General features: G+C 44.5%; 3 protein-coding genes across 8 annotated transcripts; 2 read left to right on the forward strand and 1 right to left on the reverse strand.

Moving 5' to 3' along the window:
- Positions 1-10,800: 10,800 nt before the first annotated feature.
- On the forward strand, positions 10,801-12,944 carry SIVA1 (SIVA1 apoptosis inducing factor). Of its 2 annotated transcripts, none has more exons than XM_035551225.2 (4): positions 10,801-10,978; positions 11,113-11,313; positions 12,082-12,241; positions 12,701-12,944. In XM_035551225.2, exons 1-4 carry the CDS (start codon positions 10,861-10,863, stop codon positions 12,756-12,758), a joined length of 537 nt encoding a protein of 178 aa, XP_035407118.1. In that variant the 5' UTR covers positions 10,801-10,860; the 3' UTR covers positions 12,759-12,944. The 2 variants fall into 2 exon arrangements, with proteins under 2 accessions (XP_035407118.1, XP_035407119.1); XM_035551226.2 differs by having other exon boundaries at positions 10,806-10,978; positions 12,085-12,241.
- A 16,460-nt stretch (positions 12,945-29,404) lies between these two features.
- Positions 29,405-101,988, reverse strand: AKT1 (AKT serine/threonine kinase 1). Of its 3 annotated transcripts, none has more exons than XM_035551090.2 (15): positions 101,704-101,939; positions 98,014-98,171; positions 95,208-95,382; positions 64,366-64,494; positions 57,690-57,801; positions 54,811-54,958; positions 52,958-53,089; positions 52,748-52,813; positions 51,040-51,108; positions 50,178-50,303; positions 48,807-48,935; positions 44,358-44,572; positions 36,400-36,487; positions 31,525-31,627; positions 29,405-30,818 (listed from the first exon to the last, which is right to left on the reverse strand). In XM_035551090.2, the coding sequence occupies exons 3-15, from the start codon at positions 95,251-95,253 to the stop codon at positions 30,739-30,741; spliced, it is 1,443 nt and encodes a 480-aa protein (XP_035406983.1). In that variant the 5' UTR covers positions 95,254-95,382; positions 98,014-98,171; positions 101,704-101,939; the 3' UTR covers positions 29,405-30,738. The 3 variants fall into 3 exon arrangements, with proteins under 3 accessions (XP_035406983.1, XP_035406984.1, XP_035406981.1); XM_035551091.2 differs by lacking the exon at positions 101,704-101,939 and adding an exon at positions 99,443-99,761; XM_035551088.2 differs by lacking the exon at positions 98,014-98,171 and having other exon boundaries at positions 101,704-101,988.
- Positions 101,989-136,459: 34,471 nt separating this feature from the next.
- Positions 136,460-143,316, forward strand: ZBTB42 (zinc finger and BTB domain containing 42). 3 transcript variants are annotated; one of them, XM_035551317.2, is made up of 3 exons: positions 136,682-136,762; positions 138,122-139,475; positions 143,044-143,316. In XM_035551317.2, the coding sequence occupies exons 2-3, from the start codon at positions 138,136-138,138 to the stop codon at positions 143,078-143,080; spliced, it is 1,377 nt and encodes a 458-aa protein (XP_035407210.1). In that variant the 5' UTR covers positions 136,682-136,762; positions 138,122-138,135; the 3' UTR covers positions 143,081-143,316. The 3 variants fall into 3 exon arrangements, with proteins under 3 accessions (XP_050566998.1, XP_035407210.1, XP_050566999.1); XM_050711041.1 differs by lacking the exon at positions 143,044-143,316 and having other exon boundaries at positions 136,460-136,762; positions 138,122-142,893; XM_050711042.1 differs by lacking the exons at positions 136,682-136,762; positions 143,044-143,316 and adding an exon at positions 137,190-137,378 and having other exon boundaries at positions 138,122-142,893.
- The last annotated feature ends 863 nt before the right edge of the window (positions 143,317-144,179 follow it).

The raw sequence follows: 144,179 nt of genomic DNA on the forward strand, positions 1-144,179 counted from the left end.
TCCCATTATTTTTTGAATTATTTTGTATTGTTTGGAATTTCATTTTAATAACAATCACTGTGATGAATTTGACTTCTTCTTTCTCCCCAACTAAATGCAGTAATAATGACTGAAATCAGTTGACGCATCATCCTGTTAGATATCTTGATGAAGAATAAGGGTAAATGTCTACCAAAACAACACAATTTGTTGTAAAAATTAAAGTTTTTAAAAAGCAGCAATTACTGATTCACTCATGCACTTTAATATATTTGACATATTTGCTCACACTTACCCTTATAACATGGCCTTCTTAGTCAGGTGTGTGCTTCTTAACACGTGCAGTATAGGATTTTGAAGCTTTTGTAATTTTTAATTTGGCTTTCTATGGTCTGATAGTTCTGGCATGATGCACTTCATAAAAGGAAAGAAAAGCATTTCCATAGTAATGTGCAAACTATGCTTACATCTTTCCCTCTATGCAGATTTTTCAGATGAATTTTGGATCCACACCTGTTATTTTGTCCTGGAAGACACATTAAAATCAATTTAAAGTAACAGTGCTTGCTTTCTCTCTCTCTCTCTCTCTCTCTCTCTCTCTCCTTTTACTTTTACAAAATGCACTTCATACAAAAACCTGGTTCAGTATTTCATGGATTCTAGAAACTAACTAGCAGCATTACTGAAAGAATGGATATTTTCTTTCAGTCTATGAAGAAAAAAATCTCAGTATTTTGATTTTTTTTTTATTTTATTGCATATTCTATAAACTTGATCAGACTCCTTTTCAGAAGCTGGGCGGTGATCCACCTTTACTGATGCGGGGTCAAGGTTAGTCCTCTTCAGTTATCTCACAGGGATGAAGAATGGTTTTACAATGAAGCAAAACATTTCCTTTCTGCATCAATTAGGAAACGCACAAACGTTATTTCTGTAACAGATGGCTCAGAGTAACTCAAGTGAATTCCATCAACATTCACTGTACTAGAAAGGAATGGTAGATATCAAATGTACAATGTGTAAGGGCTTCAAACAAGTCCTGTTAGGGCTTTTCAGAAGCTTTGTTAGAAATGACTCTTCTCATCCATTTCAGAAGCATTTTAGGAGTCTTGAACTGCAGGTGAGTGACCTGTCCAGCCAACGAGAGCAGGCACACAATTCACAGCAATGCCTAAGAGATGTAAGAGAGCTGCGCTGCTAATTAACTGTTTCTTCATTTCCTTTGCATCAGTTATATATAAATTCATGTAGAATGATGCTTGACTGGTAGCCAACGCATCTGAAGCAGTTTGATCGAACTCTTTGTGACACTGGCATCACTCAAGGCAAAAAAAAAGACAAAAAAAACACTGAGTAAGTATCTGCTGAAATTACCCGCTGGGCAAGCACTCTGTTTTGTTGCTGGTCCATCTGTTGTCTATCAGCTGGAGAGCAGAGTCTTAAGGCTGGGAGGGAGGAAAGAAGGTACACAGCATGGTAAAAATGGGAACAGTGGGACCGTCTGGCCGTTGTAGCACTGCAATTAATATCACCTCTCTGCTTGTACACACTTCCCATAACAATTTATATGGGGTCAAGCCTTAGCCAGCTCCTTATACCTCATGGAAGTAGCCTGGCTTCTTAATTTTCAATATGTTTCATTTCCATCAGAGGGCCAATTTCAAGTCCTGGATGTTTGCAAGATGGATGAACTGACATCGCCCTTTTAACTAGGCATCAGGCAAAAAAGATAAATACTGCTCCAACCATATTATCTTTAGAAGAGGTCCCTATTTGTGGTGCAGGCGCTGTATCAAGGGAGCAGCTTGTGGATTTGTTGGCTACTAAATATAGGGGAGTTTATTAGTGTTGGTTTCATGTCTTCATTAGATTCATGTTGCTGATTAAAAAGAGGGTGCTTGAGACGTGGAGCTGCTTGGCCGTCACTGTACTACACAGGATTGGTGGTGTGTGAGGAATGCATCGTGCAGCCTGCTTCATGGAGGTGAGAAACTTTGTTCTTTCCTTCCCAAATAACAGTCTGTCAAAAAGAAGCTCTGGGAGGGAATACCAGGCAGAAACCTTACTGTTGCTTTTACTCTTTGTGAGGCTGAACCTTTACATATTGCTCAAGTTTAAAGTAAAACATCATCCGTGCACATATCAGTCATAGGGACATTTAAAGAAGTAAAGTCTGAATAAGAATTTCAAGATTTTGCCTTTTAATTTCCTGTATCTTCACAGGAATCTAGTTGTTCTAAAATACCTCAGTGTGTTACTACTATCTGTTCATTTCTGCTGTAGAGACTGCGTTAGATATTTGCCTGTCAGCCCTATGAGACTGTCCAGAAGCAAAAAAAAAAAAAAAAAAAATACAATCAGGAAAGGAGATGTTCTGTAAACACAAAGTGTTTATAGCTTCCTTTCATATATCAAAGTTTGGCCAGCAGCTGCATTTTGCAGTGGTTGGAAGTAGTACACACTTTAAAACTGTCTACACAAATGTCTTTGGCAAGGACATGTCCTTTTCAGGAAAAAAATAACACTTGTGTATTTGAATGTTCTTGCAGTTGAGATAATGTACCCTTACACTGACAGGCATTGCCTTTTAGAAGTTGAGCCCATGTACTGGAGTTTGCATTACAGGCCTCTAAATAGTGCCTCAGAAAACAGCGTTAGGTTTCAGGAGACACCTTCCCAGTGCTTGGTAAGTGACGGAGTGCTCGGATAGTTTTTGGTGGCTGCTGAAATCCTTAAAATGCCCTGGGCAGAAGTACTGGTGATTTGTTTCTTAAGAACCACAGAACAGCCAAGTGCCCTTACAGCAGAGACGGCAGTATGCGTCTTCATCTTCCCCTTAATCAGACAAAGCTTTGAGGTGAACTGTGCCTAATTTTTCAAATGTATGGAAAAGGCATTTGCTGCTGAGGTTTGGGGAAGCCCAGCTGGCCTGTGAATAGGGATGCTCCTGTGCAGGGGTGCTGCAGTGAACTTCTGGTGCACGTGGCAAAACAACAAACTGGATAAATACGGTGCATTACCAGTCACTGTCACAGAAAGGTATTTAATGGTGTTTTTTGCTTCTGAAAAGGAAATTCTGAGTCACAAACCTATTGTATTTGGAGTCATGTTTCTGTTGAGATTCATGAAACAGTGCCATGCTCTGCCATGCATGGAAACCTGGTCTGTGATGAATGAAAACATTTTGAACTGGGAGGAGTGGCTGGCAGCAAAAGGCAATGACCTCGGTAAGCTTGAGGGCTGGGCAATAAAAAGCTCCTGAGGCTGGGATAGAAGAACAGGGTTCCCCGCCTCTCGGTACAGATGGAAGCACCTGGCTGAGCGGCAGCTTCGCTAAACAGGACCTGAGCTTCACAGCAGGTGCCAGGCTGGACACGAACCAACAATGCACTCGCATCTTGAATAAACTAACCTGCATGCTGGGCTACAATACCAGGAGGATAATGGCCAGGAGATCGAGGGAAGTTATTTCCAGTTACTCATGCTGGTGGGTAATACCACTCAGCCGTGCTGAAAGTCCACTGGCCTCTGTTGCAATGTTTTGTGTCCTTGGCAAATGGGTGAAGAAAAAAAGGAGAATCAGAATTTCCAGAATCAGCCTCACTACACATAAGACTAGCAATATTCCCAGTGCACGGTCACATGTATATCAGTGCTTTATTGCTTACTTAGCACACTACAGCATCAAAAATAGACAATGCTGGTCAAATTCAGAACTTGCGTTTTGTACTCCAACTTTCTTTTGCTTCAGTTATTCCAGCCAGGAAGACCAGGTGCAGACTACAGAGTCTAGACCATCAACCCTCAAATTGTCAGCATAATTTTTTCACTGTCTTCTTTAATAGTATTACACTTGGTGTTCTCAAAAAAATATGATACCATTCCCAATTTGAAAGATTTATCAAAAACGTTTCTTCCTGCCTTGCAATCGTATTCACGCATTCTTTGAGAATTCTGGATTGCATTTTGTATCTGTACCAACAGAGCTGTAATCATGTCTGCGTCAGATAAAATGTAGTTAGAAGACAGTTATTGGATAAGTTTGCAAAAGGTTTGCCTTGCCATTCTGAAACAACATTATGTTTCTCTCTGTAAGTTCTAAAGATTACTGGAAAAGGCAACTAAGAAATCAAAACCATGTTTTGGGTTAGGATTTGGTCCACTGATTTTGAGCATATACATTCTGCAGACAAGATCTCTACTTCTACATCAACGATCTCTACTTGCCTACACTGAGTAGTGAAATAAATTTGGGGGCTGGACAAAAAAGCATCTCCAACTTTGCCAGAGGAACTGAAGCTGGAGTAAAGCAGCAACAAACTCCTGTAGAACAGTGCAGGGTGCTGAACTCAGCCAAAAGAACTACCAGGGACCGGGACAAGAACTGGAGGGCAGTGAGTTTTGAAGAGGGATATCAGGCTACCCTTCCACTGTTCTGTCAGTTATTCAATGCCAACCTTACTGTTTTACGTTTGCACCAGATTTAGTGATGATACATTTATACGGTAGCTTTTTGTAGATTCTAGATCGCAATAAAGAATCAGGATTAGAGAAAGAGGCAATACTGAATGTCCTTGCCATCAATCTGGAGATCTTCCAAATCTTGAAGACAAGAAAGTTACAATAAAAGATAAGAATATGCTGTTGTCTGTCACATCGATATCTTCTCTGAAATTCTGATGCAGCAAAACAAAAGACAAAAGATTAAAAAAAAATCAACACAAATAAGAAACCAGAGCATATAAATGGCAGGAATGTACTGAACATATGCATATAGAATATGATGCATTTCAATATACACGACAAAAGGTCACGTGGAAGAAATAAAAGATGCTCGTTAAGGCATTACAAACGAGATAAGACAATTTGCCTATTAGAGATAGCTTTGCATGAGATTACATGATTAAAAAACCAAAGCTGGTACTGCTGGAAGTCTGAGCCCTACGTAAAATGTACTGATGATTTCCATCCTGGGGAAACACGCCAGCAGCACAAAAAAAAAAAAAAAGCCTCTATTAATTGGCACCCTGGATAGCAGGCCTAGGACTGAATGTTACTTTTATAGCTCGTAGCACACCACTCGTGCAGACTGCTCAGCAGAGAGCAAAGAGAGAGAATGAGTGCCTTGAAGACTTCCCAGCGTAAACAGCTTCCAACCTAAAAGGCTGTACAAAGAAAGTGTCCACGTTAGCCCTAGTGACGGTTGCTGTGGCTGTGGCATGTTATCCTGGCACTGTTTGGACACTTGCTTTGACTCCGTGCAGTTTCTGTTTTCCAGACGGAGACCCTCTCTGTCCAGGGTTGACAAGATAGTCACACAAACTTAAAACAAACATGCTTTGTGGGCTGCTGCTGTGGAAGCGCCTGTAATAGCTAGTGAGCGCAGAGTGCCTGCTCCTTTGCCAACACGTGCCGGTTCTGTCCTTTGGGGCTGAATGGGTGCGCCTTGAGCTGTTCCAGCTAACGGCTGCTTTAGGGAGTGAATAAAGCAGAGCAGGCGAGGCACAACGAACAGCGCTGTCCTGAAGCAAGGCTTCGTTCCACACCAGAATAACAACGCCGGGTGCGGACTGGGCACAGCTGCAGTGCGGAGGCAGAGAGGTTTTCCCGGCCCTCCCCATGCCGTGTGAGGAGGAGGAGGAGGGTGTCGTGTACTGCGTGGGGCTAGTGAAAGGGCAGAGGTACCTGCACACACCGAGTCATGCAATAGCTCTTCTTGGACTCCAGTTTAACGAATTTTTGCACAGTCTCTTAGAATTAGATGAAAAACATTGCCAGCTCTAGAGGAAGAAACCACCCCTCTGGGTCAATAACAGCAGTTATCTCTGCCTGATCTCAGGTGGCGGACGTGGGCACGGGGCTGCTCTCACGTCCAGACACTCATTCAGCCTCACAGAGGAGCTGGTTACATGCCGTGGTTTTATATCCACACAAACCACGTGGATGTGCATTGCTAGTGGGTCCTTAATTCAGTACCCGTTAAGTGTGTGTGCGTGGTGAGCGTGCGCGGGCTCTGTTTGATACCCAGCTGTGTGGGTTTTGGGGTTGTCTTTCTTCTTGATAGATTAAACTGGAAAGAGGCAAACTGAAAGGAAACTGTGTACAGCAGAAAGGCAGACACACAACTTGAAAGGCCAGGAGCAACAATAAAAAACTGGAAAGCAGCCCCTTTGTACGTCGCTGTCAGCAGAACAATCACACCTTTGTAACAGCAGTCACAGTTTACAGAGTGCCCTCTAGTGTAAGTGGGACCTTCAAGTGTTTTGATCTACTGAGCAAAACTGGTCTGTCTCACAGGAGCACGCTACGAAACTCAGCCGTGCCGTGCTAATTTAGGTGCAGACACTGGCTGCGGTGCCAGGGTGGCAGAGGCTTGGCTTAGCAGCAGCATGCCTCAAGAGCCAGCCTTAATCCTGCTCCTCCCTGGTTTACCAAATGGTTTTTGATGTGCGGAGCGACTCATCAAGATTAGGACATGAGCTGGGCTGCTCACTAGTCATAGTAAAATGACATGCGGCTGTGTGCTGGCACTCGCTCCCAGATGATGTCTGAAGGGTGCAGCCCTTTGATAGGGGTTGTAAACATGTCTGGTAAGGCTGACAGTGTGATACAGAAATAAAAGGGCACAGAAGAAAGGAAGCAGCCCTGGGCCATTCTAATAAAAACAGGTGTGTTCGAGACAGTTTTAGTATCTTCGAATCCCTACTGCAGATCACGGGAAGAAGGGCGCGGTGGGGCTGAGGGCATGGGGTGTGGTGTTGTTCTTCGGTCCTGTGCAGGGGATGCGTGTGCGTCATACATCACCTGCCCCAAAACAGGCTGCGTATGGCACGTGGCCACCTACAACCACCGCTGTAATAAATGTTCTACCTAAAAGAATTTCCAGAATATTCATTTCACCGTTTTGTCGTGAAAACATTAGAAAAGAACTAGAGAATTGGCCACAATGCTTTCCTCCTTTTGTATCTACAAATTGAGAGGAATCATTGAGGAAGCTCCTGATGTACAGTTGTGTGTAGGCTGAGCCCCACCTCTAGGTATAGAGTTTTGGAGTTTTTTAGGTATTTGGAGTTTTTTAGGTTTTTAGGTAACTCTAGGTATAGAGTTTTTAGAGTTTTTTTATAAATGGCCTAATAATGAAATAACAGAATAAATGGGGAACTTTAATTACAAATGCATGTAGGGGAGGGCTTTGAGAAGGATGAAATATATTTAAGGCTCTCCAGTGCTTATAGGAGCCTACTATTAGACCCTTAGAACAACTTAAAAGCTAGTATAATCTTCTGGATTGCTATTTTTCTGCCATCTGTTCCTAAAATTGAATACTTTAACTTGTTACAGTAAATGGATAAAGGTTGTTTGCAAAGCAAGGCATAGACAGGAAGATTGGAGTGATGAATATTTAGTTTCACAAAGCCAAATCAGACATCGGGAATATTTAGTCTGACACTCTGTCTAAAACACAAGGCAGAATTTTCCTCAATTTGTTCTCTTCCGAATGCATAAGTTCTTTTCCCCTTAAGAAAGCATCCAATCCTGATTTGCAATGTCTGCGATTTACACTGTCTGTGATTTCTGTTCCAGACTACCCGTTTATTTCTAATTACCAAAAATTACATTTTGGAGCAGTTGAAAGCATTGGCAGACAGGCAAACATTTACCTTGATTGTGTTACTGAAGGATCAGAAACAAAAATAATCTCTCAGTGCTTACTGGAGTACTGAAAATCGAAATCTTTATAGGCAAAGTCTATTGTAATTTGGGTCTAAATGTGATGTTTACTTAAATTTGTCTTGGTGTGAAAGGAACGTGGTGCCAGTCTTTACAAAGGGATCACTGTGATCCTGAGGACTAACCTCAGGCAGGTTCAGGCAAGATGTCTGTGTATGTCAACATATAAGTAATCTGAGAAAGGAGATGAGCAGAGAGGTATCAGTGTTTGCTGCATTATTGTTTAAAGTCAAATCTAAAAGCTGGCTGGGAAGAGGTACAGCTGCATATTTTCAAGACTTTCACTACACCTAACAGGCAATAAATTGGCGGTGTCAGTAAGTGTGCAGTAACACGCATGCGGGAAAAATAACCTCAATTATATACATAGAATGATGGGTCGTGAATTAAGCGATTAGAAAGCGATTAGCACTCAGGGGAGTGATGCTGCGAGTCATTTATGAATAGTTCCCTGAAAACACCGGTTTAGTTCTTAAGCAGTAATTGCCATGATCAATTGGATGTTAGGAATTATTAGGGAAGGGACCAAGAAAAAATCTTTAGGCTTATGCTGCCCGGATGCATAGCATGTCCACAGCTGGAGCACTGGCCACCCTCCTTCAGAAAGGACGCTAGGGACTATGAGAGGGACAGAAAATGATTGGTTTGGTTTTTAATAACATTTTGCAAAGTTGTACATCTTGCCGGACAAAAGAAGAAATTAAACGCTACCAGTTTTGAGAGGGGGACTGGACAGATTCATGATGACATACTGACAACTATGAAGCAGTAAGATCCAAATGGAAACTTGGACTCAGAAAGTTTCTAGTCTCTAAACTGCTAGAAGCCTCCAAGGAGGTGAACTATGGCCAGAATCCTCCTGTGTGTGCCCCGACTTCACTGAAGCACTGGTAGAAATGGAGTATTAGAAGAGACAGACAGTGAGCGCAGCCCAGTCCATTTTGCTCTTCAAACTTGCTGGAAATGGAAGCTACTGAAAATTTGAAATGCAATTTTTCTTTGTTCTATAAGAGAGAAAGCTATCAACCAGGCAATTTGTCTGTAATACTCACACGGGCATGGGAGAAGCAAAGAGGCAAGAAAAATACTGTCATTTTTATTCTCTGCTTCATTTTACAAACATGTTTTCGAGGATAAACCAAAATTATCATATTTCGCAATTACCATTAGTGGTTTGGGATTTGTTTGGGCTGCTTTTTCCTATTCAGAAGCTGTGTAACAACACACAATCTCTTCAAATAACCTGGGAAATTGTCAGCATTAATTTTCATGAATGCTCAGTGCCAGCAGTCTTTGCCAGATCAGATCTCAGCCTTTTTTCTACTTCCAAATCACCAGCGGATCTTCCTCGAGGCTTACTGCTATGACATTAATAAAGTACTGGGAATCATCCTGTTGGGTAGCAAGTCAACAGACCGGCAGGTGAACCAATTCCCTCCCTTTAGGATGCTAAGATATACATTGATACAGACAAAACAAAATTATTTTGCCTTAATACCTCTCACAAATAGGAAATATCTGATCAGTAACAGATGTTATTAAGGTTGAGGCTTGCAGAGAAATTAAAGAGGAGTTGTCAACACCCGCAGATGACTCAGCGGCAATCAGATTTCTGCATTTGCCCTGCAGTGAGGTGGCGGTGGCAGCCTGCAAATGTAACAGCCCTCAGAGGAACTGTCCTTAAATTTCCTCTTCCATGACAGCTCCAGCAGCACCACTACAGCACGTGCTGGTCACTTTCAAATCTATTTCATATCCCCAGATCAGAGCTTCAGAGCACTGCCAGCAGAACAGCGCTTTTAACTTTGTTCTTTGTGTCTCGTCCAGTCCGCAGGCAGCTGAGCTCCGCCTTTTGCCATCTTAATGAAACGTGTGTGCCTTAGTGCTCTGTCATGACGGGGCACTGTCTGAGCCAGTTTACATTTCCGCTCACTGATGTGCCTCAGAGAGCTTCAGGGACGCCAGGGCGTATATTTAAGGATTATTTACAAAGAAAATTCCTGAGAGATAAAGAAAAGACCGGGAGTTTTCCACAAGCAGAGGAAAATTTTCTGTAGAATATGTTTAAGCGTACATTTATGAGTACATGCAGAAAAAGCCAAAGTATAAATCTTTGCAGCTGTGTGCGGCAGGAGCCAGACCTTGCAGTGTGGAAGGTGTTTTCGTGAATTACAATTTTGTGCATTACAGCTGTAGCTTCTACTACAGACCAGCAGCTACTGGAACGAAGCGTGCTTTTGTTCGTCAATGCAGAACCCCCTCCTATACTGACTGCTACTTGGCGTTGGATGCGGCGCTTAAGTTACAAAGTGATAGGTACGTTGCTGCAGCCAGCTTACCAGTCAATAGGAAATTAATTACAATATTTCTTCATCACACTGTGAAAGCAGCAAGTCCCAGAAAACTCAGCGATTTTAGTGAAACTGAGCAACAGCCTCTGGGGCACGACTGAGTCCGGCCTGGTGGCCCTACATGTTTAACCTGCGGAGCTGAGAGTCTCTGACCAGCCCGAGCCTCTCAGACCTCATTTCAGAACTGCGAATTCTTGTGTTTGTGCACGTTTTTGGTAGTTCTACAGCATTTGGACTGATATAACTGTAGTAAGCACCTTGAGGAGGAACTACTTGAAGCTGTAAACAACTGTGACACACACGACATTTACATAAGAATCTGAGTCCAAAACAGCCAGCGAGGAAGGAGAGTTTATCGAGAAATCCACACCCCAAAGCCTTGCTGCCGTTGCGGTGCTTTCCACAACAACAAAAATTTGGGAGTGTGTGGGAGGCGTCTCCAGGCGCGCTGACGGAGCCTGCGGGTGGCGCAGCACCCCGGCACCTCCCGCTCCCCCTGACCGGGTACGGAAAGGTCCCGAAACCCGAGGGTTTGGCTGCCAGGAGGGCTCGGCAGAACCGACCGGCTCCCACCGCGGCGCACCCCCCGCCCCCAGAGCCCGGCGGCGGCGGCAGCCCCGCTCCCGGCGAGCGCGTCCCGCCCGCTCCCCTCAGGCGCAGGTCCCGCCCCCTCCCGTCAATCTTCCTCTGCTCGCGCCGCCATTGGCCGGGAGCGGCGGCGGCGGGGCGGTTGGCGGGCGGGAGCCGCCGTTACGGGCCGGGCCGGCGGGGAAGAGGGGGGGGGGGCGGCCCGGCCGCCATGCCGAAGCGCTCCTGCCCCTTCGGGGAGGGGGCGCCGCTGCAGCTGAAGACCCGCGTGGGGCTGCGGGAGCTGAGCCGCGGGGTGCGGGCCGAGGAGCTCCGCAGGGAGATCTTCGGTGAGACGGGCGGGCGGGGGGGGGGGCGGTAGGGGCATGGCTGGGGGGACGCACCACACCGTCCCGTTCCCTCAGAGCCCCCCCGGGGGGCTGAGGGGGGCCGCCGGTAACGCTCCTCTCGTGTCCCGCGGCAGAGCGCACCCGGCGGCTGCTCTTCAGGGGCGCCCAGGCGTGCGCTGAGGGCGCCTGGACCCCGCTCCCCCGGCCCGCTGCCGGCCGCTCAACGCAGCCCGACGGACTGGGCCCGGCCGCCGGCCCCGGGCGGCGCTGGAGCGGGCAGCTGCGCATCGGGCACGACGGGAGGCTGCTGAGGAGCGCGGCCGGCACGGAGATGGGTGAGTGGGGATGGCTGGGGGTAGGGGGGTGGGTTTGGGGCCACGGAGCGTGTCCAGAGAAGGGCTACGAGGCAGGTGAGGGGCCTGGAGCACAAGTCCTGTGAGGAGCAGCTGAGGGAGTTGGGGGTGTTTAGTCTGGAGAAGAGGAGGCTCAGGGCAGACCTCATTGCTCTCTGCAACTGCCTGAAAGGAAGGTGTGGGGAGCTGGGGGTCGGCCTCTTCTCACAGGTAACTGGTGACAGGACTAGAGGGAATGGCCTCAAGTTGTACCAGGGGAGGTTCAGGTTGGAAATTTGGAGACATTTCTCCTCAAAAAGAGCAGTCAGGCACTGGAATGGGATGACAGGGAGGTGGTGGAGTCACCGTCCCTGAGGGTGTTCAAGGAGAGGTTGGATGTGGTGCTTAGGGACATGGTTTATTGGGTGACATTGGTGGTAGGGGGGTGGTTGGAGCAGAGGATCTTGGAGGGCTTTTCCAACCTTAATGATTCTACGAGGTGTCCCTGCCCATGACAGGGGCATTGGAATTAGGTGATCTTTGGAAATGGTTTCAGGTGTGGTCTGCTTGATACTGTCTTAATGATCTCTCCGTTAAGAAGAGGGGAGGGAAAAGCCAATAAAGCCATGGGGCAAGCAGTTGTGCTTTTTTCAAAGCACTACCTGTAGCTGTAATATCCAGCAGAGACACCACGCTCTTGCAGTTCTTAGAGTTTTCAGATTCTTGCTCCATTTTCCTATAAAGTACTTACTTAATTACATCTTTTCCAAGCAGTTCCACTGGTGGGAGTTTCCAAAGCCTGCTCGTCGTGTGTAAGAACTGCCGATGTCAAGGAAGCGTGTTCGCAGTGTGACCGGTTCATATGCCAGAGCTGCAGCAGGCTCTGCAGCTGCTGTAACACAGTTACCTGCTCTTTGTGCTCCGTAATTGAGTAAGTGCCTTTTCAACTTCTCAAACTTGTAACTCTGAACATCGGTTGTAGCTTATGAAGTCCCAACAGTTACCTAGCTCATACATCCAATTGACTTAAACTCTTTGGATATTGAATTAGGAGCAGTAAAACTGTCTGAAGCATGGGAAATAAAATGCCTGCGTGAAGTCGTCTAATCAGTCATAGTGCAAGTCTAGTATTTAAATGTTCTAGGAGGCAAATATTCCTCTTGCTTTCTCACTAGCAATGCTAGTCGGTGATGAATAAATATGCTCCTAAGGAGTAACTTAAGTTTTGGACACTGTTATTAACAGTTCTGTGATGTAAAGAAAGTGTGTCAGAGTCCCATGGTTACAGTTGCTAATGGAATAGGATGGCATTCTTTATGTTCCAAAAGCAGTAGACACTGACCTTGTTTTTCTGTTTGTTTTTTTTTTTTTTTTTTTTTCCTCCTCCTAGTTATGGCGATGTTGGTGAGCAAGTTCTCTGCAATGGTTGTTCAATATTTCAAGTCTAAAACCTGATGAAATAGCCCTCAGGGCTAAGACGTCCATAAAATTCATGAAGTCTCTTCCTTATGGCTGATCAATTAATCCTTTTAGCATGTGAATTAATTATGGAATTTCTATGTTTTATATCTTTATATTGTACTTTTTAATATTGTAGCTAAATAAACTTTTATATTTTGAGGATTTCTAGATTATTTTGAGTCAACTCTCTGCTTTGTCCCCATTTGTGATATGTCTGTCTGGAAGGGATTACTTTGTGGTCTTAACAGGTATTCCTTGTGTTAGAGAGAATTCCAAATACCTATTCAGTGTCTCTCTGCTTGTTGCTCATGTGAGGACACCCCTTTTATGGATCAGAATAGAAATAATTTTCTCCTCTTATGCTTCCAGGTGAGTGTAAACTGCTTCTGGATGCACGACCTTTTGTTTATGAGCTAATTTGGACAATCAGTCGTGCCTGAAGGCTTCTCCTGATAGAGAGTATGCCAGTTTCTGGTTAAATTTTCATAAACTGTCATAAGCATCTTATTATTGGCAACTTGAATAGGTTTAATTATTTCTATGCCCTCCCCCCCCCACTCCTCTGTCCCCCCAATAATTTTCTTTTACTGTTTTGCTACATAAAAAAAACACAACTGACCTTTCATCTTGTGAACCAACCTTAACATATGTAAGGCAACACTACAAACCCAAATGGTCTTTATCTTAGTAAAATGATGACTTCAGTGGATACGGAAAAAAATTCCCAGATCTGGGAGAGAAAAAGATCCTAATGACACTCTGAGCTAAAGCTCCATTTTCCCTTACTACTTGCCCTGAATTTCCAAAACAAGGCCTACCACTTATGCTTCCCAGTCTTCTCAACTGTGATTAGTCTGTTTTGCAAGAAGTAACTTTCTTACCTCTTTCTATCCACTATAGCTACTTCTGTTTGAAGAAACTGAACAGCCCTTGCAATGCTAGCTCAGTTGAGAGATGTATTTGTCTCATGAGGAGCTGTTGAAAAAGAGTCATAAAATCGTGGAATGGCTTGGGTCGGAAGGGACCTTGAAACCCCCCCAGTTCCAACCCCCCGCCATGGGCAGGGACCCCTCCCACCAGCCCAGGCTGCCTGAAGCCCCATCCAGCCTGGCCTTGAATGCTTCCAGGGATGGGGCCCCCACAGCTCCTCTGGGCAGCCTGCGCCAGTGGCTCAGCATGAAGAATTTCTTCCTTACGCCTGATGTAAATCTACCCTCTTTTAGCGTAAAGCCGTTACCCCTTGCCCTGTTACTACCTGCTCTTATAAAAAGCCTCTCTCCAGCTTTCTCATAAGCCTCCTTAAAGCGCTGAACGGCTGCAGTAACGTCCCCCTGGAGACTCCCTGCTGCAGGCCTTCAGTCTCTGAGCGCGCCCCGCAGCTCCCCAGGCGGACGGGCGAGCACACCCAGGCGGGACGTTAGCTGTCGCTGGGCAGCAGCACCTCGAGGTGCACCTTGCGGGGCTTTGGGTCTGTCAGCCGCCACGCGGCGTGGGCTGGCCTTCTTTCCAGACACGGAGCAGCACCTTCTGTAACCGCAGTGACACTTTAACGTTGCTTGCGCCCTCTAGGGTGCCCGGTGGGGGATTGGTGTGCTGCCGCAGCCCGGCTGGTGCCCCCAGCGTTTCCGTGTTCCGCATGCTTCGTAGCCAGCTGGAATGGGAGAGTTTACTCGTTCTTACTGCAGCCTGGAGTTCGAACAACTGTGAAATGCGCCTTGTTTCCACCTCCAAAGCAAACAGACAAGCTGCAGCACGGGCAGTTTAAGTCGGTTGGGTGAGCTAGTAGCGAAAGGATTTGTCAGCGTGCAGGAATCCCACGGCGTTATCTATTCTTTCAAAGCTGTCACAGATTAGGAATGGCGGCGGCACTCTGGTGCAGTCCCTGGTTGTCAGGATCACAGGGCAGATAACAACGTTGTTCCTATGGTAATCACGGGACACAAAGCTGAGTTTTGTGAATGGGAGGAATCTGTAGCTACTATGTTTAAATGCTACTTTGGGGAAAGAATTTTAAAACTCGGCTTTGCTTCATTTGAAGCTCTAAGCAGCGAACAAAAATGTTTTTCACTCCAGCATATTTTTCAAACTGAAACCTTTAAGTGTGTTTCTGTGTTGTTTTTTTTTTTTTTCGTTCTCTGGAGAGTGAGAGACTGAAAGTACTGTTTTGCTTCCAGGCTCCTGGAGAGAAGAGACTTGTTGTTTACAAATGACTTGTGTTTCAGAGAAGTTGATACGTTTTTTGGCTCATTTAGTTACTACTGTATTTCATATAAAGCTGTCTTCTCTAAACCGATGACATGGCTTAAACTTGTGTTGTCCTCTACCCTGGCCCCTTGGAAGGTGCTTGCTCATCAGACTGAGGAGCTGGGAGAAGAAAAAAGCAGGAGGAGTAGAGGCAGGAAGAGACTGGTGAGAGACTGGGAGGAGCAGGGATGCTCTTGCATTGGGGTTGTGCATCGTGCCTGTAAGAAAAGTTTTTTAGTGGTTACCAATTAATGCGCTTGTCTGGATTCAGAAGGTGTGAAAAACTGCTTCTCATGGGCTTGTATTTCCCAAAGCTTCATTACTGAGGAAAGCTCCAGCTCTTGTTTTGCAGTTCTTAGATGCACAGTCGGAGGTAGGACTGGGGACTGGTTTTAAATCTTTGTATTGCCTTGAAGGAAAAAAAAAAAAAGAAAAACTACGAGAGGGAGGGAGGCCCAAGCTTTTTTTCTTTGTCTTGTTAACATCTATTTGCAAGGCCTTGTCTGCTGCCACTGGTCATAGAGCTGTGTTGTGTACTCAGTGGACTACATGGTAGAGCCAAAGAAATCTGCTTTATTAATTGGGCAGGAAGATGTTCTTTTATCCTGTGCTGTGCTGTTTTGTTCTCCCCCTCCTATTCAGTGCAAAGTTCTAAAAGTTTGCGTGACATTCAGAGGAAAGGGGATTAGCTGAGGAGCTAGCATATGGATGGGTGAAAATACCCTGCAGAAAGTTTCTTGTGGTAATGGATACAGAACTTCTGTTAAGGCCTGTTTATCATTACTGGTGAAGTAAGTCTCAGAGAGCCCAATTTGATGTCTAAAAGGGAGCGAACTCATCTGATCAGGATTGGCCTACGCTTTGTTTCTGTGCTATGTTTGCTATGCTTCCCATCAAGCTGAGATCCCAAGCTGTCATAGAAATGTGTGAGGTTGTCCTGGAGGGGGGGAGAAACCTCAAACCATCCAGCAGAAGCAGTCTACCAGTGGGAAGAACAAAACCCATACAGGTCGCATAGGCAAACTTTGGGTATCACTGCTTCGTAGATGTGAAATGTGTGGGTAGGTGGGAGACTTCCAAGAGAGCATCTTTCTTTCCTCCTTCAGGCTTTTGCATGAGGACCTATAAGGCGAAGACTGACTGTGTGTACCCTGATATTTCATTTCCTGACGCTGTTTCTTCTACTCTTTATAGTTTTTCTATGCTGGTTCTTCCAGGAGAAGGCAGCAAAGCTTTGAATATTGTTTTGTTCATATTGAAATAAATTGGTTAACCTATTAAAGGTAGCCAAGAGGCTTCAAAGAGCGTTAATGCTACTTTAAAAAATAAATAGAAGCAGAGTATAACTCAAAGATCAACTCTGCTTATAGATAGAAAATTAGAATAAAATTACTCTAAATGTTACATTCCATTTTATGTTAATAAAATTGTTAAACAGTGAGGGATCAGATAGTTGCTATATATTTATAACATTTTAAAGACTATCACAGTTATACCAACAACTTTATCTTTTATATAGTTATTTGTAAAAATACTCCCTATAGTTGATTGAATTTTGAGCTGCTACCATTGTAATACAAGTTTTAATGATATTTGTTACTGGCATGTATTCTGGGCTTTTGTTATTTTGTAGGGTTTGGTTTGGTTTGGTTTTTCCCTTAAGGAAAAGCCTCAGCTCCTGGAATCAAACGATTCCATTTTTATTACAAGTTTAGCTCTCATGGTTGTAATTTCCCCTAAAACCTAGTGACAAGACATTTTATTGCATACCTCTCACAGAGGCGGTTATTGCTTAAAGATCTTACGGTTGCAGGATTTATTTTAAACGTCAGGGCTTCTTCGATTCTATGTTCTTGCATTGCTTTATTCGAGTGCAATAGCTGAAACCGTAACCCCCATCCCATTTGTTCTGTTATTTTCTGTGAGAAATGGGTGTTTCTCTTTCTTTCACTGACAAACCCACTTGCAGGTAGCGGGGCCGGATACCTACTTGAGAAACCCGCGCAGCGATGTGAAAATCGCCGTAGGGCCACCAGGCGGTGTCTCGGTCTGCTCTACGAGCACACGCGCTTAAGTCTGCGGTGAAGTTCTGAAAATCGCCTGAGGCTCCCTGGGCAGGGGTCGGCTTTGATCTGACCAGCCTCAGGCCGAGCGAACGGCCGGCTTTTCTCACCTTTTCAGAAGTTTCGCGCTATATCCACAAGGTGGCATCACTTTGCTGGTTTTGAGTAGATTTTTGCCGAAGTTCTCTTTGTAGCCCTTACGGTTTGATCCATACACAGTTGTAACTGTGCTGACAGTTTTAGGTTTCTTTTGTTTTGCCTTTGAATGCCCGCCTTAGAAATCTGTAGGTCCAAAGCAGATGTTTCCAAAATAATAGTTTATCCAAAATATTAGTAGTTAAATATAGCCTGAAATTCACAGTGAAACTCACCTTCTTGCTGTCTACAAAGACAAAAGCAAACTGTAATGTATGTGCATAAACATGAATTAACGAAACTGTTTTTTCTTTAAATTTTAAGGTGCCAGTATCATAAAACAAATTTATTATTTATGCATATGCCAGGCAATATGCAAGGTGGTTTTTTTTTTGTGTTTTTGTTTTTTTTAAGGAAAAAAAACAACACCCTTGCATCACATTCCACATCTTCATTAAATTAACATCACACACAAGTTGCTTCTCAAGGACGTGAAGGTGATTGTTGTGCCAGCAGCAGGAGTGTAAAGCTGTATTTAGAAACGTACCAGAGGGTGCTGAGTGAGGAGTACAGTGTCATTACGAAGCTGCAGGCCATCGTCTTTGAAAGGCAGTGGCAACGGGGGAATGGTCCTGATGATTGCAGAAAGATGAAGGCTGCTGCGCCGTTCTTCAAAGGGAACAATTTGAGGAATTACAAGCTGGTCAGTGTGACCGAAGTCCATGGAAAGGTTACTGAGTGAATCCTCACAAAGCTGCGTCCGGCGCTATGTCCAGACACAGGAAGGTTAAGAACACAACTGGGAACAATCAACATGGATTTATCAAGGGCAAATTAGTCTGACCAAGCTTAACTGCCTTTTGTGATGAGATGAGCAGCACTGGACGAGAGGAGAGGAAGCCGTGTCATTTACCTTGATGTTAGAAAGGCTTTCAGCAGTCCCCCAAAGTGCTCTTGCGGAAAGCAGAATTGGAGAGGTGCGGTTTGGACACATGAATTAAAAGGTGGGTGGAAAGTTCACTGAACTCTCAGATGCAGAGGGGCAGGCAAGGCAAAACCCAACCAGCAGCATTCCCTGGGACCTGCTGCTGGAGCTGTTGCACATCTCCACTGCTGACCTGGGTGATGGGGCAGAGCGGACCCGCAGCGAGCCCCTGGCTGGCACCAGCCCGGGCACAGTGCGGGAGAGCTCTGCAGGGCAGGAGCCGCGTGTCCCGGTTACAGGGTGCACGGGAGCCACAGACCAGGTGGGCAGCGTGGGCGAGAGCAGAGCCAGCGTGGTTCTGGGCACGAGATCCAGAGGTGCTGCTTCGCACAGAGGCTGTCCTCGTCCTGAAGACCCCGCAGTGAGGAGGCGCTGCTGGCAGGCAGGAAGCCTGGCTACTTCCATTGCACGATAGGGCACGTCTGCGGCCTTCGGAGTCTGCCACAAGCACAAATGTTTTAGGATTGTAAGGCTGACTCTTCACATGTGGTGCTTTTGAAGACTGAAGAATTTATAGTACTGTTGAAACCCTCTGGCACTCTTTGACCTGCTCCGTTCTTCTATGCATTGATTACTGATAACCCTCAGAAATGAGGAACTGGTAAAAGGATATGTGGTCTGAGTATGTCCACTCTTGCATCCTGTTTACTCTGTTAGAACTACTCATACGATGAAACTTACCCATATCCTAAAGTGTTTTGATGTGCTGTGCTGTAGAGTGCAGGACTTTGCAGAATGCAGATTCCTGAGCCTATAGAAATTGATAAATTTTCAACCAAACAGCTTACATACATAAATATGTGTTAGTTTTTGTATCTCAGTCCCAGCAAGTTTCATTTTAGGAGCTTGATTCTCCCACGCTTTCTTGCACTGAGTAATAGCTTGCTAAATGAGTAATCTAATTGTTCTGATTTCTCTTTCAATGATACCAAGATTATTTACTGCCGCAAACTAGATTGGAAAATGTTTTTAAACCCAGTAAAAAATAAGGTTAGAAACCTGGGACGGTACTTGTTTTGGAGGAACGCTGTAAGGAATTATTGCAGTATAGTAAAATATACATCTGCAAGTGTATTCAATGTGCAAATGTTCACGGTCTTCTCACTAAAATGTTAAAAGAAGAAAGCTCAAACACTTTCTTCATAATGTTGCAAATTCAGCTGAGTGGTTTAATTCGAGGTTGTTCTAGAAATCCTCACTTCTCTGAGAGAACTTGCTCGCAGTTGGCTGCAGTCACAGTGATGGTTACTACTTAAAGAGATGGCTCAAGATACCTGTATGTTTAGATGGGTCAGATTTTCATGTGAATTCTAATTCAGCAATTGTATGGAGAAGAAATTGTATGGAGAATTGTATGGAATTGTAAAGAAGCTCTACAGAATAGTACTTAATTCATGTGAGGTCATATCGGTGCTGTTCAACAGCGTCTGTAAGCCCTGAAAATATCTTTGAGTCCTTTCTAAGTTGTTTTGGGTCTTTGCCTATCCAGTGAGTGCACCATCTTAGTGAGACTGAGAACTAGAATTTATTGTAAACCAAATTAGGGGGGATTTCCTTCTTCACTAGCACAAGTCTCCTACTCTCTGTGTTTTCATAGACTGACATATTCATGTTTATAATCATTGCTATAACCCTGCATTTCTTCATACATCATCTACCCACTTTGTCCATTTTGTGCTGATACAGCAATGACTCCTGCACTTCTGTCCACTTCAACACTAATAATTTTTCTTTCTGTTGCCGTAGTTCTGTCCCTTTTTCTGCTGAAGAGGCCAGCTGAGCTCGTGATGCTGTCTGTTCATTGCTGATGGTGTTTGTAATCTGCTGCCAAACGATGTCATTTCTGGTTCTTTCATCTTTTCCCTAGGGCCAGGTATTGTCTTCAGCTGTTTTACAGTGCAATCACAGCTGAAAATCTGAAATTTCCGTAGTATGAATTCCACGGGCAGGCTCTTCTATGAGAGTTCAATGAAAACTTTGATAACGAGTGCTTCAGAACTGAGACTACCTTTTAATGTTTTTAGCGGCGTACATCACTTGCACATGAAAACTAGTTCAAACCTCAACATTTGCTCTCTGTATTTTCTGAGAATTTCAGTTCTTGCAAGGATTTTAACTTTATACCTCCGCTCAGAATATTTTCTTAGTTTGCTTAACTCCTGCTACCATCTGTTGTTCACTAACTACTCAGAGCCAAGAGGGCTGATGGAGATCTGAGTTCTCTTAGATCAGCACTTGGCACTGGGAGTTCTTCACAACCCAACAAGCAGTTCCAACAGCTGCATGTATGAATCACTTAAATTATAGTACCCTGCAGCACTCGGTAAGAATGGTTTTTGACAAGCTGGTCAGATGCCACGCAAGTGAAAGTGCTGTGAACTGAGCTTCTTGGAAGGTGTGACATAAATGTAAGATCATTATTTTGATGCTTATTTTAGTGTAATGCGCTCTAAAGTTTCATTCTTGTTCAGAATGCTTTTGAAATACCTAGGTTGCACACAGAGATTTACCATTAACTGCCAAAAAAGTCAGTAGGTTGGGAGGGTGGTTGTTGTTTGTTATAGCAAACTATTGTGACACATTCCCCGTGGTATTTTGTATTACTGAGATAGTTTGCCCCAGCAGCAGAACTGCTCTTCACATGCTCTCGTGTCAGTCTATATTTAAACCTGTCTCCAGCAGTATTTTATTTCAGTTGTTTTAGTCTGGTTTGCTTAGCTGTGGGTACATTCTTGATTATGGTGTATATTTATTGAGAGATTTGCTATCAGTTACTGTTACAGAATCATAGAATCGAAGGGGTTGGAAGGGACCTCGAAAGATCATCGGGTCCAACCCTCAATGTTCTTTTGCAAATGATACAAAGCCTCATTTCATTCAGAGTTTAGCAAGCTACAAGAGCACTTCTTGGAAGTTTTATCAAGAGGATGGCGTGGATTCCGTGTTGGTTTTGTAGCAGCTAGCTGCGCGTACTAACGGAGAGCCCAAAGGATTGGCTTTTCTGCAGGTGTAAACCAGCCCCGTGTCACTGAGCAAATAGAGCTACGCAGCTGAGGATCTGGTCCTGCATGTAATTTGTTATGCTCTACTGTTGTCATTGTTTGTTTAAGACCCTTCACAGAAGAATTTACAGAGTCCATATGTTTGTATTTCACTGAGCTGCCTAAAAGGGGGGGGGGGGGGGGGGGGGGGGGGGCACCTCACGACACAACAGATAGACAATCAAGATGACATATTATCTTGATTTTATTTTGAAGCTCATCTCTAGACTGGCTGGAGCCAAGCAGGGTAACTGGGCCAGTATCATTCAGGAACAGGGTGTTGAATCTTCCCTTCCCTCCGGGCAATTTCCCCAGAGCTGCCTGGCAGGACTCCCCCATAGTTCCTCTTAGAAAATGACACCGGTGGGTACCCAGGGGACAATGAGGGATGGGTGCCAAAGACAGGAAGCATCAGTCATTCTCATAAGTAGGGTGGGAAAGGACATGATTAAGTCTTGTGTTTTGAGAGTTTAACCTCTTTTTTTTTTTTTTTTTTTTGGAGTCAGACTGCAGGCCTTTCACACCACTAGAAGAGCAGATTAAATTGGTCTTCGGATGCACAGGCTGCAGACTGAGACAGTGAATTTGAACATGGTGAAGAGGGTTGGTGATAGTTTCCCAGATTTTAGAGAGTTCTTGAGCGTTTATGAGAATTTTAAGGAGTTAAAGAGAATATGGAACAGGTTGGAGGGCCTGATCTAGTGGGTGGCACCCCTGTCCGTGGCAGGGGTTGGAACTGGGTGATCTTGAATGTCCCTTCCAGCCCAAACCATTCTGATTCTATGATGCTAAGTAAATCTCTTCCGTCTGAGACTTTAAGTCAGTGTCTTATCAGGGATTTAACTGCAGTTTTATAGAGCACCCTGGATATGTTAAACTCTGTACTTCTTACTACAATGAAAAGATAAGCTAGATAAAGGGCCAAGAAATGGTCTCGTTCGCTCTTCCCAGATTTGTTATGTTTACCAGCTGGAAGATCACACAATTTAGGGGGATATCCTGGAACAGAAATGGATGCCAGGCACTGAGGGATGACAGAGTTCTTTTAAAGCAACTCTATCCTAATTGTACTAAAGAAAAAGGAGCGAATGACAAAAGGTGCTAGGCAGTTATCACCTCTTCCTGCCCTAGTCATTACTAGTTGTGCTTATACAACAGAATTAACAGAGTTAATACTGAAAATATCAGGAGGAATAGGAAATCACTTTAAAACTCAAGGGGAGATGTGCTCTTTGCTTTGGTTGGGCCAGTACTGCATGCCAAAATTAATCAGTCATGTTTCTACAGGAAACCCTGAGGATGTAGGTGTATAGAGTGTAATGTAAGTTCAGCTTACCTAATGTAAAATAAGATTTCTTGCTTGAGTACAGGTAGGGCTGAATACCTACAGCCAAGTACTCTGCTGACTTCAGTATTGTGTGTCTTCTAGGAAAGTCACTAGGCCCAGAGAGGCAGCAGACGTAGTCCTGACCCCACTGGAAACTACAGCTAGGGCGTTCTTCCAGTCCATATGCCGTACCAGGTAGTGTTAATGGGAGAAGGAAGTCGTGCACTACAGGCAATAACTACCCTAACTCCTTTGGTCATTAAATCCACACTTGTCTGAGAGATGAAGGAAAGAGGCTGTTGCAGCTCCTTGACACCATTTAAAATGGAGCATAGCTGTGTATTGGGTTTCCGAAGTCTCTGCAGTGACCTGAGGAGCAGCATCAGGATACCATCCAAGAAACAAACAATTATTTAAAGTAAGAGGTATTATGTCAGTTCTTAACACACCCGCTAGAAGGGACTGCAGAAGGAGGTCTGAAACAGACTAAGGCAGCACAGCAAAGAATGAATGAAGGCAGGGGAAAAGTGGGGAAAAAAAATCTTGTCTGCTGCAGAGAGACGGGAAGGAGGACAGTGTCATAAGGAAAACATCAAAAGGCAAAATGAAGAGAACTGGGATTCAAACAAAACTGACTTAAAAAGTAGGTAAATGGGGAGAGGGTACAGAACAGCGGGGCCTGGTCTTTGTAGGTAAGGCACAGCAATCTGCATCCAGGCTCAGTGCGGCAGGGAAGTGAAAGCCCACCTCCATGTGCCAGCTTTTTTCTGCTCCCAAGAGAGGAGATCTGCTCTCCCGAAGACAGACAGATGGCATTGCCATTGCCTGTGCTCCTGTGGGGGATTTTTCCAGATGGGGAGTTGGAAGCTCCTTTGTGCTGTTACAGCCTTCCTCTCTAGCAGCTCTCGACTGCTCGGGGCCTCCACCAGTCTGTGTACCCATATCATATGCTACTTGCACATGCACACACATGCGTCTTGGTACTGTGCGAATTTCAGCTGAACCTGTTGGAGATTGCTAACAAAAACTGAGTTACCAGCGCTGATCTTAAAGGAGAGATGAGGAGAGTGTTTTGCGCAGAGGAACTGCAGGCAGCGCCGCCTCGCACAGGAGCTTCATCAGGCAGTCTCTGTCCTTTCTCATCTCTGACAGATACGGAAGATGGCACAGAAATGACAAGTTATCTGGAAAACCACTGGGTGATGCAGGAAGCATCACCTTCATCACAACCCAATGAGCTGTTCACTGGAATAAAGCAGGACAAATCGAAGGAAGGCCATTTTAAATAATAAACAGCCACCTTTGATCTCTGCTTCCTTAACAGCTGAGCAAATGAGCACAGAAAGTAAAACTTTGGAAAGGTAACGTAATTTCGGGTTTTACAATCAAGTAAAGGGAGATACTAAGTCTGTTCCCTTTATCTTGGTTACACATTAAATTTATGACAACCTCACCAGTGTAAATAAGTACATTCTGTTTTGCTTTCTTATATTTTCCTTCCTCTGCAACTTTGCAGCCTACAGTTGCACGAAGTGACCTTGCTCCTTCCCCTCTGCTTTCATTCAGTTTCGTTTTATGCTCGTTACTGGATTGTCACCAGGTGTTCCTGTCTTCCTGGTTAGTTTCATTTCCCCAGTAATACCAGAATAAGGAAAAACTGTAGCAGCTGAAAAATATATGCAAAGCCTGCTATATGCCACAACTGTCTTAAAAATAGTATTACTCCATTTTCATTAATAAAATTCACAAAAGGGCATGTGTTCTGATCTCTCGCTACGTCCATACATTCTTTAAAATCATCTCATCGATTTATCAAACACAGTAGAAAAGTTCATCTATCATTTGGAAAAGCAGCCAGGCCAGGCCTGAGTGTGGGAAAAGGTGTTGCAGTTGTCCTTCAACATCAGATTTGCACTTCACTGAATTTAAATAAATAAATAAATAAATGATGAAAAATAAAAACAGGCTAAGGAGCAGCACAGACCTTGCCCTCAGACAGTCTTGGGCTCCTGAGGCACTGCTGAAATGCGGAGAGCTGCTGGAGTCAGTTATGTCAGGCACTGTAAATCAAGCTGCCGTTTTCAACAGCAGTCAGAAAACTGGAAGCTTTTGCAAATCTGTGGGGTGCAGCTGCAAAGCCCCGGGTGCAAGGCACCTTCAGGGAGCTGGCAGCCGCAGCCTGCACTAGAACTCGTGAGTGACCTGCATCAGATAGGTGAAAAGAGCATTAAAGGGATGGAGCTATTTGGGGCACGGCACTGCGGAAAGAAACAGCTGCAAGCACCACATCCAAGCAGAGATGAAAGTAACCGGTGGTGATGCTGCTCATGCAGCCTTTCAGCAATAGCCAGAGGGTCCCTGCTAGATTGCAGCTCCTCGTGCAAAGCAGACATCCTCCTTCACGTCAAAGTGCAAACGTCACTTGGGGTTTTCTCTCCTAGGCATTCACGGCATTATGCCAGGAAGAACTGTCGAGCATCCCACCTGCCTGCAGCCAGCTTAAGCAACGCAAGGGCAAGTGTTGGTGCTCCTGCTTTAAAGGGATACTCTGACAAGCTCCAGCTCGGTGAGTAACAACGTGCTAGATACAGCGTGCTTCTCATACCCGTGGGACAAGTACCCGCAAGAAAAATCTCCAACCATAACGCAATAAAACGTGCATGAGTTTAACAAAGATACATACTTTGCTTAAATCAGTAAATACAGTGAACTTGGGATGACCAGGACCAGTAACAAAATAAAACGATAAAAATGGGCGATTTGTACTACTGGAAGCATCTAAAGCAAGGAGGGTGCTCAGTCACAGAGACTTTTATGAAAGTAGCATACAGGTCTTGTCAGTCTCAAAGTACAAATACATACCAGAGAAAAATGCACGAAGAACCTTCTTCACTAAAGTGTGTGCTCTCAAATTCAGAGAAAATTAAATTTCTTAAGTTGTGTTTCTCATCTGTTTCTGTGATGAATTTTTGCTCTTGTTCTCAAAATAGTTTTAGTACCTGCTGCAGGGTGAACACGTTATTTAAAAAAACATGCAGAATTGTAAAGACCCTCAGACTTGTGAAAATACCTCATCGGCAGTCTGTGTGGTCAAAGACCCAAGGAAGATGCAAAATACAAGCAGGTACAGCAATATGATAGAAGACAGGAAGAAACAGCGTGAAAAAAATCTTAAAAATTGAATCACTGGGCTTACATTTAACCCAGGAGGACGTTCACAAAGTCCATCTCTAGGGAAAGAGGTAGTGAGCAGCAGCACAAACAACCACGTGAAGCAATGCTTCAGTGAAGGAAAAACAACACGGCTACAAGCACTCTGAAAAACCACAGGGTAGTTTTTTCCCACACAAAGTCCTTCATCTGGTCCTCAACAGAGGACCCACCACGCTCTCAACACCAGGAGGGCGACCAGCAGTAAACGACTAAACAAACAAATAAAAAGGAGGAGGGTAAAAAAAAAAAAGCACGCAGGGACTACTGTAATAAAATGGCTTTGTTTAAAATGATTTCAGACACAGAGCAACCAGTCATCACCTGATTAGAATGCAACATATGTTCCATTAGACAGAACTACGAAACGTCTGTACACTCAGCTGCATTTGGGATAATAAGCTCTCATTTGCTATAGGCACTGTATGTTCTTTTCGTTTTACTTCTAGTGGCAATTAACCTCCCTGTTATTAAGAAAATTGAGCTCGAAGTGGAAGACAAACACACTCATTTGCAGCACTGAAGAAACAAGATCCTTTTACATAGGCTCGTTTCTTCAAATGTGTTTTATACCTCCCAAACTCTTTCAGACAAAGTGAAGCAAATCCAACCTTCCTCCTAAGTTTCCGACTCCCAGACTCCTCAGGCAGAAGCCCCGTGCAACACTCACAGGTGCTTTATGTTTGTGAGCTTCTCTTCTGCAACCCCATCTCCTTGGGGTTTGTGTTCCCACCATAGATTGGGAACTCTAATATCGGACCACCATCCCAAGTCCCGCTCCTGGAGATAAAGCCTGACTTAGCATATGCTCACCGAAAACATAAGGTTATTTTATCTGACAAGGATTTTTTTCAAGGAGTACTAGGAAAATTAAGAATACAGCACTCTGGCACTGATCATTTAAGTGCACATAAGCAATCCAAACTACATACCAGAAACTTCAACCCCTATTTCAAATAATCAAGGAAAAATTTCACCTCAAATCGCAAAAAAAATCAAAGTTTGGAAAACTGGGAGCAAATTCAAACAGCAGAGTATTTCAGGCCTGCATGAGAGCAGTGCAGCAGCTGGGGAGCATGCAGAGCTTACCTTCTGGAATGATGATGATGCAGAAAGAAACATGAAGAAAGAGCAGTTTGTTTTGCTTTGGAGGTGAGAGGTCACAGTTTGTGCAGAACTGTGGATGCCATAAACCACAGCGGTCATCTCCCAGTTTAAAGAGAAAACAGTCTGCCAAGCCTAACGGGATTGTAGTGGATGTTTCAGTTTCTCAGGAGAACACAAAGCAGAATGTGCAGAATCACACAGGTCTGGCCAAAGCCTCTTAGCCCCACGCAGCACAAGCAGCAGTGTCTGTGCTGACCAGTGCTCAGCTGGCCTTGTCTCCTGACTGCCCTCGGTGGCACACAGAGAACCACGGTACTTACCTGCAGTTGCAAAGGTTTTGTCGTTTTCTTTTTCCCATTTTTCTCCCAGCCTGAGTTTGCAACCAAGTTCCTGGGCTGCACTGCACACGGATGACCAACGTGCTGCAGGCAGACGTTTTAGCATTTGTCTTGTAGCACTCAGGAGGCACCATCTTCACCTCAAAATGGGATTCAACTACCCTAAGCTCTCTCTGCAGATACTTCGGGCTCAAGGACTAGATGCAGGACAAAAAATAAATAGGGAAAAGGCAGGAGATGGCACAGGTCAGTTTGCCCAGCCAGGATACCTGACTTGTCATCACAACAAGGAGAGTTTTAAGCGTGAGTTCAAGGAAGGGAACAGTTCAGCAGATGTTTGGGGGTCATTCCTCCCAAGTACAAGTAAAAAACTGAAGGCAAAACCGGCTGCACACGAATAGGGGTTAGAAGACACTGATATCAGCATTTCAGCAGTAGTGGAGAAAAACTGACAGGGAACACGGGAGCAGGTTGTGAAAAGGAGGACCAGTAGCCTGGTCCAGTGGAGGAGTCACTCTCAGTATAGGAACACACACTGGAGAAGAAACGGAAGCATCAGATCAATGGGCTCACAAAATGATCCTTGCTGCAATGTGTACCACCAGAACATGGTAACATTTGTCAGCACCAAAGGGAAGAACAAGGAGGTTTGAGCAGCATAGATGAAGAGTTTTGTTTTAAATAAAACAGCTAAACGAACGTACGACATTTAAGCAGTTTCTGCATATACAGTACGAAAGCAACCTGAGGTGAATGAGATGGTTCATAGACTTCTGTGACAGGGAAAGACAACAGCATGCTAACAGCTACTTCTCGTCTTCTCTCCTAAATCAAAACTTTAAGAACATACTTTATGTTTGCAGTAGGCAGCTGTAACAGATAAATATTCCATCGCAGATGACAGGCTTTGAATATTCACAGGTGAAATGAGATATAATATCCAGAAGACCCTGCTGCATTCAGGTGTGGCCCTCAGTTCACTGTTGCTAACACTATTAAGATTACTGGATTTTTTTAGCCTTTCAACCACCCCCATCCCCCCCCAACTTCCATCTTATATGGAGCAAAAAATCCAATAGCAACAACTGACAGAAAAACACTAAGACATAATCGGCCTCACCAGAACAGCCTGATCCACATCTGTTCCTGCACTTGGGAAACCAGATTTTCCTTGGGGCAGATTATGGTAACCTTTGCTCATTTGTGTTGCCTATATTTGGATGCACAAAGTGTGTTAGTGCAGAACTTGTCGGGGCTTGTAGACTTGCAGCAGGGTTCTTTGGACTTCGTCCCTGGGCTGGCTGCAAACTCAGATGAAGATTTAGAAGCAAAGGCAGAAGAGTTAGATCAGACTTGCGGAATGGGATAGGCAGTCCACCACCAATTTAAGGTATCCTCTACAGAGAAACAGATTGCTCCTTTCACCTTCCATCTTTGCCTAAAATTTACAGTAAATTCTACTGGGAATTATGGGCTATTCCCTGAACCCAAAAACATTTTGGATGTTTAATGGCTTACTACAGTTGCAACTTCTGTGCTTAGTTTGAAATACACTAGAGTTGTTCTTGGATCTTGCCTTTTCCTCTGCATTGTTGTTTGAAAAAGGAGATTCCAGCCTTGTATAACTAGCTCCTAGAAGCGATTAATACTAGTCCCTAGAAAGGAAACGTAGTATTATATATTATACACTGGCCAGAGTGACTGGAATAGAAATACCTTTGAAGATCAGGGCTCCAGTAACACAATCTCACTGGCATCAGGAGGACAGCAAAATGAGGCTTGTCCTCATTCACCTCAAGACTACGTACTTCTGGAACAGGGTATATTTCTCTTAAACGTTTTCCAAAATTATCTTTGCATAATGATCAGCACAGAGATGAAACAAATCTCTCAAAGTTGTGCACACTTCACGGGCTAGTAACTGGAGTGAATGTTGCATCTACAACTTCGGAAGGTTCCTACCAAAATAAATAAGAACCTAACTTGTTAAAGCAATTTTTATTTAAGTATTTGGAGGGAAACTTTCATATCATAAGTAAAAATACTAAAGTTGAATGTTGTTAAAAAAAAAAAGTCAAGATGATGGGTTCTCTGTGCAAACACAGCAGTTTCTGGTGGAAAGGGGAAGCAAGGGTTTTCATAACATACTCCCTTTCAAATAAAAAAAATTAAATGCTAGTTAACTGCAGTACATGTCATCATTTTTATACAGTCAAGAGAATGAAAAACAAAAAAAGCAATTTAAGAGAACGCAACCTACAATGGAATAAATTCATTCGCAGGAGAGACAGAATAAGACTGCTTTTATGAAAATTACAAAGAAACATGATACAACAAAAACAGGGTGTGGGGAATTTTTCCACTAATATTAAAAATGAAAAAAAATTCACTTTTTGAACACCATTATTATTCAAACACATATGAAGTTTCAACCTAGGTTTTTTTTATACATGGGAAACACTGTTAAAGTGAATCTTCAAGAGTGAGAAGGCACCATGAACTGTCAGCTGATACCTTTAATGCACACTCAAGAAAGAGGAAATGATCTGGCATGATGCAAAAAATCATTAAGCGTTTATATATATTCATATATCTTTCCATAAAAAAAAAGCGGCAACAAGTCATTACTTCAGTGCCAAAATGTACTTTTGTCTGGTTGACTCACTCATTAAGATGATTTCTCACTTAGACCTCTATGGTATTTTTATACAGTGGTGCAGGTGGGTGATTCTGTGTTGTTGCATTTCATATTAGATTGGTAAATTAAGCATTTTCTATGTTCTGAGAAGCCAATCCTATGAAGTATTCCTAAACTCTATGCAAATGGAATAATTAAATGCACTGTCTTGCATGGAATACTCATCTGTACGATGCAGCATTGGACTAGATTCCACTGGATTCAGTTTGATATGTAATGTCTTGTAGCAGATGTTATAACAAAAATAACTTTTGCTTTTTGATTTTACCTCACTGAGGCCATTAATGCTGTTCCTATAGTTGGTTTTCTGGAGTTGGATGACATTTCACTGCTGTCCAAAATGAGTTTGAACCTTAACCCTCCAGAGTTTGTTCACTTTGTTGCTTATATTATTGCACTAGCTACTAAAGTCTTATATCTTCCTATATAAATCTAATTGTTCAGAGTGCAGATTCTATATTTAGATAATGAACTGTATGAAATAAATAAAATAAGGGGGTTTTCTGGTCAGAGTTGATGATATGTTGAATACCTTAATTAATTCTAAAGTAAACAGTTTTGGTGTATATTCTTAAAAACACCATTCAGCATAAAAGCCTTGACGTAATACTTTAAGAATGGATTCATTTTCCTTCTCAAAAATGCATCAAAGAATTGTTTTAAATACAGAATCTGTGAGGCTTCCTACAAATTCATCTAAATAGTAATACAAACACAGTTTGTAATTCAGATAATATAGAAAGTTCTCTAGTGTCCATTGAAGTAAGGTCCCCAAAATGCAGTCTGTTTTGTTTCTGAACAGGAAAACATTGCAAAATATTAAGCGGTTCCACTGGCTGAATAGGAGAACTGAGGAAAATGAGGTCTTCTCTCATTATCTATACAATCCATGCTGTCATCTGAAAAATGGGAAAAAAAAAAGCATTAGACAACATTTGGAACCTTTTTATTGTACATAAACAAACAGCAATGCACAATAAAGCTCTCTCTGAAAATTCAGCGTTGCTTTTCTCTTCCACAACTTGAAAGGATAAAGAAACAGCAAGTCTGAAATCTCATCCCATTCAATGGGCATCACAGAAAATTCTGATTGTTGTATATGCATTCTGTTGTTTGGATGTCCATTTAAAATTGCTAGGGGTTGCATTGCTCAAATTCATATTCAGTGTTTGAATCTTTGGCAATTGCTATTTCAAAGTATTGAACATGCTCAGTCAACATGAAAAAATATTTTGATTGAATATGGACATTATCCCCTACTCAACTGACTGCTTGCATACACACCAGTGTGTGAACAGATGCACACATGCAAAACTCATGAACAGAATTTTTTTTTTTCCCCCAACAGGAGACTATCCAGATTTTGAAGACAACAGTACAAATGATTTCAATATATTCTAAAACAGGTTTTTCATTTCCCAAGCAGGAAAGACATGTGGAAAGTTTCATATTAGTTTACCAGCTTCTAAATCAGATACATATATGGAAGACGCACGAGTTGAAATCGATGTTTTTCTGTATGTTCTAAAGGGACTGGATAACCTTACAGCAGATTATTTTTGGTGGTCTGGAGAAGACAGCGAGAAACATTTGGGAAAACTTTACCTTGGTCAGGAGGAGTGATTGTAATCATCTGTGCTGTAAATTCTTCATCAAAGTATCTTGTGTCTGTTTCAGATGTAACTTGTGGCTTAAATGGAGGTACAAGCTATGAAAAATAGAAAAATATTGTCCGTTTAGAGGTTCTTAAAGTACTGCTTCAAACAGGTAGGATCTGAAGTAGAGTTATACGCTACAGTGGCTTTTTGTACATTTTTAAACTTAAAAAAAACCCACAATGCAGTCCAGAAAAAAACAGTATACAGTAAGGCTAGGTGGGCACATCCTGCTTACTGGTCGTTTAAGGCATTTTGCTGCTAGAATTTAATTGCAGAAAGAAAATCTGACACTCCTAATGTTGCTTCAAGTAATGAATAACATGCATATAAATGTTTAAAATTAATAGTATATGCTGTTTCCCTACCTAATTAGATGTAAATTGTAGGCTGCATCTAGTCTGATTTACAACTGAGGATGAAAATGCATAAGAATCGTGTTCAACGATACCAAGCCGATCAGCTAGCCTCACACATCATCGTAAGGGTTGTAACGTTCACAAGAAAGCTCCAGCTACAGAGCTGCCGTGTCCATGCACTCGGACCACAACCGTGCAGAAGACTGGACCTGCCTGGAAGAATTCAGGACACGCCAGCAGCAACATCAAGCACTGTGCTCCGGGTCCCCAAAAAGTAGTTTCAGATCAACTCTAAACTTAGAAAATCTGGAGTGTTTACAAAAAAAAAAAGCATGCAGTAACATCCTCCTCTTGTTAGAGCCCTGTTTGGGTCCTAAGCTTGAAACCTGCATGGGCAGAAGGGCGAGAAATCATCCCCGCGCACGCAGGCGAGCGCCGGCGACAGGCGCTCCAGATGGAGCTGAGCTGCTTGGCTGGGGCCGGAGGAGGCGGCAGCCTGGGAAGCGGGGTGGCAGGGCTGGCTGCGCGCAGATGCACGGAGCTGGAACACGGACAGCTTTGGAGGGCAAAGGAGCTGGGATTCAGAGCTCGCTCACCTTCCCGCTGCACGACAGGCTGGAAGCAGAAGGCAAACACGGCTCCTCGCCCTCCCACGGAGGGCACGCAATAGCGCTCGGCGCTGGGCTGCCGCTCGCCCACCGCTGGGGTTAAACGTGGCCGTCTTTTAATAGCACACGGCCGCACCAGGCAACAATTTAGGAGCGTGATTGAGGAAGTATATGGCTTCCAAGCTGAAACCGCAGGGAGAAGTTTATCTAAGCAAATGGTAAACTGCTCTGGCTGGAATTAAGCCGTGACCCTGGGACTCGTGCTCCTGCTCTGACAGAAATCAGAACGACACTGACAGAAGTCGCTACCCGCAAAACATCAGCAAACCCTGGGTGTACGGAACAGCTCCCCACCTCCAACTTCTCCTCCAACTTCGAGCTGAAGAATCGTTTGCTTGGCAAGTCAGCTCAGAAGAAAATCACTACCTTCAAGCTCCCTATCACTTTTTTTTTTTTTTTGAGAGCACCTGACAGAGCGTTGTCCTGTCTTTCAAACAATACAATACAGCTCCTTCATTTTCAATTTAAAGCCTTTAAGAGTTGTAATCTACACATATGGTGTTATTCCCAAATACAAAGAAACATTCCACAGTTTAAAACCAATCTTTAAAAATCAAGGGACATAAAAATTCTAACTTTACTATAAACAAGCAAAATTACAGTATACATTCATACTTTTTTTTTTTAATTGCTAATTATTCTTTGTTCCCAAGTATGCCTTAAAGGAGCCTGGTAAATATTCCTGTAAAAAAAAAAATAGGTCCTTTAAGTCCTGAATTTAAAAAGGAAAAGGAAACAGGATATCCCAAAGCCACCAGTCACTCCGAGCCTCACAGTCCTCCCGAAGCTCCTGAAGAGGGAACACTGCATTATGATGTTAATAACACTATTCTCAAGTCAAATCTGCATCTTATGTCTAAAAGCCCCGTTGGGGACGAGTATTATTTCTTTCAAATTTCAACTCTGTTCTCTTCCTCCTCGCAGCAGCCTGTTCCTTACAGGGAACCTCGGTATGTTTTTGACGAGCTGTGTGCGTGCGGATCCGAAGCTCTCTCTGCCCTTTGAAGCTAATGGGGGGTTTGGCACCCGCCACGCTCCCAGTCGCTGTAGCTCGCTGTGCGCGGCACAGTGATTTAGGACTTGGGCATTGCAGCAGGCACCTGAACTGTGCACACCAGAAGGACTGGGAGCAGCGGCCCTGAGTCTCAACGCGTGTGTAACGGGCAAGCGCTGCCTCTGCCGTTTTTTTCCTTTTATTTTAGGATCTGGTAAAAGCGATTTGAGACAGATTATGATGCACCCACAAGACAAAATTCTTTTCCTAGCTGTCAAATTCAGAACATGAAGCTGGAAACAGAGGGGAAGCCGCAGAAAGCTATAATGCTGGCTTTACCAAGCAAATATGGTGCTTTACTGAAAAGCTGTCAGCGCGAGAGCTCTGCAGTTCAACTGGCAGAGAGGTGCCACCTGTAGCCTCCCACTGCTGCAGACCAGCTTGACACCCGCAGGCTTATGTTGGTTTAAGAGGCAAAAAAGACAAGAAAAAACAACACGTGATTAAAATCTCATTGTGTACGTTTCAACTGAACGTGGGCAAAGGACTGCAAATTAAATCGCACCTTTCTTTATACCGGAGACAAATCGCAACATTTTTCCAGGCTGGTCTAATGAATATTTTAAATTCCTGGGACAACCCCAGTTATTCAGAACTGCTCGTAATTCAAAGCTATGCTATGTGTCCAAAAAGCCTAATTACAAAGTAAGTGTTCTTGCTTACCCCAAGCCCATGCTCAGAAACACTTTCACCGTCATCTGGAGGTAGCAGATAACCAAGCTTAGCACATGAACACCTCTGGGCAGCTGACAAAATCCTGAGTTTTTCCGTAACACTGCACTTCAGGTAAATACAGCAAGATCCTCCTCGGACCACCCAGAACTCACGCAGCAATTACTCACAGGCTTTCTGAAGTATCTTCCTTTACACAGCATGGTTATTTCTACAATAGGTAACAGTTTACATCCAATCTCAGGTGCACCTACTAACGGGACAGGAGCGAAACCAGAATGCAGCCTCCTTGTATAGGCCAAAGGCAGAAACAGTCTCACTTAGCATGCTGTTCTCTTCAAAATACTTAACATTTGCAATTTCCTGGTAGTTTCCACAACAACCTGAGTCAGTACTGCAGTGGGACATTTTATGAAGGCTTCCTCAATCACACAGATAAATAAATTGCCTCCGGCTTGTATGTAATAATAATAAAGGAAAATAAATAATAAATAAAAATAAAAATAAATTGCCTCCGGCTTGTAATAAATTGCCTCCTCCATTCAGGGAAGCAGGACTCCCATCATACTGTTAACAAGTAACTTCACTGAAAATATCTGAACCCTGTTTTCAACTTTTAACCTTAAACTAAATACCTGGGGGGTTTTGCAGTATGCCAGCTGGGTGAAAAAGGGGATAACCCGTGGCTTAGAACAGTAATTCAGATATACTTTTTACATTATTTTGGATGAAGTCCTCACAATTCCCTCCTGCCTGTATCTACCTCCTGGCTGCATGCAGCTCTCTCTCAAGGGATGCTCTGAAAGGACAGAGGTCTAAATGCTACATACGCTTTCAGGGCACAAAAAGCTATTTTCTCATTTTTCGTTTCCCTTTAGCCATACAAATCTGCGAAGGAGTGACCAAGAAGGAAACAGAGCACTCTTGGTAACATGGAAGCACTGGACAATTCTTCCACTACAGTATGGAAAGCTGTGGCGTTGTTCTCTGACTTCTAAGTCAACAAAAACTGCGCTGTATTAGTTTTACCAAAAATTCAAAACTCGTTTTCTGCTATGTTTCTTACCTGCTTCCAGCAACTGGAGGGAGAACTAAGCTGTTCTTAGAGATTAAACTAAATCAGGTATTTAAACTAAATCAGGTATTATGGGGGGCTGCGGGGGGAAGGAAGGAAATGAGGAAAGGCTGAGATCATACAGTGTCAGTAGCTGGGAGCCCTGAATCACCAGACCCAAGCTTTAGTTAGCTGCACTTCATGGGAGTGTTATGCAAAATGTGGTTGGTGAGAATCAAATGGGAGAGGAACACAACAGGTCACCCCGAAAGCACCAAGCCATCTTGGAGGAGTGTGTGATGTTACCTGTGAATGAAGGGACAGAGGGACAGAGACAACTGGTATCGCTCCTGCTCAAAGGACTGGTGTCTCCCATCTCAGTCCCTCTCGGTGGAATGCCTACACACACAGTGGGTCTCAAGGCAAACTGATGAGAAACACCACGAAGCGCAGACACATCACATCGATGGCCAAAAATACATGTATGCTAGGCTTGAATTGATGCGAAGACCTTCCCTTCCTTTTGCCTGCTGAATTCAGTCTGATTTCACCATTCAAGACAGGAAAAACAAAGGGAACAAGCAGTCTGCCACTACTGCTTCTAGGAAGTTTTACTTCCAGGTGCTCAGGAACCAACAGTAACTAACTTTCGGGCCCCATAAATCACAAGGGATCCATCATTTGATAGCAAAAAATGGCAACAAGAACTCACAGGAAATTCCACTTCAAAAGCTTATATACTGTCTACACTTGGAAGCAATTTTGGCTACATCCTATTTATTCACTCACAGAAACAAGTATCTTGTTGAGAGACACTCCTCATGGGGGGGGGGAGCTTTTGTTCAGAAGTAATCCAGCCACAGTATTTTAAGAAGCAAGAATCAATTGAGCCTTGATAAAACAACTGCAAACCTCTTCCACGTAGAACTTCTGTACACCTTACCAAGGGCGACAAACTCTGAACCATTCAGGATATCCCCAGCTACAATTCACCTTGGGAGAACAGTTGTTTAAGTACCTTTTTCTCGTATACATCTTGCCAAACAATGCCAGCAAAGAATTTGTGTTGCATAATCTCCTTGGCATCATCAGGACCGCCACCTAACCTGTTTGGGGCAAAATAAATAAATCAGTGTTTGAGTACAGTTATTTTTCTCATACAGTTTTTATGAAATGGTACCAAAGAAATTCTGAGTTTACATTTTGGAGCTTTTGGCATTTGCTTCACTCTTGGTTTTTGTGCAAGGGCTGTAGGATACTCTACACTTCAGATCACACCACCGTTCTTCTAAAAGGTTTGAAAACATGCTAAGAAATCTTAGCAGGCAACAAAACTTTCTCTTAAACAAACAAATAAAAATCACAATTCAAAAGATCTGCCTTCAGAGGGGATGCTGTCCTACAGCCTTGAGCAGATGCTGCGAGAAAAAGGTCTGAGCAAGCCGACTCTCTCTCCTTTCTAAACTAACAAGCAACTACCCTCTATAATTTTCAAGAGCAGAGCGATGGCGGCACTAAAACTGAATTTGATTTTGAAACAGAAGAGAGGCAAGGATTTTTAAGACGAACTGATTTATGCCATCTGATTTAAATTTCCCTTAAAGAAAACAGTTGACAACTGCAGTGATAATATCACGTTGTATGCAAATCTTTCCTCCTCCTCAGCTTCGAGAAAGCACAAAGGGTGTTTTATTGACTTAAAGGTATATCAAGATAAAGCACTTTTATTCCAAAATAAAACTGTCCACACAGCTTATAGATGCAATCAGTTCAGTTGCAGTCTCGGGCTAACAGATGCTTAAATTCTGCTGTGGAGGTTAAAGCGTTCTCTGAAAGACTGAACCGCATCTGCACGCAAAGACATGCGCTGGGAAAACCAAACACACTGAGTAATCAGCAGGAGACTCACTTCAGGTTACAAGGTTAAGAGACTCTCAGCCTTTTAAATGCAAAAAGTGCTGCCATGTTCATCCAGGCTGACCTCTAGTATCTGCAAGCCCCCGATTCTTCCTGCATCACCCCGATACCACTGGGAAACTGAGAAATTACCCCTTATTTTAAAGGCTTGGAACAATGGCTCTGAGCAACCCCGGCTGTAACTGTACTGCTACAGAAAAAGAGGCAAGGACTGTTCTCTGGACCTGCAGCCAAACTGCCCAAACATTCACCCACGCTGCACAGCGGTCGGCCCCGCATCTCCCCATACGTTATTATTTGGGGGTAGAGGTCAGGGGTACAGTTCACCATGTCAGAATAACGTGAAGGCTGTGCTGCAGCCCACTGATGTGACATTTTTTTACCGCATGCTCTGGGGCCTTGCTCGATGCCACGGTGCAATGGCACGGTGTGGTGTGACTGCCCGCGGTGGAAGGAATCAAACACGGCGATGTCCAGGCTGCCACTGGGGAACGGATGCTGGTGTGGGCAATGCTCTCAGCCACGTCTGTGCACCCTCGGCAGAGAAGCTGGCAGAGGCCACAACTGCACCAGAGGTGACAGGCAGCAGAGGTGACAGGCAGTTCAGCAGCCGTGCTTGCCTCCCGGCCCTGTTTTATTTAGTGCCACAGTAATAACCCAAGAGGTTTGCTCGTTCCTGTACCTCCAGGACACCTGCGGTGGAACAGGTGACAGACCCCAGGCATCATGTAACAGTGCTGGGGGATGCTCTCCCACCCCAGGTGAACGCTGAGACCAAGCCTAAGTCCAGCCTAGAGCCTCCCGGGCCAAACCAAGTGGACAATGGCTCTCCCGTCTGCTTGACAGCGTGGTGTACAGCTGCCGAGCCACCTGGAACAGAGACAAACTCCAGGGTAGCCTGGGAACAGAGACAAACTCTGTGAGTAATCATCTCTCGGCTGGTTCCCTGCAGGTCCAGAGGCTCTGCCAAGTCTGCATCAGGCTCCTCGCTGCTTCCCCGGTGCAGATGAGGATGGCCAGCGAGGAAGAGGGTGGAGTTGATCAGTTCCATCCTCTTTACTCACAGATGTCAGCAGGCTGTACTCCAGCATCAAAGTTCGGGAGTTATGAAGTGACTGTAAGCTACAAAGAACCTAAATACTGTTTTGCACAAGTATGCAGAACGGCTGGCTGATTGCAGCCATACACAAGTGCTTTGGAGAATACATTATCTATTACGAGCCTTTGTTCCATGAAGGGCAAATACATACTCAGGGAAACGCCAACAGAAACCCCAGATGTTTTACTTACCTTTCAAAAATCTATACTATTAAACAAATCCATTCCAATCGAATGGAAAAACAATAGAAAACCCATGTTTCGGATAGGAACTTATTCCAAACCATACTTGTGGGTTTTACAACTATTATGAAAAGACCGTTTCAAGGTGAACAACATTACGTCAGCACCTAATGCAAAAAGCATGCTTAAGAAACACTAAGAACTGAAAGAGCAGTGAGTTTGTCTCTCGTAAGGACATGCAACAACTAAAGAAAAATAAACATGAATAAGAGTCTTGAAAAAGATTCCTGTGCAATGAAGTTAAATTCTACGCAGGAAGTCTTCAAGCAGAACCAAAAATAGTAGAAATAGAAGTTAAAAATAAAAGTCCACTGAGGATTACAGTATACAAGAAAATATAACAAAGTGTAGAGGGTGAAAAGCATTTTAAAAAAATCTGTCTAAACTGGTCTCCTCAAAACATACCTGCTGAACATTGCTGGTTATTCATTAAGCTTCCATCCAAGTTTGAGAACCTGAGCTTTTGTGTTTCAGCTAAATCCCAAGGAGAAAAATTACTACTAAGAGCAACATTAATATTAATACTAAGCTCAAACCATTTCCACACTTTTAATTTTTATGAAACTGTGTGTTGCTTGCAAGTTACTGTGATCGTTTCATCATAAACTCCCATGCTCTGCAAGCCAAGGGCAATCGCCTATCATGCTGTAGAGAAATCATCTGCAAAAATGTTTAAAAATACGTACCCTGTAATTTTTTATATGTACATCCTAAAAATATATTGTGTGCACAGACACGCAGTGGAAACATCATCATCCCAGACCAGACAATTGCAATTAGCAAGTCGCAGCAAAAACATTGTTTCTGTACTTGTCCCTGTAAAGGTAAGCAGTGTTTGGCACCCAGTGGTCCATTCCCGGTTCTCTAAAAAGAAACCCACAAACTTCTAGGTCTACAGTGAAAATGTTTCTACTCTAAGGCTCCAACAAAGAAAGCAGCAACCGCCTTCGCTCTGACCTGCCAAATCATCCTGCTCTGGTGCTGCACCATTTCGGGAGCCACAAAAAGATTGTGACTGTGAATCCTCACGTGAGAAGAGGGCCGTACTTCTGGGTTACAGGTTTCTGTTGTTTACAGAGTCGCACATGCACTGGCCTCAGATGGAAACAGTCACGGCTTTGGGCTCCAGATTTGGGTTGCTGCTTTGTTTTCACATGATTTCTCTTGCTGCCCCCCCAACCCCAAAAGCGGTTCTTCAGCGGTGTAAATACACCCACTGGGCTCAGGGAAATCAGCTCAGCAAAAACTGTTTGTGTTCTGGGGCACGCAGATGCTTATTTCCCCTCCTCTGACACAGCCAGGAAGGTGACCAGTAGCGTTGCGTGTTATGGTCCTTGCCCTCGGAGCCCTGCAGCAGTCAGTCGTGTGCGAGCATTTAGGAACTGCACCTACGTCGCTTCCCTGTGGCCACTGCTGGCAGCACGGAGCATCTGTAACTCCCGGCTTGGGAGGAAAAGGCCACGAATACAGTCTTTGGGGGCTTTCCTGTTCAGAGGTGAAGAGCTTGGAAAGCAGCTCCCAGCCCTGCGCTGAGCCTCACTTCTCCGCTCCTTCCCCAGCCACACGCGTGTGACACGGACGGGGCCCATCCGGCTCCCACCCCCAGCACTCGCAGGCAACCACAAAGCAGTCACGTTTGAGGAAGCTGAGGCTTGGGAAGTTTCTACATCACTGATTTCTAGAAATCTGGAGGGAAAAGAGAGTTGCCTTTGATGTTTTCCTCAGCCTCGGGTCAGATTTCTTATGGGTGAGCTGCTTGAGTGTGCCCCAACTCACGTCCGAACTGGGCCTGGACAAGTCGGTACTGAGGTGCTTTACACCAACACCATCACATCCAACAGCCACATCTCTCCCTGAACAGCACCTGGTGAGTTGTGTATGAGGACTTGATGAGCATCTGCAGCGCAAGAGATACCCAGGACGCTGCAGTGTCCAAGCTCTGGATGCCCACAAGGCTGAAGCCTGCTGCACAAGAGGCCCAGCTATATGAGAAGCATAACGCAGCACAAGCAGGCAGCCTCCTGCCTGCCCCAGCCAGCTGGGGCTTCCTCTGGCCCCTGCAGCCCTACAGTTGTCACCTCCACCTCCTCCAACTCCAGCAGAGGCTGCAGGCCTTGCTGGGTCGGAGAGCAGGTTCGCTCAAGCTGTCAGTCCTCCACGTAGCAGAGCACGACAGAGCGAGCAGGCACACCTCAACTACTAACCACCGCCTTCCACGGGGAAAAAAGTTTGGGTTTCATGCAGGTAGAGGCTTGACTGACCCCGCTCTTCCTGCGGCCAAGGTTGCACTCTGGTTGTGGGAAGAGCCACCACCACTAAAATGAACGAAGTGCTGGATCTCCGCGTCGCTGCTGGGACCCATCGCCAGTTACCAGAGAGCAGCCTCAGCCCTCCAAAGCCAAGCAACAGCTACGACTCCGTGCAGTCATCCGACCTTCCAACGGGGGTTGTGAAATGCTGCACCTTCTTCCTCTCGCTCGTCCTGCATGGCGAGGTCCCACGGCACCATCAGAGAAAGAAGCAAACGAAGCAGCCGGTGACAAACCCATCTGAAAGAGGCTCAACTCCAGAGGCCAGCCTGCCCCAGGGCAGGGAGCGCTACGGCATGCAGTAGGAACAGACACGATCAAAATTCAGATAAAGCAGTGTTGGAGTTCCCTCTGGTTTAAAACCTGCCAAGATTCAGCACTTGTGAGACACTCTGCTGGTCACATACACTGCCACCCACCGGAACTCAGCCCCCTTGCACGGAGCGCTCCGAGCCATGCCCACCTTCACAGGTCGCAGTCCCCAGAGCCAGAGAGAGAATAATAAAAATTAGGGGGAAAAAATGCCGTTTTATGTGTAGAAATACGCTGTGATTACCCCCTTCCTTTTGATGTATGTCACAAAGCAGCAAAGGAGAATTGCAGGCCACATTAAAAGATATTTGTAGAACAGATTTTTTCCTTCTTAGGAAAATTAAGGCTCACGTTACAAGATTAATAAACTTATATCAATCCCAAAAGAAACTTCAAAATTCCTTTTCACTTACAAAACAGATTTTCTACATATGACCAAATTTAGAAAACAGCCATGATTGAAAGCAGAATGCGATTTATTGTTCTTCATACTTCCCCCGTATGCCTGGGAGTTGCAGCTGAGCTGGCATTACTGAAAGCAGACTGCTAATGCTGCTCCTGTGCATCTAGCTCAGGTCCGGCAGGTAACTGTAAGGTTTAATTCACCAACGCAGACCACGATTCACTAGCTCCTTAATATTTAATTTACACTTTACGTATCAACTTTTTTGGGAGGCGGGGATTTTACTGGAAAGGAGAGTATCTCAGAGTTTCGCTTTCCTCAAGCTGTTGGCTCTCCCCTGTCCCACCCTCAGGTCCACCAGCAGTAACAAAATGCTGCCAACGCTGATGTTTCCTGCCACAAACATTACAGTGACCCCAACTTCTGTCAACCCCTGGGCTTTGGTGAGGAGGGGATTTTGGGGGAAGCGTTGTGTAACCCAGCAGAACGTCATCAACAGGCTGATGGTCACTGGACTATTGCACATCATTTAACTTTTCACTGAATGTACTTTTGTGGCTATCTGGCTGGTTTTCTTTAGCGTGGCTCCGTGATCTCACTATGAGTCAATGACCAAGTATCCCAGGCGCCCACCCGAGCACACAGACCACACTGTGAGAGCAGCTGACAATAAAACCCATAAAACTACAAGGGTGGGACTCGGGACTTGCACCCCAAATGCTTCCAGCTCAGTTCTCCATACTGCCTGAAAACCCCACGCAGAGCAGTGGATTTGCAGAATCCTATCCACAGTTAAAAAGTTGGGTGCAGAGTGGCTGGGGAGAAACCAGTATTTAAGAACGGCCCACAGTCCAAAAAGCTTGGGAGGCACCAGTGTAATTGGCGAGCTGCAGGCATGTGCGCAGGCTTGTCTAGCCTGTAGTTATTTCTACCAGCAGCATGAAAATCATCTGTCCAACAGATCAGAGCATCGCTAGTTCCAAGCCTGCTGAAGATACATGCGAAGAAGTGGCTATTTGTATAAAATGAGCATATTGTGGAGTAATTATTGGCATTGGAAAAACCTTGTAATTAGAAACAAGTGGGCGTTCTTTGTTTGTAAACAAATTGCATTTTGGTTCATCAGAGATGCTCCTTTAAGAACAAATTACAGCAGATGCTGCTTGTGTTTCCAGTGATTGAAAGGCCCCACCTGAATAAGCTACAAGAGGGTCACAATTCTATTTAACCCAGCACTTTCCTGGACAGGAATCCTCTTGGCACGGGCTGCAACCACATTTGCAGAGCACAGTGCCCGGGGGGCTGCTAATCTATCACACAACCTTTTCCTGGAGGCCCCACCGGAGCTCCTGCCTGCTCCAGGAGGGACAGGCTGCCGTTGCCACCTAGCGCGAGGCTGGCCACTTTCCTGGCTACAGCTGCTCCTGGTTCCCCGTGTCACCGCTGAGTTGAACACTCCGCTACTACAAATTGTGGGTTTGCAGCACAAAACCCCTCCGCAGGCTTTTCTGTCAAGAGCAGTGATGGGAATAATCCACTTTGATGATAAAAATCTTTGCTCTAAGTATCCAAGTACTGGCAAGGAACCATTTTCATGCTATGTGCATGCACACGTACAGACTGAACACACCAGAAAGCAAATCGAAATACTCTACGTACACCTCACATGAAAAGTTTCCTAGCTGGGGCCTATTTATGGTGGAAAGGTTCAGAACAGGAGACTAGGGGCAGAGTCACAATTTTTATTTGTTTAAAAACTGTCTGAGTTGACAAGAGGGCAGGTTCTTAAACCAATGTTTACCTTGGTGCAAAGGTCAATATCATTTTTGGATCCTGTTCTATTTTTTGTTTGTTAGCCATTATAGGGTTGTTTGGTTTTTGTTGTTGTTGTTAAGTCAAAGGTTACTTTTTAAATAATAAATAATAGCAAAAAAGCAAAAGGAGGAAAGGGGAAAAGTAGATCAATTGTGGTATAAACTCCACCACAATCATGGCAGAAACCACCACCACCTGCTGTCCAGAGGAGGATGATAAATCGAGGGCACAGATTTCACAGAAAATTCAGAAGGCTTACAGCACGCAGCCTGAACTTGGATACAAGGTAAGAACATTCACCGTAGAGCTTATAATCCACAGCAGCCATCGGATTAATTACGACCAAAAGCAAGGTTAACTTGCATTGTTCCACGCTGTAGTTTTGTGTTAATGGGAGCCATCATATTCCAAAGCTCAGCCTCCTGATCACCAAAATCGCTTCATGTTGCTACCTGCAGGGTCAGCTTGTTTCAAAAGTTATGACGAAAACGAACAGGTTCATTTGCTAGATCTCAGCTATTCTTGGTGGATGCTAATTGTGACCTGATTAGAAACAAAACTACCATTTCAGCCAAAACACCTTCCTCAACTTTAAATAAAGACTGGCGTGCGTGCACTCAATAGCCCTTTGTGCAGTATCATCTTCAGTTGTTTCTGAAAGACGGCAATATGGATCTTTTAAATGGCAGCACAGAAAGTCACTTTTAAGTCCCTTGGCTTGAAGTTAGTTCCCTTTCACAGACACGCCTCTGAACAGAATAATTGCTACCTTTTTTGTGAAGGCTTTAACAAATATATTTTTTTTCCTCGATTTCTTCTTATTTGGTATTTCTGAGGGCACGAGCATTTAAAATTGCAATTATTAAGCAACAACCTCACCTTTGCTTCGGATCTTTCTTCAGCAAACCTGACAAGAGAGATTTTGCTTCAGGTGACAAAGTGCGTGGAAATCTAATCTCCTCCATAAGGATGAGTTCAAAGAGCTTTTCATGGTCCTGGTTGTAGAAAGGGAGCCGGCCACACATCATTTCATACATCACCACGCCGAGGCCCCACCAGTCCACTGCACGACCATAGTCGTTGTCTTCCAGCACCTGCAGAAAGGCAGAGAGAAGGCTTTAGACGGCATTCCTAAATCAGGAAGGAGCGCAGAACTCAAGAGGCAAAATTTACACCAAAAATTTAATGTTCTTGGGTTTCACAGATGAGTCTATCAACACAGAGTATCTGCAGATGATCTCAAAAACAACTGGCACCACGGTCACTGATCGAAAGAGAGCAAGGCTTTAGGTAAGCAAGAGAGGGAAATGGAGAAAGTGTTATGATATGGCAGCTTCCTTCTCCTCTTCCTCCCAGCCTCCCCTTCCCATTAAGCCCACAGTAAGCACAACCTTTGAAAGCCCAAAGGCTAAGGTCTGTTCTCACATTACACAGCCAGCTGCTAAATTCTCACTTATTCATCACAAACTGTTCCAAATGGGATCCCATTAAGGAAAAAAAAAAAAAAAACCACCACCAAGGAGCCATTTTGGGGAGAAAAGACAAGACAGTCAGGCTATTACTTACTATTCCTTCAGAAGCAACAAACTGAACAGCATGATCCTCTCCATATTAACTTGCCTCTACCCAAAGGGTATGTCACAAAAGACCACACAGCATGCTAAATGACTAACTCATATTAAACACTAAGCGAGATCTCCACTCCTAGCACTTGACTGGCTGCAAGGCTGTGAAATGGCAGCCAAGCTGTCTTGAAATATTTCCCTTCCTCCCCTCCAGAGGGGAACACTTGCACACCAGCTCCAACACTCTGGGGTTGCGCTTTCTAAGCAGAAAGTGTCAGGGGGCAAACTTCTTCCCGTTCTCAGAGGAGATGGGGTGTAGCACAGGGCATTTTCCCTTCCCCTGGGCATTTGCACCTAACAAATCCCCAGTTTGTGCACGGACTCGGGACCCAGCAGCGTCCTTTTTCCCTCCTGCTTGCTCCACAGAAGCGCTGTCACACTTCGTTTCTCATCTTCTCTATCATCTTCTCTATCGAAGGCTTTGTTGAGGAGGTAGGAGTGTTTCGTGGCTCATGGAGTGGATGTTACAAGGACTTCTCTAGACTTTATGTCTCCCAAGCAGTTGTCTGTAGCTGACACCGACAGTCTCATATTCCAGACCCTGTCCTCAGGTTTTACTTGTCATCTTTAGTCTTTTCACAGGTCTGCACTAACAGCTCAGTATTGCCAAGAGTAAAAACCACCAGGACAACACCAGTGCTCCTCCTTGTAGCAATGTACGGCTCACGCAGCCACCGCGCACCAATTCAGCACACTGCGCTCAAAATTAGAAGGGTGAAAGAGACAACTGAAATTGACAGCTTTCCCTTTAACAAGGGCAGGATCCGAACCCCTGACAAACATTCAGAAAGGTTTTGCGCACAAGAAGGAAGCAGAGACACTCCGCAACAACCCTTTGCGCTCTGCCTCTCTGTATTCACTAATTATTCCCCTCAATTATCCGAACGAGGGAAAGGGCCTGCAGTAAAACTCCGAAGGCTGCCAGGTATTAGATTACCCGGCGCTGGTCTATTTACAGCATCCCCTGCCGTATGATTCACACCAAACGACAGCTGGCTCTGCAGCTGCCCCGTGCATGTATTCGGCCGACACAGCTGCCGGCCGGCCGGGATTCCAGGAGCCGGCTCCGTCCTTCCCGAGGCACCGCAGGAGATATTTGTGTGACAACGCCGCTCCCAGCCGCCCCCTCGCAGCCAGCGCTTCCTCCTCGCGCTGCCCGGCGCTCAGGTTTACCGAAAATAAATCAGTCACGGGGTCTCTCCCCATTTATTTATTTGTAAACTGCTGCGGGAGGTACTCAAGGAGAGGATTGGAAGAAAAAAAAAAAAGCCACGAAGGTTTTGGCTGTGTGCACAGCCAGTCCTACAGGTGCTTTCAAAACACGCAAAATAATTCATAAATTATTTCAGTAAGGATGCTAAATCTTAACTCTGCACAGAATAAAAAAATGCTTATTTCTTCAAAGTGCGTTATCACAGACAGCAAGTGCTCAGATCTGGGATTGCACAAAACAGAGCAGTGGTTATTAAAAATATACCGTATCAGAAAAGGGATTACGCATATTCATGATTTATTGCAACACGCAGGACAGCAGAAGTAACAAGGTCATTTCGCTTAAGTTAAAGGCTGACCAGTCCCTAACAAGCAGCTCCACGCTGCCGTGAGATGGAATTTGAAAGAGAAGGCACAACAGCTGTAAACATCACAGTCATTGATATATCTGACACATCAAAGTTGACATGGTTCAGTCACTGTCATCCATGCACAAGATTCCAATATGAACCTAAAAACAACTATGCAACAACTGTACAAACATGCTGCTATGCTGGACTCAAGTTACAGACACAGATAACGAGAACGAGACCCCTGCTTTTAAGGCTGCATGACCTTAAATGCACAGCGCATCACTCACGCGCAATTTCCAGATTTTTTGCATGCTATCAACCAGATGACAAAAGCCTCCAGAATTTAACACTCCAGCTCGCAGATGGGATTTGCAAGTAAGGGAGAGAGCTGGGTTAATCGAAAGGATTTGTCCTTCAGGGTTTTGGATGAGCCAACTCATTGTAAATATGAAAAAGAAAAATAATAGCAAGTAATGCTACCGAAAGAACAACATAATGCCTGCACAGGGAATCCCCACATTCCAAGCTAAGAAAAAAAAAAACAAATCAATATTTTTAATCACTTCATAAAATCCTTGGTGAAAAACTGAAGTTCAGCAATTGATTTTAAGAGGGAGCCACCAAATAAAAGCCATATTTATGAATAATAAACACTCTTTGTCGTGCTGCTAATTACTCCCTGCACCAGTGAATCTCAAATCGTGGTGCACAGACCCCCATTTAGAAACACTGAAGACTCCTAGAGACCCATGGAGAGCTGGCAGCTAGCGTGAGACTGGCTCCACCTCTTTGCTGCAAGCTACTTCGACAGGTGCCCACGTTCTTCATTATTATGAAGAGACTGGAGGCCCTTGAGAGCAGCTGGGAGTTTAAAAAAAAACAACAGAAAACAAAAAAAACAAGAGCACACAACTGCTTCCACTGCCACCGCTATGCAAACAGAGGGCTCGAAAGTGCCGATCGGCCAAGACACCGGCTCGCCGCAGGAATATTCGTCCTCCGCTTCGGTTTCCCCTACTTCGTACCTCTGCGCACTTTGACTACAGAAAGGTTTGCAGCGCACAGTTCTCCCACCTTGGGGAAGGAATACGTCCTGGGTGTGCCCGCGATACATAACCTGCCAGCAGCCCAAGACTTGCTTCTGCCTGCGCTCCCAGCTGGATGGAAGCCTGTGCGCCAGGGCTAGCAAGGCGCTCACTCGGCGGCAGCGAGCCCTTCTGCGAGGCACGGCGCATTAATAGCTCAGGCTCGGTGCCCTGCTCATACAGCGACTGCTTCCAGACAGCTCCGAGCGTGGGCAGAGAAAACGAGCGTCTGCCTGCAGAACAGCGTGTATACATCTCCTCTATCACACAACTTCACTTTTGATCTGCCCTTAACCAACTCGCTGCTCGAACAGCACCTGCTCTGTGTTGCACAACTTTCCGAAGGAGTATTTCCAGGATGAAAGTTAAAGCGTAAAATCCAAACGCGTGCTTGCACGGAAAAAATTATTAGCACAAAAATCCCCCCAAGATGTATGTTTGGGGACTGGAGTCTCATGCTTGGATTTGTTTCCTCCCAAACAGAAAGTTTCAAATTAACCTTGAGAAACAACCTTATGCCCTTACAGCCATGAAGTAGTTGGCACTTCTAACATACACAATGCTAAACACTGAAAAAAGAGCTCCATCTGCCTTGTTGCTGGCCTTCCTGAACACACTTAACCTTACACTGTCTTCAAAAAGAATCAGTCAGTACTTTTATTTCTTAGCCAAAGTTCTGTTGATAGCTTTCAGATAGTCCAATACACAGCAAATAAATCACAAAAGGGTTACCAAGCCAGCAAGTAGTATTTTAATGATTTAAGAGTTGTTTTTTAAATTAGACTTCTGACGCTAGAAGCAAGCACTGCGCCAGTAAAACGTACATATTCCCTGAAATGAAAGGAAAACGCTACCCCATGTGAAAATTATCACACGTCTTCATACTGAAGGTATGTCCCAGAACATGATGAATAAAAGATTGTCAGCATGTGTTATTATATCACAGTAGTACTGTATGAACACATTATGGCATAGGAATTATTCTGTATTGCTACTGCTATCGTGGATGGCATTTAAGACTATGATTTAGTATGAAATTCAACATAAACATACCTCTGGTGCAAGATACTCTGGAGTGCCACAGAAAGTCTTCATTGTTGCTCCATCCTTTATGCCTTCTTTACATAGTCCAAAGTCTGTAATTTTTATGTGTCCATCTTTATCCAGCATAAGATTTTCCAGCTGAGAAGTCCGAACGAAGCACAGTATTAGAAAAAACGTACACTGCTCCTGAGCAAGTCAATAAAAGACTGGAATTTCTGAAGATTACAGCTTTGAAACGTGTTCTCACTGGAGTCAGAACCATAGCAGCTGCCAAAGCACGCATGATGTAAATACACATTTATATCACTTTCCTTAATTCTTTAGGGAGCATTAAGTAACTAATTTGCAGTCCTTGGGTAACTGATCATATATACAGCAAGAATACAGAATGTAAACATTGTAATTATGCTTCTAAAGTATTATCATCAACAGAACACCAGATTCTTTGTGAGGAGGAATACTTACTACATTTTTTAAAAACTTCATCCCTGCTTTTACTCTAAGTGATTTTATAAAGCATTCTGTACCATTAAAGGACAGCAAATGAATAAAGTAACTAAGCGTAAGCTTAAAGAAGCATTTGCCAAAGAGATTTTTTTCACATGAGAATCACTTCATCTACTCAGCACTTGATATTCATCCTACTCTGCACCACTAATTTCAAAAAAGCCAACTATGTATGAAACAAAGCGCATTTTCAAAGGAATCAGGATACGAAATTGCAGCAGGAATTCCTAAGAACACTTTGAAATAGGCTGAAAACATTACGTAGCATACTCCTACTAGTATCACCCTATCCTCTCCTGAAAGCACTTCTCAGAAAATACGTTCCGTTGCTGCATTACCCTCAAGCTTGTCCCCCATCTGCTTGCCCTAAGATTTCTTGTTTGTTTCTTTTCCCAACCTGGTCACGAAACAAACAAGCAACTTGAACTTTATTCAATTTTCTAACTGCGGGCAGGTACTATGAAGATAGTGCTGCACAGCACGCTGCAAGGAAGCGCATCATACACAGTGTATGAATTTGCATATATCTGATAAGACCCAGCAATGAAAAGTCCAGGATTGTACTCCAGCATGTATACAGCCAGCAAGGTTTCTCTTGGAACATAAGCAGTCAGGTGAAAACAAAATCCATGCTGTTCAGTACCCCTCTGTACTCCCTGAAACATTGCTAGTGTCCTGATAGACGCGTTAGACAAGCGCTTAGATGATAAAAGTGTTTAGAAATCCTGTAAAGGCAAGACCAACAGCTGCAATAACTGTTACGTTAAAGTTCAGTCAGAAAAGGCTTTCTTACAGTCAAGGCTCATTTGCTTTTGTGACTAAGAAAGAGAAAGCCCAAACCCCAAAAGCCTGTGAAATTGTTTTTCTACGTACCTTTAAATCTCTATAAACCACATTCTTCTCTGAATGCAGGTAATCCAATGCTGAAACTATCTCAGCTCCATAAAACCGAGCCCGGTCTTCAGAAAAGACACGCTCTCTTGACAGATGGAAAAACAACTACAACAAGAACAATAATTTGTTGCATTTAGATTGCATATGTTTCTGAGTTATGTATAACACTTCTCAAGCCATCCTGCTTGGAATCCAATGTTACCTAAGAGAAAACTCCTTCCCATCCACACTCAGCTGTGCTCCCAAATGTTTTTAAAACCATCATAAAGTAAACAACCTGGCAATTATAACTCATATTCACAGATGCACGCTGATCACTAGTTTGATTGCGACACATTCTTGTACAAATAGAAAATAAAACTTCCTTTTAATTGAACTACAATTAGATATTAAAACTAGCTTAATGCATGATTTAGAGAAATGTTGATATTTCATCTTTTCCTTCTTAACATCTTAGTACCTTCTTCCTTCTTTGCTGTGTTTCTACCTCTCTCTCCGAACTAACACGTGCTCAGAAGATTCATTAGAAAGTGTTATAAGCTGTCTGAAGAACAACTAGAAAGCAACTTATTTTTCTGAACTACTAAATGTCAGATTACAGTATGTTGCTGTCATGTAAAATAGAAACCTACACCCAAAACCTGTATTCTCTAAAAAATGGAGTGAACAAATTAGAGTCTTAATTCTTAGTATTAGTTAAAACCGCAAACAGCTCTGTTTAACTGGGACAGCTTGGATGCACTAGAAATGGAGACATGGACCCTAGCTAAGTAAAGCCAAGCAGAATTAGAAGCAGGACAGGAAAATCCTAAAGCATTAAACATTACTGCATTTCCCTTACCTCCCCTCCATTGGCATACTCCATCACAAAACACAAGCGATCATGTGTCTGAAAGGAATACTTTAAAGCCTGAAACAGATTTAAACAAAAACTCAGAAGAAAGATCACACTGATAGTTATAAAAAAACATTTTGAATATTTTTTTCAAAACACAGACAGATATAAAATGTGTATTTTAGTGGACTTTTTGTTCTTGGCTGTCATATAATACTTGCATTTTCTTGTTGCAGCTGATCTACTGCCAACTTATTTTGAGAAATGTATTTAATATGTTAAAACAATCCCTTGCAGAAGCTATTAGCAATGCCTACAATGCTCTGAAACAAAGTCCTGACCCATTACAATGGCACAAAACATACTGACAGTGGCACTGAAGTATCCTCCCCAGGCCACAAGCTCCCACAGTCTGATCTCGCAGGCAGGAGGCCACAACCAAAAAAACCCCAAAAGCACAAGGTTCTGCCACACTGGCTGCAAGCCTGCTTGTCTGAAACAAGTGACCTTACAAGCACCAGCCCCCTGGTCTCTGCCCCACTCGCTGCAACTGCTTGCTGTTGACAGCCTGCCAGGGGATTGAGCAATGCTGTCAATATCCATTTGTGAGCAATTCACAAAACCAGACCAGACAGAGGGTGTGATGGAGTGTCACAAGGTGCCTTTGTACAGCCCTGTCATGTGTATTCCTGCAGCAAGAGTAACACCAGCTTGTTTGCCATGGTCTTAACTTTCTTGGTCATATCCCAGTCTGACAGCTGACTTAAGACAGCCCTTGGTTTGGATATTTGAGTTTATGAAAGCATTAAGAAAATACCACACATTATATCATTATCTTCATTATTACGGAAAGCATTTTTAAAGCTGATGTGGTTTTGCAAAGAAAGGGACGGTCAGGTTTTAGGCCTGTCAACAAACATTTACCGATCATACCCAATTCAGCCAATATTTACTTCCAGAGGCCACACTTAAAAGGTCTAAATTCCAGTTAAACCCTTGTGTACCTGGAAAAAGGAGACCACCAGGACACTATACAGGTCTCTTACGGGGCTGAAGCTGTTGGAAATGATTCAGAACCAACTTGTAATGAACACTACAAACAAAATCTTGAGGTAGAACTTGGGTATCTGAAGTCAACCCGGAGAGACTGCTGGTGCTGGAGGTCTAAACTGAGGCTGTGCTTTCATTTTACAGTTAGCCAATCTAAAAGGAAAGCACTGAATGAGGCATGGTCTTGCTCTCCTCTGTTCTACCTCCCAGTATGCTCCCATCACTACACTTTAAGCTGCTTCTGGGAACAGTAAAAGAAATTTTTAAAAAAGATTTGTTCCCCGCCCCGCTGAACTCATTTGTCACAAGGTCACGGTCACCCTGATCTCTGCCTCAAAGAGGACACCAAGCATTTGGAGGCCAGGGAAAGCAAATACTTCTCTCGAGAGATGGCAAACCGTTACATGGGTGAGCCATAAAATCAAACCACACCGAGACACTACAAGAAATCTCTGATTTCAAGAGGTACTTAAGACCTGCTCTGCAAGAATGAGAAGACTCAGAAAAGCATTTTAATTGGTGCTTCCCAAAAATGGAAGCACAGAAAAATACACATCCACTCCAAAAACACAGATCTCAGATGCATTATGTAAATAACAAAAAATAAGGAAAGTCTTGGTTGTCACGATGTCAAGTTCCACTCAACAGAGGGAAAAATACGTACTGTTAGGAATGGATGCCGCGAGTTCTGCAAAACACGGTTTTCTGTCAGCGTGTGTGCTACTTCATCCTGAAACACAATCAGAAGGAAATCACCCAAGTGATTCCCCAGATTAGGGGATGCATTTCAAGCAATTATTTAGAAGTGCTCAGAGCATCCTTGCTACTCCTTTCCAGGAGGCTGTACATATTTCCAAGTTTCCCATCCACTCACCTTTGCTACAATAACTTCCTTCTTCAGAATTTTCATGGCATAATACCGTCCGGTTGCTTTTTCTTTAACTAAAATGACCTTTCCAAAAGTGCCTTTTCCCAGTAGCTTAAGGTATTCAAATTCATTCATGGTCTGTTAATGATACAGATAAACAAGAACTGAATTACATTAACTACCAACAAGTGTATCAGACTAGAATTTCTCATTCATGGGAGAATACTATGCATTTTTTTTTTTTTTTTTAACCCTTTTACTTAGTAGGATTCAAGAGCAGAAATGATTCTGCCATAAAAATGAGTACCAGTACGCTTCCCAAAGATAATCAATCAAACTATTTAGGGAAAACCATAAACCATTCACTAACAGAACACTCATTCACAAGACTCACTCAACACTCAATTGTGCTAATACCACTCAATGTATTATCATCAGAGACATTTTGACCACTTTGCCAGTGCAGAGGTTCACTAAAAGTTGTATGTTGCTCTGAATCTAGGGACTGAATCCATCCTTTTTCTGATGTTCCCCACCTCTCTAGGGGATCAACTTTCTTGTGGTTCAATGAATAGCACCAAAACCCACAGAGAAAACAACTGCTTCATGGATTAGCTACTCTCTCTTACTTGTTTTGCCATTAGGGAAAATGCTGGGGAAATTGGAATGTGCTGCAGGCCATGGACAGTCTCTCTCTTACAGTACCAATGACCATTGCCAACACAGCAGTAACAGGACTTGAACAGCCAAAGGCTACTGCAGCCTCTGTTGGGGAAACTTCCAAGATGCTCTCAATAGCAAACTTACTCCATATTCTTCCCTACAGCTGGCTGAGGAGACTTGCTGTTAATTGTTCAATACAGTTGATGTCAGGACCCCAATAATCACTTTGATTATCCTCACTAAAATGCCCAGGGAGAGACAGTCACTGTCTCAAAAGAATGTGCCTCAGAAATCTGACCAAGGAGGTGGTGGTTCTTGCATTTCTATTAGGAACCACTCTGCAAGAGTGGTATCTGCTCGGTCACGGACACAGAAGGCTAATGGCAGCTACAACTTACAGTGACACGTAAGTAGCCACCCACATCAGTCTAAAGCCAACAGCATGACACAAGGCTGGCAGACATACTTAGCAATCACATAATGACTTATTTTCTTTAAAAATTTCAACAGTTTTTCCAAAACTGAAGCAAAATTATGAAAGGAAATGGAAATGTTAATAGTGAGATAAAATAGTGAGATTGGAAAGCCAAATAGGAGGCAATGAGACGACAGAACTAAAGGAAGGGAAGTTGAAGAGACTGAAAGGAGATACCTAAAAGGGCAGAGATCTGTACTGGCACACATTCCTCTTACACAAGGCCATTCAGTCAATGCTGTGCGCAATGCAAAAACCCAAGCTGCAGGAACACTATGGACAGACACCCCAGCGGCTGTCTGGGATTAGGCCTAGGTCCTTAATCCAGAGCAATGAAATCCCCTGGCCCCACCTCAAGCCCTGCAAATTCACTCGTGCATCTTTGCACTAGCCTATGACGACACAGCAGACAGAAATAGAGGTTACACAGACTCAAGGTCCAGCAGGAAATATGATTTCATTGTCTGTACTGCAGGAAATTAAGCAAACTGCTTCCAGACCTGAGCTGGCCTTGGAAATCCTGCAGTGTATCTGAGTTAAGAACTCCTGTGGACCCAACCAGGCTTTGACCCATACCTGCTCACCTCAGACAACCTTTTCATCCAGAAGCCACAACTACAACAACTGTGTAATTGTTAGGGGAACAGAAAGGCCTGGATGGCTGCTTCTTGTCTACATTCAAGATCTGAAATTTAGCGTTTTTCCTGCCACGTTCACTTACCACTTTGTGTTTTGGTTTTGTCATAGAAACCTCCATTTCTTCAGCACCTGAATTATCACTGGGAGAGCCGGATCTAAAATCCATCATCTCTTCCTCCTGTTTCTTGAGGCTGTCTGCTACAGTTTGGATGGCTTTCGTCCATTCTTCCCTGGCAAAATATAAGCAATGACATTTGTTACTTGTATCTTCATATTACTGTCTGCCATAGCAAGTGCCTCTGAGGAAAACAGAGCAACCAATGCTCTAAAATGATCCCATGCCACATACACTGCATTTTGTGTGTTTTCAAGCACTACAAAAATACATTCTAAGAGCACTTTTAGCCTACATCTTTATTAATCACACTAGAAACCAGACAACTGAGGTCCCCACAGTCCATACACAACATAAGGCTCTTCAGCAATTTCTAATACCCAGTCAGTCATCAGGTCACGATGTGACCTAGTGATACAGAGATTTACATAACAAATGCAGACTCGCCAAGACCAAAAAGCAAACGGCTCCCATGCAGCACAAAGCAATTAAACACAGTTTTTCCATTCCTATGGTGCACTGGAAACACATATATCTAACTGCTGGGGGCACTACGCCACCTCTTCACACTCATATCCCAAATTTTAATGGCAAGAAATGCCCTAGGACAAGTTTTTAAAGCCTGGGATACTTAGGTAATTCATCTCTTGCAGAGATGCTGCCAGAGCTGCAGCAGTTCTTGTGTAAAGCTTACCAGAACAGCAGACCCCTTCCACTCCACTGAATTTGGGGAAATTTCACACCTTTGGAAACTACTGAAGTGACAGTTCTCGGCCTTCATCTTATTTCACTGCTAATTTATTGAACACAAAACATGCAACTCCATGTCTTACAGGTTTTGGGGAAGAGTTTTAAGGCATACAGGGGCTGAACAAATGTGGATTTACTGCATTTTACAGTCTGTAAAATACTCTGCAACTACAGCAGGAACACAAGCAGCCAAAGCTGAACAACTCCACGCACAATCTGCAACATACTGAAGAAGCCACGCCATCCTGATCAGCATCAAACTTTTCACTGGTACTTTGAAATTATACAGTGAAGCATCAGCTTAAGAAAATAAAATCATATCTGAACATCTGAATTGCAGTTTGTGTTGGGTGCAAAATAGAGAAACATTCCACCAAGGAAGCAAAGTCCATGGGAAAAAATACCTGACACAGTATTCTAATAAAAGCTACACCAACTACACATAAGGTCTTTTATGTCCTGTGCAGTTTTTATTTTGGATTATGCCCAACTGAAGCAGTATTCATTTCTATATTACAGATACAGAAGATATCTAAGGAAGATTAGCTCCATATTATCTCCAAAAGAGGAGAAAGACAGCTGAATTACCATTTGGGGGTTAAGAAAAAAACAAATCGCCTATTCACTTTCTTCAGCTAACATTCACCTGTACCATCTGCTTCAAAAGGCTGGTCTTCATACGCTATCCAGCTCTGTCTTGGGACAGCAAGGTAATGCTAAAGGTAGGAATAGTTTCCAAATGTTCTCCCGTGCTTCTAGCAGAAACTTCTTTCATTCAACATCACAAGCACATTCGTTTATTTACTAGTCAGTTTTATTATTCAAAACCATTACAGAAAGCCAAAGGCTACCTCCACATCTGTTTCAAGATTTATTGCTGACTTGGTTGAGATCATGGCCCTCCTGAAGTACACAGATCTCTGATTTCTGGGATACCAGAATTTCACCCTCAGCTTTTACATCTCAAGTGTGTAAAACAGAGGTGACTAACGCTCCAAGCCCTGAAGCGTCACAAAGCTGACTTAATTGGCTAGGAGGGAACAAAACAAGACAAAAACACAATCCTCCCCCAAGTGGAAACTGTTATTCACTCATTTTAGGGTCACTGACTGCAAAGCTACTAAAGGAAACAAGGACCAGTTTATTTTTCTTTGCTTTAATTTGATTTCACCCGCTTCTGAACACTGTAATAGAATCAAAAGCAATAAATAGGAACCATCTAACTCAGTGCACATACAGGCTATAATGGAAAAAAGCAAAGAATATTAAGTAGAATTTGCTGATCTTAAAAACAAACACATGCCAGTATCATACATAGGGAGGACCAGGGTTTTAAAATACCCCTTCCCCTAGGGCAATGATACTGGAATAATTTAAGTTCAGTTCCTGAAGAGCAAGTAAATATTTAAATACGCTGTAGTTGTAGAGTAGCTGTGCTGGAAAACTCTTCTCTCAGGAGGTAAAAGATCAATTCTCCAATGATGAGAGCACAGGATGCGTGCTCTCAGCTTTGCTTCCTAACAGCTGAAACAGAAATCTGCACCTGCAGCAGATAACTATCACCTTTATTATCTAATTTGCATAAAACATTAGCAATCAGCAGTGATACTACTGACTTTTTTCCTTTAAAAACAAGGTGTCTAAAAAGACTATAAAAGGTCAGCATTTTGATACAACTCAATTTTGCCTGAATCTCTTTCACTTGTGCTCATCCTTCCAGAAACTCCCAGGTCAGAAACCCTTTATTTCACATAGCAGAAAATTTCCAGTGAGAAATGAAGCCTAACTTTCCAGAAATAACTACCCGTGTGCTGGTACAGACACGCACCTGTGCTTTTTGGATACCCAAACCAACAACATTTCATTTACAGATACCGCTCAAAATCCACTCCCTGAGAAGTCAACCTCCCTTTAAGGTACCTTTTTTTACTGGAACATGCACTAAAACTGGGACACTCAAAAATTATTTGTCACTTTTCAGTCTAGACATACATCACCTGGTAAGTAAGAGCTTGAGCAAAGGGCTTGCTATTAATGCTGAACACTTGCATCTGCTTTTGCGAGTAGTTTATGTATTAAATATGAATGAAACATACCGCTCCTCTGGAGTCTCCACATGAAATGTTCTTTCAATTACTGTGGTCCACTGGAGGCATCTAATGATAAATGTGTTTGGTTTAGGTCGTTCTGTCTTCATCAGCTGGCACTCTACCACAATCAAGGAAGAAAGAGTCATGATACATAAGCAGGTTTAAATAATCATTTGTCTTTATTCTTATCTAGCAAACTGTTGCAATTAATCAGCCATAGAAATCTCTGTAAGTACTTCTTTAGACGACGTGAAACAATTTACTGTGCTGATGAAACCAATAAATAGCTTAAGAGATAGTCATCTAAGCAGCACCGAAATCAAATTCTGCTTAGGAAGGGTCCACGTTCGGTCGGCCAGAGAGGTAAGTAGAAATGTGATGGGATGATACAGAAGCCATTCAGGCTCAGGTCCGATGCTCCAAAGGTCACCCAGAGCAGAACACATGGGCAAAGTCAGCTGATACTGCGGCAATTACAGCCACTGAAATTAAAGCCAAGCCTCTACGATCCCTCCCTTTGACTTTCCTGTCATAAAATCCCATCCTCAGCTCTCAAGTAGTTGCTGGAGAGCGCCTTTGGTCATTTTTCAGGGACCTGACGAAGATTAGACTCTGGCGGAAAGCATTTCCAGCCCTCAAACACTAGAGGGAACATCAAACTGCAGAGGCACACCCCAGAAAAGACCCCATCCCAAACCCCGCCGGGACAGCTGCCACTCGGATGCCAGATGGACACGCAGCCAACAGTCCACAGCCCTGCCAGTAAACACCACCTAAAAACTCCATGGAGACGTGGCCACATTCAAAAATACCACCTTCTTCATAAAAAAAATACTCTCAAGAGGAGAGCATGAATTTTGTTTTTAGGAAAAAAATATCACACCTACTGTTTTAAGCTTCACAGGGTAAGATGAGCAACTATCCTTCAAATCTTGGCCTGAACCACGCACCCGATAAAGGGTACGTTAGCTATAGAGCAACCAAAACAACACCCTGAAGTCAATGAAGTGATAACAGGAGCCAAACCATCACATTTCCCAAAAATATAGTAATAGAAACTCCAATGCTAATTAAACAGCTCCTGCTAAAGCAAACTCAAAATAGTGAGTGGAGGAGGGAAAAAAAAAAGGAGGGAGAACCATTCTTCCATTAAACTCTCTTCCTTGCAGCTACTGAACCCAGAAGTTCACCGTTATTTGGCCTTCAGGTTCCAAATCAACTTCCAACCAAAGAAAGAGGCACTACAAAGACAAGGAGAAATTCCTGCTTGCTCCTAGAGCTACGAGCATGCTCCACCTTTAGCAATATGCAGTCAAGGACAGAATCTCTCTGGAACAACAGCCCGCATTAGTAAGGCTACACTGGTATCGTGAGGTTTATTTTACTATTGTGAAAATGTAGAGTGCTCAGTTTTAAATTCAAGCTCTTAAATTAGCACCAAGATAAAATATTTACTGCCGGTGTTTTTGGGTGCTGTATTTTTGGCAATATATTTCATGCCTCATTTGCTGCTGGAGTTACAAGCTTTACAATGAGTAACTTTGCATTTTTCATGACAAGAAAATCTAATTTTTCTTTAATAGCACACTGAGGTTACACCGCATCCTACTAAAGCACCGCAATTAGATAAGAGAAAGTTTATTAATGAGTCATGAAAAGGTTTTAGTGTGATAAACGGCACTCCTTTATTCACCGAGATTAAAGAACCTCCACAATTCGAGGCGGCCGTGCCTTCGCAGCGCTGCATCCCAGCAGCCTCCATCCTCCTTTGCAGAACGGCAATTAATGCTGAGCACAACTGCAGGAGCTGGCACACACCAGTAAGCCCACTTCTGAGAAATTTAACTCAAGAGATCTCATTCCTGCTTCGAGACCTGCCACCTTAGCCTAGCTGCTCTTCATTTTTTTTATGTTATATCTCCCACTTTTGCCTGCCTGCCTAACACAATTGGATTACGGCTGGGGTTGTCCTCTGTGAACCCGCACAATGCAGCCACAACAGATACTGAATGTGGCTGAAGACTCACATACAGAAGAAAATGAGGCTATTCCTAATCTTCTGCAACCCCAGAACTGTTCCCCTTTACTTATCCAGCAGTGCAACACTACGAAGAAATAAACAGAGAGGTTTTGTTTACTTTTTTAAAGCAGCCTCTAGCTGCACATTTCGTACCTCAGAATAAATACTCTGAAGTAGCAGTAGAGATATTTGAACCAATCACGAGCTCCAAACTTTAACCATTTAATTTCAGCAAAATAAACCACAGGAGGCATTTTCTGTCACGGAAGGGGACCAAATAAATATCACCGCTTTTCCCCTAAATCAGCACTGTCCATCGATATTTGTTAAGCTTGCTGATCCAGCAATCTTTAAGGCATACAGCAAGACGAATAATAGAGATTTGTCAGTTAATAACCACTATAATTCAAGTATGTCACATAGAAGTGTTTTGTTTAGTGAACAATATGCTGTCTAATTACCCTGCTCAATCATAACAGCACATATGAAGAAATACAGAAGGCTTTATTTTTGACTTGCCTTACCAAAGTGCTGTACCACTCAGGTTTCAGAAGTTTGAAGCTACCACATTGTTGTACATGGGGAGAACCAGCTTTTAGCAATGAAACAAAGAAGCAGGGGGTTTCTTCTTTTACAACTGACTCTGAACTCTTTCCTGTAGCTGGAAAGTTAATGCACCACCAAACTTGTCTCTTACCATCACGTACAGCAACACGCACCACTACAGCAGGGTGCAACAACAGACCTGGCATTACATTAAGTCTGATTCATGGCACGTTTGGGGGTATCGTTTGGGGCATAAAAACACATGTCAGATACAGGCTGATGGTCACTTACCCACTTTGAAGACAGTTTTTCCTGTCAAACAGGCCAACATATGTATTCTCCTTTTGCAACACAGTAAGTACTATAAACAGCAGCCTGTTAAAAATGATTTAAATTGCTCTAAAGAACCTCTTGATTCTTTCCTGGCGTTTGGTCTTTTAAAGTAGGACAGAGAAATTGTTCCTAACGGGAATAGACACCAAGGCATTCAAATGTAAATTACCATTTTGTATTTGAAAGACACTTAGTATTATCCCAGTGACTTTCTAAAATGTCACAATATTTGCTTCCCCAGCACTTAAGCTAAAAGGCAGATTACTTGTGATGAAAGTGTCAAACTCTGCTCCCTATATAATGACATCACACTTTAAACCAATAATGTCAAGAATCCTTCCCATTCCTGCTTTGGTTTCCTTAAAGAAGGAGATGAAAAGGAAGAAAAGGCCAATCCAGGAAAAAAAAAAGGATGACTAAATAAAACTTTGGAAAGTGGAGCAGGAATACCATGTTGAGGTGCTCCCTTTCTGCAGGCACCACCGAAGAGATTACCTCCCAGACAGCTCAGCATGGCAAAAGTGAGGACCTGGGAGCCCTGAGTTAGAGACCCAGACTAGGGCAGCCTGAATAACAGCAGACAGAAAATCTGCCCGCTGATCTGGTCGTCCTGTGCCCTGCGATAAACGCCTGACTACAGACACGCAGCCCTGTCCCAAAAGGAGGGCTCCTTGTTGAGCGATTACATTTTCGGCTGTACAACAGAACCAGCGCAGTCCGCCCTCCTTTTGGACAGCCAGAGGAATAATCCTTTCTTTCTAACAGGAACAGCCACTCTCTCCGTGTTGTTTTTTGCTATATACTGCTCTTCTCAGCTATATGGTTTTAAGGGCTTATAACCTAATGGGCAGACATACACGATAATCTGAGATTACAATCAGTATGAAGGCTACTTATCCAAGAGATTTACAGCACAGGCTCTATCGGTTATTTATCTGCTGGTGACTCTGGAGCATAACTAACTAGTTAGGTACAGGCTTTTTGTTCCTTCTGCCTCAGTAGTGGTGGAGTAAGGAACACGAACACAAATACGACTCAAAAAAATCACAGTTAAATGCTAGGCACCATCTTTGAGAAGTTTGAAAAAAATCACCAATAGGTAACTTCCAGGGAAAATAAACTCCTTAAACGTATCACTGAACTATAACCATATATACATGGCTATTTTAAACTGGAAATTAGGTGGAGAAAAAAGAATTAAAAAGTAAGAGTCTCTCTTTACCACGGGGGTCCTATAAACAGGTTTTCAAAGACATATGATCAAAACCCTCTCAGATTGAAAGGATAGGGCTTAAGACAAAGAAGAGACTACTAAATGATTGTCAAACACATGAAAAAAATCCTATAAAAGGAAAGCACATTCTGTATTTATTGCTACTACTTTTTTCCATACCTGTTAAGGGAAAAGACAGAGCATCATTAGCTAATGTTACTGTCCTTCATTGTTTTCTCCTGCATTGAATATTCCCTACCTCTCACGGATAGCATCTCACTTAATATGAATTTTACATTGCAAGTGAAGAGAGTCCCCTAGTAATGGGGGAAAAAAAAAAAGAAATAAACTTTTACTTGCAAAGCTAGAGAAAGCCTACATTATTTTACAGCATAAGAGGGTAAAAATTTTAATCAGAAACATGGAACCACTTCCAAAGAACAGACTGACAGAGACAGCCTGCCATCTCATTAAAAAAAAAAATCTAGTTCACTAATTAACAAAAAAGTCAGGGCTATCATGGTCACTTGAAAAAAAAAAAAAGGAAAAGGAAGATTTTTCACAAAGCATTTAAGCTAAATCCCCTCCCACTTTCACTAGCAGAGCCTTCTACAGTGCGAACAGTGCGATGCTGCTCTGGCCTGAGCGCTCCTCCAGAGCTCACTCCTCTCGTGCTAACCCGACAAGTTAACTCAAATGAAAGTACGAGGCAAGCAGGTTCAAAGGGAAAAGCCGTGCTGCAAAACAAACCCAAGTGATACAAGCGTGGCGGGTACCTAGGAGGGAACCGCAGCGCATCGGATGCTACCAGCGCTGCGTGCCAGTGCCTATACGAAGAATTAAATCCTGGTGAGGCAACAGCTGCTTCAGTGAGGGCAAAACCACAAGACTGACTTCTAGCAAGGAGGCCTTCCCCACAAGCATCGAGGCTTCCCAACCTGCTGCTGGCTCACCAGATAAGAAGCACTGCTAAGAGCACCCCTCCACCTCCCACCCTCCCCACGCCCCCCCTTACGGGGGCTACACCTGATTGCATTGGCATGTGTCTCGTCTTTTTTGACAATGCTCTGATACCATGGAAACAAACGTGTTTATATATAAATGCCAAGACTGACAGGCTCAATTTGCCAAAAAAAGCAACATATCCCTGTTGTGAAAACCAATTTAAGTTAACTCTTTCTGAAAGCAACTTGGACATAGAGAAGGCAACCGACGCATCCTTTTTTATTCCTTAGCAGTGAGCTGCAGTGAATGATTATCGGAAGAAACAGAGCAGCAACAGAATGGAAGTGTCCTGCAAAAAAGTGCGTTTGTTAAAAGCCTCTGGCTACAGACCAAGTGCCGAATTAATGTATGAATTAATAGCATTCTGCTGCCTTTCTTTACCTTCTTGATCCATAAGGAGATACCAGTCTAAGGAGTAAAGTACCGTGTCATTACTGAGCAGACAATATAAGGCAACTCTCTAAATGAGACAAAAATCCCCAAAGCACTGCTGGCATTCTGCACTGAAGCACCAGGCAACAGCATGCCCATGATTTTTTCCCATCATCAGTCAGAACAGATATGTGTCGCTACCGGGGAAAAATGAACATTTACATTAATTCCTAGCCCTGTCTGGCCCTCTCCCATGTCCAAGGTGTTCTAAAATAAATCTTCTGAAAGGTCATCCACGAAGATGAACCCCGTGCATTTCAAGCTAACGTGTGACAAAAATGGAAAGCCCTCTACCCTTCCCTCTGCCCAACTTCACTTCCACTAGTCATCAGAAACAGATCACTGTTAATAACAGGTGCCACAATGATCTATTTTTAAGTGGTGGAACGAGACACAGGCAGATCATGAGACAGGAAAGATTAAGAACAGGAGAAAATAAAAGCTGGAAGTATACACAGAAAGGTTAAAAACACTAGTAAGAAAAGGAAATTATCCTCAGGTTCTTCTATCACATCCTGTGCTGTGGCACCTGAGCAAATTCGGAAATGTTTGCATAGGACAGAGTGCAGAGGTTAGGAGATGTTATTATTTCCAAACCCTTTTGTTGGCTCTAATAAAAGAAATATGGTTTTGTTTTCAAGATTAAGAAAAACTGAGTAGGTTTTATTAAAACCAGTGCTTATTCCATGTTCTCTTATGCTAACAATCAAGTAACTTTGATCTATGTTAATGCCACATGCACCCAGACCTGGTGGCAGAACATAGGATGAAATACTTCGGCTGTGCCTGCCTGCCAAGTACCACTCACTCGGGTTAATTTTCACTTTCAAGCAACTCGCTGAATATCAGACATACAAACCATTAACCAATAAACCTGTTTGATTCCATAACCAGAGAGAGTACATTAGCAGAAAACTGAAAAAAAGCAGAGCAACAAACCCACAGATCATATTCATTACTAAGAAATGTGTTTTTTTGTTGCTGTTGTTTTTGTTTTGTTTTTATCTGAAACACATTTAGTGTTTAGATATATTAGTCTGGGCAGACTTGAACGTTACCGATGCAGACTCCCAGTGACTGCAAGAAGACACCAACCCCCCAACTGGATGAGGGAGCATGTAAAAAGCACTTACGAGCTACCGAGAAGTTATTTAAAGGTGATTCCCGCTGGTCAACATCCTGCGGCCGCTCCTTGTAGCCAATGAACGTGCCATCGTTCTTCAAAAGAAAGTACCGCGGCCTCCATGTTTTTATGTATTCTCCTGGAAAAAGAATGGGAAAAGGGAGAGATCATCAGAAAACACCCCAAAACACTGACTCGCCAATATATGCATTTTTAATATTGAAACTAACTCCTGACATAGCAGCAGCTTTAAGAACATTCAGTTCATTCTGATACAAACAGTGGAAAAACACAGGCACTGAGTCAGACATTGTTAGCGATGCTAACCATAAGAATGGGACTTCATAAAAGGTAAACAGCTATGTTTTGTTCTTCTATCTATTCCTCTTTCCATTCAAATTCTGCAACATCTGCCTTAAATGCATTTTAAATTTTAAAAAAATCAGAGCAGATGTCCTATGTATTATTTTTGCTATTGTCATTTTTCATACTGACAAGTGGAGAAATTTTTTTCATTTACATTTTGCAGCGCAAGTATTTTAAACAATGGGTAATTTACTAATTAGTCAACTGCTTTATCAAACCAACAGTCACTTTGCGAACATAAAAAGATAATTCTCTGCTTAAGTTACATAACATCACTCACTCCTCTCACAACATCTCAAGCATGAAACATGAGACGATATATCACAATATGAAGGGGGAAAACACGGGATGATGTATAGCCACCACGAAGAAGAAAACAAACATCTATTCAGAAATATCCTCCACCTTGCTTTTTCAGAGAACACATCCCTTGATCGCACCACGCTACTGCTCATCTGAGTAGCGCAGCGCAGGTACCGGGCGCGTGGCTATTGCAGCCATGCTCTAAATCTCCAGCAGTACAAGAAAAAAAAAGTTGATAGAAACTTCAGTTACGCTTATTGGAGTTACTCGACTGGGCTTCAGGGATGGAAGACTGGGGTTCTACCTGTCTCACTTCTGGGTGACTTTGTCAATGTGCCTCAGCTTCCCTTTTCTGGTGATCTCCAGCTCCCTAGGTCCTGCAGTGACGTTTCTATTTGGCTGAATAAAAGAAGCCTCGCTCGAGGTGCTGCTCAAATCAGGGCACCAGCTGCATTTCACACTCAAGACGCTGCCCAAATCAGGGCACCGGCCACACTTCAACTTCACCCATCCCCACCAACAACTGATTTAAAGAGAGGTGTCCACTGCAGAAACCACCCATAGCTGGGCAGCAGCTACACCCTCCTCCCTCCAGCGTGGTTTGTTGCTTGTTTGTTTGATCAACATCGGGAAGAGGACGTGGGAGCAGGCTAGAAACCAAGCGTCTTTCAGGTCTGCAGCAGGAGCAGGTCTGAACACCGCACGGGACTGCGCTGGGAGGGCTGGTGCCCAGCGCCCACTGCCTCACCTGCCGCCAGCCTTTCAAATGGCTGCCAAGAGCGGGGAGAAGAAAAGGCTCCCGAGGTTTGCTGGCCACAGCAACCTTCTGCTGCTCGTCCCCTTCTCCCAAGCCCCGCTCACACCTCCTTTTCCCGCTGCTCGCGTTCCTCCCTCCGCAGGTAATTTCTCTCCGGGTGCCGTGTGCGCTGCCCCGGGAACTCCCCTGCAGCTGCTCCTCTCCCCGCAGACCTCCCCTCCTTCTGGGGCGCAGTTTCAACCCGTTTCGTGCCAGCTGTGCAACTTCTCCCTTCAGCCTCACACTTGTGTCTGCAGCACGCAGGGTCACGCACAGCCCCAGCATCCACGGCACACACCCCCGGCTATTGCTTCCGTCTGCCTAGCCCATTGCTGGGCTTTTAACTTTCTACTCTAAAGCAAGAAGCTAAGAGTTACCGAGTTACCCTCCAAATAACATCCATTTGCTCTGATAAAACAGAGCAGTGCAATGACACAGGCGAGGAAGACGAGAATAAAAGCAACGAGCCCAAACCCACACAGCCTTTCTTCTAAAGATGCCTGTTGCAGCTGCAAGTGTTATGCTGACCTAGAAGAGCTTGACAGAAATGTCACCGTCACTTCAGGAATTTCAGAAGGACTCACCTATAGCATGTCACGGCATTTATAGGCAAGGCAGTAAATGTAGAAGGTTTTGTTGTCGTCTTCATAATTCTGACCTTAATTAAAAGCTGAAAACTTTCTGGGATCAGCAGAAGATTATGAAGCCTTTCACATTTAAATTATCAGTCCAACTCAGCCCAGATCAGGGAGATTACTCCAATCTCATTACTATTACACCACAGATGTAACTACAGGGATAAGAAAACCCACAGCGTGCTCAGCCCGGCGCTTACCGGGGAGGTTTGCCAGGTAGGCAGCTGTCGGGACTATCGCCGGTTTGGAACACACTGCCACATACCCGATGCGTTGGCATTTTCTTCTCTCGCACTAAACCAACCCAGCAGAGCTAGGAACCAGCTTCCTTTCCCTTCTCATACCTGCATTTATGACTAAATATTGGATGGAAACAACTGAAGAGGGGCAAGTTGGAGAGTCTCGCCTCATCTATGCTACATCTTCCCAATCAGTATTTACAGAGGAGATTTTTTTTTCAGATACTCTGGAAATATCTGACCATTTTCAGTGAAGCATGCATAATTTTAAACAAAACAACACCCCACTGTCACAAGGGGCTCCTCGCTCCTCTTCTCCCTCATCCTATTTTATGTTTTATTAGAGGCTTTTCTTTGGCTCTTATACTCTCTTGCAGCTTTATTCCACTGATCTGTTTGTGTTGAAAAATACATCATCTAACAGAATTAATCACATAGTCCTTGAAATGGTTCATTCCATACACACACACACGGAATACATATGCACGCACACTGCATCATCCTCCGCACTCGCTCTTCTCTTCACTAGCTATCATTTAGCACTCGCTCCTTCTGCATGCGAGACCAGTGATTTCGTTACCATTTTACAAGGATCACTCTACTCAGACCTTCACTTACTTTAGCTGGTTCTGGTTCCTGATCCACCTTTTTAATCTGCAAATAAGTAACAGAGTTTTAAACTTCCTTTTCCATGTTTGGAGCTTTATGAGTCTGGTAACATGGCAAGCTTACCCGTTATTGATTATTGCTCTTGCCAAGGACAGTGTGAGGCACACTGCAGCATCTGCAGCATACATTTTATTATATAACACTGAGGTTATGCTTCTGCATCTTGCAGCAAAGTGGCACGACACTGCCTTGTTTGCGATATCGCAGTCAGGTTGGTTATCTGTAAGCCTAGTCTTTTATTCAAGCCTGAGCAAACTCTCATTCTTCTCCAGAAGTTCTGAAACGCAGACTCACCAAGAAGTCATCCAGAAGAAGTATGAAGTGTATATTCCTAAGAAACTGGATTACATTCCTACGATTACCTAAAACATTATAAACACTATAAACTATCTGGAACCTGTGAGAAGGATCAAGTTGTTTGTGGTAGCCATTACAAGCATTTTAAGCACAAAACAAGTTTGTCGATACAGACAAAAATAATTGCGTGCAACTGCTGTGGCAAAGCTGATTGAAAAACGTTAACACCTTTTCCTTCCTCTGATATACTCAATAAGCTGTCATGCCTGAAGAGTGAACTGAACTGTTTCAATTCTTGCCCTGTGATTTTTGTTCCTGTTGAGGCTTTGTTTTTAAGGACCATAAGCAAGAAGTTGCTTGAAGTCACCGATACTATTAGTTACGTAGTCTTTCTAGAAGAAATGTACAAAGTACAGTAAACGCGAGCATGTGTGGCAGATGCTATTAGACAACACTTAAAATAATAATAATAATAACGATCCACCATGGAAAAGTGAACAATTTACAAAGCAAAACATTTTTTCCTCTGTGATTCATTGCTTGTGTAATGCCCTGGCAGAGCCTTCTTTGTTTTCAGTAACAGAACGCTAACACTGCAGACAGAAGAGCAAAAGCATGGGTTATAAATCCTCCATATAAAATCCTGAAATCAAATAGACTCCTCTATAACTTGCTGCCTTTATTATTTAAAATCTTTATGTACCATTCTGTTTACTCAAAGCAATTTTCAAGTTGCAAAGATTCCCAAACTGTACATAGCTGCAAATACACACGAAGATTGCTACAGACCGATTTCGCTTTATTGCTTTGTGTCTGCCCCCACACACTGCACATTAAAATACTTAATACACACTTAGAATGTAAATCCATCTCATGCCAAAAAAAACTCTCCACAGTAACACACACTGCAGAGCACCCTTATGCCTGCATATTTTGGAAAGTTAAGCACAAAACTCTTCTGGTTCATGAAAAGTTAATTCTACCGAGGATTTACAATACTGCGGGGTTAGGTTATTTTCCTCTCCTCTCCCCAACAGTATCTCACCGAATCTGGAGCTGTCTACCACTGATAGAGTGTCTAACATCAGAAACAGCTGCCACTCCCTGGGAAGCTTACGGGGTAAGTGGAGAATAATGAGCAGCAAGCACCAGCAGAACAAAAGAAAATCCATCTTTATTTACCAACTGCTGCATGCTTGTTGCTGCATCAAGCTCATTCAAAGCCAGCACCACACCCTTTAATTCAGAACAGACTATATTTAAGACGACTCTGCTTATTTTTTTAATCAACTCATGCATACCGATGGTTTAAAAAAAAAAAATCATTAGGTTAACCGAGTCAGCATCCAATGATATCCCTGATACTTACAGGAGTGCTGGACCAACTGTTAACTTCCCTATGCCCCAAAGTCACCAGAACAAGCCCAGCAGCGCGGAGCGAAAATGAGGTCTCGGTTATATTAAACGCGCTCCGTCGGCTACCGCAAATCTATGGGTAAATAACGCGTTATGCTTTCTGCTTTGAGCATCAGAAGCGGCATCGTTAATTACAATTAAAGTTAGCACTCAAAATATTACAGCGCTTAAGTTATGCAAGCCTCCGGTACGTTCCCACACGCTCCGAGGACACGCTCCGTGCCTCGATTGTGCGGCACTCAGCCATCCGAGCGAGACACCGAAGTTATGCCAACTGCAGCGCTAATGTGCCACTGGTCAAAGGCAGAGTGACTCATTTCTAAAACTTCAATGGCAGCGAAAAGTGGTCTGCATCCTGTCTGCCTAATAAGGCTTCGGCGAAACAGATGCCAGCTTCCTTCAAGACGCGAAGCTTTCGGAAGCTGCCATCTCATGCGCGCTGGCGCGTCTGGAGAGCGGAGCGTGGACTTGCAGTTAGTTTCTGCTGGTCGAGTAAATAAGTGCCCACTCCCTTACAAACCAAAGCAGGTTTGAAAAACAGAAGGAAAAAAAAAAAAAGCAGGGCTTGAAATTCTCCTTTGCATTTCTAAAGCACTCAGAAGAAAGTGAAAGGGAATGACGCCCTTTCCAAGCACAGAGAGCTAATTCTGGACTATAAATACTTGGTACTAAACAATTAAGCACGGCTAGGGTGACCCAAATGAAAAATCTGAGTTTGATTTTTTATTATTTTTTTAAATAGCTGCACAGACATCTCCCAGGCTGGTGCAGCACTCTTCCTTTCCCTCCCCAAACTGTCAAAACAAGAGATTTAGAAACAGTGCCAGGTTTTAGGTAGCTTGGGGAAAGGAAAAAGGAAAAAAAAAAAAAAAAAGCAGGGCATGCTAATATCTTTCCCGACACGCTTGCGGAGAGCAGAGGACCTCTGGTCTGTCTGCCTATTCAGAGGAGTACAGAAGGGGGCCAGTTCTTTGATTATTTCTTTTTTTGGTCACTCTGGATGCGTTCTCAGCCCTTGCCTCCAGCGTACAGCTGCGGACGCGCCGCCCGTGCCCTGCATCTCAATGAGGCGGCTCAGACTGCAGCCCCGGGTGCTCCCCAATGGGGAGGTCAAGCCTGAGTCAGCAGCCCGTCTGCAGCCGCCCCGCTCCGCGCCTTTCAGCGCCCTGGCGGGGACCCCGGCGGCACAAGGAGCTAATTCAGGGCCCGGCAAATCCTCTCCCCGGCTTTATGGCGACCCGCTTGCCGTGCAGCTGGATGGATGGCAGCTCGGTGCAGGCGCGACGGCGATTGACGCCTCTGCCAACAGGTTACGGAGAAATGCCGCCGCCGCCGCCTCCTCCTCCTCCTCCTCCTCCTCCTCCGGCGTGGCTCCTGCTATTCTGAACCGGCGGCCGTTTCTCACGCTCGCACAAAGCTCCGATATACGGCACCTGCTTAATTATCATATCTTCAGGGAATTTGGGGAGGGAGGGGAGCAAGAGGGAAGCTGGAGGTGGGGCAAAGGGGAGTGATTAAATGGGCTCACGCTCAGCCTGACAAAGGAAGATCTTCGCACCGTCTTCAGACCCGAGCGCCTTCCGAGCCAGCAAGCTGCAGCCTCTCTTCACCTGGCACCGCACATCTGTAAATTAACTTTAGAGAACAAACAGCGTTGACTTATCGCTTCCCACAAAGCTACGCACGCACCGGGCAGAAAAATAGGTGTATCCGAAGCCACCTCTGCCTTTTGTTACACAACAGCTCAGAAGTAAAACACTTCACGCCGTCGAGAAAGGGATGCTCTGATTCACGAAGCTAGACCATGGGAGAGATCAAAAGCCAGATTATGGGGAAAGGAAACCAGATTCTCATCCAACACTACTTTCACACGGGATGGACAGCTACCCCAGTCTCTGATTTCACCTCTTTCAAAGGGTTTGGAGTTTGAAATCACCAGCCAACACTACTACAGAAGACACCTCTGTATTTTTTTTTATCACTGTATTCCAACTGTATGGTTATATAAAACTGAAACACTGACGTTTACCTTTTTTTTTTTCTGCTGAATTTCAGTTTAGAAGGTCAAAAATGTTGCCATATTGCTTACAGCAATCAATTTAAGCAATACCAGATATTCCCAGAGGGGTGAAAGAGAATTAATCAGCATGTAAAAAAACTCCTTACTCCTACCTTTGGCACAGCTTAGTCAGGCTAGTCCTAACCTACAGCTGTCTCCAGTGGGAGAAGATGTAAATGAAGTTTCATTAAAAACAGCAGTTTTAAGGATAGCTTCATAAATTACAGGAAGATATAAAGCGATTTCTTAAGCTATGCTGAAAATCTCAGAGTGAATTTCATCTCCATTACTTCATGGTGGGAGCAAAAGGACTTAAATGCAGCATGAGGTGTCCAACACAATTAGAGACATCTCTTCTGCTCACAAGCACCTACAGGATTGTAACAAAATAAAAGACTCCTGTAACAAACATAAAATGCCATCACATATGCCTCTGCTTTTGATAGGTGCCCAACTCTCTCATTTTTATAAATAAATAAAAATGACAGAGGATGTGTCAGATTCACTGAGCTGAATTAAACATGTTTGGAACAATTATTTCTCCCCAAGTAATTTCTACCTTGACACTTGATGGAAAATAGCACAAGCAGCTAACGAGGCACTTAGGCAAATAAGCCTCTGCGACTTTTTAAATATCTTCTCTTAGAGGAAGGAGGTACCTCCAACTATTCCTTGAGCTCAACGTGAAGTTAATACGATCAGCATTTCTGTAAATCAGGCTCTTAAACACGCGGGATGTATTTATAAAAGGGTGTGATATAATCCTCCAAAGATTTTATGATCTCAACTAAAAACACCAAGCACACAAAAAAAAAAAGAAAACCACCAAACACGCCACACCCTGGTACATTTGAATAAGGAAGAACTTTTCTATACATCACCCGAGAGCCGATTCCATTATTTTCTCTCTTAGCACAAGCATCCTTAGCAACAATTCCTACACTTATCTGGAGAGATGTCTTACGTGAACGTGACACAGCCCATTTTGTTTTTCGGCAAAATCCTGTCTAGAGACTGACGGATGGTGCAAATGGGGACAACCCCAACTCTGCCCCATTAAAAAAGGCTGGGAGAAACGAAGGCTGAGGTGAGAGCGATTGTATGACGCATTTACGCTTTGTGAACATGAAACCTGCGAAGTACTCAGCGGAGGCTCACCGTTAAAATCCCCAAGTTCGGGAGGCCGAGCTGGTAACTTGGAGGTGGGCGCACACGGGCACAGGGGAGGGAAGAGGCAGGACGCAGCCGCGCACAGATCAGCCGCAGCGAGGGCTCGCGAGTCCCCGGCTCGCTCTTCCAGGCTCACATTACTGGATCATTGTGTCATTTACAAAAGCAGATCAAAACCTCGGGGAATTGTAAAGAAATGGTGAAAAAAGCCAGAGGACATTAGAAGAGATTTATGGAAACAACAGCTTTTCTAAAACAGATAATACGGACCAACTTCAGAGGCGGTCTGAAACAAAACAAAACAAAAAAAACAGCTCTATTTGTAAAAACTAAACTGCTGAACTTGGACTTTTATAAATAAGCATTTTATGGAGGGTAAGAAATTAACACATCTTATTGTTATCCCTTAGCTTCTGTTTTTGAGTCCTAATTCTCAGCATAAATAAATACACAGAGTCGGTTTAGGCCACTCGCAATAAAAACTCAGGCAGTAATGGTGTGACCACGTTGTGCATCAGGATATTTCTTTAAAGTGCCAAGAAAAAAAAAATCCATGCAGAATTTAAAACATATTTACACGAACAGTTGCTGGGTAAATATTTCATAGAAAGATGCGTAAGAGCCAAGGTAGGCAAATATTTCAATGGCAAAAATAAGCAATATAATAAAGGGGGAGCTGTTTATATGGCCAGGGCTAATCTGGATTTCCCTTCTTCACTTCCTTACTAGCAAGCCTGCAAAACCCTGGAAGAGCACAGTGAGACCAAGTTAGTTCTAAAAAAAAAAAAAAAAGTTTCATTTATCTTGAGCCATTTAAAGGCCGTCAAAGGAAAAATTACAAGCACTTCCCAGAAAGTGAGTTCTAATGTTTGTTATCATGGCAACCTCCTCGTTTCTCCTCCAAATTTAGTATTCTAAGACAACTTGTATTGAGTCACTACCCCGAACGCAGCAATGAGAGTCTCCTTCAGATAAGCAACGGGAGTGCCTGGCTCAATTCAGAGGAATTTTGCGAAGTAACTTCACTGCATACTGCACATTTACCAGAGCAACTTCATCAAAGGGTAACACGAGAGCAAACACTCATCCGAGCTCTGGTGCTAAGCTCCACCGAGTAACACAGGAGTAAGAAACCTTGCCAAGGGTCCTCTCTGCTGAGCAAGAGCAAAGAGGGGACAGCCTGCCTGGCAGCAGGGGAAAAAAAGAGTTGCTTCGAGGCACCCCAAAACTCGGTACAGCCATAGGAAGCGCCAGCAGCTTGAATGTACAGCTGGAAGCGTGGCATCCCAGCTATCCTTCAAGGCTTCGCTTGAGCGGTGTGTATTTCTAACAGTCCCGAAGAGATCCACTAGGGCCAGCTCGGTGCCTGGGCTGAGATTTGCCATCGCTGTGGAGTAAGTCCCACTCTGCTGCTGCACCAGGGTCACAGGCTCCGGCAGGCACATTTCTGTCACCTTCGACACTGTTAAAGTTATTTTAGTTTACAATGCACAGTAAAAACATTGAGTCTGAGTATAATCAACCAGAAAAATTCCTCCTGGATTTCAGCGGTAGTTCATTGCTTCTGATATTGAAATGTACATACGTACTACTAAAACATATTAACATAAGCATGACTATAATTTTTTAAACCCCAAAGCCATCTATTCCAACAAGCTCATAATACCTCTGCCTAACAGCTCCAAGCTCCAGGAGAGACGCACTCCATCCATTTACACAAAAACCTGTTTCTTACTGAAGGAGGAATGAAAGATAACTGATGCAGCTGAATGAAGACCCTCCTACCTTGATAGCATTATCATGAATCAATTTTCATGTTGCAACAGCATCTTGGCACATTAAAGCTACTGTACATTAAGCAGAAGCATCAAAACAGAAAAATAGAAGGTATACACCACACAAAAGCAGAAAGGAGATGTGATAGTGTGTATGATGTTTTCCAGCCTGTAGTGCCCTATTGTTTTGGGAACACATCACAAAAATTTGAGCCTCCTCTTAAAACTGCTCCTATTCCCTAAGAAAAACAAACGTCAACCACACCAGCCCTAAGCTCACACTGCTTTCCATGGGCAAACCTAGCACTTGCCCAGTGGGGTTTCCAAGGGCAGGACTGCTGTATCAGCCCCACTTTTCCTTCACACCTGATCTGCGAGGCACAGGACACCACGCGGCTGCTCCTCATTGCACATCCCCTTGACCACCTGAATCCCAGAAGCCCCATCCCATGGCCACACACAGTCCACTCTCTGTAGTTCATATTCCCACTCTTACCCCCAAAGAATAGGGCAAACAAACACCAAGACACATCCCTCGCCTAGCTGGGTTACAGCTACCTTTTAGGTTTGTAGGAGAACTTGCAACTACAGCAGCTGTCCAGGAGAGTCAGATACCCATACTTTAAGAGTAACACCACCGAAGAGCAATAAATAAAGCTTAAAACTTGCATTAAAAACAACAACAAAAACCTGCAGGTCACCTGGGGTAGCATTCCTGAAGAAGGTCACCTGGGGCAACTTTCATGCCTCGGGGACTTCTGCAGAGCAAGGCACGTGTACAGCAAAGCCCGCGTGCAAACCCCACTTTGCAGTTCAATGCTTTGTGCATGCCATGGATGAAGCATTTTCTTCCACGAGTCCCTGACCCAATGCCATCACCTCATGCGGCAGCTGCCAGGGGTTCCTGGACAAGCAAGGCCACCCTGGAAACCCTGCTGTTGCCGGCAAGGTGGGAAGGGAGCTGGAAGAAAGCAGGAGGACAGAAGCCACAGATGCAGAGGGGTGTACGGACGGGCTGAGACGTGGCTACTGTAGCCTCAGCCCACCATCCTGGCCGTGGATGCTGTAAAATTCAGATTATTTCCAAACTGACGTTTTATTGCAGTTATTCCTCCCCTTCCCACCCCCCACAATGAAAATAAAAAATTAAGATCGGGATTACAATGTCACTATCAACCCAAGAGACAAAAAAGGTTTCCAAGCAGCAGCCACAGCACACTTGCAGTAGTTAATCTGCAATTTTCATTTATCCACTGAACGCAAAATTGATTTTTGGAGTGGACAGAGCTTCTTGAAAATTATAGTTTTCTACACAAAGCCATGCTTGGGCACAGAGCTTGGAAGCTACAGGTAACACCACGAAAAAAAAGAAGAACAAAAGGCCCCCAAGTAGTGTACTGATGTCATATTTGGTAATAAAAACACAGTTCAACTACAAAATTAAGCACAGCCCATTACTGGGTCACTATCATTAGTCTGAAAATATTCTTCCCTGCATACTTTTCCTCCCCTCGCCAGAGAATCCCAATTTCCTACTTTAATCATCGTCCCTTTTCCAAAAGAAATAGCAGCCTTCTCAAACAAGAAAGGCATCTTATTATTTAATCAGAAGGCAATAAAAGATTGAAGTGGATTAGAAAAATTAATCCAAGCTAAATGTCTCTGTTATGATAGAGTTTCCCAATGAACCTTAAATCACAATGTTCCCAATTTAAGGTATAAAGCCTGATTAAAACTGCTGTTGCTTTGCAAAACTACTGTTCTCCCCTGCCCCCATTATTAAAAATGCAGCCCAAATCGCTGTTTTCATACAGAAATGTGTCCAATATTGACGGCAGTTCTGTGGAAAATTCTTGATGGCCGTTGGGGATTCTTCTAGTTAACCAAAAGGTAAAACCTACAGTAATTTATCATACAAAAATCAGCTGCTCTGCAGCTCAGGGCTCACGTTCCACGCTTTCAGTAGGATTTCTACAGAAAGGAGGGGTCAGGGGGAGGAGGATGATTAAGTAGCTTCATTTGCAGTCCTCAATTCTTTGCACCTAGTTCATGACAAAACACAGGATGGGGAAAAGAGCAGCTACTGCACTCTACATACTTCTTATTTCATCAGGTATGCTTGTTTTAATCTTTAAAAAGGAAATTATACACAGTAAGCTGCAAAAAGGCTTAAAAGGATAAAAACAGCAGCCAAAGCCAGACAGGGTGGGGGAAGCCAAAATAATTGAAAAAAGATTCTCAGCATTACAAGCGCCGATTCCTTTTCAGAAGAAAGAGATGCAGCCAGAACTCCCCCCTCCCTTTGTGCTGAAGTTTAATAAACATTTTCTCCAAGTTACCAATTTTGCGAAAATCGCTGGATAAACACTTGCGTTCACCCAGCTCCGTGGCCCCGTGCCAAATGTAATGCCAAACTTCCCAGTTGCAAAACGAGCTGTTTTTACACACCAAAGTAACCACACAGCAGGCCTGTGGAGTCTGAAGACAGCTGACAGAGATGACTGTTGCTGTCCCCCCATTGCACCGACATCCATCCAAATACCAACATCTGCTGTGCTACAATTTACTTTTTACACAACATTTAGCAAAACAGTGCCTCTGACTGCAGCATCATTAAGGAAGTAACAACAAATAAATCGCAAAGTCCCATCAGACAATTGTAAAATTAAAGCGTAGTTTGTCTTGCGTACGCTGAGCTTTAGTTCAGATGTATTTGACTTCAGAAATAAGCAGCATTAGAATCAGTTTTCTTTTATTAAGCGCACACGACAAAATGCAATGCGCTATGACAAGCGTAATCCGTCATTACAGTGAAAATTACAGTTTTGAGGATATTGACTTGACTCAATAGACAGCAAAGCAGATGTCTGCAAGGCATCCCGGCCTGCCCACTACAATCCCAGCAATCCAAACTACTAAAAGGATTAACGCTATGCCTTGAAGCATAAGAAGTGCACTTTCAATTCAGGGCCCGCTCCCTTTTAAACGCTCCCAACGCATATTTGTGCTCGTGAAGTAAGGAATTAACATTCCTAGAAACTAAAGCGACCTTCTCTCGAGAAGCAGCACAGAGCACAGCGCCCGGTGTGATCGGACCCCGCTGCACAGAGGCGGGCCAGGGCAGCAAGTCCTCTCAGAAAATTCGTAGCGTGGGGGTTCAAACCCGAATTTAGGCTCCTAGGTGGAAGCCAGGTTTTGGTCAGAGGTTTCATTCCGGTGCCCACCGTGCAGAAGTTGTGACAGAAGTGACACCATGAGCCAACAACCGGCGGCCCCAGGGCAGCCGCCCTGCAGGCCCGTGCCACCATAGGCCCTTCGTGTCCCAGAGGCCTCAGCCATGGCTCCTGGGCCGTAGCTGGCACGCGAGAGGAGGACAAGGGACTCGGGATCCTTTACATCAGGGACGGCTCACAAACACGATCCTTCCCACCTCCTGTCCTGTGGTAATTCTACGAGTGCAAAAAGAAGCAAATCAAAGTTTCTCATGGCCTTTTGAAAAGCAGATACTGAATGGAAAATGTCCACAAAAAACAACTGGAATTCTCTACTCGGTATCAATTCAGGGTTTTTTCCTCAATCTTTCTGTTCCTCGCCACCACCTTTAATATAAACTAAAAACTGCTTAAGTTACAAAAAGTGTTTTATATACAATATATATTTTTTTTGTGGGAACAAACACTCCCCCTCCATCTCCAGACAACGTGTCTCTTCAGAACAACAACACACTGAACGCTCAGCTCAAGACACAAAAAAACTTGGCAGGCTGCATCCCAAAGCAGTTTCACCAAAACAATACAGTTTCCCTCAAATCACTATCAGCTTAATAGTGGAAGACAATAATATTTCAGATAACAGAGGCGGCAAACGTTTTGGTAAGTTCAGTGGACACGCTTTATACAATTTGCAGATAAAAACCAGTCAACAACCAAAGCTAGGTTAACGAACATGCTTAACTAATTTGGTGTTTAAAGAAGTCAAGGGGTGAGGCACTTAAATACTGCTGGGGGGTTCAGCCAGTGCTGATCCGTGACAGACGTTACGATGGGGTACGTCAGTGGTGGGACGCAGAAGATGCCCTGCACAGCACAAACGAGATCCTCCTCTCCTGAGGTAAATACTACACAGCGCTTGCACAACAGGAGTCAAGGTCCATCGGAAACTTATCGGCAGATTTGTTCCTGTGCAAACTTTAGGTTCAGCCTCAGAGTTCAGCGCTGAAACACTATTTGTTTGTTCATTTATCCCCTGGCACGGTTGGCTTTTTGTCAGACAGATATATGCCACATGCAAGTCGTTTCCCAACCTCTCTGCTCCACCTCCCTCCATGCACTCTGCGCACACTCTGACCCCTCAGCAAGCGTTGTAGCAGAGGAGGAAGTGTTTCTGATAGTTTGCATACTCTTCACAACAATTTTATTGCAGGGCATAAATGTGTTTTCCGGCTCCTGAGCCCTTCTTGTAACAAAGCAAAACAAACAGAAAATCCACCACTTTCCAAACAGCTGAATGCCCCAGATCCAGCAGCAGGAAAGGAAAGGGGAGGGAAGAGGTGGAGAGGAAAGGAAGTAGAGGATGGATTACACCAGAATTATTTTTGTCCTGTTCAAGTGGATGGGCAGAGACAACTAAATATAGAACTTATCAAAGCAGGTGAACAAGGAAGATGACATGAGTCCCAGGTTTCGCAGAGCAAGCAGTAAACGAAGTACATTCCTACTTCCTGGCCCAAGAAGCGCCCCTAAAAACACTGCAATTGGCATGGACAAGATTTAATTGAATAAATACTCAACTCACTGCAGCCTCCTTTTTGGACATGGTGAGCAGATAGGCTTCCCGTCTCTTACCTGCTTGTACTATACAAAAACAAGCACAACGAAGTCCATGTTAAAAACAGAAGTACTGCACTCCTCTGTGGTGTCTTTGGACAGAAATTCTTCAGAAGAAAGCATGTTTGCATGTACATCTGGGTAATAAAGCACCACTTGAAATCAAACATTAAGGAATGTTATGTTGTCAGTGGCAACACAAAGGAAGTGGTTTTTATGAAATTTAACCAGTTGGACAATTGCTTTACTCTGGTCAGACTGCAGTCCACTTCTTGCTCGTAGGAACCACTAGATTAGTTTGAATTTCACAAGTGAAAATCCATTCATACCTATTTTTAACTCCTTCCAGCACGTGAGTCGGTCTGTGACATACACCGGGTGGCTGCTGCCAGAAGCACTTACTCCATTCAGTCCCCGTGAGTAGCCCACATGAGCAAATACAAGTAGTAAGTCTTGCCCAGGTTCTCAGAGCCTGCAGCCAATGGTGCAAACAATAGCTTTTAGTAAGGACATTAAGTGTTTTGCTGGTATGCACACAGTATTCGAGCAAGGGAACATTCAGGGAAAAGACATGGCACCAGTCATGACTTGAGTGAAAACCACTCGCATCAGGGCTGTAACCTACCGCTGGGCTTAAAGAACAGAAAGCTTTTATGCGGAACATTTCCCTTCTTCCATCTGTGCCCCCAGTTACCACAGCATCCAAGAGCCCCACGGTCTGAGCTGCATTTGTCCTCACAACATCCCTGTGAAGTAGGGAAGTGCCGTTATCACCATGTTACAGATAGGGAACTGGGGCACAGAGACATAAAAATAGCTTTATCCGAGATGATTGTATAGGAGGAAGTCTGTGGCAGAGCAGGGGAGGACTGGCTTCGACTCTCAGTTCCAGGACACCAATACGCCAGCCACCTCCTCAGCTTCTGGATGCACAGCCTGCAGTTTGACCTGCCTCTCTGCCCTGCGCAGCAAGGTATGGGGAGCACCTACCCCTTTTATTAGCAATGTTTGCAGCCTAGCAAAAATGGAGCAGAATATCAGATGCAGGCACTGTTTGCATTCAGAAGTCCAAATGCAAACAAAGAAAATTTCCAAAACAGTCAGCACTATCCTGGTATTGTGGGAAAAGGAAGGAAGACATATAAAGTTTTCAAAGCAGAAAAATAAAATAATCCATGACAGGTCATAAGTACATTTTCAAAATAATTAGTGAAAGTTTTAATAGAAAGCTGGCATTAGACATGCATCCTTCACAAGTTTTCCTGCTCTGGAGATTTGGGGTTGTAAAACAATAAGAAATAAAAAATCCCTTTGGGACTACAGCTATCTCATTTCAGACACAGATCTAAACACAGATCTGATGCAGATTCATACGCAGACCCTGGCTCCAGGCTTCACACAACCATCTTGTCTCAGATAAAACAAATACCATAGGCTGCAGACTGCTCAAGGTTTCTCATTTTTGGCACAGCCAGGCTTCAACCCTGCCCTCAAAGGCTCTCTCTTCTGAGTGAAATGGCACCTCAGGTCCAAAATTTACTCTGTCCCTGGGGACTCCAGCTGCCGCCATCCAGAGCACCAGTTGTGAAACAAGCTTCTACAACTTGACATTAAATGCTATTTTGTGAATTCCCTCAACCACTCGCAGTCACTATTACCGTGGTACAAACAGCACAGGTCCATGACCCTGTGGATTACCTGGCCCATCTCTGCTGGCAAACTGGACCTTCTGGCCCAGGCCTTCCCTTTGTAACAGGTTCCTGCTGTAAACTTCAACCACCATGAACACAATGTGAACCCAGAGCATGCCTCGTCTGCTTCACTCGGCCTCAGAGTCCCAAGGACCTGCAGCCAACCAGCGAGAGTTGACAATGACCATCAAGGCTCTCAACCTCCATCAGTGACATAAAATAACACTAGTCTGCCTTGGAGAGGATCAGAAAGAACAAAGCTGGCCCCACCACACATTTTGCCATCCATATTTCACCCTGACATCACTCCTCTCCCCCATCTTTTGCACCAGGACTACAGAAGGGAGGAGGAGGAAAGACAGGATGAGGTTAGACACATTCCTGCTTCCTCACAGCAAAATAAACATAACAAATCCCAGCAGCTCTAAAGCCATAGAGCATTCTTAATAAGCCTCACATCCCGGTAATTAAAGCAAAAAGCAACTTCTGGTTCCAAAGCACAGACCCAGATTACTAACAACAAGTATTGAACTAGTGAGGTTTATTACTACATGATTTGAACCTTTTCCTTGACAAAATCCAGATTTCTGTATTTGAACAGATCAGACAGCACCGAAAAATGACAAAGCCTGTTGACAACAGAGAAACTACTATTTATTTTCTGTTTGTTGGCCATCACAAGGAATCTCAAAGCTAAAACCAAACCGCTCTCATCTACAAGTAAGTTTGTTATTCTCCCCCAAAATCTGACTCAGCTTTGCAAGACGTTCCCAACACCAAACTGGTCAAAAAAAGTCACAGTGCTTCATGTTGAAAGGAACCATCAGAGGTGATCTGTCTAATCTTCCACCCAAAGCAGGGCTATACAAAACTCCACAAAAGAGATCCTAACACCAACAGTACACGTAGGTAATTCAGGAGAACTATAAAAACTCAAGGGGAGGGGAAACGAATGCAACTTTATCAAACTCCAACTTTCAAATCAAATTTGAGGAACAAAACCTCAAGTCTTCTTGGCCGTTTGCCCTCATTTTAATCTCCCTGACTCCAGTAACTGGTTTGAAGATTGTCAGCGGAAAAATGAGTATCAATAAATATTCTCTGTGTGTAGTGGGCATAAAGAGGAGAAATGAATTCTGTGTTCCTCCATGTTTTATTCTACCACATGAATCGTGAGAGAAACAGTCAAGAATAGTACATGGTCAAAAAGGTATGCACTGCCTCTGAAGTACAAACGTGTGTCTACAACCATACATCCTGTTGAGTGTCATTCCACTTCTAAAATGGTGCCCAAAAAGCGAAGAGTCTCCAGAAACATGAGGTTTTGCCATAATCACACCCAGTCTAGCCAAGGGAGTAAACAAACCTCTTCAGGAAGCCAACAAGCACTGAAGCAGCCCTCTCCTAGTAGCCTGGAGCTGCTCCTGAGAAGAAAGCTTTCCTCTGGGCTTAGAGAGAAGCGTTCCCTTAAAGCGGGAAGAAAACTTCATACATATTCATTTTTTGCACATTCCTGCTAGTCACCTGTTAGTCAGAGAATGCTAAAAAAAAAAAAAACCTTAAAAACTCAAAAATAATCACAGTAAATCTGACCTCTTCCCCACACCCTGTGTTTTACGTACAGCTTTCTATAGCCTAATAATTTGTATTACTGCAGTACACTGCAACTTCACATACACTTCAGGAGCTGAACCAGCTGCTGTCAAAATAAAACAATAAGATAGGCCCTGCTCTGCAGACTTTACTGCTGTAAGGCAGGGACAATGGAAAGCCAGAGAAAAAAATGGAAAAAAAAAAAAAGGACCGATACTGGGCATCACAGTGAAGAGCAGTCGCAGTGCACATGCAGTGCAAGTTCATCAAGGCCTTTTATAAGCAACACAAGAAACGAGAGCTTTTAAAGAGGATAATAAAGCAGCACTGCAGATGTTTACAGGGAACATTTGCCGAGTGTGAAAGGGTAGCAGAAGAGAAAGCACAGAAGTGTTTGCTTGCCCCCATGTTGTAGTCACAGTATTGAGACATGCTAGGCTAACTGAAGGCAGAAGTTAACATCTTAATAGCAAATTAGAGGCAGTAAAAATAGGTATGAAAAGGAAAAGCAGCTGCTTTTGCAGCTCGATGCCACAGAGGAACTAGCAGATAGCAACAGAGAAGCAGCCCAAGAGAACTGAGCTCTGCAGCAGCCCTCTGAATAGGACAGGTTACATGCCAAGCATGCAAAGTTGCACGACGATGCAAACCAATGAAAAGTATATTCCCCACCACCACCACCTCCATGTTTGGCTTTTGTTTCCCATTTTCATGAATAACGGTATAATCCATCATCTACAGCAGTGTTAAACACATCAGTTACTCTGAAGATCAAAAATCCAGTCTCTGCAGACAATCTGGTTATAGCTGCTGTAGAGCTGAGAGAAGTCAGTATTTCAGAAAGAAACTTGACCACCTGCTGCTCTGAGCAGAGCAGTCAATACAGGTATGTACGTAAAACCATACTTTTCTACAAAATTACAACCAATATTACCCAGAAGACAAACTAGACAGGGAAAAAATGCATGAACTCCAAATGGTGCAGTCATGATGAACTGCCTAGCTAACAGCCTTCCCCCGATTTTCACAGATTTTGCCCATCTTAAAATCATATTATATTGTTCCAGGTGAACAATCTACTACAGCCACTGTACATCTCTCTACAGCCGCTTTAAAGCTCTTGCTTCCTTTCAAGTCAGAGGGTACGTATCTGTATTGCTTGGACATCTCAAAATCTGAGGCATTAAAAAAAAAGTAATGGCAGTTATTATGAAAGGATGAAACACCTACAGTACAAAATACTCCTATTGCAGCAAGAACAGGACATTCTAACCCAATCAAAGCACTTACCAAGCCTAGTGCTCGAGTTTACTTGGGATGAGTCCAGGCCAAAAGCAAGGCTCAAGTTTTACATGACTGCAGCAGCGCCACCACGGCTGAGGAAAATAAGCAGCTCCACAGCACCTGCCTTTTACAGGACCATTTACATTGTTCAAAATACGAGGCCAGGTTTGGCTGCTAAAGTCTTTGCAAGCCCATTGTGCAAAGGAGAAGAATCACCCCAGCCTGTAAAAGGCCTGAGGAAGAAGGCCTCGTTTTACCTGAGCACGCCAAATGTGGCAACAGCTGGCGGCCACGGAACAGGCAGAACCCTTTAAAAATACACAAAGTCGTTTATTACACTGGGACAGTACTTCGCGTTGCACAATCCAAGCTTTTGTTTCAAGCAAGAAAATGTTTTCTAAATATTTTGTCACCATGACAGTCTAGCCTTGGACTCGTATTCTGCCCTTGGTTACTCCAGAAAAGCCCTGTGAAGCCAACTGTGCTGTCCAGCTTGTCGCCGAGTCCTTGGGCCACCGGGCAGGCCTGCCTGGCAGGGCAGCCCCGTACTGAGCTTTGTGATCCCAAGTCACCTTGCCTACTCACAAACTTCTTGTGCAAGAGCAACATGAAGAAACGACATCGTATGTAAGGGGAAGATGGTTTTGTGACTAGGAAATACAAGACATCTCTCCAACAGGTTCAGCTTTATCCAAGGAATACAGGCAAAACAAAACAATTCCCAAGATAGCAGAAACGAAGTATTTTAAACACAGAGAGAGAGAGCACCATGGCAAAACATCCAGGCTCTGAGGGCCCTGTTCCAAGTGAAAACATTTCTTTCAGGGACAGGAATCTGGCAAACTGAGTCTGAGCAGATCGAGCCTCGGTCCGCAGCGCTGAGAAGAGCGGCCGACCATTTCTGTGTGACTCAGGAAGGCCGCAGAAGGCTTGTGAGGAACAAGATCAACGGGGTGTTTATATACAGCCAGCAGCGTCATGCGAACAGGCGGGTTAGTTTGTGAAATGAATGTTTGCATTGTCAGTTAAAAGAAGAAGAAGAAGAAAAAAAAACACCCTCTATTCCACACTTTTAAGTTTCCAACATTAAAAACATAGCAGGGGAAGGAAGCGCTCCGGCAGCCAAAATTTACAAATTCTTACCATAACTTTGGCACAGTAAACTTCTCCAGTTCACAAAGGCCTATTCTTCAGGGGGCTTTTGTTGTCTCTTTTTCAGAGGGCCTGATCCACATGTGAAATATATTAAACACATGCACACACAAAATGCCAACAGAAGCATAAACATGGGCACTTTTGTGTACATGTGTGTGTTTCCAAAGTTATATCTGTTTTCCCTTACACAGAAACATACCTCGTAACAGCCTGGAGGCAGAGATTTCTGCTTTCTCTCTCTTTACCAGCAAAACTCTGTAAGCTTTTTCCTTTCCCCAAAAGACTGCAGTGCTATTTTATTTTAATTAAAAATTCAAATCAGTGACAGATACTCCACCTCAGGAGTTGCAATCAGCAGCCAGGTTTCAAGAATTTAACAAAGAACGAAGATTTCCACACAGAGTTGTTTATGGTTTTTGTTTGTTTGCTTTGTTTTTGAAACTGGAGCAGAAATTCCTCAGTATAACCTTTCTTGTTTGAGAGCCACCTCACCAGGACCTGAAAGGGAATGCTAAGACTCCCCGTAACACTCGGCATTACTGCATTGCAAAAACAAATCTAAGCTTTTAAAGTCAGCACTTTTCCTTCTTATTATCTGAAGCTATTAAAGAGCCCTAATATAGATGTAAAAGAAATACAACAGAAAATCCTGCCTGATCTAAATACATATAGCTAAATTTATCTTTCCATTTGCAACACACTGCTCGGTGATTGGGCATTTAGACTTCTATTCACCGGCTAGAAAAAAAGCCAAATGGTACGTTTAAAAAAAAATTGACTTTGAAATATTGTTATGAGAATGGGGACAAGCTACGTAAACCCTAAAATTCTGTGGATCTTTGTATTCACGATTATTGTCACAAACTAAAGGGCTCATATTCCCTACTAAGCAAACATTTACAATTAAATCCATTCTGCACGATGCATTTGCATTTTGAGATAGAACAGTCAGTTGTTCAGCTGCTGTGATTTAGATGGATTGGTTCATTATTGCTGCTGTTCGTTTTCAGCTACACTGTATAACAAAGGGGTGCCAATGTAGTCTTGAATGGCTTTAAAGCTAACTATTCTGGTATTCTTCCATGATGATGTAATTTAACTATCTCCCCTTCTCTTGGATCAAGATACCTCGACTTTACAGGCTAAACTTCAGCAGAAACAACATAACCAAGCTGACACGAGAGCCTTCAATAGGCAGTATCTCTGAAGGCTGCTGCTGGCAAGCTTTCAATGATTTTCACATGCGAAAAAAGTAATTTTTCCTAATTCTCATTTAGGATAAATACTTTCCTATCATGCAAGTAACATGGCAACCTCGGCTTCCACACCTGGAGATAAATCAGTTATGTAGTAAAACTATATATTGTACCAGAAAAAACAACCTAGAACTACAACAATCTCCAATACAATGCAAACTTCAGGTTGAAAAAGTCAACTATTATCCTACTCCTTCACTGCCTGAAATGTACCAAAGGCAGTATTAAAGCAATGACGCCATTTTTCTACTGAAGACCACTTTAAAAGTCCAGTTTTATTAAAATATATATATATAGACATCAAAGAAAAAGGCATGATGATCGCAGTGTTTCACCTACCAATCCAAAGCAGTCTTCTCAAGACATTGCCAAAGCAACACAAAAAACATTTATCAGGAAATGACTTGATTACTGAATTTACAGCAGCAAGAAATTTGTGTCCTGTGTTCAGAAATCAATTTCCACCTGTAAAATTACTTCCAAGCCCCACAACCAGCACTGTCACCATAAATTATCACAACGGAATTCTAGTCTGGTCCACGCATAAACCTGCAGTGGAATAATAAACATATGATGTAGCTAAAATGCTGTAAGTACACCTTTAGTCAACCCTTGAATTAAGAAATAAATGCCTTCAGTTGAAAAGCAATCACTTCTCGTGGTGTTCCCAGTTTAATTTCTAATTAATAAAGGAGATTGCATGGTTGAAAGTTAAAAAAAATAATAAAGTAAATCAATACAATGAAAACACTTTCATTTAGGTAACCGACTGCTATTTATAGAAGCTTTGCAGACCACAGACAGAAGCAGGGATGTGTATGACACGCACACAAAAAACAATCCAGACAACCTGTGCCTGGAAGTCACTGAAAAGCAACTAGCAAGTATGAGTATTCCCACTCTGCAGCTGTGAAGAGGCCTAACAATGGATTTTGAGCTGCTCAACAGTTTTGTGCAAGGGTTTAACTTTTTACCAATGCTCCAATTGTTGAAGCCCAACTGAGGCACAATGGCAAGAATATATAAAATAGTGTGCATCCGTGTATTTCAGGGCATAAACCCTACCTACTGTAAATATTTGGCACACCAGTGTAACGACATCCTTCCAAACACGTGGTGTTATGCTGGCAGATAGGATATGGCACACACAAGGACTCATATGGAAAACACATAGCAAAAATTTTAGAAAAGTATCTCTTTTACTATTAACTCGAGATTTAAATTAACTGGAGTTTAATGGATAAAAAAGCAGTTCAAATAGAGTTTCATTTATATGTGTCTATTATCCATTAGACCTGTCAAGCCCCTTGCAGCAAATGTAAGTTATTCTTTCTTAACACGAGCTTTCTGAAGTATAATCAGGATAAATTTCTCGAACCCCACATCCTCTAACGGAATTGCAGAAATAGCAGGGTACAATGTACAGCTAAGGATTCAAAAAAATATACAAATTATTTTAAATCATATAATTTTTGAGACTTTTCTTTGAAAGCAATTTAACAGCCCTTTTTCTTCTCCTTAGTCTAAACTGTTAAGAAGCTACTCAGGTTATGTTTTCCAGTTTTCCTCTACATTATGAGAATTACCAAACTTCTCTACTTCAGAAAGGGACAAAACTGTCAAAATCTTGTGATGTCTACAGGTAGGGACTGATTTTATAAAACCAGAACCAACATAAGGCCTGCACTTAAAATTTGTGAATTAGCAGCGACTGCTGCTAGCAGCCACGACCCCCATTGGCACCTGAAGTCCAGTGCCACCCGTGACTCAGGTATTTCTACCAGCACATCCACACGTGTTTTGGGAGCAAGCTCCAGGCTTCAAGACAAGCGCCTCCTGCGAAGGCTGTGGTTCATGGCCTACATAAAACCCAGCTCCCTGGCATGTACGTTCCGTGGTCTTCATTACGAGTAGGTTATTAAAGCCAAACAGAACAGACTGATGCGATATCACTGATGTGACAGCCCCACGGACAGCTCAGGTGGTGTGCGCAGTCTCGAGACACCCAGCACCTCTGCAGTCACGCACTGCCCCGCTGGCTCACGCTGCATTTCGGCGTGCAGTTCACCCAAGACCCAGGCTTTGGACAGCACCTCAAAGCTCTCCTGACTTACCCCAGAGACTCAGGAAAACAGTAACTGACAACTCTCTTCCTCTGCCGGCAGTGCGTGACGGTTGTTTACCGCGCCTGTTCTCAAATACGACCATGCACTTCTGCATGAATTGACAAATTTCACAAGAGTGTTTGACCAGCTATCTTTTCACATTTTTGGCTCAACTTGACGAGGTGGGAGAATAATCTAAGAGCTCGTAACATGCTTTCACTCAAGTTCGGTCTTCGTTATTTCCCCCTTTCAGTTGCAATAAATATTTCTCACAGAAGCACACTACTTCACACCTAATATGGTGCTATTCTTTCTCCATTCTTTTTCTTCCTCTTTCCTCATATAGTTTCCTGGTTTTTGTTCCCCCTTTAAGATGCATATTGTACCTGCAACATAATACATCTGAAAATAATAATCCCTCCTCTGTCTTCCCCCCTTGAGAGATGATTTTTCAATAAGGCTCAACTTGTTTCTTTTCTTAGTAAATCAGTTACTTTGATATGTAAAAGGAAAAAAAACACCAGGCTGACAGGGTTTGTTTTGTTTTTTTTTGTACAACAATGCTCCATCTTTTAAAACATATTCAAATGAAATGCTCAAATGTTAAGCAATCCTCTCTTCCCAGCACATATTACGGTTTGTTTCCTTATTCCTTGAGTGAGTCTGAGACCAACAACCACCCCAGCAGCTTCTAGGAGACCTTTACAGAAGCACAAACTGGATAAAGGGAGACCCACTACACATCACCATGTCATATAAGGGTCTAGAGCATCAAACTCCTCGCCAGCCTTTTCAGGTGATGAAGCCTAAGGCTGATGGTGCTAAAGCAGAGGAAGTTCAGGGAAGGAGTGCAGCTGATGGTGCATACACGGGGGAGCACGAGCGGGGAACTGTTGAAGGGAAGGAAGCTTCTGGCGTTCACACAGGCTGCAGGGGAAAAAATTCTGACGGGAGGACGAGGCACCAAATTTAAAAGGCATAGCACAGCCCCTCGCTTAAAATCGCTCCTGCAAGAACAATGAGCACAGCTTTACTCTCTGCTCCCCTTACCTCAAAATAGCACACTCAATTAGTGCTTCTTCCTAAGTTCAAACCTGATGACTTCTCAATCTGCCTATTGAGGGAAAAAGAAAAAAAAAAACAACAGAAAACCACACGTGGATTATTCTTTTTTTTTTTTTGCACAGACCTAACTTTTATTTTCCTCCTCCTGTAAAATAAAGGAACCACGAAAGAGAGAGGATCAAAGACAACTCAAGCGGTTTCTGTGTAAACCACTGTATAAAGTGTTACCAGGCTCGCTTTAAACCATGCTTGTAATGTCCTAGATCCTTCACTGCCAAATCTCGTCACAAGAAGCAGCAGAAATTTATGACACTACGCCAATTTTAGAGATAAAACTGAGACCTAGTTTGTTTAGTTTCTGACATACAATAAAACAGAATATGAAAGTAAACTTCCAGAACTGACATCAACAATCTGGCCATCTACATCTGAGTTGTTCCTCTTTGTCATTCAGACTTGCATCTAAGTTCCAGTTTACCAACACAGAGAAAAATATCTAACCTAGCACGGCTTCTCTAAAGAACCTTACTCTTCTCTAGAGACCTGTGTGTTCCGAAATAAAGGTGGAGGAAAATGTTGGAACACAAATCCTGGGAAAAGTCATTTTTACTGTGGAAAAAAAACATTTGGACTTTGCCATTCAAAAATGGGAAGCTGTGACTTAAAGAATGGGTTTTCATAAATGACAAAGTTCTGGCCGGAAAGACGTTTCAAAGAGGACACTGAAAAATAAAAGAAATGGACAAAACCTGAAGCAGCCTGCTCAGGGGAGGGATGATGAGCCACTTCTAGGCTGCACTAGCTCTCTCCCCGCTCACAGACGTGGCACAATACAACTACACTGCACTAGGTAGTTCCCAGCCTTTGACTTCCCTGTCGTCCACTGCAGACTTCTTACAGTACGCTGTACCCAGTCTGTTTCCTATGATCTCTCCACAAATAATGCCGTCAGATGAGGTTTACCCTCCAAAGTCTAGCTGCCTAGCCATTATCAGCTCATATTTCTCCAGATGTTTTGTGATCTCATCCTTTCTTAATGTCTCTAGCATCTTGCCTACCACCAAGGTCAGATTTATTGGTTGACGATTTCCTGGTTCCTCCCCAGTCCCCTTTTCCCAGAACAGGGCTAGCAAAATGAAAGCAACTGAGAACTAGCATTGCAAAACCATAGCCCCTTGTGTTGAAAAAGAGACACACAAGAAAAACCACAAACTGACACAGCTTATCTTTTGTTTTCAATAAGAGCAGCAAAAGATTTCCCTACACACCCGAACCTTCAGCTCTGGAAGTAACAGCAGCTTCTTTCCCCTGTTACAAACTTCCCCGCTCCGTTCGTTGTTCAGCCCCCGTCTTGTTTCTTACCTTTCCTTTTACCCCCAGTTTTTCCTCTGAAGCAGCTGCGCCCTCTCTAGCCGGCATCTTCTGAGTTCAGATGTGTCTTAGGATCCTTTGTAGCAAATGCCACGGCCTCTCCTTTGAAATACCGTGAAAGCCAGCCGATGCTTGAACTACGCTGAACCTCGAAGGTTCTGGTTACACAGGTCATCGAGAAAGTGCACTGCTACGTCCCACAGACGGCCAAAAGCCAAGGTAAAAAACGCACAGAAAACAGCCCGAAATAAAACAAGCACACATCCATACATACAAAAAGAGGTAGGGAACATGGTGAGAACAGAAAAGAGAGAAGAAAGAAGAGGTGAAGGAAAACAGCAACACAGGAGACCCAAAAAGTTAACTTCTGGTCATACATCTTGAGATCCCCTTTTGATTCATACTAAAAGGATACTAAAACTATGAACCTGTGCTCAAAATAACAAAACTAAAGTTCACAGTCTGTGTCACTCTCCTAGAGAAAGTTAAAAGAGCACCAATCGGTCTCTTAGTTGGTATTTTATATAAAATACTGACCCTGCATTCATTTCGTGCAATGAAGCTGTAGGAAGACAAGCCACCAAGGACTAGTGGTTATTGATTAGAACATCTGCGTCACTCCATTGCATTACCGAAATAATTCTTTAACAACTTTAGTAGTATTTCCAGCAGTGGAGTAAGCATCTTTTGTATAATTTCTCACTTAAGGACCTGTAGTAATTTTGATCAACTTGGCAGCCAAACTCTAAACTAGCCAAACAGTTTTATCAGCCTGAAGTCCATAGAAATTGATATTTGGGGGACATGTTATGGTTTTCATGGTTAAAATTACTGTGCTATGCTCATAGGCCATTTAAAACCAAGAAAAATTAAGAAGTAGCTCCACATTTGCTGCCAGATATCAACGGATGAGTACACAGGTTTCTCCTGTTGCTTGTAATTGCCTCAGAGTGAGAAACTTAGATTTCTATTTCCTTTTTCAAATGTCAGTGTACATTTTTCCCTCCCCCTCCTTCCGTCCCTCCCTCTCTCTCCAAGCCTCCTCTTTCCATCAGAGTTTATGCCCTAATAGGAAAACCGGACATAGGAGGAAAGACAGAGATGACAGAGTATCGAAACACACAATCCCACTCTTTGTTAGCCTTGCAGAAAGGCTTCAAAAAAAAAAAAAAACAGGATGAAGACTGAAGACAATAGAAGGACTTTTATAAGCAGGGAGCAGAGCAGAGAGACGTGAGAAATCCAATGAGATCTTTAAGAATGGAACAGTAAAGTAAATAAAATACACTGGGGCATTTCTCTTTCATCTAAAAACCTCCGCGACACACGATCAGAAGTAAGGATACTCACACACATCCAGAAACCCAGTCACCTCAGAATTTCAACAAGCAGCAATTTGGGCAGATAATTTTCCTCCTTCCTGCCTTGTCCTCAATCCCAATTACAGCACCTCTGGCACTACCCATTCCCCCCGTACTTCCCCACTAAGCAACCCTCTGACACAACACCACTGGGGACTACGTGTGCCGAATGCACACACACACTGCACCACCCCAAATCCGAGTTGCTTCCCTCCACGTTCTCCATGTGTGTGTTCGAACACTCAGCTACGCAGCTAGGCAGAAGTGGTTAGTATTTTAACTACCGTTTTTGTCTTGCAAGAGTCCCTCGCCTCGCTGCGACTGGAGTAACAGCATCAAGCGCTGCCAAGTGGGAAAAGAAAAAAAAAGTTCATTCATGAATTCTTATATTTCTGCCCGGCTGAGGTTAGACGTGTCGTGGAGATGACTCCAGCCTCCACACAAACAAACATCTGTGCTACTGGAAGTGGGACTTCCTTCGTGCGACCGACTTACAGAACTGCCAAGAGCTCTCGGCCAGGCAGAGATGTTTAATTTCATTTCTCCATTTGTATTTTTAATCCTGGAAACAAAAACAGAAACGTAAAGCAAGCTGACAGAAGAAAACAACTCCAGAATTCTCGAAAGCCCTGCTATTTCCCTGCCAGGCCAAAACACCTGCTCCTGATAATGATGGCTTTATGCTTATATACACCTGCCATCCAGAAGGGCTCCAGAGCACTTTGCAGGCTGCTTTATACATACACAAATCATTAAAACCACCAAAATTAAGCTGCTGCTGGGGCGAGATGGAGCAACTGTTCGACTGCACACAGCCACGCTGTTCAACTGTTTAGGACGTGAACTAAAAGACACCATATCCAACTGAAGCTACGGCGGAAATTTGGGGTAGGGGGAATGTAATTGCCCAAACTGGATTTTGGCCAGTCGCTACTGAACATATTTGCATGTGGAAAGCCCTAGGATGTTTGAAGACCGCAAGCAGTCCAACCTTCAGTTTTATGAACTACCCCAAAGACAAACAATATACATTTCCTATATCGAAAATCCTCCTTTAGAAGTCCCTCCCTGCAGTAATTACTGTTTATGACCCAACTTCAGAAGCTCGCAGTATCTGACATCAGTTTTGGAAACATCCTGTGGTTGTAGCACTTGATCTTGCAGAGCTAGCAAACTGACAGGGTCTGACAATAAATGTCGATGATTAAAAAAAAAAAAAATCATTTACAAAACACACACACACAGTGGATCGGTTCCTCCTCCACACTCCCACAAGCCTAAAGAACTGAATTTCTCAACAGAACATAAAGCAGAACAACTGAGAGAGTAACGGAGCTGGCGCGCAGAGCACACCGAGGAGATGTGCTGCTTTCTAAAACCCTCCTCACACGGACAACACCAAATCAACAGCTGCAACATCAATAAAGCGGAATTAAGTAGGTGTCACCGCACCTACCAAGAAGGGAAAAAGGCATCGGGGAACTGGTTAAAAAGATCGGGAGATCTGGCACCCAAAAAACGTCGAAGTATGTTTAATAGTTGAGGCACAAATCTGCAATCTCAAATATATGCAGAACATGCAGAGTAACGTTTTGGAAATGGAAATGTGTTCAGCAGATAATCTCATCATACTGCTATCAGCCAACCATCAGAGATAATAATCTGTTTCTGTAAGGTAATTTAAAATAGAAAAAAAAAATAGATCAACAGATCAGGGCATCTTTTACTAAGACCTCCTCCACAGGTCTCTTTACTTGACAGTAGCTTTATTGTAATACTAGAAACAAAGAAAAATCAGTTCTCAAGAGTAAACACAAACAAGTTTGAAATATGCCTGTCTTAAAGTTTCAGACACATCTGCCTCTGAATCCTCCTACGTGATTTTACACTTCCATTTTCATACTTTCTAAAATGTTTCTCCCTCAAATTTTTGTACAGTGTTCCTCAAAATATCTTTTTTAAAAGTTAGAGATAAGTATAGAAATAATTGTAACAAAGGAAGATTAAAAAACCCACAGTCTAAAAACATTTAAAACTAAAAATATATCGCTTATTTAAGAGTTTCTAGATTCATAAACGGGAATGGAAACATGGTTCTGTGTTTCTTTCTCCTATTTAACCAAACGCAGCAATCCACAAGTCTGTTATCAGAATAAAGTAGCCTGGGTACACCAAAACTATCCAGGGAGTTAATTAAAATAATGAGCGGATAGGAGCATTCCTACCCTTGCTTCTACGTAAAACAGACCAGAACAACAACAACAAAAGAGCACAACAAACTTTATCAAAGCGTTTTTACGTCAAGCATCAGATAATTTGCTCAACTAAGCTGTATATCCAGCTGTTAAATACATGTATTTCCACTCTTTTAAAACATGGATTATAAAATTTATTGTTGCAGATGAGCCATCAGCCTTTATCAAGGTTATGATAATGTATTTCCATTTCTTCCAAAAATAATTACGCTATACCTTTGCACCTTCAGGCATGTTGTTGCAAACCCTCTAGAAAAATCCTGAGTCTGCAGAACCACGCAAGCTTCCCTACTGCTGGCGCATACAGATTTTGCTTTTGGTCCAAAAAAATGACGGTATTATGGAAAGTACCTAACGCTGGTCTCTCCTTTCCAAGAAAGGATAGTAGAGGACAAAGAGACAGGTAAGCCAAGAGCCTTGGAGGAGCAGCATCACAGTACTTGAAAACAAACACTCTCCTACACCCACCCCCCATAAAAATAAGTACATAAACATCTAAGGATGCCAAAAGCTTAACTGTACTTGTGACTATGTTTTTTCAGTTTCACCACTCAGTTGAGAAGACTTTTGATAAAAATCAAATTTCATCAGTGGTAAAACAGAAACGCACCGAGCGCACAAACTCAAGGCTATTCTGCACGTCCAGGACACCGGTACCGAGTGGTTCAGACACAAATCAAACACCACGTTCTCCAGCAGGTCTCTGCAAGAGGACATCACTGCTTGCAAAATCCAGGCGCATCGACCACCGTTCGAATGAAGATTCACCTCAGGACAACTCTACCTCCTATCGGCGTATGAAGACAAAAAGAAAAGCTACAGCCCTTCATTTGAAACAAATAATTTGCCACAGTTGAACCTTTAACACTCTAAGCATCATGTCCTTTAGTTGCTATCTTCATAATCATTTTAAAACCAAAGAGCTGGTGCAGTTTTCGGCAAACTCACACGTGCACAAACCCAAAGAAATCCCCTTGCAACGTGTGCTTTCTCAGCTTGACAAAGTCACACGCGCTCCTTCGATGCAGTTTCCCGCTAGGGTGGACGGGAGAACAAGAACTGACAATTTCAAGGCACCCTGTTAAAGGGCACATGGTGCCCTGAGAGAAAGCCAATCTAGTGCATGATCCAACACCCTGTCGTCCTGGAAAGAAAAGACACTTACCTCGTTTGTGAAGCCACCCTTCCTTCACTATTGCTACTTCATTCATAATGGCAGGAATGTCTCTCGGAAGATCAGCTTACGCCAAAAGATCACTGTTGAAATTTCTGAGCTCCAGCAGAAGCGTCCACAAAGGGGCTCTTGTCGGGTTTGCCGTTTTTCTCCTTCTCGGCTACTTCTAAAAGGATCAAAAGAAGAGTCCACCGTCATTTGAAGTACATCACGTGGTAAATCGGGGATACAACAGGGAGTAGCTTTCATTGCTGGTTTGTTGTTATTATTTTAATTACAAATCCTAAATGAGGGCTTTGCTCTTCACGAGGATATTGCTATCTCCACGGGTGGAGGTGCTGGAACAAGTGCCTGCTAGAGCCCTGCTTCTCCACACTGTCTAGAGCAGAGGCGGCTGCAAGACTCTGCCCAGAAGACATCTCCCAGCTCTCCAACAACATCAAGCTCCCCTCGACAATCAAAATTCTGAGATTTAGTATAGTCTTGTTGTATTTCCTGGCAAGAAGACTTCCAGAACTTCTTCTGGAAGGTTTCCTTACAGCCTGCTGTATGCCAGTCTATCAACTAACACACAGTGCATCTTAGAGATAAAGCCCGGAGAGTAAAAATTCCCAACACTTTGCTTCACGTTTTCCTAGCTTCGGTGTCATCCTGTTCTCCCACTCAAATCTCCATGACTCTCCTCCAAATCGTCTTCTCTATCTTTGATATTTATGTCGCCTACCTCTCTTAGACACATACAGAGAACCTCAGATAAGCTCACGTACCTTTCTGCTATCCTAAATCAGCCCTTATAAGCACCGTGATCAATTTTATCACCCCTCTCTGAACTTGCTGCAGTTTGCTGCCATCTTTCCTGCAATGCAATACACCTAAGCACGACTTAGGATTTTTACCAGCCCACCTTACGAGATGAAGTCCCTACCTAAATAGCCCAAAATTGCTGCATCTTATTGAAAACACATCTACCTCATGGCCGGCTACCACAGAAATGTTCTCCACATCTCCCTCCCTCACTGAAAGCAATCTCTTCCCAGATGCATCAGCTTTTATTATTTTTCTAAATTGAATCTGATTATTTTCCTGCTTGCGGTACCAATGTTCTCTGTTTGTTTTCCTTTAACGACTTCTGTGCTCTCAGAAGCGTCCGTACCTCCGTCCAGCTTGGTATTAGTTAAGCGATCAGAACTGTAATTGGTGACACGTTCTCAGCAGTAATTAAGGAGGTTAATACAGCAGAACCTAGCAGCGTTTGGAACATGCCACCGAAGACCTGGCTGTTACCGGCGTCTCTCCCCCAATTTGGAGACCTCACATCCCCACCTAACAAACATGCACCAGCTCTGCTTGCATTTGGCAGGCGTGCGTCAATTACTGCTGAGCACGCAGGTGATATCCATCAGAAACTAGATTAAAAAGCAACTAATTCCGCATAATTCACTGAGACACAGCCCTGCGTGGAAGAAGCAGGTGGTCAAAACGAGTCCAACCCAGAACCCAAACACTAGCAGGGACAGAGGGGCTGTGCCTTTCATTGCCAGAGCAGTAAAACACTCTGCAAAGCCGGGGAATCAAACCTGAACCATCGCTGCAAACCGAAATTCACTAGGAGAAGATGCAAAAGAACCAATATTTTGCCTATGAACTTCCACTGTTTGTCACTAGTCCTCAGCTCTTCCAGTAAGTTTATTTTCGGGGGAAATAATAAAAAAGATTATTTTTTTCTTCCAAATTATGGATCGGCCACGTCTTTCTGCTTGTAATTATCACTCCGAGAAACAGATAAGATGTTTGCCTGAGGGAGGGAAAACACACAAAAAAATGACACTGGGACAAGAGACTTGTAAGAATCCCTCAATTTCCCAAATAAATATGCAAGGACCATATGCTGCGGAATAGAGACCAGCAACCCACTGCTACCAGGTGTCCACAACAAATTCCTTCGGATCCAGAGCAATTAAGATACAACTTGACGAACATGGCAGGCTTTCGCCCTCCTTTCAAAAACACATGCACAACAGTCACTCTAGCTAAACTGACTTGTTGATGTCAACAGGAGACGAGACCTCACTTCAGGGCTTCACAGAAGCACCCAGCAATTTGCAAAGTGTTGAGCAAAACCCCCAAGATTATCGCAGCTTAGGTATGGAAACGCAACACCAAGGTGTGAAAGTTAACGCATCGAACGTGGTGCGTAACAGAAAACGGGGACGGCGTAACCTGCCTCTGCGCCTTGAATTCAACAACTCAACTGCATTGAGCCGACAACATCCTTTTCAACAATCATACTTTAAAAAAGCTATGAGCCAAACTAGTCTGTAGAAAGCACAGTCCTATTATTTAAAACAGAAAAAGGAGCGAGGGCACGGAACTCGGGAACCTCCAGCTAACTTATTCCAGGTTTGTCTGGGTTAACGCTTGCCAAGATTACCACCTGGCAACCTCCTGCTCCTCACGGCCTAAATCGTCACCTCAGACTGAATCAGAGTGACTGTGCAGCCCAAAAAAGCAGATCAGCAAAGAAACCCAGAGTTCAGAAGAACTACTTGTTCTGGTTCCTGTGGCATCCAAAAAATTGGGGCTGCCCTCTGCCTACAGTTCCTACACAAGAAGCATCCACCCCCCAACTGCTACCGTAGCCCTGCCCTCAGGGATGTGTCTACCTGCCCATCTCCTTCGAGGGGAAAGAGGAGGTCGAACAGGGCAGAGGATATTATAAAGGAGCCATGCACAGAACATCAGGGAGCATGGCACAATGAAGGGAGAAAAAAAACACTAAACATCCCCTACCACCAACCTGCAGCGTGGGCTCCACCTCGCTCCTTCAGCGCACTGAATTTATTAGAGGGAACTTAGTTTTTCTTCAGTGTGAAGAGCTGGGAATCCCTTCTCACCGTGCAATAAGACGCCCGTAGATGCAGCTCCAACAGCAGCAAACCCACTCTATCTGGTATACTTCAAAAAACACATCCAAGTTGGGCTTAATATATGCATTTAAATAAAAGACTATCGAACAGAGTGATAGCAAGTAATAGAGTAATTTCTTGGAAGAGAAGAGAAAGTTAACTACAGGTCAGTGTATTTCTGAAGATGTGTAAACCAGAGAAAGTTCAATTTGCATAAAATCCTTAGAGGAAAAAAAAAAAAAAAAAAGAAGTGATTACAGACCTCATTTATGGCCATCTAGGAATGGTTCCCAGTGAGCAGAGGGCATCTGAGGTAAGTATGACCTGGCTGCTCCAGCCTGTGTCTGCACATGACTGAATGCTGTCAAAAGCTAAACAACTCCGTCTTTTAGCGTTCAGTTTGCTTATTTTCAACAGGCATTTCTGTAATACCTTTTTCAATTCCAAAATATTTCTCACACGGGTGAAGCGCAGGAAATCACGAATAGCGTGACATCAACACCCTATCACGGTGTGTGCTGATTTTATGCATGCATTAACTCCTTCGAGGCTATTAACTTCTTCACAAATAATGAGGTAACTCACTTCCCCGTGCACTGCAGCAGTGAAACCTGCTTTAAGGAGTCGGTCAAACAAACAGAAGGTGGAGCTGAACCATCTTTTCCCGTATTTGGGAGAGTTCCTTCTCTTTTGGCTCTTCTACTTATGTTTGCGTCCTTCTGCCTCCAAACCCCTCCGGGATGAATCTGTCCTCCTCGCCCTCCTTCCAAGGTGAAATTTTATATTCCTTTCTATCCAAACTCTAAAGGAGAGCAGGAAGAGAACAAATTCTTCCATAACGCTGAAACTTAAGCTTAGGGGATGCAGGAGCATCTCCGGTAATTACTTCATCTTTGTGAAGGAGAGAAAGCCTCGCTCGAAGGAGGACCAGATCCACCAGATCCAACTAGATCCTGCCCAGATCAGCTGGCAAGCTGGCTGTGCCCATCAGTCCAGATTAGGACCCCAGCAGGATGGCTCAATGAAGGATCCAGCTGCCTGTTTGCCTGCCTCGGCCACAGGACACGGTCACAAGAGCAGACAGGACATATAAGAACTGCAGGGGAGCAGGGACGTGTGTGTTTGGGCCCATGACACGTGATATCAGAGTAACCTGTGCTCTTTCACATCTCATTTTGAGCTCGCAGCCAATTGCATCTAAACTGCACAGGCACACAACGAAGCTGGGCTCCAGCCAACATTTTAAGTAGAGCGTGCAGAGAGGTATCCCCACCAGGCTTTGACCGGTGAAGTACATCTCCTGCATTATGCAAATCCTACCTTCGGTGTTTCGCAGGAGCAGCGCTGCTTCCAGTGCACCCAAGGCCCTCTGAACTCACGGCAGCTTCGCACCATGACCCAGTTACCAAATCTGGGCAGGCAGCTTTCAAGAAAGCCCAGGACCAAGCAGTTCCAGCATCTTAGCTTACTTTACAAAAATGCACTGAGGGCCTTGAGTTAGGCGTGGTCACCAATGTTTGCTCCTAGCCCATCTTAGAACAACACCGCATCGAAACAGGTATTTCGTGACTGCTTGTGCTGCTTATCGCTAGGCTTGGAAATGCTCCTCTGATGCTAAGAGCAGTAGAAAAAATGGTAACTGGAGAAGAAAATAAAAATCTCTAAAGCCACTTCCACTTTTCTTTCAATCTGTCAGCGTAATCTAGGCACACAAAGCTGTAATTTGTCTTTACTAATCAATAGTCAGGAGGTTAATTTTGTTCAGGTGAGGGGCCGGAGTTACGACACTCAGCTGCCCAAGCTGCAACCACAACTACGGTTTGATAAGACAAACGAAGCTGCGTATTTCAAAACCGAGCGATGGCAGAAAAGAAACCTCTTCATACTCTCTCTGTCAAAGACACTGGCTAGACAAAATCCTCTTTATGTTCCAAAGCAAGAACAAGTCCTTTTACAGTTTACACTCAAATAATTTAAGAACTGTGCTGCTCAGAACTTCTGCACCAACTTAAGATACATTTAATCAAATTCCATTTTAAAGTCTTTATAACAGAAGTTTTGTTCAGCTCCCCAAACCAAGACAGTTTCGAACCTATCTGAACCCTTAATGTAATCACTTATGGGTCATTTTTATAAGCCAGCAAACCCCAGTGCTGGAGCTACAGGTTACTTGCGGCCACTGGATCAATTCTTCCATTTGATTTATCACTGCTGGGCACCAAAACCAGCTCTATAAACGTCATACACGATGAAAACCCTCCTACTCAAAAAAATCAAAGGTAGTTCCACAGCATCTTTAAATCTATTAACTCAGACAAATGTTGTGGCTGTCATCAGGAAATTAGCTACTACAAAAAAGTAATTACTAGTCATGCAGTATGTCAAATTTATTTACCTGTAAACAAATATTCTCCTGAATTAAGTGTTAGTAACTCCCCTTTATAACTGTATTTTGAAATGTACATCCCTCCCCTGGCACAAACAAAACAAATAAATAAAACAAACAAGAGCAAATCACGGATTTGCTTCTTATCTGTTCAGGATGGTAGGAAAACAAAGCGGAAAGAGAAATAGCTACATACTTTCCAAAGGGCAAAAGGGGCTTGGGGGGGGAACCCCAATAAGGTGTAATCTGCACTAGCATCAGTATCACGCCGTAAAACATATAAGAAGTCTCAGCGTGCTCCTGTACTCTATTAGAACTGTGTGTTCTGCAAAGAAAGAAGTAAAAGTCCTACAAGTCTCCAGGAACATCTCAGCAATTGCAGAATTTCACCTTTGGGGGGGAAGGGGGAGCAGGATGGGGTGAGGGGGCACCTGCAGACAGCACCCCACAGGTCTGCAAATAGAAAAAGGGGGGAAAAAAATCGGCTCCAGAAAGGCTGCCCGAGGCCCTGCAGACACGGGGGGGGGGGATCACCCCCCCATGTGCAAACACTCGGTGGTCTGCAAAGCAGCGCGGGGCTGCCACAAAAGATAAGGGCAGAAAAGGGGGGCGGGGGGAGACGGAGGGGAAGGGGGCGGAGGAGCTCTCGGCTACTTTATTTGCCACGCTTTCAGAAATAAGCCGTGCCCCCCGCATTTCACCTCTCCCCCCCCCCCCCCCCCCCCCCATTTCCCTCAAGGGATGCTCGGGCAGGTCCCGACCCCCGGCGGCGCTGTGCGGGGCGGGGAGCCCGGTGGGAGCCCCCCACCCCGCCACGCTTCCACCCACCGCCCCCTGGGGGAAGCCAGCAGCTTCCTGCTCTCCCCGAGCCCCCCCCCCAGGCCGGCTCCACCGACCCTGGCCGGGCCGCAGCCCCCCTAAAACCTCCCCCCCAAAAAACCTCACCCCACCCCCCCCCCCCCCCATCTCGGCGGCCCCGGGGCTGGGCGGCGGAGGGGCGGCGGCAGCCCCCAGCCCGCCCCCGCGGCCTAAGGCGGGGGAGCCGGGGGACAACGGGGGGCGCCCCCCCAAGCCTCACCCCGACACCCACCTCCCCTGCCCGGCCCCACACGGCTCAGCTCGGCTCGGCGGAGCAGGCCCCGGCGCTTCCTTCCCCCCCCCCAGCCCTTCCCACCCGGGGGAGCGGGGCACTTACATGGCTGGAGCCCGGGGAGGAGGTGATGGGAGGGCGGCGGCGGCCGGGGAAGGCAGCCGGGGAGGGGAAGGGAAAAGGGGGGAGGGAAAGGGGGCAGCCGGCCGGGCCGGGCGGGCTCTCCGGCTGGTGCCGAGCTCTGAAGGCCTAACCGGGCTCACGGCAGCCGCCGCCTCCTCCTCCTCACCATCCCCGGGCGGCGGGGCGGCGGCTCCTCCCTCCTCCTCCCCCTCTCGCAGGCCCACGGGGCTCGCACAGCCGCTCCGGCTGCCTGCCGGCCTCCCTGCCCGCCTGCCTCCCCCGCCGCTCCGCCTCCGGCCGGGAGGAGCAGCCCTGCCTTTCGCCTGCCTCCCCCCCCCCCCCACACACACACACCTCAAAGAGCCGCGGGTGTCCGCGCTGTCGCCTCCTTCCCCCTCCCCCCCCCCTTCCCCGTTCGTAATCCTCGCCCGGCGGCCGGGCTTCCCGAAATGCTGATAATTAGCCCCAAAATGCAAGGCTGCCGAGGGAGCCGTGGGGAGAGGCCCGGCGGCCTCGTGGCACCTCGGCCTGTGGGGAAGAGGGTGCTGCGTGACATGGTTGTCACCCTGCCCGAGCGGGGGGGTCGGACAGGATCACCTCAGGGTCCCCTCCTACCTCAACAATTCCGTGTCACCTCAGCACCACAGCGCCGGGGCGACTTTATGAGGCTTCCCCAAAACCATAAAGTACAAATCCATGCACGCACTACGCACTCAGGCATTCCCTGCGCCTACTAAATAGTGATCGATCAAATAATGGGGTATCACGGTATCTTTGAGGATATTTCAATACCTTTTTCCACAGCAGGTGGGCTGCGAGGTGCAGAAAGGCCAAGCAGTTGCCCAGGGGCTCAGGTAGGACAGCAGCCAGGCCCATGAACCTGGCTCCTGCCTCTCTCTAGGCTGCCCTTCTCTCAGCAGCGACAACCCAAAACGCCCCAAATTGCTGGAGTGACTCGAACTATTGCTTGCGGCAGGGCAATATTTTGTAAGGCTTTAAGAGCTGCTCTGCTCTGAGAAAAAACGATGTTGCGGAAACGGCTTTGACAGATTTATTATTTCTCTGTGCTTCCAGTATCAAAATTTGCCCTGTTTACTCATTAAGGGATTTTGTTTATTTTCTAATTGACAGTGCCATAAACTCTAACTGGGCTGTAAGGATGATTTGATTTGTTCAGGAATGCACGATCGCTGATGATCGCGTTTCTGTAATTGGAAGCTAGTTAGAATTTAGAAAATGGCACATCTTCCCACAGCGTTGCACTGTTAACAAAATAAAGGTGCATAAAATGTGTTTACAGCAGTAAAGCTGGGGAATACGACTCTGCATTTACACTGGCAGCAAATCTATTTGATACAATAAGAGGCTTTCCCACCGTGTCATTTGAATGATTATGGGTGTTTACTGATATTCACATTTTAATTTTTTCTTCTTCCATTTGGATCGACTAGGGGGTCTGTCCGAACTATCATTTCCACCACGAGTTTTCTGAGTGCCAAATGAATCGCTGGATTTTGCGTACATCAGTGCACTAGAGGAGCCAGTGACAAGAAAGAGGAGGAAGGGGTTTGCTCTTCTTCAGGATGGAGGGAGAAAGAATGAGACTTCCTTACCCACCAGCAAACAGACCATTTCCTCCTGGATGAACTGCTTCACCAGTATGTATTTTCTGTAGCTCTCCTTTAGGATTAGGAAAGCATGTTTCAGCACAGTTTTAAAAATGTAACGTTCGGGTAATTTAACAGAAGAAGCAGACCCCCCCTGTACAGGCCTAATTGCCTAGTGTAGGGTCAGATCCGCATCTACTGTCAGCGCAAAGATTTGTATTGATGCGAGGGCAGAATGAAATGGCTGAGAGAACTGTCCACACTCTAATAATATGCGAAGGTAATGGAAGGAAAAACCTGTAACAAACTCTCTGGGATTGTAATCACATTTCTACATAACATGCATTAAGCTCAGAATATTAAGTGTAGACTAAAATGTAGGTAGGTACCAAAGATATCTTTAAAAGGAAATTATTTGTAAGTGTGCAAAGCTTGCAGTTAAGACAATATATAGATAACTTAAATGGTTTATTTTCTTTTATTTTTGTTATGAACTAATTTTGAGTCTTCAGCCTGCAATTACATTTAGCAATAGAGTGTAAATACTGGACTTCAGGGCTGTAAGACACTTTTGTATAGGCAGGGGGATCTCTGGTAACAGATCTGATTGCAGGAGAGCTTTCTTGCCTTCCTGCCAAACTCTGTTCTGATTGATAAGCTCCCCGGCTGCGTGGTGAGCAAGGTCATTAGGACTTCCCCCCTGCAAACGAAGCAGCAGTTTTAAAAATAAGGTCATATGGTAAACATAGATTTCAGTCCTGAAGAGAAGAAAATAAACCTCTGTTGTTTGCTGAAAAGGAAGTGCAATTAAAAAAAAAATTCAACACGAACAGATTGTTTAGATTTGCCGACTGTTGATTTACCGTGATGAAAGACAGGCCCAAACTAGAAAGTTTGGATCCCGATCTGGAACCGACATTCCCCAAATTTGAAGGGGGAGTTAGATTTGGAGTCTGGAGTACGGCTTGTCCCTCAAACACAGCAAAGTACTGTGGATAAAAATACCCAGGTAAAGTAGGAAGTGCCTGGTCTGCAGCAAGAGTGACTTTGTATCAACAATGAACAAAAGCAGGCCTTCTTTTCTCTGAGAACAATGAAATCACTCAAGAATTGTTATAAATGCAAACAATGCAGGCTTTATCATTCAGTTATCATCAATGGGATTATAGTCTATAAACCCTAATTTTGAGGGAAGTCCCTAGATTTCCCTGAGCGCTTCCTCAAATTTCACATCTATTTACTCTAGTTTAAATGGTTCAGGATAAGGTGCATCACTGTTCCTTGGTGTTGTATTACCCTAGGATACTGAACACAGGGGTTAGTGGCAAAGAATGGTTGATTCCTAGACCCTGTATCAATACCACAGCAGAAGAACAGGCACTCCTGTTCCCATCCATTTTTAACAGATATATAGGTAACGTATAATTTGATGTCACTTTTCAAGTTATTTTAAAATGCCTAAATTACGCAGCTTTGGATAAAAAATGTTTTTTACCCAGTCGGGCATAAAAAGAAAGAATAGCACGGTAAGATGAAGTGGAATTATTGAGTTCACCATCAGTAAAACAAGTTCTGTTCTATTACTGCAAGTACTAGCAGCACATTTATGGTCCAACAGGGAATTTGTACCTGCCTTTTTAAAAGGTGGGCTGTACTCAAGGGAAAAGACTGTATGAGATCCCATTAGGGTTACAGTATTTCAGTCTAGGCATTAAAAGTTTTTAAATGAACAACTCAGGTTTGATCCTAGGCAAAAATCCATCTTAATAAGTATGCAAATTGAAAGTGCATTTCGTAGGGCCAACTGTAATAAACATAAGTGTGCTGCTAAAATTGAATAAATCCCATGTTTGGAGGTGTATTTCTCGACAGCAAAACAATAGCAGGCCATCTAGAAAAAAAAATAAATACAGTCATATTGAAACATTGTGACTTTGCTTTTTAGAAATTCGTCCTGTCAATACAAGACTTCAGTGTTGGCTACACTGGTAACTCGAAGAGCAGCGATCTGAATTATGCCTGTTTGCTAGAACATTTTTGAGAGCTCTTCCCGATGACTTGCTAAAACTCCTTGGAGAGGTCAGACAGGAGACCTATGTTTAGTTTCCAGATTCTTTTTCCCGGTCACCAGCATGCTAAAGCTGGGCAGCACTGGGGCGTCAGCACGCTTCCTCCAGCTGGAGCAGGAGGAAGGCACACTTCCCAGTCCTGCAAAGAGCTTTTCTGGCTGAGTCATGAATGGTGTTGTTGACAAACTCCAAAGCCAGAGCCGTACAGTCCTCTTCATCAGGAATAATGATAGCTGCAACATAGGGCAGCAAACATGCTGGGGGGAATTTGGTATATAAACAGGAACTGAATGGTTTGCATAGAAAATGCACTAGTTATAGAGCATACAAAAATAGCAAATATATCAGTTGTGTCCCATACACCACCACAGTTGTTTTTGTTGTTGCAGTAGTAACCACAAGTCCCTTTCTGGACCAGGCACCATTAGGCGCTGTAGAGACACATCAAAAGACACAGCCTCTGGTGTTAATGGACTGAAATCTACTTCAAACTGCTGATTTTCTCCCTTATTAGCAAAATAGTATTTCTTGAGTTCTTATTTCTGGGAAAATACCTGAGAATGCTGAAACTCCAGTAATCTGTGTGAGGAAACTTTGTGATCCTAACTATACTCAGAAAGGAAAACCCTGTGACACCGAAATAGTGAAGCTATACGCGCATATTGAAAATAGAAACCCAAAGTAAAAGCTGCTAGGTTCCTGTTACGTTCCCATCTCTCACACTCCCACCGCTGATTATGCTCTTCTCTTAAAATTACGCCGTTAAGCACAACATGGACATATCAGCTTGAGTGCAGTATTAGTGATTGATTATCCCTGCAGATCCCAACAAGGAGATGTGGAAGGAGCAGCAGTGCAGCTGGGCATGGGCACAGCAATAGACCATGGGAGCACTGGTCCTGGCTGTGCTGAGCTCCAAGTGGAAGCCATCACGGGGTCGATCTTTCTCATGATCTTTACAATTTCCTTCACATCAAGAGCTTTAATGGAGCTGTTAAAGTTTTAGGCATTATGGTGACACAGGCTTCCTAGATCCTTTGAAATGTATCTAAGTGAGACATCCAGTGAACTGGCAGGTGGGTTTTTGTAGTATTATTATTTGTATACTAACGCTAGAAGAGAAGGGATTGCTTTTAATTTCTTCAGTGTAATTTTAATGGCATCTGCTTGCACACAAGAACCTGCTACAGTTTGAATCACCTCATCAAAATTTCATAGTTTGGAAACTTTTAAAGGCAGAAATGGCCATTCCAGTATCATTCTGGGCTGACCTCCCAGCTCCTGCAGCCATAAAATTGCACTTAGTGATGTCTTCATCTGTATTCACACCTCATGGGTAAAAGAGATGACACTACCGTGAACCAAATAAAATCAGAGAAAGAGAGGAAAGGTAAATTCCTGTCTTTGGTGCTCTCTTTACTCCAGAGCCATGCTGTGTCTTTGTTTGTGCAGTCAGACACCAGCCGAAAGACAATGGGCTTGTGGAGCAACAACAGGGAGAGGAATTTCTGCTTTATTTATTATACAAGAATCTGTCCTGTGAAAGGAAAGGAAAGCCCCGGTAATACAATACCATGTGAGACAGTGTTGTGTTGGTTGCTTTTGTAGGTGTCCAGTAAGTGCAAATTCTGCTCAGAGCATTTTTGGGTGGGTTGTTTTGTTTTCTTTTTCAGTTTAAGCATCTCTCCCCTCTAGTTCTTTGGTGTCTAACCAGGTCTGACCTCATGCTGCCACTTGTCCTTAACGAGATTACTGAGGTCTTTCCTTCTGCCTGACTTCTTACTGTCACAAAACTCTTGAAAGTTTTTACTGACCTTTGGCTCCATCTTTGCTGTTTTTGTTAGCTGTCCCTACATTTAGGTTTGTGGCTGTAGCATACTGTGGCCAGAGCAAGTTAGTCTATCCTGCTTTTAGGGGCAGGGCTTCTTTCCAAGCCCAAACCCTCTTCCTCTCCCCCCGGCCTGAAGCTTCCTGTGGGTAACGAGGCGAGACGGCTGGGTCTACGTGAGCAGTAGTGGCCTCGAGTTGTCTTCCAGAGCGACCCGGCTGGTGTGGAGGACCCCATGTCCACACAAACAGAGTACTGACAAAGGGGGAAGCTTCAGGTGAGTTGTAATAGGGTCCCATGGACTGAATGCCTGGCGGTGGTCGGAGTTCACATGAACTGGAGGACATCTCTGCTGTGGATTCACTGGAAGGGAGCCCAGCTCATGCACTCCAAGACCGGTCCATGATATGAACCGAAGCACGAGTAAATTGCCATGATCAGGAGAATCACTTTCCAAGTGCATTCTTGATCCAGTCTAAAATGCTAATGTAGACCCAGCCATAGAAAAGGCTGCTGCCACATGAACTGAAACTGTCCAGAAATTTATGAAGGTATCAGAAATGAGAATCAGGCACATGCACAAACACCGCCAAATTCAGGCTGAAAACAGCCCGCTGCTATAAGAAGTTATCCATTCGGCTGTTCCCCCCTCAGCTCTTGCCATGCTCAGTACCCAACACCAGTTTTCTTGGGCCCTGAGCCTGCAGATAGTGCCTGGCTGCTCTCCTTCCCATCCCAGCCTCGAACAGGACAGCTCACACGTTAAGCTGGGTCCCCCAGGACCCTGTGCAGAGCAAAACCATCCCTTTGGGGCCGTGTGGGACAGGATGTCCGTGTGTCTGTGCTCAGTGCCTCGCACGGCCGCTGCAGGAGCTTCTCGGTGCCCCTGTGGCATGCACGCTACATCCTAAAACCGTAAAGGCAACCGTGAAAGAAAGCCACCTGTTGACCTGTCTTGCAGTCTTTCCTGCCCTCAGGCTTGTCATCTGCATTCGGCTGGAGAACCGTATTGCAAAAGCTCCTCAGCCAGCTCCTCCTCGCCAGGCCGGAGGGAACCAGGCCCGCTGCGTTTCTCTGCCGCATGCAGCCTGGCTCTCGCACGGCATTCCCGCTGCAGCCCCTGAGCCTGCCAGGACACGCTGGAAGCCGTAGAAAATGATGTCACGGCATGGGCAGGGCTTCCTCGCCACCGATAACATCTCGGCAGATGTCCTCCAGACGTGCCCACGGTTCTTCCCAGGATAGCATCGTTATTTCCCATTTACCATTCCCCCCTCCACCTTTTACGTTATCAAAGAAGTGACTTTTTGCTAAAAGTAGCCCTTTTGTTCATCTAAAAAACAATGAAAAGGAGTTTTGCCGCAGTTGTTTTATTTCTATTTTTTTAATTTACTTTTGAGCAGGAAAATGTTGTGATTCAGTAAAACACCAGTACTCAGACACTTAAAAGCACCTAGGTACCAGACTCCTGAACTTTATGATTTTCCTTTGTTCGTTCACCCTCTTCCAAAATAAAGCAAGCAATAAACAAAGCTTCTACACTGCATGCATTATGCAGGCACCCCTGGGATCCTGTTACCTATAATCCAGCAGGTTTTACTCCCACCTACTGCATCTTGTCCACATTTTGAAAATCAGATCTACCCCAGGGTACCCTCCTGGATGTGTAGAGTTCCCCCGAAATCAGTGGGGATCTGCTTAAGGACGTACCTGCACAGAGCATCTGTTGTTCTATATTTACACAGTACCCCGCATAATAGACATGAAACCTGATTAAAGCTCCAAACGCTACCGCCGTGGAAATCAGTCTTGTTATTGACTGATGACTCAACATGTCTGAATTTAGATGGAAGAGGGCTACTTTCAATTCCCAGCTCTTTTATAGGCTCTCTGCATAACCTAGCCAAGTCATTTAATCTCTGTACCTCAGACACTCCTGTATTTAATACAGACAAAGTCAATAATTGATTAATTCCCTTCCCCCAGCCCTTTCTTTGTTTTTTTGGTGAGAGGTTCTTCGGGGCAGACACTGCCTCTTGCGAGGTGCCAGGACACCACATAGTACAAGGCAGCTCTGGCAATACCGTAAACGATAAAATAATTTTAATGTTCAGTAGCACAGAAGCAGCTGTGATTGCCCTAATATTTGTCCTCACGGAATCACTTTTAAATTGAAAGCACACCTGGGACAATTCGGTTCCAGAAGAGGCTCAACATGATCCTGGGATTATGACAATCACAAAGTAACCTGAGCTGCAGCATTTCCTCTTACAAAGTAAGAAAAGGTAAAATGAAAAAGAGGCATCTTTTTCTCTTCTCTTCTCTTCTCTTCTCTTCTCTTCTCTTCTCTTCTCTTCTCTTCTCTTCTCTTCTCTTCTCTTCTCTTCTCTTCTCTTCTCTTCTCTTCTCTTCTCTTCTCTTCTCTCTTCTCTTCTCTTCTCTTCTCTTCTCTTCTCTTTTCTCTTCTCTTCTCTTCTCTTCTCTTCTCTTAATGTAATGTGTATGGATTCCAATCTTAAATAAAACACCATCAGCCACACAGCTTTCCCTCTCCATGAGAACAGCTGTGGAAAGCTATTATTATAATTTGCAAATAATGTTACCCCTTTATGTGTGTCAACGGAGCTTTTTTTTATGGCATGTCTTCAGCTAGACAGTTTCTTACATAACAGTATTATTCTTTTTTTATTTCAGACAGTTGTTAGGTGATGGTTTTCCATGTATAGGTTCTGTTAATGAATAATCATCAGTTACACAGCTAGTTACCTCTAAAAATAATTAGTATTTTGAAATTGGGAAGATACATCCCAGGTTAGAATATGTGCCAAAATAAAGCACAGGAGCAAGCACATATCCCTGCAGGTATGCCATACAACTCGGGCAGACTACCATTATTAATACAAATCACTTCAATTAAAATTGACATGTCAGATAATTAATAGCATGTTGATTGATAAACAAGCCATCGCTCATTTTATCCCGGCGTTTGTTAATTACCTAATGCTGCAGCTGACTGGAGAGGACACACTTCTGCCCTGGGAACAGAGTTTTTTGGTGCGTGCTTTCCAGTTTACCAGTGATTAGCAGTACCCAGAAAATAACAGAATTTTTTAGCTATGGGATATAAAGTTTTGTATCTCCCTGCATCACAGCTGGCACACAGTGTGCATTCGTTCGTGCACAATAGGGTAAATATTATCTGCCGTGTGATGCTATAGAAAATTCTCACTTTATTTCCTTACTATACGTATTATTATTTTTTTGCTTCTCTCCTGTATTTCCCCCCACACGTTAGACAGCACTGGTAGCCTCCCCTGCAATCTGTAACAGCGAGCACACTGCGACACTGTTGCAGGGGTTCCCTACAGCAGCGCTGCCCAGTGCCATTGATCAAGCCACGAGCACTAGTTAAGCAATGCAAGGTTGCTCTAATTCCCTGACTCATCTCCTGTTCCCCCTGGAAATCATAAATGTGGTGCTGGAAACCGAACCGCAGTCCCCTGACTGCAGCAGGACGAAGTAGCTTGGATTGCTGAGTCACCACGTTGACCCACATGGCTCAAATTTCTGTTTATAGTTAGCAGGAGTCGAAAATGCTCATTGTAATCTTATCACGGTGGAGGTACTAACTGCACATTCTCCAAAAATGTATTCAGCCTGGCTCTCTGCTTGGGGCTCAGATTCCCCAAGTCACTATTAGCCTAATATTTACAAAAACACATTTCATTTTAGCGGCCTTGAGTTATTATATTCTTGGGGTCCTTTTTTTTTATGCATATGTCATCTTAGAGCTAATCAGCATTCTGGTCTTGTATTTGCAACTGCTGAGAAAGTCAGATCTTAAAAAGCCATAACTCGCCGACAATTTCTGCCTGTCAATAGCTCATAGAAGCTGCTTGGATGTAGTAAGTAGTGTGGAGGAAAACCGAAGATCAAATTATTTTCAGGTATGAATTAAATCTATTTCTTTGAAGCAGCCAATGTGTCTTCTTGCTCTGCAGGATGAAATTCTCCTTGTTATGTACTGCATGCTTTTACAAACACTGATATTCTTATGAGCACGCTATCCATTTCTCAACATCTGATAGATAAATGTCGTGCACTACAGTTGCATCCCTATGCAGTACTTCTGATAACGTTAGCTAACAAGCCCCACCGTTTTAGAAAGAAAGCTTTTGTTCCAGTCTGCAACGTGACAAGGAATGTATTTGATGTGTGCTTGACTGCAGAGACGTGGAAATGCAGAAACAGTCACATGCTGCAGTTTGTTTATAAAATTGATCTCGACCAGTCAACATAAAATGCATCACGTCAATGCAATTGCCATAATGCTCCTTCATTAGGAAAAATGACTCCTCTTGTGCACAGCGCCGGCAGTAGTTGAGTGGGGATGCCTCAGCTGCCCTTTCACACTGGCTAACCCATAAAAGTCAGCTTACAAATCAAAGCAAAAAATGAAAATAGATCAATGTAAATAAAGACGAAGGAGGAAGAGACTCACATCAGAGAAGACACAAATGAAAAGGCATGTGACCGGTTTAAAATGCGAATGAGCTTCTGTTAAAACAGCTCTCTTCAATGACCTTCTTTCCTGCCATGTGACCAAATGCTTCAATCAGGCACTGTAAAGTAAAGGAATGCTAAAATTGCCTTTATTTTCATTTCTGATCTGGCCGTGTTAGCATATACTTGCTGTATTCATCTATAGCCCAAATAATCTCACTTTCTGCTGAAGTCAAAGGGAGTTGTTCTCCCAGCCTCCCTCCTGGCTCTCCTCCGCGCCGCAGCGCCGTGGTTGCCCTTTTAAAACCCTGAGGGCCCGGGGCCAGCCAGCTCCCTGCCCTTATCAGACCCATCTGGGAAGGGAGCGAGCAATTTTAAAGCCAGCAAGGGGCTGTGGAAGAAAGCTGGGCTTGGAAAGGTCCTGCTCTGAAGGGCAAACCTCTCCCAGAGCCACCCCCAGGCTGTGCAGAGGGACCTGGTCTCAGGGGTTTTTACCTAACCAAGCCAAATGCCCTCAACCAGGCACGGAGGGGTGCCCAGGTAGCTACCCACATATATAAAACCCTCTCGTTTCTCAAGCTCCACGCTGAGTGGCAGCCCCTGAGCTGGAGGCAGCGCTCACGCAGTCGCACCCGGTGCCAAATGCGGCAATATGGTAACTCCTTCCTCACCCCCCCGCCCCCCGCTTACACTTCCAAGAATCACAGAAGAATTTCTGACGTGCTCCAACATTGAACAAAGCAATCTCTGATCTTAAGAACGAAAGAAAAAAAAAAAAAGGTTCAGTTTAATACAGGCTACTGGCAAAGATTCAAACTGCATCATACCGTAGCCAAAGCAGTTCACCAATCCCGAGGAGGGATGCGAATTTGCAGCTCAAGTCAGATGCCTAATTATTCATTTCTCCTTATCTCGCTTGTAAAATCTCGCCAAGACTGCACCCATCCCTATATCTCTAGGCATGTGAATACCACTCCAGAAGAGCCGAAGCCTTCAACAGCAGGCCTGCTCCCAAGTCGCCGCGTAACCTCCGTGCGCTGACAACACGCACCTGGCCTTGGAACGATGCTGCCTCTTGCCTGGAGAGGTACCACGCCATCCCCGGCACCTCAAAGGCTCCCCTGGACTGGTCTCACCAGGCAAGAGCGTGCCCTGATCCAGGGATGCTTAAGCAGAGTTACCGCGTGTGACAAATAGTGTCATCTTTTTCGCCTCAGGCGGTGCCCGAGATGGAATAGGCAATCTGTTCCTGGCTGCACAGAAGGGGCTTCCTCAAACTGCTGAGGCAAAAAGGAAAGTGAACTGGGGAGAGGGTAAAACATGCAGGTTGTGCCGTGTAAAAATAGGCATTTCGAACACAGCTTTGCTCCCAGTTCTGTTTTCCTCCCAAATGTGTTCCCCACCCAGCTTCCTCATCTTCCACTCACTCCCCACCCGTGCCTCCTTCCGAGATGCCTTTTGGAGACGCACCGCATGCTGGTTTTCTTCAGAGCTTGACTTGGGTCCCACTGAAGTCCGTGTCAGTCCTGGAGAAGGACCCGAGAGGACCACATCTGAGTCCTGGAGGAAGGACATTTTGGCTTCTGGCAGGGCATCGATTATAAAGCCAAAAGAGGATTTTTTTCACATGCTACCTGCAATTAGGTTGTAGCAGTGCTTGGAAGGAGTGACCTGAGTGGTGGATAACTCTTGTGTAGGCTTTCCACGGGGACCAGTTTCAGCCAGGTAAGAGTTAGCCCCACTTGGAGAAACTTCTGGCAGCTGTATGGCCTCAGAGAAGTGCTGAGGATTAGCTTCTTAGCATATGGTGTAAGAGGACACTATGGTTTCCTGCATCATCTCCCACTTCTAGATTTGCTTATACCATATCAATTCTTAAAGTGATTATTGGTTCATTACCTCTGGCTTCAAAAAACCTGCAACTTTGGAGCACAGGACAGGTTGAGGATGAAATTTATTTCAGTGTTCTCTCTTTTGGCAGTGGCTTTGTGCATGGTTTGGGCAAGGGATGTTTAAATAAAATTCCAACTGCCTAATGCAAAACCAAAGTGATTTTTTTTTTTTTAACCTCACAGACCTTTCCAAACTGCAGCATTTCTCATGATCCTTGGAGAGTGTGTGACACCAAAGCCCCTCTCTGAACAGCCTGGCTGTTGTTTCTCTTACGCTTTAGACAGAACAGGCATCAGTGACATTGATACATAATTTAGTCACCACCTTCAGGGTACGTTAATTTAGCAAATTCTCTAATTTGCTAGGAATTCGCATAGATGAATTGATGATTAAATAGGCTATTGAACCAAAGAGCCCAAATGGAGCAGTTTGTTGCTAATTTAAATGCTGTCTATGTCTAGACCATTCTCCTTGTTACATTTTAATTGACCTAATTATTTCCAAAACCACTCTTTTTGTCGCTTCTTTAACATTTAGATTGTTCTGTATGGGGGCTGGATGTGGGAGGAGAGCAGTTCTGGTGTATTCCAACAGTGGAGAGTATTTTAAGCAGCAACTTTGGGTAGCAGCAGCAGTCACCAGTTACAGAGCTGCAGGGCGTAGAGCTGGGGAGAAGACTGCGGGCTACCTGCTACAACTTCTTCACCACATCCACTTTTACCGCGCCTTATGAACGAACGCGTCTCCAAAGAGATGATTTCAGTGGGGTTTCAATGCTGGTGCTCAGGCATTCGACCGAGGTGCTGCAGTGTGATGAGCTGGTGCCCGCCAGCCGAACCGAGCTGCTACAGCCCTGTGCACACTCTGGCTCCTGCGAAGGTGGTGGGCTGGCACTTCTCGTGGTGGGGAAAGCACGACTGAAATAGCACACGCTCGCTGTAGGGAGCGATTGTAACTGCTTGTAGGAGCAAGCACCTGCATGGCCCAGCTGATGTGAGGTGGCTTGTTCGCCTGCAGTACCTGCATCGTGTACCTGAGCCCTGCAGAAGTCTAATTTCCCCCCACATGATGGTAATGTCTTTAGTTCGTGGTAGCGAAGAGGTCAGGTGTTGGAGGAAGGAAAATCAGATGGTAAAACACGGTTCTAGTCCCCTAGGGCACGTGTATTTAATGTCAGAAAGCTGCCCAGACTTCCTGTTGATATTCTGCCTGGAGAACCCACCACGGTCAGTGGTAAGCTGTTGCACGTGGTTCATCGTCTGCCCTAAACACATGCTCGTGCATTGAGGCTGAACTGAAAAAGGCTTCTCCTTTCAGCTCCTTTGGCTGCTGGACTATCAGCAAAAGCTATGTGCAATCATTGGTGGAGCTAAAACGGCCATAATTATGTTTAACTCTTCTAGACTGCACTGGCAGATATCAACGTGACCAAAGCTGTCTCTTTTTCCCTCTTTTTGAGAGAGAAACTGAGGTGAGGGAAAGAAAATAACTTGTCCCAGGGTCACACAGAAAACCAGTGACGGTGCAAACTGGAGAGCCTGGATGGCTCAGCTCCGTGCTTTTAGCTTGAGGCAGCGATGTTTTTACCAGAGCTCATACTGTTGTCAGCCTGCACCTCGCTGACTTTACCTAAATTACCCCTGTCTCAGTTCTGGTGGCTGCAAGAAGAGAATGAGGCTTAAGATGCATAAAAAGGCATTTTGTTATCCCTGGTGGCTGCTTTGATATTTCTCAAATTTCTGTAGCTGGAGACACGTCAGCCAGATGCTGTGCCAGATGTTTCCCACAAACTGTCACAGAAGGGCAATAACTGGACTGAGGTAGGGACCGACCCAGCCACACAGATGGTGGCCAGCCTCAGAAGACCAACCTGGCCAACAGAGCCACCGAGCTGCAGCCACTGGGACAAAACAGCTCGAGTGGTACCCCTGGACCATGCTGTCTCCTTTCTTCCCTCCCCAGTGGTTAGGATTTACTGGCAGGGCCAACTGAACAACCATCAGCAAGAAATAGCACAAATGTTGTCGATGTGAATGGTCCTGCTCCAAAAAAAGCCTCCCTACATCTTCCACGGTGATGTTTCTTTTCCAAATCAGGAGTGCTGGATGGGTGTTTCCTCTCCAGGGCTACACCTGAATCTGGGGCTTTCCAGGACCTCTTTAGCATACAGAGCACTGGATGTTTGCTGTCGGGCCAGGCCACCAGGAATTTCTGTCGTGTGCTCATTTCTCACATTAAGTACATAAAAGCATTGCACAGGCAGCCAAGGCTCACAGATCCAGCTATGCACTACCAAAGCTTTGCACGTTGCCACCGACTGGTGCAATAGGCAGCCAAAAGCTGCGTGCTAGATCCAGCAGCCTCCTCCAGAGCTGGTGCACCATCCACAGACGCTGGACTTGTCCCCTCTCCCGAGCGCCACGTGGCCGTGGGGCTCTCCAGCCCTACACCCAGATTTCCTGAATTAGGAAGCCAGTTAGGCCAATGGCAGAGCAACGGGCTTCTCCTTTCATAGAATCATAGAATCACAGAAAAGTTAAGGTTGGAAAGACGTTCAAGATCATCTGGTCCAACCATCACCCTACTACCAATGCCACCCACTAAACCATGTCCCTACGCACCAGGTCCAAACTTTCCTTGAACACCCCCAGGGATGGTGACGCCACCACCTCCTTGGGCAACGCGTTCCAATGCCTGACTGCTCTTTCTGAGAAGAAATGTCTCCTACTTGATTTAATTGTTGAAGAGTAGTGCTCTTTTTTCAATTCTTTGTTTTAATTGTTGAAGAGTAGGGGCATGATGTTTCCCTTTTTTCACTCACCAGGGACATTGCCCGACTGCCAGGACTTTTCAACTATGATGGAGAGAGGCTTGGCAACTACATCAGCCAGTTCCCTCAGGACCCTGGGATGCATGTCATCAGGTCCCATAGACCTGTACCTGTTTAGATTCACCAGGTGGTCTTGAATCTGCTCTTCACTTACAGTGGGTGGGACTTTGATCCCCCAGCCTCCATCTATGGGTTCAGGGAAATGAAAGGCTTGGGAAGCCCATTTACCAGTGCAGACGGAGGAAAAGAAGTTGCTGAGTACCTCAGCCTTCTCCATGTCTGTCATTATTAATTACTCAGATATAGAAACTCACTCCTAATGTAAGAAATTAGCCACCTATAATTGCTAACACACTACTATTTTCACCCCTCAGTCTATTTTCACAAATGTTAGAGGAGCATGGTGGCCCTCGTGGACTCCTCGTGTCACCCCATCGCAGCAGCCCAAAGGGAGCTGGGTCCTCTCTTGTGCTCTTCCTCGAGGCTCTGTGCAGAAGGGATGCCACCTCTCGCACAAGAGCTGGGGGTTGGGAAAGAAGCACTCACACAACCCCTGAGAATCGGCAAGAGTTCTTTATTGCCGGGACATCCTGCAGGTAAGCCTGCGGGATGTCCGTGGTGTTTGGTGGCTCCAAGCTAATGCTTGGCATGGAGCCTGAGCGACGATGAGTAGGGAGCTCACCGGGCCCTGCTGCGAAGCTGTCAGTGTTCTCTGATGGCACAGAGCAAAGACCTGCCGGGGTAGTCCCAGGTCTGATGTGGCCAAGGTGGATCCACTTCCGTGGGTTCCTCCGCCTCTTCTTATGGACCCAGCTCCATGGGCTCCACGGTGTTAAGCAGGAGGACAAGCCAGTCCTTGCCTGGGACTGCCCACACGGGATGCCTCCCATCAGGTATGTTTTCAGGCCAGGGTGCCGAACCAGGGGGTCACCCGGTTCCACGTTTAGGTCCCATGCCGCTGTCCAGTTCATTTCCAGGGATGGATTCAACGCTGCTGTCTGTTTCACGGCCACGGCTGGGTCCCACGCTGCGTTCTGGCTGATAGGTGCGCCTCTGCTCCCCACGGCTCTCTGCCTCACACTCCCACCTTCGCTCCACACCACCACCGCACCGCTGGTTAAGCTCAGGCCCCCTGCTGCTGGATGTCTGAGGGGCCGGCCTGTTCCCCACATCGCTGCGTTGCCAATGATATCTCTGATACGTGTCTGCGGGCCAGGCACCAGACGTCCCCCGGGCACTGGTGTCTCTTGCGCCGGAGGTGCTTTCCCTCTGCCCACAACACATCTTCCTCTTGCTAGCTGCCATCCTTCTCGGTGCTTCCTCAGACCGCTTCGCTGTCCTCACACCGAGAAGGGCTGCCGCTCGCCTTGCTCCTTTCTCTAGCCTTCTTCCTGCCGCATACACTGGCTCTCAGAGGACTGAGTAGCTGATCAAGTGGCGGGCCAGCTGCAGGGGTCCTGTTTTACAGGGCCTGGGGCAAAGGCGGGGCAGTGGTGGCCACTGTGACCTCAGCAAGGCTCTGTGATAGAGTGGCCCACGCGAGGCCAAAGGCGGCTGTGTTGGGAGCGGCCTGGAAGATGCCCTCATGTGGAGGAAGGAGGAGGGTTGGGAGGGCTGAGGGCCCCTTTTCTGGGGCTGGCTTCCCCGGGCCATTTAGCTTGCCAGAGAGAAAGGCTGCCCCTCAGCCACAGGGACTGCCCTCCAGCTCCCATCCTGTGCCCTGGGTTTATTTTTAACACTGTTTTTTAGGTAATTTCATTCTATTCTTTATGGAAAACAACAGAAGCAAGGTGCATCTTCAGCCCTAATCCCCATGTGCGCTTTGTGCTCTGAGTGAAGAATTTCTTCCTCACATCACATCACATCACATCTAAATCTCCCCTCCATTTGTTCAAAGCCATCACTCCGTGTTCCATCGCTACACTCCCTGACAGAGTCCCTCTTCAGCTTTATTTTAGGCCGCTTTTATGGGTTAGGTTAGGTGGCAAAACTGCAGGGCCTTGCAAATTGCAGCCTTATCTACCTTGTTCCACATCTTCCACATGGCATTTTCCAGCTCTGGCTCTAGCCTCTCCTCAGTGTAACATAGAATCCTAGAAACGTTAAGGTTGGAAAAGACCTCCAAGATCACACACACAGCTGCCTTCCCTCCCTTCCCACCCTTGGATGCCCCAATTCTTGTGGATTTTATCCAAGACGTGGTTTAAACATCCTGGTTTAGAGAATTTAAAGATGAAAATCAGTGTTACAGCAGCTATGTCAAAGCAGCTGTCCTTCCAGTGCTCTCCGTGTTATTATTCACTACACCTTTGGAAGTCCCTTAGAAAGTTTGTGATTTAGGAAATCAGCTGTCACTTGAAACAATATCCTGCATAAACCCTCTAACTGCATCTGTGATCTCTGCTCTGCCCATCACAGAACCTTCTCCATTTTTTAGCACTTTCCTCTTTTCCAGATTTTCTCTGTTAGTCCTGTGCTCATCTGTTATGATCCAATTGCCAAATAAATTGGTGAAGACATTTGTGGATAACTTTTTTTTTTTTTTTACTTAGAGCATGAATTTTCTTTTTTTTCCCTAAATCCTAAGAACTAACATTCTTTTTATGTTCGCACAGTACTTTTCTCTGAAAAAATATTCTGCATGCGATTAAAAATGCCCCGATTCTATACATTTTATAAATAAAGCCTCCAGACTTATATTTAGATTACAATGATCTCTTGGGCAGGAACTGTCTTTCCAGTCTCTGTGAAGCACACGACACAATAGTAACAATAACAACGATGTCATCTAGTTTGGTTCAGACAGTGAAGATCTATTATCCGCTATATCTGGATATCCTCTTTTCATGGATGGTGTGTGAAAAAAAAAAAAAAAAGAAACTTCTATGGAAATTTCTTACTCAAAAATTAGATTTTCAACAAGGAAAAATATTCTTGAGAAATTTCAGTCTTGCTCATTTTGTCATTGTTTTAAACGGAAAACTGGGCACCTAAAATCCCTCACAAAAAGTTCTGTTCAAACAAAACTTAGGGGTTTGGCACATTGAGATAAAAAAACATAATTTTTGGTTTTAGCCCAAAACTGCCAACAACAGAGGACATTTTTTAATTAAAAAATCAAAAATTTCTCTTGCTATTCTTTTGTTTTTTCAGCAAAAACTGCCGAGCAATATTTTCTTGCCAATTCTAGTGAAAATAACCTCTCTCCTGCTTTTGACAACTTCCTTGGGATTATGCTGCTCTATTTCAAGTTCTTGTTTTCTTTCCTCTACCTTAATGCCAGCATTGGCACTGAAGCTTCCCTTAATGATGACATATGTTCCTCACTCATTCAGAATATGATCTAACTCTTTATATAGAGCATCTGTTTATTTATCTGTGGGACATGTGGCTAGAACATAAACTTGAATGAGCTGTGGGAAAGGCCAATTTTAAATATGAAAATAGACTAACATTGGTATAGTTAAAGACACTTTCAACTCTCTAATTTGATTACTAGTCACAGAAAATGCTTAGACATTCACATGACAATTAGTATAAACATTATTCTTTTTGCTGGAAAAAATATTATCATAGCTGGAGAAGTAAACTGACCCACAACTTGAAAATGAATGTCATTTTAAAATTGTCTTTGAGAGCGTAATTCAGACGTGGTGCTCAATATTCTCAGCTGTCAATGACCATGCACTAATTAGTTTCAGTTCTAATGAATATGTATTTATATGCACAAAATGTAAGCATTGCAAATATTATATGTATTTGACCACAGTTTATGATGATGATATTGTATGATTGCATGTATGTATTCATTATTATTACATGAATATTTTATAGATCAGTGTAAAATGTAATTATACTGTTGTATGTTTACTTAATATTGGTGTCGACAGTTGGATCGAGATCAGCATGAGACGAAATCACCTTGTCAAAGTGAGCCTAAATTGGAACCTATCTCTGGTATCAGGACCAAGATTTTGGGGACCATAAATTATAGCAATGTTTTCAATGTATTTGACATTTTCTCCAGCTTAAATCCCTTGATAGAAAATTTTTCAAGTCAAAGGCAAACACAGGAGAGGAGGCAAAAAGCACATTTAGTTTTCTTGAATGTCTAATCCTAGAAAAATCAGTTTCACAGAGACAGAGCATTTACTTATAGACTGTGATGCAAAGATCTGCAGTTCATTTAAACAGACACATCCAGAGTTCTTGCTTTTACAGGGTAGAGTCCTCAACACAAGAAATCTTTGTATCCTGCTGTCAGAAAAAAATAAGATATGGTTTCATTGCATGCTAATGCCTGAACACTCTATTTTATCAGTTGCTTAAAAATCTGCCTTTTGTCTGAAGTGTTGGAAGTTCTCCTTAATCACAACTATCACCAGAAATGAAAGATCAGAGAGAAAACAAACCTTGCTTTCTATTTTTGTCGGTGTTTACTTTGTTCAGTTGTTTACGTGTTGTGCATAAACCCATTTCTGTTTCCTCTGTCAAGACAGTTTCTCTTGCAGTTTCACTGTCTTTCTTACAAAGCAAGAAGCAGAGAAAATAAGTTTTAAAAATAGGAAAATATGATTGTAAAACCACATACTTGTGTTTTGTAAAGAGGAGAGGTAAAGATGGTCAGAGAGAGGTACTGCGCAGAAATCCCTGTAATCTAAGTTTTGAATTGACAAAGTCTTATTAAATATGAAACTCTTCACTTTTATACACCAACCTTGGTATCATAACCAGTGTACATTTGTGTGTGGGAGACGATTTTATGATATTATTCAGCTACATAATTTCCACTTTTTCTTGTGATTCCCCCTTTTCAGCACCTTTCATTTGATGGTATTGCTGCCCCAAATTGTCAAAAATAATTTCTGAAATACTCTCCTGACATTCTAAATCATGAAGATTTCACTTTGTTAATCTTTTAGTGCTGCTTTTTACTTTTTTTTTTTTTTAATGATGATGGGAGGGAGGGGAACACGAGGTGGAAATGAAACCATTTCCATGGACAGGTTCACAGACAATGATCCTTTCTGAGCCCCTTAATTATTGTGAAGTGTGTGCTGACATTTTCCACGAGTTGCTCTTGTAGAAATCCAACAGTCTCTGACTGATGTATTTTGTTTTGCTCAGGGCTTGATGTTTACTAGCTTTCGCTATGAATGAGGCAGAACTCAATGCATTCTGCAAGGGGAAAATTCCCAACAGCAAAACCTACCTATGCTACTTCAGGTCCTGTTCCCACGAGCATTACAGACCCAGAGCATGCATGGATTTCATGGGAGGTGGGCAGCAGGGGCACGGGAAGGGCTTCTGAGGTTCAGAGTGCTGAGAAACCCATGGAGGGAGTCACCTGACATCAGAAATCTCTTCTGACAGTGTGAGTGGTGTGCTCTTTGGAAGAACTGATGGATTTCGGTTGCTTTTGGAGAATGTTTTGGTTTGGAAGATTTCTGGAAAAGGAGGCGGGATTGATCCTTGCTTGAAGTCCTTCTACGTCATGTTGGCTCTTGAGGTTGAGATGGTTCCCAGGTGTTTGGACTGAAGCCACCAGCCAAGGTGACTGCATGCATGCAGTTTGCGACAACATAATAAGCACAGTGCCTGGCACAGGTGCTGCAACACATCCCTCTTCTAACAGAGTACCCAGACCCTGTGTCCCTGATACTTCCCTCCAATGCCCCCTATACATCTCTCCAACAGGCCACCAGCCAGCAAAGCCTTAAAAAGTGCTTGGCAGAGGGGTGACAAGAACCGCAAACTTTCCAGGCACTGCTGGCCTTGAGCTGTGCAGCACTCCGTGCTTTGTCTCATGCGGGCTGCTTTTCTTGGTGCAACAGGTTGATCTCAGCGCTTTGCAGCCTCGCTGGTATCAGCTGCAAAACCACTGCACAGCTAGCACCGTTGTAACCTCAGCTGCTGAGTGCTCGCCTCTTCTTGGTTCTAATTTTCCTATTCTTTTCCCTGTTTCAAATCACAAAGTGTTGTCCTTGGAAAGAACGGTCTTTTTCTCATTGTGCTACTGCTTGTTCGGCAGCTGAATCTTTCCATGATGTTTCCCTGGTGCTTTGCATCTCAGGCACAATACAAAGAAATGAAATGCAATGTGCTCACTCCTTATTATTATAGATTGATGTTGAAAGGAGTGCTGCATGTAAGATTTTAATCAGGAAACTGCAGCAAGTTTATGAGCAATATACATCTCTCTTAATTTGGCCAGCAATGAAAATATGGTTGGCAGGGGAAAAAAAAGAAAACTTCTCTCTCACCAATGTACTTTCCAACATGAAAAAAGGGATTTTGAATAAAGTGGCAATATGGATGCATTTGAATCTGTGAAATGTGATTCTTAATTGCTCATGATGTCTCTCAAACAACTGGTAGGTTAACCATGGCAGGCTGACAGTCTGTACTAACTGACAATCAATATTGTTGAAACGCAGAACCTTTGCCTGCAAGACACAAAAACATTTCATTTTCAAACACTACAGGACATCTGCTTCTGGAGAGAAAAAGTTGCTTCTTCTCGGCAATCTGCACCAACTTGTAACTTATTTTTTCTCCTTGCTCGGAGGAAACAAAAGTCTTCTTTATACCATATCCTTTCCACTAATCTGGCAGCTATCCAGTGTGGGTTTAAACAGATGTTCTGAAAAAAAATATGGCATATACAAATGAGATGGAATTCAGCAACTCAGTCATGGATTATTACAGATATAAAATACTAAGGGCTAAATTCTTCCCAGATACACGGTCTCTATAATATTTGGCACTAGATGTAAGAGTAGCACACAAACAAATCATTAATACCCTCATTATAATAATTATTATATATTTAGCACAAAGACCCCAGGCTGGATCAACCCCTTTGCATTAAATACTGTGCAGATGCGCGTTCAGGCTGAGGAGTTTACATTCAAAAGGCTGTACGCAGCAAGGACTTAGATATGTAAGTAACTTTACTTTTGCATGTTTGCAGGATTAAGCCCCACGTGATTACACCATTGGCAACAACGGGCATTTCTTACTTTCCATGCTGCAGCCTTTGAATAAATCAGGCAGTAATGAATGATTTGGTGTTAAAAGGAAAGAATTTGAGTCTTGCTGTGTGTAAGTCTACTAAGCCTAAGGGCTGCCACAGGGTTATGTGCTCAGTGGTAGAAAATATATGGACACACACACTTTCTAGATATATATTATACACAATGCGATGAAAGTGATAACATTATCTTTTTAGACCTAGGAAGAAACGTTTCCTTGCATATGGGGCAGCCCCACCAGTTCTACTAGATGAAAAACACCTCCTTGCCTTCTGCTCCTTGGCCACACAATATGTGCACTGCAGCCTAGCCTAACCCAGGAGCCAAAGCAGAAGCCCTGGAATGCATCCCCCGGTCTCCTGAAGGGCAATCCCCTCACCTAGGAGCTCCAGTAACACCACTGGGATGACCTGTAAAAGCAGCTGGGAAGAAGAGCTTGGGCCCTGTGACGGGTCAACCAGGAGGTGGGAATGAGGCATTTGGGCAACCGTGCGAGATCTCCCCCAGAATGCCTTCAGCTTCTACGGGTATTGTAGAGAGAATATGGTCTGATGGGCAGAATAACACATAAAGCAAGTGTATCTGCATGGTCAGTGGAGAAGCGGGTCTTCCCATGCCTCTGGGCAAACTCCTTGTCTTACACATCCAACCTGAGCTCCTTGACTGCCCTTTCCATTGTGCCTGCCATAGTTTGCTTTTCTCCAAAGCTGCTTTTTTTTTCCTTTTTTTTTTTTTCCATTTTTCTCCAACTACTGTTCTCCCACCCTCACCTTATTTCTTCTGAATCTGAAATGAATTTGCTTCAAGCACTCTGGTGTCCTTTCAACTAAACGTTCTCCCAGAAAACAAACTCCATTTTTAATTGTCCTGAGACTGTATAGCAATAAAGGCCAAAACTTACAGAAATAATCTAAAAATTCATTTTTTGAGCATTACAGAGGACATTTGATTACTTGATAAATAATTCTGATTCCTATTGTTGCTACCACTGAACAAAATAAAATGAAAGATGTTGAGGAAATACTAAGGTAAAGATTAGAAGGCGTCCATTTGTCCCCATTTATCCCATTGCTTTTGTTTTTGGTCTCTAATGTCTCATCATTTCATCAGCTTCAGAGAAGTGACAGGGCAATGGAAGCACAGCAAACTCCAGCTTTTCCACCCCCATACTGTTTGAGATGAGAGCTCTCCCTATGGGTTACAATAGAGAAATAATTAGAAAATGTAAATAGAGAAGATAGAGAACTGGGCAGGTTCCTTTTTTTCCCCTAGACTCAAGGTGAAACACTAAACATCAGAAAGCTGCTAAGCCCAAGGAGATCAGAAAATTACTATCCAAGAAACATCACAAACATTCCTGGAAACACTGCTTCATCTGAAATGCAGTGAAAGAAAAACAGCCTGCACTTTTCCCATCAGGAGCACGAAAAGTGTGCTCTTCCCTTCCGCTGCCCTTGCTACAAAGTGCAATTTTTGGGTGAGGGCTGCCAGGGGCCAGACTCACGCGGAGAGCAGGGCTGTTTGCTGTGGGATTTGCAGTCCCAGCGACAGAGGCCCCGGTGCTGGGCAGGTGAAGGTGCCAGCAGTGCCCAGCTGGAATCCATGCGTGCTTCAAGCCTCTGCATGTGTTGGTGCCCAGCCATGCAAACACGGTTTCGTTGCGTGCTCCTGAGCAATGCTAACTGTTTTAACTACAGATAAAAGAGCCGAACTGAACACGCAGGCTGGCTGCTGCAGGCTGCCTGGTTCTAGTTACAAGCTCAGGGAACCAAGAGACACAGGCTGCGAAGCTGAGCACAACCTCTCCAAGCGAGTGCTGAGCTCAGATTTAATGGGTTATTTGATGACATGTGATTCTCCTTCTATATGAACAACATCTGCAAATACACAGAGAGTCTTTGGAATTGTTTTTGGTTTAAAAGAATTTCTTATTCAGAGCATCTCAATCAGTCACTCCCCAGCTTGCTGTTTTGGCTCGTCAAAATGTCACGCTTGAGCCTTTCCACACCATGCCTCGAGACACATCATTTTTATAATAATCAGGTGTTTGATATAGAAGCCTCCAGAGGCAACAGGATAGACCCCTGATACCATAAGCCTACTGCTGGGGGTTAGAAACTAGGATGATGTTAGAGCAGGCAAAGAAGACAAAATTAAATGAAGGAAAAGACACATTTTCTGAAACTCCACTGGTTACATCCAGATTTCTCAGCAGCAGACACCCCAGCACTAGATGAGTTCACAAGTGTTTCCTGCCCTGTGGCAGTGTGTCCACACGGCATCCCAGCCATCCCACAGGTTCTTCCAGAACAGCGATGCTTGGTCTCTCTAGGAATGAGCTCAGGCAGAACTGCTGGCTTTTTTTTCAGAGCATTCAAGTCACACAAAGGAATTAAGAGGATGATGAGAAAAAAAAAATCAGAGAAAAACCTACCTCCATCATCTCCACCATACATCTAGGGGTTTTATTATAGGCTCTTTCCAGTACTTAAAGGGGGCATACAGGGAAGTGTAGTGACAGAACAGGGGATAATAGTTTTAAACTAAAAAGGGTAGGTTTAGATTAGATATAAGGAAGAAATTCTTTACTGTGAGTGCAGTGAGGCACTGGCACAGGCTGCCCAGAGAAGATGTGGCTGCCCCATCCCTGGAAGTCCTCAAGGCCAGGCTGGATGGGGCTTTGGGCAACTTGGTCTGTGGAAGGTAACCCTGTCCATGGCAGGCGGTTGGAATTAGTCGGTCTTTAAGGTCCTTTCCAACCCAAACCACTCTGATTCTATGATTCTCCAGCTGCTACCAGTAGCAGAGTGACAGCGAGCTTTCTTCCCTATCTTCATCTGGAGCTAATAATATAACAAAGGTCATCCTGGGTGAGACCAAAGGTACACCTAGTCTAGTATCTGCTCTCCAACAAAGAGCAGCAGTGTTATGGAGGGCTGAGTGAAAGAACAGTGTGTGCAAACAGTGACACTTCCTCAGAATATTCTTCACACTGCCAACATGTTGTGGCTTTCTAAGCCAAAAAGAGAGCATTGTGTTTAATGCCTTTTGGTGAGTTTATTGACCGTGACCTTTTCTAGTGGTCCTCATAACCTCATGCAGTTTTGGCACCCTAAAGGCGCTGTGCCAAGGAGATCCACACTGTCCCAGTCTCATAAGGGATTGTCTCCTTAAACCATCCTGAACCTGCCATCTTGCTCAATTTACCTGATTTCACTGATTCTTGTACTGGAAGAAAGAGGGAAGGACTGATCTCCCCATACTGATCCACTCCTGCCAGGCCTCCCTGAGACAACCTGGGCACACAGGCGGACATCCCACGAGCCCTGACAGCACGGCTGGGATCGGGAATGGCCTCGGAGGCCAGCTCAAAGGTCTGGTACCAGTCTGGTACCAGCAGAGGCCTCAGCAGGCAGCGTGGCTGAGTTCACCAGCACCCGTGTGGAGTGTGGATGCACAAGTGCCAGGCAGGGCATGAACGCCGGCAGTGTGACAGGCAGGCAGATCGGCCTGCACGCCAGCACTCTCTCTGCATTTACACAGACAGCAATGTTTTGGGGGATCATTTCCCCACAATTTGCTCAGCCATACCCCTTTTTTCCCTCACAGGCTTTAAGGAAGGAGCTGGAGGGCAGCTCCAGGAGCGTGCAGAGACCGAAGAAGAGGGTCCCAGAGAAGACGTGTGGGCCGTGAGAGGCGGCAGGGAGGCACATGCCCGTGCGCACCGGCACCAGGCCGCCTGAGAAGGGAACTAATATCGTTTGTGTGGGATGTTCCTCCCCCTCCCGCAGATCAAAAGGACATCAGCAATGCAATCTGCTGTTTGTGTAGGAAATGTGTCAGAAGAGGGAAGGAGGGGATACACATGGGAACATCTGCTCTAAGAAGCCACTTGAAAATTAACCCTTTAGGTCCCGGGCCAGCCAGCACCTGCCGGCCATTAGGCACATGAGGAGTCTCTTGTCTGACCGGGCTCGCATGCATCCGTGGCACCTTCTGCAAAGTCCTGGAGGAACATCGGGTGCTGAGTGCTGCTGAGGAGCATTTCTTCCTCTGCCTTCCTTGGGAAGGGATGGGGCTCACCTTGGAGCCCTTCCTTGTGCTGCTGGGCCATCATGCACAGGGGTAACTCCTCCAGCTGCATTTAGGATGTGGGAAGAGCTGTGCGTGGCCAGACTTACTCACATCCATGCAGGCACACCTGGACAAGTGAAAGATTTGCAGCTTGGCTCCCTGAGACACTGGTGTGAAGAGCAGACAGGACTTTTTATCTCCTTTATCAGACTTTAAGCACCTAAGCCCTCTGTTTTCCTGCTCTCAGCACCAGCCCAACCTTGCTGTCCACAGCTGGCTGCTGCAGCTTTGGAAGAAGGACTAATTGCAGAAAAATAAAGTTGTGGGCAGCACACTGCAGGTTTTATCTCGTGTCTGTGGCTATTACAGGTGCCCTTTGCACAAAAATTTGTCTCTGGGATGAAATATTTGCTGACCTGACTTTGTAACAGCACTGCACAGAAAAACGAGTACAGCAGAGAAAACAACAAAGAGGTTGTATTCCTTCTTCCTCCTGTGTACAAAATTAAAAAATCTCACATTGTCCCAGCGCAACCGAGTCGAGCACAAAAGGGAAAAAACAGCCCCGTGTTGTTCTAGGCCAGCCGCCAAGACAACTTGTGCAAGTTTGTGCTGGCAGCGGCGTCCCCGGGCAGAGGGGCTGCACTGGCGGCTGCCTGCCCTGCTCCCTGCGTCACCTTCCTGCCACCCCCCTGCCGCCCCAAGCCTCCCACAAGCTTCAGTGGGGGGCTCTTCGTTTATTTGGCATGTCCAGCAAAGTCCCGCGATTGCCGGGGTGGCACACGAAAGCCTGCTGTCTCTGTGAAAATATCAACCTTAGCCTGTTTCTGGAGGCAGGCCAACAAATCCTTACCCACAGAAATACTTTTACACAAGTATTTCAGTCAACAGGATTCCTTGCATGAGTAAGGGATCGTGGGATTTAGTCTTTACACATCTTATTTTTCCAGTAAATAAAATATACTTTTTTTGGCCTCTCTGGAGAACTTCACCATTTTTATCCTTTTGCTGCTCTGCCAGGTTTTCCCTATTTCCCTGGAGCATCCTATCACTACAAATACTATTTACCGTGTGATTTCTTTGCCATCTCTGCTCCGTATAAATCTCTCCACATTTGCCTGCTTTACCTGTAGAAATGAGTTAAATCAGCAATCTAATCTAGTCAGGAGGCAGACAGAGATTGTTTGGATTTCGGTTTCTGCATCAGAGCCGGTCATCTCGGTATCGATTCTGGAAGAGGAAAGTTCAGGTGTAACCAAACAAAAACCCAAATTCCAGTTGTTTTTATCATAACTGAACTTAAAAGGACTTCTACTTTCTGTTTCTTTCACTACCTTCTCAAAAGTCTGGTCTAGATGTGCATAGTCAGAAATCCTCCCCCATATTCATCCCTCAGATGTAGCAGAGAGCTTGGGAGTACCCTGGTGGCAAAGGTATGGTCTGAACATTGCCCTGGACTTGAGCTGGAGGCCACCTCTGCTTCACGCAGTCCAGGTGAGTTCTCAGCCACGTGGACTATGGAATTAAAGGCAGACATGAGCAGCAGTACATCCTTTTGTGTATGCTGCCGGCCACGCAAATTAAGGTCCCAGAGTTATGCTAGCCAAAAGGAGATCTAAATCCACCCTCGGGTCTAAGTCTTGAAGGCTAGTAAAACCAACAGAGATGGACAAAATACATGGTTTTGGCACACTGCTGCCTCTTTCATAGTCCATTTAGTCTCACTTTTAGTGTAGTCCTTTTTTTATTTTTATTTTTTTTTGAAAATTAACGTAGAATCATAGAATGGTTTGGGCTGGAAGGAACCTTAAAGCCCATCCAGTTCCACACCCCCGGCCATGGACAGAGACACCTCCCATCAACTCAGGTTGCCCAAAGCCCCATCTAGCCTGGCCTTGAACACCTCCAGGGATGAGGCATCCACAGGTTCTCTGGGCAACCTGTTCCAGTGCCTCACCACCCTCATAGCAAAGAATTTCTTCCTGAAACCTAATCTAAACCTTTGAGTTTAAAGCCTTTACCCCTTGTCCTACCACTACACTCCCTGATAAAGAGTCCCTCCCCATCATTTTCCTTTCACATTTCACCTTAATGCCAACTTCTGCAAGACCCCTTACTCTACAGAATGAAAAATACTGTCACCAGCACACTTTCCACGACAGTAATCCATTCATCCCATCCTGCTGAGACTGGGTGACATCCTACTAGTGACACCTGCAGATCCCCAAGAGGTGCTTATCATCCCAGGTTATTTCCTTCCATTTAGGAACTGGTACGTGCTGACCTCCAGTTAAATGCCGTGCTGAGGGTCTTTGGGAAGCCCCTTTCCCAAACACTGTGTAAGAAGTGTCACCAGGTTTGCCAGACAAGACTGACATTTCACAAAAGGAGCATGTAATAAGCTGGTATTTTTTCACAAAGCTTTGTGCCTTTGCTAACATTCCCATCATCACATATCCTGAGACATTTAGTTTCCAAGGGGAAACTCCTAAAAACTTTCTGCTCCACTGGAGATCAGGCTCTTCACTTTGTTGCAGGAGGAATGCAGTAATGTAACACACTGGGTCTCAAACTGCAGACTGAACTCCTGATATCCTGAAGTCCTGATGTCCTGAAGTCAGAACACAGAGAAACCATGATGCAAGAGCAAAATCTTCAGTGTACAAGTACCAGACCTGAAACCAAAACCCTTCCACAGGCAGAGAGTCTACCTGAAGCTAAATTAAAACTTATTCTCCATCTTCATGGAGTCCTTTTCCTGTCACTACTCCTTCACCTGGGTGCCAAGCACTCATTTCCCCATAGGCCCAGCCCTGCAACCAGCTTTAAGTATCCAACACCCGGTGAACTCAGCAGCCACCTTCTTAAGCTTAATGTTATTCACCTATCTCAGTGATTCATTAGAACAGGACCTACACTGAGAATCTAATTAAGACCAAAGTTCCACATTCATTTCCAGAGCAGTAAAAGGCAAGTTATGTAAACTCACAGCAAGTACTTCTTCTTTTACCAGAAGAGCAAGATAAAAGCATAAAACATCCATAGGCAAAACAGTAAAGGAGGGGAGAGAAGGCTTTGGCAGACAGTACATAAGAGAAGGAAGTCTAGAAAGACACTTTTATTTGCATTTCTTACATTACATGCTCTGGACTTTCCCTCCACCTGGAATACATTAGAAGGAAGTAGAGCGCCCAGTGGGACGGCTACTATACACCTCTAAGACAATAGCAGCTCTTTTTAACTAGAAAAATCATCTGCTTTGCTCCCCCCATTCTCAGCCTCCCATTTCTCTCTCTCCACTGCCCGGAGGCTGGACTTCTCTCAGAGATGTGTTTGGCACCCAAGCTCCCAAAGGAGTCAAACAAAGGCTGGGAGCACACCAAGCCCAGCTTCCCTCAGCACACAGCTCCCAGACTCACACCCAAATCCTTCCTGTCCAGTGCTGCCACTTCCAAAATCCTCATCCCAGCTCCTCTGAACAGACTAAGGAGAATACAGGTTGAGGCATGGTGAAGAGGAGGACAGATGCCCGTGCATGGGAAAAGAGGGAGTCTTTTAAGGCCTGAGATGGCAGATTTATCAAATTAGGATGCTTGTTCTAGCAATCTGTTCAGACAGCCCTACAGTCTACAACTCATCCCACTTAAGTGAGATGTGTACACCAGCTCTGCCTCACAAAATTCAGGGTAATAGTTGGAGATAAAGTTGGTTTATCCTGGGACAAAGGATTTTCCAAGGAACGGCTGCTGAACTGGCACCCTAACATCACTTGTACTAAGCCTTTTATTCTAGGTTATATTTTTGCTTAGCAAGTGTTTCCGTTGTGAGATTTCCCAGATCTAATATAGCAAAACACGTCTGCAATATTTAGCTGTGCTTTCTTTTGGGAGTTACTAAAATAAAGTGCATTGTTAACAGAGTGTATTATTTGCTTACAAACAGAGCAACGCCAATTAAGAACCTCTCCTTTAATAAGATATTTGTAACTCTACACTGGACCCTACAATGCTGCTTAGCTTATCAGAGAACACATCAGCTTCTGATTTAAAGGGTTTCGTCTGGGCCTGGCAAATTTTATGCCCAGTCCCAAAGCAGACAGCAATTTGTCTCTTACAAGCCTCTGTTATTTACGGACTCTCAATGCCATCCTCTATATATCCTGCTACAAACTTCCATACACCTGCTAATTTATAACAAGGGCAAGATCCCTAGGAAGATTTCCTTCCTAGGGATTGATGGATGGATAAATAAATAAAACAAATATAAAAAAGGAAATAACTTGCTTAATTGTATTAGATAATATTAAAGTAAATGGATGTCATATTCTGAAGTTTATGTAAGTAAAGCTGAGCAACACTGAAATATGACTGTCAGGGTGATTAGCAAGGGTGAAAGAGGAAAAAAAAAACTCCCAAAGAGGAGAATGTGCCTTATCGATGCTGTGCAAATTTCCTCAACCACTACAAACTAAGAAGTGTGCTCCCTATACACGAAAAAAACAATGGATTTTTAAAGGCTGAAAAAGTACCTTCATTTACAGTTTCTAGAAATCCAAAACACGGCAGATTGTAACAAAACCAAGCAGAAGTTGAGGGTTAGGTGAGCTGAGTGAAACTATGAGAGCTGAATAATGAAGAGGAACCCATCTCCCGGCCGCTGACAGCAGCGATGAGGTACAGGTGCGACAGGCATCGCCTGGCTGGTGCAGGCAGGGATCTTGCTTTTGTAGCAGAGCAAACATGACCTGCGCCAGAGGTACCTCTGTGGAGTCCTTTGCACCCCTAATGCATCAACCTGGATTGGCCTGTCCTTACTGATATCTGTGTTATAGAAAATATAAGTTAACATGTAATTTATACATGCAGCTTAGGGCTATCAGGAGTTTATTGACTCCATAGGATGACTTGATAAGGCCCTAGCTGCTACAAGAGATAGTCACAAATGGTCCAGTGCATGCAGGGTCTCACTGCCAGGGACAAATCAGCAGGACAGCCATAAAACAAATGCAATACACATAAGCACACTGCTCAGGAGACTAAGATATATACTCTGATTAATGTCTGGAATGGCAATAGTGCATGTTATTGCTTCCTTGAGTCCTACATGAGGTGCTAGAAGGGGATCTCTAGGCTGGTGTCGCGCTAAGGGTAAGTGGCTGAGGGAGGCCCTTCCTCTGAGTCATGATGTTCAGAAAGGACCCCCTCGCTTTCTGAACTCCTCAGAGAGGAGCCTGGCTGTGGCTGGATCCAGTCCTAGCCCCAGGTCTGGCCAATGGTTTATTCCTAAAGGATTTTGTCTCCTTCCCTGCTTGGTAAGGAGGGTGCCCAGGCCTGTCGGCCCACTGGTAACTGGAGTACTCATCCTCCAAACCGAGATTTCTGAATACCAAATCTACACTTCGGGTGAGGTGGGACTAAGTCATTATATCGTGTGCTGAATGGCTCTCAACAAGACTTGTTGTGTTGTCAGTCATGAAAAGAGGAGGAGGGGGTGAGGCCAGCACTGGGTACAGGGACAGGTTGTTCTCCTGGCCTCAGCTGAAACAACACCAGACTGTGAGGCTTCCGCCTCACCCCAGACATTGCTTAGCTGCTGGAGCCTCATACATGCTGATTGTTCAACTGCAAACCTCCAACATCTGGCCTATGCTTTGGCCAGATGAGCAAGATAAGCATGTCAGTCAGCTCACATTCCTGCATGTCAATTAGCTCACGTTCCTGCTCAAGCCTGGTCTCAGCAATTCTCCGCTGATTTACGGTCACTTGGTATTTTGACACCAACAAGCCTGGCGTTATTCCGCAGAAGGTCATCCCACTTTTCTGTGGCTTGGCTGCAAACTGAGCAACCCCCTGAAAGCTGACCTTGGGTATGACTGCCAGGTAAGTGCTAGAATAGACTGCAAACTGGGGGGCATCCACAAATGCCAATGGCAGCTCCTTCTCCTAACACCATGGGGCTCAGCACCCTTTGGGATTAAATTCCTCCCTGTTTCAGAGGAGGTGATGAAGGCTTCGGTCCTGCTGTCTGCACAGGATAAATCAACATTTGGAAAACTTTGGAAGAACTGCAAACAAACCTTGCTATGACTACTACACTTAAAACATCTTCAGTACCTGCAGTATTAAACACTGCCTCTCTCTCTGAAATGCGACTGGACTACCACAAAGAAGATGGCATGAAAAAAAAAAAAAAAAGAACATAAAAGCACTCAAAATCATGTAGGAACAAACACAAAGAGGCTGCTACCCAATGAGGTGCGAGAGAAAACGATTAAACCACATGAAAAACCTGTTGCTACCACTTCTGCATTTGGCCAACGAAAAGGGATTGAGAGGCCCCACTTGGTAAATATATACTCTCCTTGGATCAAAGGGGTAAGAATGGAAGCGAGTCCTCGGGCTTTATGGACCTGATCCAGTTGGTTTTTCTACTAATTTCTGTGGGATTTGGCTGGTGTCCAGGCAGCATAAACAACCAGGACCAGGGCTAGCCCTGCCTGGCAAATGAAAGCCCTGCTAGCACCGCCAACTCTTCCTCTCTGCCCTAAACCTGCATTTTCTGCTCAGCTCTACAACGCTACGTGAGCGGCAAGATGCTTGCTGGCTCCCAGGAGGGTTTTAGCCAAGCCCAGGAGCTCACATTGCTGCCAAAGGATGCCTGATCCATCAGCTCCTGACACTTTCCATCAGTCCCCATTCATATGCAGCTGTCCTTGCATTTGGCAATGGGATGGGGGTGTTGTCCCCCAGCCCGGACTGTGGTCAGAGAGTTTCCTATGGGCTGTGGGGACTGGGCAGCTGCTGCCTGGCTCCTTTCACTCGGGGAAGGACTGAAAATGGAGCCTCTTCCTAATGGTACTGGAGTCTTTGTCTTGCCGAGGCTATGGGGCCAGAGAGATGAAAGTAGAGCATTTGCTTGTGATTTTCCTGCTTTCATGAGGGCCTTCAGAAAGGCAGGAGCTTTCAGAATAAAGTTTCTGGGGCAGTTCTTCCTGTTGCCTTGCCTCGAGTAATCACTTAGGGCTTGTTTACACTAGAGAGTTGTACTACCAGTATTTTATACAACTGCACCGAAATCAGCACAACACCTGTATTGTGTCTATCGCTACCTTGGTGCGAAGGCAAGCCTACTATTTCTGAGGCCTTGAAAAGCAAGCCAACAATGAGCAGAATGGATAAGGGGAGAAAATGAGAACACTGCCGTGTTTCTTGACATTTCAAACTCGGTAATGACCACAGATTCATTGTGAAATTGTAACTGGTTTACTAAAAATAAAATACTGTTAGATTCTAGACAATTATTCCTAGCTTACAGAACCCAAACAGGAATTGAATCCTTAGGGTTTTTTTCATTTTCTTTTTCCTCCCCTTATTACTAAAGGAGAGAGGGAAAAAATGAACAATGTGTTACACAAAATAAGGGATTTATGCCAAGCAGCATAATTTGTACAAATACTGCCCAATATTTCTAGTGTACAAAGAGAAGCTCTACAAGTCGTCACATCCACACAGAGGGCTTCATGGAAGCTGCACTTTCTTGTTGAAGAAACCGCTTCACTTACAGTGGAGCCTGTGTTGTCTTCAGCACTGTCTTCAAAAGGACAGAGTTCCCATCCCAGGATGGTGTCTGTGATCTGAACAAACAGATGAAGGTCTCACCTTTACCAAACAGTGATGGATTTAACCCCAGCACCTTTAACTCTCACTGGAGCTGGTCACTTCTGCGTTCTGGGCTGGACTTTCCCAATCTGAACAACATCGATAATGATATGACAGCAGGGCTTTGTGACAGCGCAGTCGCTGACACTCAAAACCCAACCAAATACCCTGGCATTCACTGTCAACTGAATTAAACCGTCAAGGTCTGTGAGAGGGAAGTGGCTGTTGGCAAAAAATAGATGCTGAATTCTGTGACAAAGAGCCTGAGGATTAAATATCGATGAATTGGACCAAATTACTAACAAATATACCAACCGATAAAAGTGATGTTTTAAGGTGCTAATGCCATCATCGGGCATTGAAAAAGAAGAAGAAGAAAAAAAAAGTTGCTATCCTAGATACTATAATCTAGACAGGCAACCTAGAGGAGGGAAAAGAAAGGAGTTTCTCAGCATTACTTGGTGGAAGCAAGAGTCTCCGGACCAGAGCCACGCAGGGTGCTTGCAGCAGGGCTCTGATCTCTCTCCACTCACCCGAACCCAACAGCGTTGCAAAACACACCCCTTTTCTTTTAAGCACGGCTAAAACCTCACACAAAAAGAAATATACACGTGATCAAGTCAGCCTGGACCTGGAGCCCCGCTCCAGCGCTTCGGGTCCGAGGCCACCTCCACCTGCCGGGGGACCCAGCGGCGGGTCCGGCTGCAGCCGGGGGGCTCCGGGAGGCTCAGGGCGGGGGGGGGAAAGCCCCCCGGTCCCGGTCCCGGTCCCTAGCAGCGCCAGGGAGAAGCTCCGGGCTGCGGTGCGGGCAGCAAGAGCCGTGCCCGACTTTTCCCCGTTTGCTGGGGCGGGAGATCCGCCACTTTGTTTTTTTTTTTAATCACTCTAAACGCTCTCACTTTTGATGGGATTACAGCTAATTAAAATTTAAAATTCGAATCAACTATCGAAAAGGTCATCTCAAAAAAAAAAAAATAAAAAATATAAAAATAAAAAATCCGCAGGCATCTGGTAGCAAAACTAAAGCCGAAGAGCGGGGGAGCGCACGGTCGGGGCTGCTCGGTCCCGGTCCCGGTCCCCGTCCCCTCTCCGCGCCAGCCCCCGGGGGTGCGCGCCCCGCTCCGCGGCCGAGTTGGGAGCGGGACGGCGGCGGGGCCAATGCAGCGGTCGGGCGGGGAGGGGAGGAAGGGAGGGGAGAGGAGGAGGAGGAGGAAGAGGAGGGCAGCGGGGAGGAGGAGAAGGAGGAGGAGGAGGAGGAGGGGAGGGCGCAGCCGGCACCGCGCACCGGCCGCCGGGGCTGGCCGGGGCGCCGGGGGGCTATTGTGTGCGCCGGGCGGGGACGCACGCTTGCACACGCGTTCCCCCCCCCCCCCCCGTTTGCACACTCGTTTGCACACTCACCACCAGCACCCCCCCGCGGCTCGGGAGGACAAATATCGCGAGAGCGGCCGGCGACCAACCTGCTCCGCAGCCCCGCCGCGCCGCCGCGCCCGCGGAGCCCCCGCGCAGCGCCCGCATGCAGCCGCGCAGCCCCGCCGCGCCTCGGTGAGTAGCGGGACCCCCCCAGACTGCCCCCGCCTCCCCTTCCCCTGGGGGGACGAGAGGGAAAAAACGCTCCCTGCAAAGTTGGGGAGTGCTCCCAGAGGCTTTTTGGGGGTGCTCCAGGGGTAGGGAGGCGCCCCGGAGGGGTTGCGTGGGGTCCCCCCCCCCCCTCCATTTGGTGCGCGGAGCCGGGCGCAGGCGAAGGTCACGGCGGTGCTGCGGGGAGCAACTCCGGGGAGGGAGGTGCGGGGGGGGCACCGCTGGGAAAGGGGGGGGGGGGCGGGCTCGGGGCAAGTTTGTGGGATTTAATCGCGGGCTATAAATGGGGCTGCTGGAACTTTAAAAGGCAGCAAGCTGTGGTTGGCTGGTAGCGAGATTTGGAGTAACATATGGCATTAAAAGGCGCACAGCTGGAGGTAGCATTTCCATCGCAGTGAAGTCAGAGCAGCTGACTCTCCAGCTTGCGGTGTAATTAGCAAACCGAGCACTCCTCCTTCCCTCCCAGCCTCCCTCCCTCCAGCCTCCCTCCCTCCCTCCGCGCCTCGCTCGCACTCGCGCACGCACCCGCGGCCGCTCCGCGCTCCCCCTGCCCGGCTCCGCGCCCCGGCCCCGCGGGAAGGTAAGGACCCGGCGGGCAGCCCCAGCCCTCCCGCCTCTTATTTTCCTCCTTGCCCTTTAATAACTTCAACGGAAACTTTTCTTTTTTTTCCGCCTTTTTTTTTTTTTAATTTATTTTTTTCCCCTTCGTTTTGCATGCGGGGTGCTGCTGCTGCTGCTGCTGCTCTGCCTCCATCCCCGTCCTCCTCCTCCTCCTCCTCCTCCTCCTCCTCCTCCTCCTCCGTGCCTGGGAAAACGCCACTTCCCCGGAGCGAGCCGCGGCTGTTTTGTTGTGATTCCGTGCATGAGGAGCGGGGATAAAGTTTAAATTGTGTGTGTGTGCGTGATGGGGGTAATGCACTTTATTAGAAGATGCCCCGAGTTAGCGTCGCTGGGAAGAGAGCCTGGGAGTTTGTGCTTTTTATTTATTTATTTTTCTTGCCTCTTCTTAATTTTATTAAAGTGCTTAGTGGGAGAAACAAAGGTTGGAGGGGCTGCTGCTTTACTAGCTTTTGTTTACTTACAATCAAGTTTTTCCTGTTCGGAGCAGGTGCGAAAGGATGAGAAGCATGTTGTGTTGTTTTCTTCTTTTTTTTTTTTTTTCTTCTCCCCCCCTTTAATAAAACTATTACAGACAATTAACAGTAAACGTTATCTCCAAGGCTGCTTCTTTGGCTTGTGTTACCAAAAAGCCGATCTGTTTGTTACAGCTGCTAGGAGGCTTTAGTTTACAGTAGCATTCAAGTTTTTTCCTGTTTTGAACAGGTTATGAAGGAAGAATGGAGTTTCCAGACCATAGCCGCCAGTTGCTGCAGTGTCTGAGTCAGCAGCGTCACCAGGGCTTCCTGTGTGACTGTACTGTTTTAGTTGGAGAAGCTCAATTCAGAGCTCACAGAGCCGTTCTTGCCTCTTGCAGTATGTACTTCCATCTTTTCTACAGGGACCAGTTAGACAAAAGGGATATTGTGCATCTGAACAGTGACATTGTCACAGCCCCTGCCTTCAGCCTGCTGCTCGAATTCATGTACGAGGGAAAGCTGGAATTCAACAGTCTCCCGGTGGAAGATGTGCTGGCTGCGGCTAGCTACCTCCACATGTATGACATTGTGAAAGTCTGCAAGGGCAAGTTGAAAGATAAAGAATTATGTCCGGAGGAGAAGATTAATGATGAGGTGGCCGGTTTGGAGAAAGCGGAGCATTTTCTAGACGCCGGAGCGCCCCTGGTCCACGAGTTTGACCCAGGAAACAAACAAAAATTCAGCGTTGCAGAATACGACAGAGCGGCAGGCAAAGAAAAGGTCAGCAGTCACCCCGCCTGGTCCTCTGATCATATAAGTGTCAGCTCTGCGCCGACAGAGGCAGAATCGTGCGCCGCAGCAGCTGGAAAAACAAAGGCTAATGTCAATAGTTCCACAGGACCTTTGTCCCAAAGGTCTGTTAACCATACCCTGGCTTCGGGTGATGTGGACTGCGCGCTGGATTTGTCTTTCAAGCCCGTGCCGGGGAGAGATTCCTTACACCCCTCCTATGTCTTTGGACAGCTGGCTTCCGACAGCCAGCAGCAGGGTACCGAGCCACTTGTTAAAGATGAACAAGACTTGCTGTCAGATCAGGAGGACAGCGAAGCCAGGAGTCCGGAGAGTCAGCATTTTGGGAATTCAGCCAAAAGCCTAGTGACAGGGTTAGGACACATGTTCGCGGGGAATGGCAGCTCTCATGCCCGAGAGGAGGATATAGATCAAGACCGAGACGAGAGCGAGGATGACATGGATTCGTCGGACATCTCCTCGGGCGTGCTCGTGCCTCCCGGGCATATCTGCATTTGCCCCCTGTGTAGCAAGGTGTTCCCGAGCCCGCACATCCTCCAGCTGCACCTCAGCTCCCACTTCCGCGACAAGGACGGCTCGCGGACCCGGCTGTCGCCCGACGGCTCGGTGCCCACCTGCACCCTCTGCGGAAAGACTTTCTCCTGCATGTACACCCTCAAGAGACACGAGAGGACTCACTCGGGCGAGAAGCCCTATACCTGCGGCCAGTGCGGAAAGAGCTTCCAGTATTCCCACAACCTCAGCCGCCACGCGGTTGTGCACACCAGGGAGAAGCCCCACGGGTGCAAGTGGTGCGAGAGACGGTTCACGCAGTCGGGGGATTTATACAGACATATCCGCAAATTTCATTGTGGCCTTGTAAAGTCCTTGGTGGTTTGAGACGCGTCGTTTTTTCTCCTTTCCCCCGCACCCCCCGGCCCTTTTAAAACAAAACAGGAAAAAAAGGCAGCATCTGAATTTTCTTTTTTTTTTTCCTTTTTTCTTTTTTTCTTCCTTTATTTTGGTGATATTCACTTCAGGTATATGATCTTTAAAAGATGCAGAGGTATACACTCCAGAGGCCTTTTAATGCAATCCTTCCACCTCTCCATCTCCCCCGTCCCTTGCCTCCTTCCCTTCAGGTCTTCTCTTGTGCACCCATGCTACATTATTAATGTGAAATGACCTAAGTAATTCTGCAATGATTTAGTATCTGTTTTCATGCTGGAAGTACTTGCTTCGTGGTCAGGGTGTGTTTTTTGTGTTTTTTTTTTCTTTTTATTTTTAGTTTGAAGAAAGATTGCTTATAAGTAGATTCCGGAGAAATACTTGGATTCCATTAAGCTTCCCTGATGCCGTCTGCGTAGTGCGTAGAAACATCCGAAGAGACGACCGATGGCTTAAACACATTTCAGCGTAGGGAAATTTCTCTGCGTGTATCTCTAACAGGCTGTAGTCTTATTTCATAGAGCTGGAAGAGACCTCAAATTGGCCCAAAAGATAAAGGGGAAGGGGGGAGAATTTCTGGATACACCTTTGGTACTAGTCACTTTTTTGTTGTTGTTGTCGTTGGCTTTTTTTTTTTTTTAATTATGTTGGAATAGTTCTGCAATCAGTCCTGCAATCTGAATGAGAAGTTTTTGCCTCGAGGCTTGCCTTAGTTTCCCTTCCCACCCATGCGCTCGCCTACAGCAGAGCACGGAGCTGCTTCGTGGCTTGAAAAAAGCCCGTCCACAGCGGCCTCGCTCCTCGGCTGCCGAGGGATGTGCGCTAGCACGGGTCCGAAATCCTGCACTCCGTGAACGTTTGCATCCCCTCATCGGTGTGCGGGGACAACCCCACTCCTGGTGCGAAGGTGGCAGCAGGGGATTGTGTGGCTCTGGTGATGGGAAGGGGCCAGCACCCCCTGTCTTGCCTTGGCCGGCTGCTGGGCTCCCCCTGCTCTGGGCACCCGGTGCTGAGCATCCGAGGAGATGCCCCTCTCGCTGTCTTCTCCGAGAAGTTTGCTGGGAGGCTGCCGTCGGCAGCTCACGGTTTTATTTCTTGGTTTTTAAATGAAGTTGGTAATCCCTCTGGGCCCAGGTCCGTGCAATCCCTGCTGCTAAGGGGCAGTTGGAAGAGGAAACGTTGGAGGGAAAGCGTGGCCTAACTTTTCCCCCCACCCTGCCGAATCACCACCTTTCTCCGGGGAGGTTTTTGGATCTTGGGGTGGTTTTTATCTTTCACTTTTTAATTATTATTGTTCGTGTTGTTGTTTTTTTTTTTTTTTTTTTTTTGTGAACTGAGGCTGCCTGTAACCATAACCAGTTTTACTCCAAACACAGTAACTCAATTACTTGCCTAATAGAGCATCCTTTGGGCTGTGCATGTCAGTAAATATCGGATTATTCCTTTCCAGTCAAATTATCCATTCAGGGTACATGTATGTGGGACTGAAGTATAATAATAATATCCGAGGGTTTTGAATGTCGTTCTGCTGCGTTACTGTTGCTTCACTATCCTTCCTCACACTCCTGGATTATCTCTTTTGTGAAACAAGTGTTTATTTTTAAATGAACATGAAGCACTGAATTTGATTTTTTTTTTTTTTTTTTTTTTTTAAGTTGTGCTTAAAATACTGTATTTCATCTTAAAAAGAAAGAATTGCCTAATGCCTTCCCCTTCTGGTCCAAAACCTGAGCACTACCTACATAAATAATATGGGATTTTTTTATTTTATTTTATAAGTACTTCCTCTTAAAAAAAAAAAAAAAATAGCAAGATTGTTACAGCCTCCTCTTATTCATCTCTTAAACTATGAATGTACATGTAATGTGAAATTTTGCTTCTATTTATAGTTTTGGGTTTTGTTTTCAGTCTAATTTGTCTACTGTAAAATATTTTTGCTGAACCTGTTACATATGGAAGTTGTGGGAGAGTACTGTATCTTGAACATAAGTGGCTTTGGTACTGTGGTCTTATTCTACTTAATCAGCTTTTTCTTTTTTTTTCTCCTTTTTGCTGTGATTGGAAATAGCACTGAACAAAATCTACTAAAATTAAGTTATTTTTCTTTCTACTAAAATTAAGTTATTTTTTTCTCCTGAAGATACTTGATATAGTATTTATTAGATTTTTTTTTTGAAGTGGAATTATTACTGTTAATCTATTTCAAAACTAGTTAATTTACACTTTACTTTAAATTTTATAACAATGTTTTTGCATGTTGAACAACATGTAAACAGTTTAATGTAGAGTCAGCATTACTGAAGCTGATAATCTCTTAATTTTGCATTTTTGTGACACTCTTTGCATTTCAGTCTTCAGTTTCTGTTTGTTTTTTTTTTTTAAGATCATAAAATAGGATGTGCCATAAGACATCGCTAGTGTATGGAGCAGGGAAAAGTTTAAACAAGTTTGTGTCTGATGCTAGTATAGGAATAATTCATTAAACTGATGCTATGAGCATGCTCTGTACTGCAGTGAATATGGGGCGAAAGTTTAAAAAAAAAGACTTTCTTATTCTTTACTACATCATAAACACACTGTTCTCATCGTCTGGTATTTGTGTTCCCACTCCTCATAGCTTGAATTTCTAAAGTAAAGACGTTTGCACTTATTTTTGTCCTTAAGGTGACTTTTTTTGGCTCTCTCTCTGTGTCTCCGAGTTGCAATAGCTCTGAGCGTGTTTTCAAAGTGGTTTCAAAGCTCTACAGAGAAGTACTAAAAACATTGCACACTTTGGCTTGTCTTTTCACAAACTGTTTCACTGCGGGGCAGTGGCCATCCTGGTAGCGGATGGTCCTGCGCCACATTTTAAACACTGGATTTGTCTTCTACTACAAACAAATACTGTGAAGTTAATGTAAAAAAAAAAAAAAATAATAAAAAATCATTGATATTTTTAATTGTTTTTAATCTTGGTGCAGTTCAGATTAAATATGTATATTTAAAGACACTAATTTTTGTGGGAGAGTTTTATAGTATACAGTATGTAGAGAAGCTATTGGAATGGAATATATTTTATAAAAACGTTCTATCACTGTTTTATAGTGAACTATTTTTCCTTCAGTGTTAGCGTGATGCTGTTAGTCTAGATATGACAATCGCAGAAGGAGTGATTTAAGCTACTGTTAGCGCTTAGTTTTGCGTGGAGTTCTGTTTGCAACTGTATTGGTATGTGCTGTAAATGTGACAATCGTGACTAGGATTGTTGTCTTTATAAATTTACACGAAATAAAATGTGCTAGAGTTGTAAACTTGAGCCTCCTCCTCCCCGCTTTAGCAGAAGGGGGGGGGGGGGGGGTGTTGGGTTTGTCGTTATTAATTACAAGTGGGTGCACTGCTTTTATTTATTTTTTTTAAGTAGATACTCTAATTTTTATTTATTTTTTTTTTCAGGGCCGGTGGGAATGGTAGACATCTGAGGCGCACCTAGAGGCGAGCAGCCTGCGTGCATCCAGCTCGGCCAGCAGGGTGAATGGAGGGGGCTCCTTCAGCCCCAAAACCTCCACGGCCCCGGGGGGAGCCAGGCTCTGCCCCAGCTCCTGCTGCTGGCTTCTGTCTTAACTTCCCGGACTTCAGCAGGAGCTGGGGGCAGGAGGAAGAAAGTGTGAGCTGCATGCGCCAGCTGCTGCTCAGGGGAGGAAAATAAGGATGGTTTTGCCACCCGTACTACGTATCTGGGATTTCTTACTTTTGGTGAGGCAAAGGGCTCTGGTGGGTGAGATGGGGCTGCCTCGAGATGGTGCTGCTTTGGGGAAGGGCAAATTATAGGTGATGCTGGTGTGGAGGGGCAGCTGTCCGTCTGCCCCTCTGCTGTCACATAGTCACCTCCTTGCAATTGTAACAAAATGAGTGTTTTTCTTGCACTCGGTCATGCTTCCTGCCTCGTGCAGCTTGTGCCTCCATCCCCATCCAGAGGGAGGACTGAAGGCTGCTGGAGACCTGTGCCGTTCCTGCAATGTCTGGCTGCCATGCCATATCCTAAAACCAATACTTTTTAAGTATTTTTGCTGATGGTGGGGGGATTTTCCTGCAGCTGTGTGTTCATGGCATGCTTTTTTTTCATTCTCTTCTGCTGCTGGAGGTGGATGGAAAAAGATTGAACTCACTGTGCCCAAATCTAGGTGCTGCGCTAAGCCAGGGGAGGCAGCAGGCTGTTCTTGGAGGGAGAAAGAAGCGAGCTCAAAGCTAAACCTGCGAAGTGGATGGCTTGCAACTAGGCTATAAATAACCGTGCGTAGATTGAGGAGAGCAGCCCACATCTACGCTGGCACGGGCATGCTGTGCCCATTTTCTTTGTTGATAGCAATTGCTAATGTGAATTCTGGCACTCCAGATCCTGATGCCTGTTGTTCTGATAACGTAATTAAATCTTTGGAATGTGAAACATAAAAGCTTTGAGAAGAAACCGAGCCGCTGGGTGAGTGCTGGAGGGGCTGTGCGTGCATGTGGGGGTACCAAGTGAGTGGCTGGATGCCTCTGGGCAGAGGTTCCTGGCTCTCAGGTGCATTGGGGATGCTGATCGCTATGGG

This window comes from Cygnus atratus, chromosome 5 (genome assembly GCF_013377495.2).
Source record: "Cygnus atratus isolate AKBS03 ecotype Queensland, Australia chromosome 5, CAtr_DNAZoo_HiC_assembly, whole genome shotgun sequence".
NCBI lineage: Eukaryota > Metazoa > Chordata > Aves > Anseriformes > Anatidae > Cygnus > Cygnus atratus.

Coding starts and splice junctions, on each gene's coding strand:
- ZBTB42 (XM_050711041.1), top strand. CDS start 138,136: ATGGAGTTTCCAGACCATAGCCGCCAGTTGCTGCAGTGTCTGAGTCAG.
- SIVA1 (XM_035551225.2), top strand. CDS start 10,861: ATGCCGAAGCGCTCCTGCCCCTTCGGGGAGGGGGCGCCGCTGCAGCTG. Junction 10,979..11,112: donor GCTCCGCAGGGAGATCTTCG/GTGAGACGGGCG, acceptor GTCCCGCGGCAG/AGCGCACCCGGCGGCTGCTC. Junction 11,314..12,081: donor CGCGGCCGGCACGGAGATGG/GTGAGTGGGGAT, acceptor ATCTTTTCCAAG/CAGTTCCACTGGTGGGAGTT.
- AKT1 (XM_035551088.2), bottom strand. CDS start 95,253: ATGAATGAAGTAGCAATAGTGAAGGAAGGGTGGCTTCACAAACGAG. Junction 50,304..51,039: donor AGTATGCCAATGGAGGGGAG/GTAAGGGAAATG, acceptor TTCTTGTTGTAG/TTGTTTTTCCATCTGTCAAG. Junction 44,573..48,806: donor CAGAGTATCTTGCACCAGAG/GTATGTTTATGT, acceptor GCCTTTCTGCAG/GTGCTGGAAGACAACGACTA.